At 52.7% G+C, this 143,097-nt stretch overlaps 2 protein-coding genes across 3 annotated transcripts in view; both read right to left on the reverse strand.

Annotated features, from left to right (window-relative positions):
* Positions 44,534 to 111,605, reverse strand: MYOM2 (myomesin 2). The gene is made up of 37 exons (XM_018042110.1): positions 111,524 to 111,605; positions 105,005 to 105,125; positions 103,830 to 104,033; positions 100,848 to 101,010; positions 100,597 to 100,754; positions 99,261 to 99,353; positions 93,558 to 93,646; positions 93,422 to 93,472; positions 92,554 to 92,718; positions 88,744 to 88,905; positions 85,971 to 86,112; positions 83,606 to 83,805; positions 82,964 to 83,017; positions 77,585 to 77,712; positions 75,254 to 75,437; positions 74,362 to 74,536; positions 73,872 to 73,993; positions 72,157 to 72,344; positions 70,947 to 71,073; positions 69,643 to 69,821; positions 68,826 to 68,940; positions 67,656 to 67,812; positions 67,467 to 67,573; positions 64,673 to 64,717; positions 64,027 to 64,163; positions 59,871 to 60,015; positions 59,685 to 59,744; positions 54,804 to 54,871; positions 54,287 to 54,400; positions 53,902 to 53,989; positions 53,355 to 53,393; positions 51,040 to 51,145; positions 48,119 to 48,282; positions 47,847 to 47,883; positions 46,641 to 46,663; positions 45,523 to 45,578; positions 44,534 to 45,161 (listed from the first exon to the last, which is right to left on the reverse strand). Exons 2-37 carry the CDS (start codon positions 105,112 to 105,114, stop codon positions 44,844 to 44,846), a joined length of 4,473 nt encoding a protein of 1,490 aa, XP_017897599.1. The 5' UTR covers positions 105,115 to 105,125; positions 111,524 to 111,605; the 3' UTR covers positions 44,534 to 44,843.
* The window catches only part of KBTBD11 (kelch repeat and BTB domain containing 11), a 21,591-nt gene continuing 7,753 nt past the window's right edge, over positions 129,260 to 143,097 (reverse strand). For both annotated transcript variants that reach the window (XM_018042010.1, XM_018042011.1), the window contains exon 2: positions 129,260 to 136,159. In XM_018042010.1, coding sequence (XP_017897499.1) covers positions 133,473 to 135,416 — 1,944 coding nt within the window. In that variant the 5' untranslated portion in view covers positions 135,417 to 136,159 and the 3' untranslated portion in view covers positions 129,260 to 133,472. The remainder of the gene's footprint in view (positions 136,160 to 143,097) is intronic.

Raw genomic sequence — 143,097 nt, forward strand, 5'->3', positions numbered from 1 at the left:
CCAGTCTCCATCCTGTGAGAGGTACACAGCAGACAGGCGGGTGGACTCACTCTCCTTTTGTGAGTGTGTTTCTGCAAGTAGGGCCTTAGAAGATGCTGGCCCCGTGTGACTTCCCTGTCCTCGGGGAAGGGGAGAGGCAGAAGCAGAGAGACAAAAAGTCAGAAGAGCAGAGAGAAGGAGGCAGAGAGAAGCAGAGAGGAGAGACAGATTCAGAGGGCAGAGAGCCAGAGGAAGGGAAAGACAGAGGCAGTGAGAGGGGGGAGGGAGGGAGAGGAGGCAGAGGAGCAAGCCTGTAATTGTGGAAATCCTGTGATGTGGGAACTGCTAAATGCTGTGTGTGAGCACAGGAGCACCTCCGCCTGGAAAGAAGCTGGCCTAAAGCACCCCCAAAGTATGCCTCTTTAACTTAAAAGCTATCATGAGCCCTTTTCTTCCTGGGAACAGAAAGAAGCCCAAGGGAGGCCATGCACTCTTCCAGAGGAAAGGAACACTCCATCACCAGGACGCAGCTGAGATCTAGGGGACCCTGTGCCCTGACCATGTTGACACTGCCTCTCTTCCCTGCCCTCAGTTCAGTGGCTGCTCCCCCACCCGTCTCCTCATCACCCCAACATGAAGCTCACAGCTGCAATTAGAGCCCTGGTTTTCAATGTCTTCTGTGAAACCAAGACACGCTTCTGTGCATCGTGAGATTTGGCAGCTCTCTTGACGGGCTTCAGCTGCACGCACAGTCATCCCACCCTGCCTTCCCCATCCTTCAGAGCTGAGTTGTGTAAAGAGAGCTATTTCCCCTCAGCTCCCCTCTTCTGCACCTAGGAGTCCAGGTTCTTTGCAGTCTGAATGAGCAGTATTCCGGGGCTGTCTGTTGGCATCTTAGGCCCCTTTTTCTTTCCCCAAGGAAAGTGCCACTGCTCTGCCCCAGGATGGAGTCCCTACCGCTCAGCCAGGCTGACATCACCATGAGCCTGAGGACCCTTGGTTCATTCAAAAATTAACTGCCTGTAGATGGAATCTGACAGCTGTGCTGTAAAGACATGCCTGGGGTCTGTGAAATGCCAGCCAAGAACCCACTGCCTCTGACAGCTTATGGGGGGTCCATGAGTGGGGAATCCTAGGGACTCTGATCTGGGTCCAGATTCTCTGTTGAATTTCCCAGCTTCCCTAATCCTCTGAAGGGATGGCTCACGTGGCACGCATGAAGCCAACAGGGCGTCAGGCAGCTCGTAACCATGAAAGAAATCACACCTATGTATCTGCACATTGTACCTATTCCCTGGCTAATGGCAGATACCTCAAGGTCCACGTTACTATGTAGGCTCATCAGGATGTGCTCAGTGGGCTGAAATGGTTAATATGTGTTCACATTCGACGGTTCTCCTCACAGAGCAGAAGTTGGGGGCAGGCAGATGCTGCTAAGATCCTGAACTCATGCAGCTATTGTCATCATTTACAAGTAACATTTTATCTTTATTAGAAGTTTTTACACACTAGTTGGGGAAATTTCAGGAAAAAATAAAGCAGATGAATTAGAAAGGGCAGCTCTAAGAAGTGAAGGTCACTCAGTCGTGTCTGACTCTTTGCAACCCCATGGACTATACAGTCCATGGAGATCTCCAGGCCAGAATACTGGAGTGGGTAGCCATTCCCTTCTCCAGGGGATCTTCGCAACCCAGGGATTGAACCCAGGTCTCCCCCATTGCAGGCAGATTCTTTACCAGCTGAGCCAAGAAGGAAGCCAGCAAGGGCAGCTAACTAATACCAAGGATAACAGCTCATCTTTGGGGAAATTAACATCTGTTTCAGTGCCATACACACCCAGAGTGCTTACTCACATCCTGAAAACTGCACAGAAAGCATCCTGGACTGTGAAGACCAGTGTGCAGCTGCACGTCCCAGGCTGTGGTGTGGCTGCCGACCAGGAACCTGGGTGTGTCTGTCCCCACAGCACTGACCCTGACACCCAGGCCGTGACGCTCTTGAACCACCTTCACTGAAATCACAAACTGAACTGTCTGGTGATTCTAATAAAAAATAACCATAAAATTAAAATATCAAGAGAGAAATTGACTTCACAACAGAATTGGTCAGAACCGTTTAAAAAGCCAGCACAGTGAGAAACTGTGGGGCAACATTATCCCACGTGGCGCTGGGCCCAGCACAGGCTTAATAAACATCATCTGATGTGGGTGCTGATAAGAGAAAACTTCATAAAACCCAGAGCACAATATCCAGGTAGCGCCGTGGTCTGACTTCCTGATGGGGCTCCATTATCTTTTGTTTTCCTGGAACTTTAACTTCAGCGGAGGAGTTTGGGGCAGAAACAGCAATAACAGATCCCAAGATGGAGCCTCCTGTATGTGAACTGAGAACGTCCATATGTTCAGGCAGGATTAGAAAAGGCAGAAGAACCAGAGACCAAACTGCCAACATTCGCTGAATCATCGAAAAAGCAAGAGAGTTCCAGAAAACTTCTACTTCTGCTTTATTGACTATGCCAAAGCCTTTGACTGTGTGGATCACAACAAACTGTGCAAAATTCTGAAAGAAATGGGAATACCAGACCACCTGACCTGCCTCCTGAGAAATCAGTATGCAGGTCAGGAAGCAACAGTTAGAACTGGACATGAAACAACAGACTGGTTCCAAATCAGGAAAGGAGTATGTTAAGGCTGTATACTGTCACCCTGCTTATTTAACTTATATGCAGAGTACATCATGAGAAATGCTGGGCTGGAAGAAGCACAAGCTGGAATCAAGATTGCCAGGAGAAATATCAATAACCTCAGATATGCAGATGACACCACCATTATGACAGAAAGCAAAGAACTAAAGAGCCTCTTGGTGAAAGTGAAAGAGGGGACTGAAAACGTTGACTTAAAACTCAACATTCAGAAAACTAAGATAATGGCATTTATTCACAGCAAATAGATGGGGAAACAGTGACAGACTTTATTTTCTTGGACTCCAAAATCACTGCAGATGGTGACTGCAGCCATGAAATTAAAAGACACTTGCTCATTGGAAGAAAAGTTATGGTCAACCTAGACAGCATATTTAAAAGCAGAGACATTACTTTGCCAACAAAGGTCCATCTAGTCAAGGCTATGGTTTTTCCAGCGGTCATGTATGGATGTGAGAGTTGGACTATAAAAAAAGCTGAGCGCCAAAGAATCGATGCTTTTGAACTGTGGTGTTGGAGAAGACTCTTGAGAGTCCCTTGGACGGCAAGGAGATCCAACCAGTCCATCCCAAAGGAAATCAGTCCTGAATATTCATTGGAAGGAATGATGCTGAAGCTGAAACTCCAAAACTTTGGCCACCTGATGGAAAGAGCTGACTCATTGGAAAAGACCCTGATGCTGGGAAAGATTGAAGGCGGGAGAAGGGGACGACAGAGGATGAGATGGTTGGATGGCATCACTGACTCAATGGACATGAGTTTGAGTAAGCTCCGGGAGATGGTGATGGACAGGGAGGCCTGGCGTGCTGCAGTCCATGGGGTCGCAGAGAATCAGACGTGACTGAGCAGCCGCACTGAACTGGAGATGGAGCCTGTCCTGTGGCATGAGTTGCTGTGCTTGTGTGTAGTCATTCAGTCGTGTTCAACTCTGTGGAACCTGTGGACCGTAGCCCCACAGGCTCCTCTGTCCCTGGGATTATCCAGGCAAGAACGCTGGAGTGGGTTGCCATCTCCTCCTCCAGGAGCTCTTGTCAACCCAGGGATCAAACCTCGTCTCCTGCATTGGCAGGCGGATTCTTCACCACTGAGCCCCTGGGGAAGGCCAGGTGCTGTGTGAGGCGGGTCATTAAAGGCACCTGTGGGAAGGGACGTCTCAGAGCATTGGAGAGCCATGCCTGGGGGCAGGGACGCTTCATCAGGCATCTTGGTGAATCCAAAGTTCTACCCAAGTGGAAACATCTGCAGGGCCAGATCCAAAACACAAAGCAGCCTCAGCAGTCAGGCCTGGAGCAGGGGCGACCTCGTGGCCAGGCACTGGAGGGACAGGCACTTCTGACCTGGCAGCCACCCTGCCCTCAGACATTAGGACCCGGAGTGACGGCCTCTCCCCACCTGCTCTCCCCGACTCACCACATGGTCCACTGCAGGGTGTTTCATGAAAATGAGCTTGAAGGCTTGAGTGTCTTTAAGCTGAAAGCAAAAGGCTTGACCTTCCATGACTGGACCACAAGGACACAGGGTCTGAGGAGGTCTCCTTGATGTCTGATTTGGCGTCAATGAAAATTCTGGTATTTTCAAAAATAAATGAATGCTGGCTTGGTGGAAGCATATTTTAGTCTCTGAAAAAATAAAGCTTCAGGCACAATAGGCAAAACTCTTGAATGGACTGAACTCAATCACCTGTAAACTCAGTTCTGTAAGTTGGTGCTTATCCAGACACCATAGTCATCAGCTTTTCTGCTGGGTGAATATGGATTGTGTGTCTCCTTCTCAACCCAATAATGTCCTGGTCACATCAGGATGATTTGTGGAGATAAGTTTTAAATACTCTTCTGGGTATTAGAAGTATTGACTTAGAATTTATGATAATATGGGGATCAGCTTATAAAAATATATGAGAACTGACATACCCAGGAATTAAATGAATCCACTGATAAATAAAAAGTTATTGACATCCACTGCTCAAAGGAGTCACTTGGGCCCTTTCTTATCAACACAGAATCCAGACAGGTGCTAATAAAAACATCTTCTTTAGCCAACATACTAGGCTTTGGGGAAAAGGGAAAACAAACCTGTTTTAGACCTAATATTTCATGATTGATTACTGGAAAGGTTGATACAGTTCTCTTTCCCATTTCTTTAAATACTGGACTTATGCTTTCAGGTGATGAGTTCAGGACTTTATTTCTTCAGATTGTTCTGCATGTGACACAGTTCTCGAGTTAAACTATTTAAGAATACTTCACATAAAATGTCAACACTGGTGTCCCGCTCTGAACAACGCTGTGGACAGGGAGTTTCTCCCTGGCATCAGGGCTGTGTCCTTTCTTTGGCCGAGGCTCCTGTCTTTAAGGCCCCCATGGGCCCTCCTGCCCACGTGTCCACTTGGATCTGCTCACCAGGACATGCCTGACCTGACTCGGGGACCCTGCCAGCTTAGCCCATGATGATGGTTTGGTTTCTAAGTAATCCACCTGCACCTCTCTTCCCAAGAGGAACATGTCTGTCTTTTCACAGCCCTTCTGAACCATCCATGTCATCAGGACTCCAGAGTTCTCACAGATCTTCAATTTAAACTATGCAATGCTCTGCCTACCCTAAACTTATTAGAAATGATTGAGAATTCTATTCAATTTTCTAATTTGCTCTGGTCTCAGGCCTCTGGAATTTCATTTACTATCAAAAAAAAAATTTTTAAGATCAAACAACCTTTTCCTAGAGCACCATGTCTATATATGTAAATGACAAATTTCTTCTGCCCTTGCAAATTGATCCTTCAGAAATACTTACCATTCCAATCAATAACAAGCTTGTACAGTGGAACTAAGTATAACAATTTATATCACTTGTCAAAAATGGGCTGGTATAACCTGGTTCGAATGTCAAAGAGTGAAACCATTGTGTACCAGAGTATGGAGATTCCTCAAAAAACTTAGAATTACCATGTGATCCAGCAGTTTCATTTCTGGATATTTATCCAAAAGGATTCAGAGCAGGCCCTGGAGGAGACACCTGCACCCCAGATTCACGGTGCTCACAACAGCCGGAGGTGGACGCAACACAAGTCCATGGACAGACACACGGTCCTCCACATCAGAGAATATCGTGAAGCCTTAAGAAAAAGGGAGCCCATGTGACATGAGGCAACATGTATGAGCCTCGGGGACATTGCTCAGAGAAATAAGCCAGTCCCCAGAGAGCCAACCCTTCAGGCTCCCCCTTCTGAGAGGTTAACCCTGGAGGAGTCCATTTCTTAAAGGATGCTGCATGCCAGGGCTAGGGAGAGATGGAAGAGCAGCTGTGTTTAGTGGGAATAAAGTGTCACTCTTGCGAGATGGAAAAGATGTGGAAATCTGTTTCCCAACAATAGGAACGTACTTGATTAACACGACTGATTTGTGCACTTAAAAATGGTCACGTAAATCGAATGTGTGTTTTTTCACCATAGTTTTAAACATGTGCTCCTGTAACCTTATCCACAGGAGTGAACAATTAAAATTTGGAGACCTACTTGTAGGTATTTGGAGTCTGGCGGATTTAGAGTTAAAAAGTTGGAAGTTTGGGAGAGCTAGCAGTTTATCAGAGCCTCTTTCTTAAATAAGCCACATAAGCTGTCATTCTCTATGGGACCTTTTTTTTTAATCCCCTTCAAGCATGGCCTTGAGTTTTGGTGTGGGGGAGAATATGTGAATGTTGAATCAAAAATGCATTACTGGCATGTTTTATGAAGATTCCCTACAACCCTATAGCACCACCGGGGGCGGAGTTTACTTTTATTCTGCTTGACAGGGAACTAGGCAGCAAGGCTTCCAGTCAAAGCAGACATTGTTAGAAAAAGTAATCGTCTTGGTCCAACACTGCCTCCTGCTTTCAGAGTTGGGCAAAGGTGTCCCTTCAGAAGGTGCAGTACTGGTCCCCCTCCCAAACACAATGAGCTGAGGCACCGGTGAGCCAGGGTGACAGGTGACGAAATCGCGTGGAGACCGCGCAGCCGCCGGGCCTGGCGGGGCAGGTGCAGATGCGTGATGGCGTGCCTGCGCCTTCGGGCGGCGCTGTGACGGAGCCGGGGAAGCCGGCAGCCTGCGGGGCCGCGCACGCAGGGGCCGCGCTGACTGCAGCCGGTTGTCCCTGGACCACGGCCGCCAGCCCAGGCCCGCCGCCCGCGCTGCGAGCTGCCGGGGACTCCGACGCGCGGGCCTGCCGGCACCCGGGACCCCGTGTGAGGGCCCTGCGTCAGAGCGCCCAGCTCTCCAGACGCCGTGGCCAGCCCACCTGGCCCGGGGAAGCCCCCCACCTGGAGAGCAGCCGGCATCCTCGCCTTCCTCCGCGCGGAAGGCCGCGGGCCCTCACGGCCGGGGGAGAAGCCGGGCGCTCTCCCCGAGGGCCGGGTGCTCCCCGCCAGGCTGCTCCGCTGCTCCCGCCGCGTGCCTGGCGGGAGCCCGCGGCCTCGGTCCCCGAGGAGCGAGACGAGGAGGATGCACGCGACCACCTCCTGCCCCGTCCCTGGGTAGGAAGGCGCACACCCGGGCCCAGAGCACGGGGCCGGCTCCTGGCGGGGACAGGGCCAGCCGCCGCCGCATCCGGGTCCAAAGGGCATGTCTGGACCCGGTGATCCGAAACCAAGGCGGAAAGACTGCACCTTCCGGACAACGTCCCTGCCTGCGTTGCGTTGTTTATTAGCCAAGCAACTTAGAGAAGCTTGTTCATAGCAGTGATGATGAAGGGCGACGCTGGATGACAGTGTGGGTCCAGTTAACGCCCCATCCCGTTTCCCCTGCTGACATCCTGGGAGCCCTCTCCTCCCCTCCCGGGAGCACTGAGCTGACGGCCCCCCTTCCTTCGCTCGTCTCACAAACGGGAAGGACTCTGCGTTTAGAGTGTCTGAAGAATGAACGGCACCAGAATAAAGCCTCGCCGGTTCCCCCGGGCTCTGAAGGCTGATGACGCAGAGTACCGCTTCCGAGACGGCTCCTCTGGGATGAGCAGGGAGTTCCCTCTTCAGCATCCATTCATGCCCGATACCCTGAAATCCTTACTTTTGCTTAAATTTCATCAAAGAAAGAGCTCTTTTCCAAAGACCCATTTAAAGAAACAAAGGGGAGAAATACTTTATTCCATTATATGCAGAAAACAAAACTACCCTATGCTTCCCCTTCCTAAACAGCCAAGTACTTCAGAATACACTCATCTGGACACCTGGGTGTTCACAGTTGAAGTCCATCAGCTGCTAACCCGACAAAACAAGTTTCTCCCTCTGATCCTCCCTGGCCAGACTTGCAGGGGTAAAAACACACCGCCTGATTCAAGCAGAACACCGTGGGCAGATGCCCTTTGAATTCCGCAGAGGAAGTCCTGGCCTGCAGCGGGAGCGCTCCGCTGCGAAACACAGGGCAAGAGCGTCACCTGGTGGCTGGATCAGGTGTTGCGTGTTGTTGTCAAGGCTCCGTTCCCATCCTCACTCTGTTGGGTGTTTGGTTTAGCCTGTCAGCCGTGTCAGACTCCGCAACCCCATAGACTCCTCCGTCCATGGGACTCTCCAGGCAAGAGTACTGGAGTGGGTTGCCATTCCCTTCTCCAGAAGATCTTCTCTTTCTATTAAATAGCTTGAGGAGGAAATGGCAACCCACTCCAATATTCTTGCCTGGAGAACCGCGTGGACAGAGGAGCCTGGTGGGCTCTGGGCCATGGGGTCGGCTGCAGCGCCCAAGCCGCAGAGGACAGGGCCCCTCGGCCACCTGGGGGGGCATGGTGCAGAGATGGCACCGCGGCCTGGCCTCACCCAGTCCTGTCCCGTCACCACCTCCTACCGCATTCCTGATTCCTAAGCGACAACAAGCAAGGCCCCGTCTTCTGGGCCAGTTCAGTGGATGGCATCTCATGCAGGTCTGCCTGGGGGGCGGGGGAGATGGACTGACTGTCAGTGGTCAGTACGCTCGCATCTTAATTTCTCCAACTCTTCTCACAGCACCGGTCCTGCTGTATTTAGGCGTCTATGCATTTGTTTTTTGGATCTTTATATGCTTGTTTCTCCCATGAACTATGACCCCCTTCTGGCCATATATCAAGACTGTAGCATTTTTTTTAGCCTAAAAATAATGTCAGAGTAACAAGCAGCCACCATCCACTAACTGTGTGCTCTGTGCCCGGAGCTGTGCCATTGTTTTGGTTTTCTGGGCCCCACGCTGCAGCACAGCTGTGGGCCTCGGTTTGCAGGTTTGGATGAGAAACCCAGGGCCGCCCTCACTGCTCAAGACCCCAGCTGAGCCAGGGCTAGGTGTCCAGCCTGCCCGCTGTCCAGTGGGGCCAGCTCCAGTGGCTGTTTGTCTGCCCAGTCTCCTGAATTGGAATAACTCAAAGGGCTCTTACACAGAAGGACAGTTATGGTATTGCTTGTTTTTCCAGAAGCAGAACAAGGCCGAGGGGTGGGAATTGCAGAAAGGCAGCTCTCACGTGGACGTGAGGAGCCAGTCCAAAACAGCGGCACTTCTCTCTAATCATCAGACTCTCCCGTGTTCCAGACTCAGCTTCCGAGCTGTGACTCCCCAAGTGCACACGGGTGCACCTGTGTTCCAAATAAAGCCTCGCCAGCCCAGAGGCCAGGGGGTCGCATGTTCAGTCCCGTGACAGAAACAAACCTGCGAAGCCCCAGAGAAAACAGTGGGGTCAGGGTCCCCCATAGCTAACAGTGAGTGAGCGGTCCCCAAACATAGCAGGGGCCAATAGGGTCCACTGACTGAAAAAAACATGGTGACCCCAACATCACAGCAGTGCAGGGGACACTGTCTTACACTCGGGTTCTGTGCGTCTATCGAACATCACCGTCTGTTTTTCAACCTTGTGTTACAAGTCTTGGTGTGTGTGCTAAACACACTGTTGCTCTTCCAGTTAAAAAGAAAAAAATGTAGTTAACGCCTGCTTCAGGTCTTCTGACGTGCTATTGTTTTTTTGTTGTTGTTGTTAAAATTATTTAACTATTTCATGAATATCTGACCTTTTAAACACATAAAGAGAGTAAGGGCCTAAACATGAGGACTTTCCCAGAAAATCACAAGCCATGGAGGTGAGCTGAATGTTCACAGGCAAAACTGCAAGCTTGTTTCATCACTTATTTTATATTTTGCCTGATCGTGTTTCACTTGAGTAACCACACTTATTAGGGAAGAAAAATACAGTAACTATCCAATCACGCATACAGTTTTGTCGAAGATGGCCATGCCAGGACTCATATTAATGAAAATGTCCCGAGGCTGTAAAGTTCCCCTGGGCTGCATTGTATTGAAGCCGAGGAGAAGGTCGCTCCCAGAGGAAGTTCACGGGCACCTGCCTCCCGGCAGCCTCTCCTGAGAGGGTGGCCCTCCCTCAGTGTGGCCCTCAGCTTGGCAGTACGTTGCATTTTCCCAGAGACCTGGGTTTAAATGCAAAGATACATCAATCTGTCCGCCCATCACCCTGCTCAGAAGAAATTTATGAAATTACCTGAATGATTGAATCCTCTCAAAAATAAACAGACCTCAGTTCTCCCGCTTGGGCTGGTGGTGGGGAGAGGGACAGGGTGCTGGAGCTGAGAACCCCCTTAATTGGATTCTCACGTCACTTAACCTGATTTCCAGGCATCAAGATCCTGGAGACCAGCTGTCCTTCACATTCCCAGATTGACTTTGATCACTTTTACTTTGTTTTATGAAGTTAAATTCTATCAAGATTGATAAATGAGCATTGTAGGAAAGCCAGGAGCCTCAGTGGCTCTGGAGGCTGGCGGGGCGGGGGGCGCTATATCCATAGTCCCCTTCAGTCCCCGGAGGGAGTCCCTGTCGTCTCATTTAAGGGAACGTCTGTAGACTCCGCAGTGACCAGGCAGCTCCTGCTTCTTAAGAACACTTTCACACCCAGACTGCAAGGGAGGGACTGGCCTGATTCCCTCAGGAGTCCCGAAGTGTGCAGAGCGCCCCCCCACCCCACCCCCGGAAGCCTCGCCACTGCAGGGGAGGCGGACAGGGGCCTGCTGCGTGGACGGGCCCCGAGGGCTGGGTGTTCACAGGAGGTCACACTGGACCGTCCAGGACCCAAGGGACACCGACGGGCACCTGTATGGTGTTGGGGTGAAGCACGTGGGCAGGGGTTAGGGAGCTGGGTCACCCACACCTGCTCCACGTCCTGCTGACGCAAAGCAGCAGCCCTTCGGTGACCTGCGCCCGCCGTGGTCAGGAGCGCACACAGCTCAGCTGAGGCCCGTGACATGGAGGAGAGCAGCTGGGCACACTCAGACCCCACCAGCGTCCGCCCTGCCGGGCCTGGGCCTGGCCCCACCCTCATGGTCAAGCCCCACGGTCAGGGGAGGACCTGTTATTCATCAGCATTTGCTTGAGGAGTTAATACTGCACCCGGTTCATGAGCGTGTCCCCTGCTCAAGAGAACACCCGTTTCCTTCTCGCTCGCTGCAGGGGCCATCACAGCTGCATAACAATCCTCCCCACACGGAGGGCTTCCAGGACTCACAGGGGTCCCACCGGCCAGGCTGTGCTGCCCCCAGCGGGGGCCCTGCATGCGTCTGCGATCACCAGGCAGGATGTGTTAACAGGTGCTAATCATTACAAATGATAAAATGCACTTCACTTCACTGAACTTCACTTCTGTTAATCAAAAAAATGGATTTAGAAAAAAATAAGACAGTAAGCCTAGAAAAAAGAATCCCAAAACATATAGCTTTAAAAAGACATATATACAAAATGTAAAAAGTACTGGAAATCAGTAATAAACATAACAATCAGTTTAAGAAGTTGTGCTTATTAACCCAAAGTTTACTTTAAAGTCAGTCATTGGTCGTAAGAGGTCACACGTGGGTTTAAGGCGCCCACATCCCGCAATGACAAGCGTGAACATCAAGGACCCAATTCTTAAAAGCAGCTGCTATTCCTGAGAAGCAGCTCCGCATCCTTGGAAGAAGTAGACAGAGTCCACAATGGAGTCTCAGACCCGCCTGAGACGCAGGCATCGGGAGGAACAGCACTTGTGCCCCTTGGGCTGGGAATCCGGAAGCCTGGCTCACAGCCTCATCCAGGGGGCAGCAGCTGGCAGAGCAGCTCATCCCCAGCCCCACTGCTGGTCCCGGTCTGCGCGCTCCCCTTCGGCCGAGTCGCTGCCAGCGCAATGCCCCCAGTGAGGCGGGGGCTGACCCCCGGAGCACCGAGGCAGCCTCCAGCCTCGCGCCTCGGAACACCCCACGGTCTGCACTCGTGGCTACGTAAACAGGCTGCTGGATCTGGTGGGGAGGGCGCCGTAGCGGGGACAGCTGAACGTCATGGAGTGTGGAGAGACATACAGGCCACAGCAGGAATGTATTAACAGAGCAATCTCCCGGTTCCTGCAGCTACACGCACCCGTGCGCTCACCGCAGCCAAGACGCACAACAGCCAAGACGCGGAAGCAACCTCGGTGCCCATCAGCAGAGGGACAGGCAAAGGAGACGGGGTACACGTGTGCAGTGGAGTATTCCTCAGGCGTAAAAAGGAATGAAATAATGCCATTTGCAGCAACATGGATGGACCTAGAGATCATCACACTGAATGAAATAAGTCAGACACAAACACCATACCACTTATATGTGGAGTCTAAAATACGACACAACTGAATTTATTTACAGAACAGAAAGAGACTCACAGACATAGAAAACACACTTGGATTGCCAAGGTGGGAAGTGGGGGGAAGGATGGCTCGGGAGTTTAGAATTAGCCGGCGCAAACTGTTCCACAGAGAATGAATGAACAGGTCCTACTGGAGAGCACAGGGAAGGGCGCTCAGCAGCCTTGGTAAGCCAGCTTAACAGGTTGGAAGTTTACCCCTGAAGCCAGGCTTCTGATCCTGGCTGTGCCACTGACTGGTTCTTTTTCTTGGGCAAAATAATCTGGTTTTGGCTCAGCTCCCGCATCTATAAAGGAAGATGCTTTCAGCACCACCTCTTACAGGAAGTCCTTAGCTTGGGAACTAAATAAGCTAATGCAGTAAGTGGCTGACACACGAGTTACTGAAGTAGTGTTGAGTATGATTTGGGAGAAGAGCAAGCAGACAGCACCCTCACAGTGAAGCACAGTTGGAGAAAAGCTTTTTTCTTTACCACGATTGTGCGAAGTCCACTTAGACTGGGCCAGGGCCTTCCTGCCGTCTGCACATACATCTGAAAGTTTCAAATAGTTTAGTAGAATGTAGTGAACACAAATGGGCTTGTGATAAACTTTACTACAGATACACTGTAAAACTAGGTAAGATTGGTTTTCATTAAAAATCTATAGAAATGTGAAAAGTGATTCCAATGACAAGGAGTAAATTCTTGTCCAAGCAAATAGTATTGAATAGGGAACTGTAACACTTGCTGTTGGAAAGATGGCAGATGGTCACACACACACACACACACACACACACACACACACACACCTATTTATTAAAGAGCTAACATTTGCCTGGAGAATCCCAGGGACGGGGGAGCCTGGTGGGCTGCCATCTATGGGGTCACGAATGAAGTGACTTAGCAACATTTTAAATGTCTGCCCATGTAACCTTAGATGCAATAATAATTAAAATACAAGTCACAGATGACAACTCTATAGGTTCAAGAAATAAAATCTGACACTAATTCATCACTTTCTCACTTAAACTACCTAATTACGAAGGCCGCCTCTGTCATGTCTGAGCCTTGCTGTTCCCATAATGTAGTGGAAAGGAGGAGAGCTTTTTTAAAACGGAGCTTTGTATCCTCATTCAGAGTCAGTTAAGGAGAGTGAATCCATTCTCAATTTGCCAAAATCTTTTGATATTCAGACCCTGGTGAACCCCTTCAAGCTGCTAAATAATATGATTTAAAAGTGAAGCAATGAATCTGTGATGTGGCTTTTACCTAACAGCTGGGATCAGACTGTGTTGTCTCATTCAATCTGTGATGCAGAGATCACGCTTGCCCAGCAGGCACACCTCTCAAAACACACGTGTGTGTGCACACACACACACAGAACCATATATAGACACATGCTCATATGTACACATTCACACATGAACACTCATACACACACACATGTACACTCATATACACATACGCACAGACACACACTCACTCACATGCACACACACAAGCTCTGACACACCGTCCAGACCGTGGGGCGTGTCTCCCACCTGCATGTCCTACCAGCAGGCATAGGGAGCTTCAGCACAGCCACCTGCAGGCTCCGGCAGCTCCGCTAATGAACCCACAGAAAGCTGACACTGCCCACTGTGTGACAGCAAGCCTTCGCTCCCACAGAGAAGGTGGTCATGACCTCTCACGTCTCTACATAAGCAGCGCACGGTACTCCCCGCACGTGTGCATCGCTGCCACAGCCCTGGGTAGGTGGAAGCTACTCCAGAGAGTCCAGCCCGCGTGAGAGTGAGACCGAGATTCTGGCTGTCAGACCTGGGCCTTCACCAGTCACGTGGAGCTGCGTTTTCTGATAGCACAGATTCCTTTTAAAAGTTAGAGTAAAACAAGCTTCCTAGAACATAACACAAAAGTAATCACAGTGATTTAGTTGCCTTTTCATATGTTTATAGACAGAAATGGGAATAAATAATTTTCTAATTTAGAGTATGGTCACACGGACATTTACTCAGTGCATGAGTATGATGAGTTAATTATGCAAAGGGATATCCCAAAGCCTATTTGTTGTGTTTTTTATAAAGTACATTCTAACCTCACTTCAGTGTTCACATCTGCCTCCTGCCAAGTGTGACACCCTGTGGGTGATGAAGGGCCGTGATCAGATCTGACCTCACAGTGCAGCTTTTACGTCGTCTCCAGGGTGCAGGCCAGGACTCTGCAGTGCGCCCCTGTCCACCCTGTTCTGTGCGGGGCCTCAGGGATCAGAGAGCAGCCCCCACCCCTCTCACACTGCCCCCCTCGGGGTACATGGCATCTTACTTACCAAGCATCTATTAGGTACCAGGCAGGTTCCTGGTCAGGGTGGATACAAAGACATAGCTGTCAACAGAAACAGAAACATTCGCTCACCACCCCGGACCTTCAGTCTAGAGAAGAAAAATACTTTGATCACAGTAGCTACACCAGAAAAAAGTCACGAGTCCTCACTCTTGACTGTGAACCGGTGAGGGCACAGCCCCGAGAGATGATGCTTGGGGATTCGCCAGGTCCAGGGCAGATGCAAAAGAAGAAAAGCGTTTGTGCAGAGCAGTTACGGGAGCACAAAGCCCTCTCAGGAACAGAAGCCAGGATGGGGGACTCAAAGCTGACCACGCCCAGGATGGAGCCACAAGCAGGCTGGGCACAGACCGAGCTCCAGGAGGCTGGGGAGGGCAGCTTGGCCGGCACGGGTCAGGGAAGCTGGCTTCTCCTCAGGCACCGGGACAGTGGCACTAGGGAGATGGTGAATCTCGCCCGTCACGTGACAAGCCACGGGTGAGACACTACTCCGGTGTGTCCATCAGGACAAATTTGGACGAGTTCCACATCTAGAAAAGCGCTGGCCCAGTGGTGCTAGCCCACCAGCACCGCAGCCGGAGGAGCCTCCACCGTGGGTTAGGGACTCCTGGCCCCAGGAGCACCCAGGAGGCCTCCAGTCAGGCCCTGCTTCTCCGCCGTCAGGGTGGTGGGTGGAGAAGATGCGGTAGCAGGGCCAGGTGAGAGGTGCAGAGACAAGAGGAAAACTGTGGCCGGGACGGGGCGGGGCCTGCCCGCCTCCCAGGGCTCCCTGGGCCTTGGGGATGGACCAGGGCACAGACGGCCCCCGAGATGCACCCCTGCTGTCTGCTCCCCTTCGCTGGGCTGAGCCTCCCCTTTCTCTTCCAACCGTCGCACACTTCAGTTCCTGAGCACATCCTAGTGGGCAGTGACTGCTGTGTGGTCGTGCTGGGCTGTGACGGGCTGTGATGCGATCGTCCAGGACTGTGGGCCCTGGGACCGTCAGGAGCCACCCTGGTGTCCAGAGCCTCACTGTGCCTCCACCTTTAATTAAAGTCCACGTTCCCCTCAGTTCGTTGTGCGTGTTCCTTTCCCGCGGGGACCACTGGGATCGCCCGCCGCCATGCGTCGGGTCTCTTCCAGGTCACTACCTGCAGGGCTGTTTGTAATCCCCCGCCCCTCCCACAGCTGCAGCCAAACCTAACACCAACTCAGGCCTGAGCGTCAGCTCCCAAGACCTAAGCTCTAAGCTGATGGGGCTTCGTGTTTTCCCACAAAGATGACGAAAGAAAAGGCAGTGATAACTGACGCATATCTAGCCCCTCTTACAATATAGACACGTGTGCATTCAGTTCTCATTAAAATCAAACAGGGGCTCTGTATCAACCTAGAGAGATGGGCTGGGGAGGGAGACGGGAGGGAGGTTCAGAAGGAGGGATATATGTCTTCCTATGGCTGATTCATGTTGAGGTTTGACAGAAAACAACAGAATTCTGTAAAGCAATCATCCTTCCAAAAATAATTATTTAAAAAAATATACAAGAACCTAAAAAAAAAAGTCTCACAAAGGGCTGCAAGCAACGACACTGCAGAAACAGGGATTCATGAATTTCTGGCAATATATCAGGATACGGCTCTGGGGATGGGGTGACTCAGGGCCAGAAAGCTGAAGTTCCCCACCCCAAGCCACAAGCTAAAGGCCAGCGTCACCGTGCGGGTCAGTCTAACGTCTTTTCTAAAACAAGACAGTAAGGACCAGTATGTCACAAATGAGAAGTGTCACCGCATCCTATATGCAGAGGAAATCCCAAGCTACAAGCTCTGAAACCACCTCTGAAAGCAGTTTTCAGCTTTGTTTCCAGAAGTCCATAGAATTCGACGTGCAGTAGTCAGAGCCCACGTTTTCATTCCTGGAGCCTCTGAAGCGCAGCCCGCGGAGGGGACCGTGTCTGAGCAGCCCACGCACCCCGTCCTGTCGCACAGGAAGCCAGAGGCCTGAGCATCGGCCCCCAGGACGCCCAAGGCGGAGGCTTCAGCGCAGGTCCCAGCCGCTTCTCTCCTCCGCGCACAGGTCGCTTGGTTCAGCGCCAGTGTTGCCTGGCGCGCTGGGGAGACGAACCGGGTCCTCCCGGCTCCGGAGAGGAGGCTGGGGTCTCAGACCACGCTTCCTACGCCGCCTCCAGGGCTGAGCCAGGCCACCGCTTTATAGCCTCCCTGCAGCAGGGGCTGGACTCGCTGATTAAACAGGGACTCGCAAAGAGTCGGATACTGAGCGACTGAACTGAACCGAACTGAACTTGACAGCGGAGGAAAGTGAGGGCAGGAAGCCCAGCCAGTTCCCCCGGAACGCCCCCGGAGCTGGTTCACCGCCGAGGCCAGCAGCACCTGCTCTTCGCGGTCCCACCGTCCCTGTGACCAGGGGCAGCCGCCGGGCAGACGGAGGACTAAGGCCCGGATGGGAGGCCGAGAGGGCGGTGGAGACGCAGGACCCCGCCCCCCGCCCCGCGCAGCGGGCCGCCTGTGTCTGGAGCACCCCCAGCCCGAGAGGGGAGGCCAGACCCCCAGGCCCGGAGCGCTCAAGGAGAGCACCACCCGCGAAGGGAAGGCGGTCAGTGCGGGACCCTCCCCAGGGCGAGGGCTCCGCGGGGGCTGCCGGGTCCTCTCCAGCCGCAGAAACTACCGCTTCTGCGCAGTTGCACTGGAGGCGGGAAGTGCATCTGTGTCCTGGCTGTCCTAGAGAACTAGGAGGCATCCTCCTCGGAGCCTTTTCATCAGCCAGGTTTGAGGACTGCAAAAGAAGGGATTAGTGCAGGAAGAAACTTTGTGATGTAGAATAATTTTTAATTAAAAATAAATAAAACCTCTATTGTCTCTTGGACGTCCTCAGTATATTAAAGAAATTGCTCACTTTATCAGCCAAATGATTCAGAGTCATCACCAGTTAATGTGAAGTCTAGAAAACTCTTCAGGTTAGACCGATTAAGAAAGGAAGAATTAAAGAAAATGCATAAAAACAATAAGCTCTCAAAGATGTTCAGCTCAAGTATAAACAGGTTTGTTTCATTACATAATTGCTGGAGTAACTCCCTTTTTAATAAACACAGGAAACACACCTTATAAATCACACAGCAAGTTGTTATGTAATTGTTATATAATTGAGTCATTCTTAAGCAGCCAAATAATTAATACAGTGCCTCTCTTTCTGTTGTTCCCGGCATGGAAGGTTTTTTCAGATTCCAGAATGTACAAGTTAGTAACTTGCTCTTAAAACTCAAGGAATTAAACGCCACATATGACAGGTAAGTTTTGACAGGTGATGCTTCACCATCTGAGGGAAAGGAAACGTCCCACTAAAATGTAACATTACAGCGGCCTACCTCTGAGGGACACCGTGGGAGCCGCCTTCTCCCGTCGGAAGTCAGTTCTTGAATTCTAGGAACTACCTGCCCACCATACAGTCTAAGCAGCCCAACTGCCACGTGGCTCCCTGCTAAGAACTGCAGTAGAAATAGGGATATAATCTAGGAGGCACCTGTCTCTTGGGAAATAGCTTAAGGTAAAAAGCTGAATTTCTTGGGATGTTCCCTAGCAGTCCAGCGGTTAGCACTCAGCACTTTCACTGCAGTGGCCCTGGGTTCGACCCCTGGCATGGCCAAAATAACAAATAAACTGAATTCTTTTTCTAATTAGAATTCTGCTCAAACTGGGATCAGAACCTCGTAAAGTAGAGGAATTAAGACTATTTGTAGACTCTTCCTCTCAATATCTGTTGATTGTTAATTCAGAAAAGGAGATTGCCTAGCATAAACAAAGATGCAGGAACAGTGATTAAACTTGCATTTAAGGGGACAAACTGTTCTCGAACAATCTCATTTTAAAGTTGTGATTTGCATAAAAGCAATTAATATGTTAATTATAAACAAATCCCATCCATATATTAACTCAAACCTCCTATGCATGTAACCTACTTGAACTTCCTCTGTGTAGGAAAATGTATAAAACCTCCTCTCTGACTCCTCTATTTGCTGACCAGACCCTGTTAGTGATACGGCAGAGGGGATGGTACCAGCACTCATCAAATCTGGGCTTAGGACACACCTGGCTCTCTGTTACCACCTGGCTACAACTCTGTGGGGCCCTGAGTCTGACAGACAGATGCTGAGGTCCTGACTCTGCTTTAAGTGCTGGTCAGAAAATAGCAACCTGAACCAGTGTGGCCCCGCCATCATGGGACTCAAGCACTAGTTGGTCAGAAGGGAGATCAGTGTGCTAAGAAATATAAAATGCGTATGTGACGGGCGTAGTACGTGACAGTACGTGCACAGGCCTGAAGGCAAAGGGGGAAGAGGGCGGCTGAGGAGGAGCTGGTTGGATGGCATCACCGCCTCAGTGGACATGAGTTTGAGCAAACTCCAGGAGATTGCGGGGGACAGAGGAGCCTTGTGTGCTCCAGTCCATGAGGTCGCAAAGAGTCTAACACGACTTAGAGACTGAATAACAAGCCTGCACAAGCAACGGGCAGCTATTATGTCCATCTTAGAAAGTAGGATCTGGGACTCAATAACTTGTCCCAGGACAGAGTGCGTGTGCCACTGACCCAGAAGTGAACTAATCAAACTCTCAGCTTGTCGGATCCTGCAGCCCAGACTCTGAGCCACTACGCTTTACTGCTTTACCGTGACTCGGACAGGATAAGCGCTTCCTGGGTGGCTCAGTGGGAGAAAACCCGCCTGCAATGCAGGAGCCGCAGGAGACATGGGTTCAATCCCTGGGTCAGGAAGATCCCCTCGAGGAGAGCATGGCAACCCAGTCCAGTGTTCTTGCTGGAGAATCCCCATGTACAGAGGGACCTGGTGGGCCGCAAGTCCATGGGGTCACAAAGAGTCAGACACAACTGAGCAACTTAGCTTGCATGTGCAAGATATATATATATATCTGGGTTCAATTTCTATTGATTGGGATGAATTACTAATCAACTCATTCAAAACCACACTGAGCACCTTCCATGGGTCATACATCAGGAATCCTGTAATGGATAGACATATGAGCTTTGCCTTCTTAGGGCTTAGCCATGAGACTTCAGGGCCAAAAAGAGAGAAAGAGTCTCAGTTATCTTGTGGACATGGGAGGGAAGTGTGAACAAAGACAGGAGTCAGGGTCCTGCCCCAGCCCTGCTCTGACCTCAACCCAGCACCACAGCTGCTCAAACTGCTGATGAGCAGACACAAACAGCTTTGCTAGAGGAAGCAAAAGAGATGTTAGTCAGTTACTGAAGAATGCTCTGGGCACCGAGCATATTATTACATGTGGTGTTAGTTCCTCGTCCCCAAAGTAAGGTCGTAGTGATGGGAGAGGGCTGGGCTGGAGGCACTTCTCCGTGATGTGCAGGTCCTCCACGTTGCTTGAGTCTCAGGCCTTCTGCTGCCCAGCTCCACAGCCACCAAGTTCACGGTCGTAAGAATACCCCGCAACTCCTGCCGCAGCCCCCAAGGGCATAGCATGGTTTTCAGGTCTGCCTGCAAATAAAGATTCTTTTTACAAAGATGAGGGCAAACGTCTCATTCATCCTTTCATCCTCATTGCCTGCTAATAAGTTTTTTAAAAAAGAAAGCACAGTCGTTTGCAGACGCACCTTCGTTGCCCCATCCTAGCCTAGTTCCACTGACCGTCCCCCTCCCAGGCATCTGCGCTCACCTGCGCTCTGTCTCGTGAGCCGCGTCTGCTCAGCACCGTTTCTAATGCAGGGACATCCTGCTTGTTTTAATCTCCCTTCCTCCCAGCTCTTCCCCCGCGCTGTCTGGGTAAACAACTTCAGCTCGGAGAGGATGATACACATAGATCAAAAATAACAAAGGAAGCAAATCGCCTACCACCTACAGGGCAGCTGACAACCCCCAAGATGCCACCTGAGCTACAGGCACAGAAACCACGCACCCAGGACTCATCCGTCCTGAACGTGCAGGGACACGGAGGGGAAGGGGAAGGAACTCGGTGTCTGGACTTTTAATGATGACGTTTAAAACGCAGTGCACCCCTGGGGGAGAGGGTGATGGGCAGAAGGGCGACCTGGAGTGTCCCGGGGGGGCCCAAGGCTGCTTGGGGGACCAGGCAGGGGTGCCACGCTCCAGGAGGAGAGCCTCTGCCCGGCGCTGACAGCAGCGCTGGACCCCGTGTCATCAGCTCTTAAGGGGGCTCAGGAGGCTGCTTCCCTAATTGCCCATCACCACAATGTGGACAACGACATTCGGATATGAAGGTGACTCTGGGTCTTCTCCTGGAGCGTCCCGAAACCTTGAGTCGGATGGTGCCTCCCTCCTGTCTCCAGGGCAGCCGACACCCGAGCCTGACTGTGGCCCCCGCCGTCCACAGGGAAGAGGCCTGAACTAGGGCCTTCTGGGCCCCACGGCCTGCTCCCTGCTCACCCACCTCCCACCCCTTGCCCGCAGCCTCCCTGCCTTTGAATCTTTTGCTCAACCTCAAAGAATGTGTCAATCAGAATCCAAAAGGGTAAGAGAAGGTGTCAGGAAGCCAAAGGGGAGATAAAGATGGGAGGGGTGCAAGGGGAGCTGAGTCCTTGGGCTTGCAGACCCTGGGAAAGAGCCAGGCCACGAGGAGCAGAGCCGCTCAGACTGCCCTGTGTGGACACGACCTCAGAGGACCGACCGATGGCAGGACAGTCCAGCAGTGTTCGGGTGCACTACTGCTTCCAAGCGTGAGGCTTCGCTGTGGACATAAATCCTCCTGCAGCTTGAAACAAGATATAGGGGTGTGCAAAGTTACCCAGTGCTCATACAGATGAGACAGCAAAAGGCCAAGAGCAAAAATACAAACTTTTTATTTCATGTTCAAATTTCAAAAGGAAAAATATACTAAAATATTATGGAATCCTGGGCCTAGGAAGAGACAGGAAAATCCCCACAGCCAGGCAAAACGGGGAGTTAGTCATCTGACACAGAGGAACTGAGATGTGACCGGTTTTATACGATACATTTGCTGTGGAAGGAGGGAGACTTTCTGGCAGGAAGAATGAAAATAAGCAGATTTCTGTTTATCCCAACACTCAACGCCAGCTCTTGTGGTTGCATCTCTCTGACAGGTTGGAACCCAGCTTGTGTGTGTCCCTGCGATGGTAGTTCCCCCAGAGGGGTGCTCCGCATGGGGGTCCTCCCAGCATCTTGAGTCTTCCTCCTGCTTGTGATCTGGATGCTCATTCACACACGTTGGAAGGAGGAAGGGATGAAAGGCAGAAATAGATGGTGTGGCGGGGGGAGGGAGGGCTTCTGAGCACTGGGGATTTCATCTTCTCAAGTCATCTCTGCTCCCTTTAGCGCAGACAGTTCAGAGCCACCCGCGTGGGCACAGGTCCAGAGGGAAATGAGAACTCAACTCCCGCATGCCTCTGTGCAGATGCCCAGAAACGGCCTCCTCCTCCGAAATGTCACGTTGCTTGATTCCTAGTGAACCAAGAGTGGAAAGAAAGGCGCTGATGAAGATACTTGTTAGTTCATTATGGGGAGACTCTCAGTTATCAGAGGATTAAAAGTAGGTAGTTTTCCTGGTCTCAGGGAGACCCCAGGAGAATGCAGAATGCATTTACAGACAACTAAAGAAACATTGAAAGCATAGATAAAGTATGAGATGTGTTTCCAACCTATTTGGTAACATTTACTAAGAAAAAGCTGCCGTTCTCCTCACCTCCTAGGAGCCGCATGGAGACAGAGAGCCTGGTGGATGAGGATGGTCTGTGCCTGTGGCCTCAGAGTTGGCATGTACCTGAGAAAACCCTGAACAGCTTTGATGCAGGACCATTAAAGAGCCTGGGAACCTGTAGGGCGTTCTCAGTGCCAGAGACAAGCAGCCCAGTGACCTTGAACTGTTACTTCCTCAGGGGTCAGGCTCCCCCTCAGCAAAGGTGCCCGTGAGATTCCCAGTGTCCCTGGATGTGCGCCCTTCATCCACAACCCAGAAGGAGGCTTTCCGTCCTCCTCCCCTCAGCCACACCATCCAGAAGAAGCGCCCGTGGCCATCCTTCCCGTGGACATGTCTCCAGTTCATCAGCGTGGACGTGACAGGCCAGCCGGGCCTCCTGGAGCAGAGACGGTGCCATCACCAGCCAATCCCAAGTCAAGGGGTCAGAGCAGAAAAGGGAAGAAAAGGGGGATGGAAGAAAGGGCCGGTGTCAGCCAAACCACAACCCCCAGCAACTTACAGTCATGAGTTTATGAGCCATATGAAGAAACTAGATAGAAGAGCACGTATGTGGGCATTTAGGGGGAGAGTGACGGGGCTGCCCAGGCTGACGTGGTGGCTTCTTTTGATCACAAGCTGCCACACAGAGAAAAATCCCCTCACAGCCCCTGACAGACCCCACCCAAGCCCCCCTGTTTGTGCAAACCCACAAGACAGTCCGCACCAGGAGGGACCCTCGCGTGCACCGTGGCCTCGGGCGATGACGCCTGCAGGTCTGCCTACTGTCACACAGGCACTAATGCATCTGGTGTGGATGCTGATGGAGGTAAGTCTGTGCAAGGCGGGGATGGGTGTGTGGGAATTGTTGTGCCTTCCTGTCAGTCTTGCCATGACCCTACTAAAAACGCCAAGCCCCCTTTCAGTGTGAGCACAGCCAAGAAGGCCAGATAAGTAAGGTTGTGCCACAGACCACAGGCAATGCTGATAATCTCAGTGCTGTGGCCTGGCAATCTGTGTCCCCCGAGAACTTATGCTGAATTCTAACACCAAGGGCGATGGGGTTAAGGTGGGAGGGTGGGGCTTTGGGAGGGGATGAGGGCATGAGGGTGGAGACCCCATGAGTGGGATCTGTGCCCTCATGAGAAGAGACCCCAGAAGCTCCCTTGCCCCCTCTGCCACATGAGGCCGCAGTGATGGCGGCCATCAGTGAACAGGAACTGAGAGACCGACACAGTTCATAAGCCGCCGCGTGTGGTTCTGAGAGAGCAGCCCCAGCTGATGGAGGCACTCAGCCCAGGCATCGTTCATTCAGCAAGTCTCCCAGTGCCCTCCAGGCACCGAGCCCTGTCCTGGCTCCAGGGCATCCGTGAGGACTGGGAAAGATGAGCCGAGGCCTGCCCTGTTCTCAGCACCGGCCACAGCCAGAGAGGAGAGGAGCCACCCAGCTGGTCCCCGGGACGGTCCGGGCACCACCTTCTGCAGATGTCAGCAACAGGAGAGTCAAGGGACCAGGGAACCAATAACACCACCAAGCCTTGTTGAATCCAACACTGTGGCTTTATTAAAACACACACACAAAGAAAACAAAAACTCAAATTTGGGAGGCATGGAAGTCCACTCTGCCACGTAGCCCCTAGAGGCGGGACAGGGGGCCCCATCACCCCAGTTCACCATTCTGAGCTCCCCCTTGAAAGGCAGTGGCTTTCCCCGGACTTTGTGAGTCAATTTGTAACCCATTTTGCTTTCAAAGCAGAGCACATAAAAGCGCAGATCAAGAGCGCCGCCTGGTATCTGCTATGAGGACGAGAAAGCTGCTGAAAGAAGCTCTGCCTCGGAAATGTCATCCTCCTTTTGATGCTTATTCTCTCTGTAAGTTTTTTTTAATCCCTTGAATAGGCTCTAATGAGAAACGCACAGTTTTTAACTTCTGACTTTTTAAAACTCCTTTTGAAAAGACTAACTGAAAAAGATCAAGTCCTTTTAAGCGACGTGTCTATGTCTGCGGGATTTTGCTCTGTCTTAATTACAACATACAATTGTGTCAGAACTTAAAAAAAAAAACCTGCAGATTAATGCTTTCTGTTGCTTAAAGTTTTTATCTATGAAACACACTGAGGATGTCTTCACTCCCATAATTGATCAATGTGCTCATTAATCTCTCATGGAATAAAAGTGTTGGAATAGATTTGCTTAGAAAACTTCTGAAACGCAGCCTGAGCTGCCTGAATGATGTGCAGCTCAGCAGAGGGCCAGCACAGCGCTTCCGGGTCTTGAACTGTCTACTCACAGACCACTCCGGGGAAGTCTCGTTTCCATAATTGATCAATTTACTGATTTTTACCTCAAATTACCTAAGTGCCTTCTTATTGATTGGTAAAGTTTAGAAAACCTGGGCTGCAAGAGTGATTTCAAAATCAACAAAGTGCTTTATGTGCGTGGAAACCTTACCTGGAGTCACTGCAAGGAGAAAGACAAGATGTTTGCAGAGCCTCCTTCTTCACTGCCCTTAATCCAAGAGGATTTAGCCAGAGCCCCGTTCTGTGTGAGTCCTGCCCCTGAAGGGCAAGCTCTGCAGGACTGGGCCCCATCTTATTCCACGGGTCAGAGACATCCCAGATGCACAGAGGTCTCACCTGAAATCCTTAGCTCCATTAGGCGAAGAGGCTGGAATTCACACACATGGCAAGTTAGATGGAACCTCAGCGTGCAGAGACATGTCAACACCCTTTTATGTCATTCTCAAAATGGCATAATATTGGCTTAAAAAAACACCCTCTCTTTACACATTGCTAATATTGGAGAAAGTGACCCATTTTAAATATACTCACTAGGAGATCTCTCTCACATTGGAGAGTCCAGTGTGCTCATGTCCAGTGGAATTTTAAAGATACTCCATTGCTCTTATCTGATATTTTTATTTCAAATGTCTAAACAGCTTTCTGCCTTTCTAGAATCTGAAGTCTAACTCATGATGACCTAGGAATCGGAGATCCTCACAGATTCAGGACACCAGCCAAGAATAAAATCTGCATCTTTAAAAAAAAAAAAAAAAGTAGGCAACAGCATCACCAAGCCAGCATCCAGGGCCCTGGCCCTCAGCTGGGACCACGAAGCCGGGAGGCCGTGGACTGGCCGCTCCCGAAGCCCGCCCGCCCTCAGAGTCTCTGACACAGCGACCCTGGGGGTTTCTCTGAGGAGAGCTGCTCAGACACCCTGTCAAGGAGCCCACCATCACCGGATTGACAGCCTCTTCTGTCCCTCGCGGTGGGGGAGTAGATATCTTCATCATTTGATTTTGTCCCCTTAATGCTGAGCTTAAGCTAAGCAGGAGAGATGTTACTGATGAAACGCTCTGTAGTGTATCAGCTTGCGTGTGTCAGCTCCATCGATAACGTGTGCCCCGGGGGCTAATAAAAAGAGAGGAATTTTCACGTTTTTATAGACTATCAAACTCCAAGCTGTCAGCTCTTCCCAATATATATCTATTTTAATTTCAGTTTCTTCTGAAACAGCTTCCCAACCGCTGTATGAAAGTGTCAATAAACAGTGGGGTAGAAGAGGGCATATGGATGAAACACAGAGCAGACGATTTAGGAGCGTGAACGGCTGTGAGGTCACGGCCGCAGAGCAGACGATTTAGGAGCGTGAACGGCTGTGAGGTCACGGCCGCAGAGCAGGAGATTCAGGAGCGTGAACGGCTGTGAGGTCACGGCCGCAGAGCAGACGATTCAGGAGCGTGAACGGCTGTGAGGTCACGGCCGCAGAGCAGACGATTCAGGAGCGTGAACGGCTGCGAGGGTCACGGCCGCAGAGCAGACGATTCAGGAGCGTGAACGGCTGCGAGGGTCACGGCCGCAGAGCAGACGATTCAGGAGCGTGAACGGCTGCGAGGTCACGGCCGCAGAGCAGACGATTCAGGAGCGTGAACGGCTGCGAGGGCACGGCCGCAGAGCAGACGATTCAGGAGCGTGAACGGCTGCGAGGGCACGGCCGCAGAGCAGGAGATTCAGGAGCGTGAACGGCTGCGAGGGCACGGCCGCAGAGCAGACGATTCAGGAGCGTGAACGGCTGCGAGGGCACGGCCGCAGAGCAGGAGATTCAGGAGCGTGAACGGCTGCGAGGGCACGGCCGCAGAGCAGGAGATTCAGGAGCGTGAACGGCTGCGAGGGCACGGCCGCAGAGCAGGAGATTCAGGAGCGTGAACGGCTGCGAGGGGCAGCGGGCCGGCCGCAGAGCAGACGATTCAGGAGCGTGAACGGCTGCGAGGGCACGGCCGCAGAGCAGGAAGTGCTCAGGGCCCTGTCTCTCCTGCCGACGACACGTTGCTGTATGTCACTGCCACAGCTCTAGTCTCTGTAGTAAGTTGTGCATCAATCTTTAAGATGCTTACAAGCCATCCTGGAAAACAGATTAATTACATGTCCTGGTTGATTACATATCATTACAGGTTAGGAACCACAGGTTTAGCCTGGGCTGCAATGCGGTCTCTCTGTTCCCAGGTCATGATCTTCTCTGCTCTCTCCTTGCTCGACGCAGGATAGATCTGCTCCCTGTAGGGAGAGTCAGCCCAGAGCCAGGCAAATCCCAGGGACGCCATCTCAGCAGCCAGAAATCTCAAAAGGAAAGTTATCGGTGGCAGTTCTGTGCTCTGAGGGTCCCAGGAGGTGCTAGTGTTTAGGAAACCGCCTGCCAATGCAGTAGAAACCGGAGACCCAGTTTTGATCCCTGGGTTGGGAAGATCCCCTGGAGGAAGAAATGGCAACCCACTCCACTCTTCCTGCCTGGAGAATCGTGTGGACAGAGAAGCCTGGTGGGCTATAGTCCATGGGGTCGCAAAGAGACACAACTGAGCGACTGAACAACAGCAACAGGGGTGTTAAAGTCGGCAGAACCTCTGTGTATGTGCTTCAGGGACTGTAAACAAGAGGGGAGCGTGAGTCTGACTCTGCACTGTTGAGAAGCTAGGCATGTGGGGGCTGGGATTCCCTGGGTTGCCCCACCCCAACCCGTGCAGGTCAGGCAGGCAGAAAGGAACCCTCCACAGACACTGCCGAGCGCAGCCGCCGGGGCGTTTTATTTGCCCGGACTGTGCCAGGTCTCAAGTGGAAAGTTAAACAACTTTCCCGGGTTTTATTATGCCTCAAAGGCAGACTTGGAAAGAATCATTCCATATCACTAAGCAAATAACCTGTTAGCTCGTACTTCCTTCCTGACTCCAAGGGGCAGTTTGACAGAACCAGCTAAGGCAGCTGACTTCATCACCACCTGAAGGTCCTCCTGCCCCTCAGAGCCACGTCAAAGTCTTTCTCTGGGGCTGGAATTCATAATTAGCCATCGTTACCTCTCAGATTGTTTCGGTTTAAATCTGGGAAGAGGCTAATCTGTTCACAGTGATACTGCAGATCTGACATAACGAGAAGAGGGGCTCTGGACGGTGCTGAGAGCAGAACGCTCATACTGGGTGTCTCACGGTTTGGTGCGGAGTCTGGCCAGCCTTCCTCCCCTCAAAATATCCTCATGGGAACGAAATGAGATGCTCCTGCGTGTGCAGGCGGGCAGTGCAAGGTGAAGGATTATCCTCCTGCCTCCCCGGGGAAATGTAATGGTGTCGTGGTCCCATTTTGTGAAGGATAAAGGCAGCCTGATTGACAAAATGATTTCCACATTTCCAAGAAGCCAGAAACCCCAGAGCTGGACCGCCGCCCCATGCCTCAGAACTGTCGTGCAGAACTGGCCACGGGGCTCACCTCCGAAACAGACATGACTGCTCGGAAATTGAGGTCACACCTGCTGAAATTGCCAGTGGATGTTCATCCTGCAAGAAGTTCCATTAATGCAGTGAGGAGGCAGGGAGCCTGGGACTGGGTGGACGCTCAGGCAGGTGCTCAACCCAATGGAGGAGAAGCTCACATCTCTGACTGTCTGCACATCCCACCTCACAGGAGGAAATATGAGCCTCATTGTCAGGAAAAACCTATGTTCTGTTTGTAAATTTTATTTCTGAAAACAGTTATTGAATAGTGTTGTATTATTGATGTTGGTATTTTCCTTAGTTGTGTTTACACTGCTGCTTTACTGGTTTACGACGTCTGTGCTAAGCCATTCCCAGCCATGTGGAACAACACATTTCACACCAGTCAGTAACCCCAAGGTCACCACAAACCCCCTTCCCGGCTCCACAAACCATCTTAGGGGGAGTGGCTCCAGTGGGTTTGGCCTCGGAGCCTCCAAACAAGCATTACCTGGAACCAGAAGACCCCGGAGGCCTGTGGAAGCCGGGGAAGGCCCAGAGTCATGACAGGGAGGAAGCGGGGGTAGTACCCCAGCCCACCGTCTGTGCATGGCCATAATTCAGTGGTGCTTTTATTAACTGTGAAGTGAAGACCAGGCTTAATATATTCTGGATCTAAAATAATACAAAGACGTGCAGCCTGGCAGGTGATAATAAACCAGCGTGAGCCGGAACGGTAACGGTTTTCCAAGCTCTCAGCACAGATCTGAGAGCTGGAGTCAAGTGCAAGGCACTTTCATTTATCCGCTGGCAGGTGCTGAGGACTTCAGGGCCTGGGATGCCACTGGGCCGGGTTGGACTGGGCTCTGTACTGGGTTTTCCAAAGAGCCGCCCTCCCGTGGGGGACTGGGAAACCTCTGAAACCTTGCCATGACCTTGGCTGTCACACACCACTCCTGGGTTTCCCTTTCTCCAGGCCATGCAGTGCCTTTTGGAAACCTTCACTGATAAGGTCTAAAGCCCCAGAAAGACTCTATATAGAGAAGACAGAACCTCTCTCTCAACTTTAGCTGATGTCTCATTATTTAACCAGGTAATGGTTTAGTAAGCATCCTACCAGCCTCACTTCTGGGAGCGCCGTGGTCCAGCAGCCCAGCCCTGGTCTGTGGGCATCACCAGCCTCACTTCTGGGAGCACCGTGGTCCAGCAGCCCAGCCCTGGTCTGTAGACATCACCAGCCTCACTTCTGGGAGCACCGTGGTCCAGCAGCCCAGCCCGGGTCTGTAGACATCAGAGGGGCTTGAGCTTTAATCCTGCTGTTCTCATGGCATGCACCCCAGACCCCACCACCTGGGGCCCAGTGTCCCCCGGGACCATTGGGGCTGCCTCTGTGATGTCTGACTTACAGGATAAACCCCTATCTGCCTGCTAAGGAAAGCATTTAGACATTACAGACAAACCCCATCCTTGCCCCATGAACGCCAGTGGATTTAGGGGTTAGAAGTGGAGAGAAAAGGCAAGCAAAACATGCATGAAAGTAAACAGCACATGTAACATAAATCTATCAGTATGAAATTGCCTTCCTACACATGTGGGTGACAGACATTTTGGGGGGAAAAGACAGGGCTGTTTAAAGAAACAGTGTTAAAAGGAAAATATATTTACCACACACTATATAGTACTTTGTTACACACACAAGATTTTCTTAAACATTTACAAAGGAACAAAATCCATCTACATGCATATATTTCCAAAAACACTGTGTATCTCTGGTTTAATGTCATCAGGGTTAGTTATGATTCACCACCTAGTCCATCCTTCAGAAATTATTTAGCCTATTTTTCAGAGTACAAACAAGCAAACAAAGCAGAGAAAACATAGATAATTACTAAGTTTAAAACAGAGTGCTATTTAAGGCTTCCCTGGTGGCTCAGAAGTTAAAGCGTCTGCCTGCAATGCAGGAGACCTGGGTTCGATCCCTGGGTTGGGAAGATCCCCTGGAGAAGGAAATGGCAACCCACTCCAGTAGTCTTGCCTGGAGAATCCCATTGATGGAGGAGCCTGGGGGGCTACAGTCCACAGGGTCACAAAGAGTCGGACACGACTGAGTGAGCGACTTAACTGAGAAGCACCTCTATGCACAGTTATTAATAGCTGCCTGCACTGCACAGTGGCTGCTCTCTCAGCTCTTGCCCATATGTTTACCATCCCCTCTTATTTATTCCTTTCTGTCATGAATATGCATCGGCTTCTCCTCCATCACACTCAGCCTGCTTAAGAGTAGCTACTCCTCTGAGATTTATGCTCACTGTCTGCGCCTGGAGCTGCGAGAGTCTTCAGGAAACACCACACTGCAAGATTCATAGGGGGGCAGGTTACAGCCACACAAATCATATCCGTGATCCGTGGGCAGTAATTCCAGCCAGATCTGAGCAGCGTCACGTCTGTTATCTACAGAAACAACCATGAATTACCTCTCAAAACCATTTTTCACGTTTCAACAATACCTCTTCTCTTCATATTTACAGGCTATATTGGCAATGAGATATTAAACTAGTGTGCTGGGCACATAGGTTGATTGGCTGTTTTATTGTGTGCTTTTTTTAATTGAATTAAATTTACATTAAACCTTTTAAGATGAAAGCTATTTTCCCTCCTGTTACCTTTCCCCAAACATCAAAGGACTCGGCACCCACAAAATTGCTTCGGTATTTCTTGAGTCTTGCTCAAGTTTCCCTGTTGTCTTCAGATGCTGCTGAGCTCAGAGATGAGTTTTTGCCAAATTTAATCACTATGCAGGTTCTCACCACCACAGGCATTTCTGTGCATTTCTGTTTAATCTTAGTATTTCCTTCTTATTTTCTTACTGACCTAACTGTCCATCACTTTGTGTTATTTGTAAGGACACTCTTTTGTAAATTATCTCTAAACAGTTCTGAAATGAGGAATGGGATGGATGGACCAGATGGATGGATGAACAGATAGAAGATAGATAAACAGGGCAGATCAATACAGAGGTGATAGATATCTATATAGTTGATAGATAGGTACATACATAAATAGATGATAGGATAATTCAAGATGTTATTAGTCCCCTAAACCTATGCAGAAGAACAGGAATCAGATTTTTGGCACTGATGACCTGGTTTGACCACAAGAGAAAACTGGAATAAAGATGAGCAAGGATTTATTTTCCTTTTACCACTTTCCAGTATTTTTTCTTTACAATGAGCACTTGTTACTTTCAATAGTTTAAAATGCAGAGCATTAGAAACATGTATACTCTATAAAATAAATGCTACACAAATAGAATATTAGAAATATAAATGAGTCCATAAATATAAAGCAAATATAGGGTCGACATGTAATGAATCTTTAAATTCTACATATAAAATGCATGAAGGCTGGAGCAGTGTACATCCCCATCGATAGTGCACAGGGGAGGCCTTTTTCCCACATCCTCTCCAACTTGTTGAAAACCTAATTTGTCATCTATTCTAAGGTGCCTAAAAGACACCTTTATTACATAAACACTGTATATTTGAAAGATAGTAACAAATAGATTTCAAAAACGACAGAATGATCTCTGTTCGTCTCCAAGGCAAACCATTCAATATCACAATAATCCAAGTCTATGCCCCAAGCAGTAACACTGAAGAAGCTGAAGTTGAATGGTTCTATGAAGACCTACAAGACCTTTTAGAACTAACACCCAAAAAAGATGTCCTTTTCATTATAGGGGACTGGAATGCAAAAGTAGGAAGTCAAGAAACACCTGGAGTAACAGGCAAATTTGGCCTTGGAATGCGGAATGAAGCAGGGCAAAGAATAATAGAGTTTTGCCAAGAAAATGCACTGGTCATAGCAAACACCCTCTTCCAACAACACAAGAGAAGACTCTACACATGGACATCACCAGATGGTCAACACCGAAATCAGATTGATTATATTCTTTGCAGCCAAAGATGGAGAAGCTCTATACAGTCAACAAAAACAAGACTGGGAGCTGACTGTGGCTCAGATCATGAACTCCTTATTACCAAATTCAGACGTAAACTGAAAAAAAATAGGGAAAACTGCTAGACCATTCAAGTATGACCTAAATCAAACCCCTTATGATTATACAGTGGAAGTAAGAAATAGATTTAAGGGCCTAGATCTGATAGATAGGGTGCCTGATGAACTATGGAATGAGGTTCGTGACATTGTACAGGAGACAGGGATCAAGACCATCCCCATGGAAAAGAAATGCGAAAAAGCAAAATGGCTGTCTGGGGAGGCCTTACAAATAGCTGTGAAAAGAAGAGAAGTGAAAAGCAAAGGAGAAAAGGAAAGATATAAGCATCTGAATGCAGAGTTCCAAAGAATAGCAAGAAGAGATAAGAAAGCCTTCTTCAGTGATCAATGCAAAGAAATAGAGGAAAACAACAGAATGGGAAAGACTAGAGATCTCTTCAAGAAAATTAGAGATACCAAGGGAACATTTCATGCAAAGATGGGCTCGATAAAACACAGAAATGGTCTGGACCTAACAGAAGCAGAAGATATTAAGAAGAGGTGGCAAGAATACACAGAAGAACTGTACAAAAAATATCTTCACGACCCAGATAATCACAATGATGTGATCACTAATCTAGAGCCAGACATCCTGGAATGTGAAGTCAAGTGGGCCTCAGAAAGCATCACTACAAACAAAGCTAGTGAAGGTGATGGAATTCCAGTTGAGCTATTTCAAATCCTGAAAGATGATGCTGTGAAAGTGCTGCACTCAATATGCCAGCAAATTTGGAAAATTCAGCAGTGGCCACAGGACTGGAAAAGGTCAGTTTTCATTCCAATTCCAAAGAAAGGCAATGCCAAAGAATGCTCAAACTACCGCACAATTGCCCTCATCTCACATGCTAGTAAAGTCATGCTCAAAATTCTCCAAACCAGGCTTCAGCAACACTTGAACTGTGAACTTCCTGATGTTCAAGCTGGTTTTAGAAAAGGCAGAGGAACCAGAGATCAAATTGCCAACATCCGCTGGATCATGGAAAAAGCAAGAGAGTTCCAGAAAAACATCTCTTTCTGCTTTATTGACTATGCCAAAGCCTTTGACTGTGTGGATCACAATCAACTGTGGAAAATTCTGACAAAGATGGAAATACCAGACCACCTGACCTGCCTCTTAAGAAATCTGTTTGCAGGTCAGGAAGCAACATTTAGAACTGGACATGGAACAACAGACTGGTTCCAAATAGGAAAAGGAGTACATCAAGGCTGTATACTGTCACCCTGCTTATTTAACTTATATGCAGAGTACATCATGAGAAACGCTGGACTGGAAGAAACACAAGCTGGAATCAAGATTGCCAGGAGAAATATCAGTAACCTCAGATATACAGATGACACCACCCTTATGGCAGAAAGTGAAGAGGAGCTAAAAAGCCTCTTGATGAAAGTGAAAGAGGAAAGTGAAAAAGTTGGCTTAAAGCTCAACATTCAGAAAACGAAGATCATGGCATGTGGTCCCATCACTTCATGGGAAATAGACGGGGAAATAGTGGAAACAGTGGCTGACTTTATTTTGGGGGGCTCCAAAATCACTGAAGATGGTGACTGCAGCCATGAGAAAAGTTATGACCAACCTAGATGGCATATTCAAAAGCAGAGACATTACTTTGCTGACTAAGGTCCGTCTAGTCAAGGCTATGGTTTTTCCAGTAGTCATGTATGGATGTGAGAGTTGGACTGTAAAGAAGGCTGAGTGCCGAAGAATTGAGGCTTTTGAACTATGGTGTTGGAGAAGACTCTTGAGAGTCCCTTGGACTGCAAGGAGATCCAACCAGTCCATTCTGAAAGAGATCAACCCTGGGATTTCTTTGGAAGGAATGATGCTAAAGCTGAAACTCCAGTACTCTGGCCACCTCATGCGAAGAGTTGACTCATTGGAAAAGACTCTGATGCTGGGAGGGATTGGGGGCAGGAGGAGAAGGGGATGACAGAAGATGAGATGGCTGGATGGCATCACTGACTCAATGGACATCAGTCTGAGTGAACTCCGGGAGTTGGTGATAGACAGGGAGGCCTGGTGTGCTGCGATTCATGGGGTCGCAAAGAGTCGGACACGACTGAGCGACTGAACTGAACTGAACAAATAGATTATCTAAGACTGAAGACAGAGCAAAGAGAGACCAACACTGATATTTAACTCACTCTCCACAAGAGTTTAAAGATACGTATTTTCCAGTAAATTTATAGCAGAGTATTAACAGCATGATCATTAACTGTTTTTATTAAGTGATTTTATTTTTGTTTGCTTAGTAGGTAAGATTTATGGTAAATTAGAGTCCATGAGACTGGACTTAATTAAATGTATTAAGTGTTTAGAAATAGATGTGTTTATGTATAAGGTGGATACTTTTATTTTTAAATAATAAAAAATAATAAAATCTAGAGAAAATTTTTGATCCACACAAAACAAAACATTGAAGCTAAAAACTGTAGAGACACACAAAATATATATACACATACACACACACACATATACACATAAACACACAATTCTCACTTATTTTCTCCTGATTTCTCCTCTTTCCCCTGCTTTGACACAAGCTTCATGGATAAAATTTAATTTTAAATATTACTTTAATAATATTAATTGTACTAAACATTATTGTAAAGAAAATGTTTTACACCAGCTAAACAATCTGTCAACACAGTACTTTAAGCAACAGGAATTATACTGGGTTGCAAAAGCCAACACCGGAAAATCAGGCATTTGACTTTTCAAGGATGAATTTCCTGAAGTTGTGAGGCTGTGTCCTGACATGCTGGCAAAGGTGTCTGCGGACAGGGTATTTATAGCCTGTCGAGTTCATAAAAGCCACCCAAGGGCACACTCGTGGGGCAGGGACGCTGACAGCTGCATTCCATCAGGGGTGAGCAAGACTCCTGGCGTGTGTGGATCGGCCAAGCCACGTTGCATAAGTTCCTGCTAAAATTGTCAGCCAACACCTTCACCCTCTCCATCGCTGGCAGAAAGTTGGCACGAATTGTCCCACAGACAGAAGTCTCTTCATTATCCTTCGCAGCCCAGGATGGTGGATGCTCTATAAATAAAGTTTCTCCCCTCCTCATTCTGAAATAGGCAATGACGGCATGGGTGAAAATGGCTAACATTTTCGAAAAGACAAAACTCACATTCCCTCTCAAAACCACGGATGTCTGCACCATCCTTTCCCGTGTCTGACTTGGAAAACTGGATTAAGAAAATGTCAGCTCACTGCTAAGTCTCGATTTCTTGGAAATGAGAATAGCAGAACTCAGGGAGAGGAAGTGAAATCACACGTTAGTTAAGTCTGAAGATGACGAAGTTTGAAAATCCCCAAGGGTGACGTCTCTGCGAACCAACGACAGAGGGGAGAAGCCATCGATTTCGACATCACATGGGCCCGTGTCCACTCTGTCAACAGGGCAAGCTGTCTTCAGCCTCATAACAACCCTGCAAAGAGTTGCTGCCTCGATTTCACAAACGGAGGGAGGAAGCCAGAGAGAACCAGAGGTGCTTTACTTCAATACCTGCACCTTGACGAGGCGATGGTTGGGGACAGCTTCGGTCATTTTCATTATCGGCACGTATTGTGATGAAAACAAACCAAGGAAGTGATTGCTGCTGAACTGTCAACACCTGGTACTTGAAAGAGTTAACAGCGGATGAGAGCAGAAATCAGAAAACTGGGAAGACGCTCCCTCCACCAGCCATCCAGACAGAGAAAGGATGAAGGCTGACCTCCGTGCTTCAGAAGGCTCTAGAAACGGTCAACTCCAACAGGAGAGAAACAGCTGCTCACACCAGTCAGAACAACTAAGGTACCCACCTCTTACAGCCCCACTGCAGGGCCATCTCCAGCCATCCCGCCAAAGGTGCGATCCAGGAGACGCTGCAGGACTCATCCGAGATGGAGCCATGAGCCCTCCAATCTGGGGTGAAGCCAGGAGGACTTGCTGCTGGGGGAGCCTCTGCGCGGGGCACTGCCATGTTTGTGCAGGAGGCGTGGTGCCAACTCGGACAGCAAGTGGCCTGGTTCCGGCTTCATTATGCCTGGGAAAAGCCAAACTCTCACCACGTGGAAGCAACCTGCCCCCTTCAGAAATAAGATCACTTCCCATAGTTGGATGCAGGTTGCATAAAAATTTATTAACTCCCTTCCACTTGTGTTATTATTCCTAGAGCAATGTTACACTCAAGCCAACATTTCATTTTTTTTTAATTTATTTTATTGAAGGATAGTTGATTGACAATATTGTGTTAATTTCTACTGTACAGCAAAGTGACTCAGTGATACATGTATATACATTGTTTTTCATATTCTTTTTCATTATGGTTTATCACAAGATATTGAAAACAATACAATATTGTAAAGTTAAAAAAATATATATATATATAATGGATAAACAAGGCCCTACTGTAAAGCCATCCTTTTCAAGTGTACTTTTAATGATGGGAGCAGTGTTGTAGCTGATTTTAAGTTTCTGGTTTTATCTAAGGTCACTTCCTTTGCCTATCAACTTCTTGCTTTTCAAGAGGAAACTGCAACTGCAAGTGAACTCGCTCAGTCATGTGCGACTCTTTGCAACCCCATTGGATGGTAACTTACCAGGCTCCTCCATCCATGGAATTTTCCAGGCAAGAATACTGGAGTGGGTTGCCATTTCCTTCTCCAGGGGATCTTCCCGACCCAGGGGTCGAACCCAGGTCTCCCGCGTTGCAGGCTGATGCTTTACCACCTGAGCCATGGAGAAGCCTGGGGAAGAGGAAACGGCACAGGGTCCAAAAACCATGTAAATTCCACCTCTCTAAATGTTTACAAACTTAAAATGATATTACACTGCTTCATGTGAAACAGTAAATAAATACAGTAAGAGCATTTCCTGAATATTCAGCCCATGCCAGAATTTCTCCTTTTCCACTGACCCTTTCCACCTCTCGGGTGTTCCATCCACCCATACCTGACAAACCTCTCATTACTTCGAGAAAATCCAGCATCTCAGAAAGAAGATCATAAGCATGCGAGAAATGATGTGAAGGTGCCCACTGCTAGCAGATGAGGCTGATTGTTCCTCGTGTTGTTTCCCGGTGTTGTTACACACAATCAAGGCAGTCTGCCAGGTGAAGGGGGAGGCGGGTGAAGATGCTAATAGTCCCTTAAAGTCAGAACAAAGAACTTCAAGAAGCCAAATTTATGCAGCAGAGCCACACAGTCCATGTCTGAGAGGAGAGGTCAGGGAACAGGGAGCCTGTCGGCACCGGGTGGAGGCTACAGGGCAGGCTGGTCCCGCGAGGAAGCCTCAGAAACCCCTCGGGTCAGCAAGGAAGTTCTCCCAGCTGCCGCCATGCCCACGAGAGCTGGTTTACAGTCAGGAACCCACGGCCAGGGGACGTGTCACTGACCCTCTTGTAGCTAAGAAGTGGGATCCAGGACAGAGCTGATCGTGTGTGCGTGCTTGCATGCTAAATTGCTTCAGTCATGTCTGACTCTTTGCGACCCCATGGACTGTAGCCCACCAGGCTCCACTGTCCATGGGATTCTCCAGGCATGAATCCTGGAGTGGGTTGCCATTTCCTCCTCCAGGGGATCTTCCTGACCCAGCCAGGGATCGAACCTGTGTCCCCTGTGGCTCCTACTCTGCAGACAGGGTCCTCACCGCTGAGCCACCTGGGAAGCCCGGAGCCGATCACACCTGCACCCCTTCCCTAGGAAGGGCCGCTGTCTGTAGGCTCCACCTCCTTGCCTTCTTTCATTGTCTTGTGTTGTATACATGACTGTGTCTTTTTAGTCGAGAGGAAACTTTGGCTGCAGGTAAACACAGCCTGAGTTAAGGCCCTGGAGAATCAGGCTCAGGGGACCAGGGACCCACCTGTCCCTCCCAGCCCAGCGAGGACCTGCCGGGCTGTGGCTTGTGTGCCTGGAGACCTGTCCAGGGAGCGCATGTCGGTGTGAGTGTCTGTAGCAGAAACACGTGGGGCAGAGCAGCTGCACAGCGGAGCAGTCTGCCGCCTAAGCCTCCGGAGGAAACGCTGAACAAAACTTAAAGACGCTTTCCAGGGACTTGTGAGTTTGCGTTGAGGGCAGGAATGAAGTGCTCAATAGAGATAATCTGCTTGAATCATCCCCAGACCATCCCTCCCAACACTGGTCTGTGGAAAAATCATCTTTCCGGAAACCAGTCTAAATGACAGATTTTATCAATGAAAGTCAGGCTGGGGATCTTCAGGCAACAAGGAGTCACCTAAAGGCTTTCAGACAGAAGCTTTCTTCTTTTTTGTATCATTGCATTTCTTTAATGACGAATAGTTGATGTAAAATATTGTATAAATTATGTGTGTGTACCATCGTGATTCACAGTTTTTAAAGATTATACTTCATTGTGTGTGTGTGTGTGTTAAGTCGCTCTTTGCAGCCTCATGGACTGTAGCCCACCAGGCTCCTCTGTCCATGGGATTCTCCAGGCAAGAACACTAGAGTGGGTTGCCATTTCCTTCTCCAGTGAACTCCAACCCAGGGATTGAACCCGAGTCTCTTGCAATGGCAGGCAGATTCTTTACCACTGAGCCGCCTGGCAAGCCCATACTCCATCTATAGTTACTACAAAACACTGAGTATATTCTCTGTTGTTCAGTGTATCCCTGCATCTTATTTCATACCTAACAGACTCCACCTTCTAACCCCCTCCCCCTGGCCCTCTCCCCACTGATGACCGCTAGGCTGTTCTCTACATCTGTGAGTTTCCTAGTTTGTTGTGTATTTTAAATTCCACGTATAAGTGATATCATACAGTATCTGTCTTTCTCTGACTTATTTCACATAGCGCAATACACTCCAAGTTCATCCATTTTGTTGCAAATGGCAAAATTTCATTCTTTTTATGGCCGAGTAGTAAAACAGAAGCTTTCTCTTTGTCAGCACTTTGCTTTCAGAGGGTGAATTGGGCCGCAGGTGGTAGCCAGGTAAGGGGAGTGGGAGGATACAGACCCAGGGAGGAAGCCAGGGAGAGTCTTGGTCGGAGGGATTAAGAGCCTGAACTAAAATAAGGGCACAAAAGGACGTGAAAAGGGAGTGCAGCGTGCGTGTTCGGTCACTAAGTCGTGTCCAACTCCGTGATCACATGGACTGTAGCTCACCAGGTTCCTCTGTTCACGGCATTCTCCAGGCTACAGTACTGGAGTGGGTTGCCGTTTCCTTCTCCAAGGGATCTTCCCAGCCCAGGGATCGAACCCACATCTCTCATGTCTCCTACTTTACCAGGCAGATTCTTCACCACTGAGCTACCTGGGATTACATATGTGAGATGTTCAGGTTGCTCCGTGATATCTGCCCTTCCTGTGTCCAGCTCTTTTGTGACCCCATGGACTGTAGCCCACCAGGCTCCTCTGTCTCTGGGATTTCCCAGGCAAAATATTGGAGTGGGTTGTCATTTTCTCTTCCAGGGGATCGTCCCGAACCAGGGATGGAACGTATGTCCCCTGCAATAGAGGCAGATTCTTTACCACTGAGCCACCTGGTTGGCCCCTTATTTGCCCCTTGCAGAATGATATTATTCTTCCTCTGGAATCCATCACAGCTTCAGGAAAGAGAAGAGCCTTTCGAGGATGGTATTTATCAACAGAGAAGTTGATAAATCAACTTCTCAATCAATTTATCAACAAGACGGAGACTAAGTAACAGATGAAATCATTTAGGTAAAGAGCATGATGCTTGATAAATTAAGACAGCATCTCCCTGCAGAAACCACCACTCACCTGCAAGTTGTGTCCCAGACAGAACACTCGTCGCAGACAGCAGTACAAGAAATCATGTTTGTGCCCAGAACATAATCTAAGATTGACTGGACGGCCATAAATGCGGCATCCCACATGAGAATCTGTGTGGGTGGGGCCCACATCCCCTGCCTCATCCTTTAAGGCTTGGACTTAATTAAAACACGTCTTTGCATGCCAGCTTTATACAAATACTCCCTGAGGCTGCCCATTTGAGAAACATGGCAGACAAGGATAATGTAGAAAAAATTCCTCCTGCAAATACGCAGACATGCTCTTACTGCAGTTTCTCAATGGACGTGAGGCCCTGGCTGCAGGAGCCGAGGAGCTGGGAGAGATGGAGCTGGGCACATGGAAGACAGAGCTGGGGGAGACGGAGCTGGGGTAGGCAGAGCTGGGAGTGTGGGAGACAGAGCTGGGGGCAGACGGAGCTGGGGGAGGCAGAGCTGGGGGAGACGGAGCTGGGTGCGTGGGAGACAAAGCTGGGGGAGATGGAGCTGGGCGCGTGGGAGACTGAGCTGGGTGCGTGGGAGACGGAGCTGGGGGAGACGGAGCTGAGCACGTGGGAGATGAAGCTGGGGGAGACTGAGCTAGCGCATGGGAGACTGAGCTGGTGCATGGGAGACGGAGCTGGGCACGTGGGAAATGGAGCTGGGGGAGACATAGCTGGGCTCGTGGGAGACAGAGCTGGGGGAGACGGAGCTGGTGCATGGGAGACGGAGCTGGGCGCGTTGGAGATGGAGCTGGGGGAGACGTAGCTGGGCTCGTGGGCTGGCCGGGCTCCCAGGCCTCACAGGACAGCCGGCTGTTACACCAAACACAGGAACTTCCTGCCAAGGAGGTGAGCTCGTACTGGAAAGAGTACGAAGCTCCCGCTTTCTTGCTCGATGCACATGTGTGGTGAGCAGGAAGCACAGGCAGTGACCACTGAGCGTCAGGGCCCCGGGCCCTGAAGAGGGGCGGCAAGGAGTGCGCGAGACCCGGGGTGCAGGCGGGGCGGGTCCTTGCTGTGAGGCGGAGGCGGGGGGCAGTGGCATAGCCGGGGAACTGGCTGAGCGTCATTTTTTTTCCTTCTGTTGATCTTTAGGAGAGAACACATGGGCTGCTGTACCTGTGCGTGTTCTTACCTTGCATGGAAGAGCTGAGGCATCTAGAAAGGCACCAGACGGCGGCCTTGACTGGAGTCCGACGGGGCGCGGCCGTCTGCGCGCTCCAGGCCGCCCAGGGCAGCGAGCGTGGTCCTCCTGGAGCATGCCCACGGGGACCGGCCCTGCTGCAGTGCCCGCCCGTGGGGACCGGCCCTCCAGACACCATGCCCCTTCCTCGCCCAGCGCCGGGGTCCACCCCTGGCCCCTGGCCCCTCTCACCCTGCTGCCCCCAGGGTCCTGACCCTCCAGCAGTTAATAAGCATCTGCTGACCCTCCAGGTGCTGCAGACGAGGCCAGGGACCCTGCTCCCCTGTTTCTCACCCTTTGGGCTCCTGGCCGCCGTCCATCCCCAGGCGCTGACCTCTTTCTTTAAATGCTCTTGGTGGTTCAGTTAGGACCTGAGGATACAGCCCGAAGCATGGACCTCCCAGGCGGGACTGCCCCCCAGAGTCCCCAGACCCACCGGAGTCGTGTCCCCACATGTTCTGGCCCCAGTGCCCCAGCGGGCAGCAGTGGAGAGCTCCAACTGGATCCCCATCAGAACCACAGGCACAAACGCCGATATCCTAAACCTCTGATCCAAGGAGGAAACCTTGGAACTGCTGAAAGACCCGAGCCTTTCAGAACATCTCATGAAGGAGACAGAAGCTGATGCCAGGATGGCAGGGCCCGAGGCTGCCAAGGAGCTGGCCGCTCAGGGCATTCGTAGGGCACCTGGATGGCACTCGGATAGAGAACAGGGGGTGCCCCTGTAGAGTGAGGGCAGTGGGCACACACGGATAGAGGCTTGTTGGGGTCCCCTCTACAGAGAGGGCATGGGGCACACGTGGATGGAGGCTTGTCGGGGTCCCTGTAGAGTGAGGGCATGGGGCACACGTGGATGGAAGCTTGTCCGGTCCCTGTAGAGTGAGGGCACTGGGCACATGCAGATGGAGGCTTGCCAGGGTCCCTGTAGAGTGAGGGCACTGGGCACATGCAGATGGAGGCTTGCCAGGGTCCCTGTAGAGTGAGGGCACGGGGCACATGTGGATGGAGGCTTGTCGGGGTCCCTGTAGATCGAGGGCGCTGGGCATACGCGGATGGAGGCTTGTCCAGGGGTCCTGCGCGACTGGTTCTGAGAGAGCTGGGGCTAACGCCTGTGCCCCCTCAGCTGTGTTCCCCACCCCGTGCTTTTCTAGGGCAATGCATTAAAAGCAGTTAAAGAAGCAACGTCTGGTTACCGGAGAAGCAGTCATCTTGAATGAAACAAAAGCCCGTCAGCGAGTGTGGCTGGTGGGCGAGGCTGAGTCGAGGCTGAGTGATGAGGAGAGCGGCTGCGATGTGTGCTTCACGTCCCAGAGCTGCCCCGAGTGGGCACTGCATCTTCCCGTCATTTTTACACCCCCCTTAAATGTACCTCGTTTGTGTGCCCCCTTTGTTTAAAAATACCATCATAAGCTGTGGTAAAATGCCAGTATAATCCTATGCGTAAATGATGTTTAAATGGATTTTCAACTACTTTAAGCCAAAAAAAGAGATGGTTATATGTACACTTTTGTTCCATTTCTTTAACTGTACATCCAAGGGGACAACTACAATAAAAAAAAGACGCCCCCTCCCAAAGAACCACGTCATTCACTATAAAACTGAAGACGATAGGGGCTGTTCATGCCGACCAGCAGCTTCCTCTCCCAAACATCCATTGTAAGAAAGTCCTTTAAAAAGTCAAGAGGCAGAACAACCACTGAGAAATGCTCAAGGACAGACAAGGGCAGCTGGGTGCGCACGGCTGCCCGAAGACCCCGAAGCTCCTCCGTGTCCTCCAGTCCCACTCTTGCCCCGCAGCCCTGCAGCGCCAGCGGCTTTAATGGGAAAAGTTCCAAAGCTGTAATTTACTGCTTTGAAAAATGAGGGAGCCTGCTGCGTTTGACATGCTTCTTTGAAACACGGAATATTTAAAATCCATACCCCAAACTTAATGCATAGATAGATCATATCCTTTTATGGCTTCACTGGTGTAAGAAGAGCCTCGTAACCTTTCACAAGGTATGTTTTATTCCTTGTAATGTGTATCACGTGAAGATTAAGAGGCTATATTATCGCCTTCAAAATGACCTGCTATTTCCTGGAAACAGTAATTTGCCAGACCTGTCCTTGCCCCTGGGGCAACCATAACGCCCTCAATAATCTTCCATTCATTGAGCAACATGTTTGCATCAGAAAGACGGGTCTGGTCTGGCCATGCCGATGGGCGTGCAGTGGTTCGGTACCCTCTCTCCGAGTGCCATCTAGAGGTGGTGAGCCCCAGCGCAGGCGCTGGCCGGCATGGCTTTCTGCGCTTTCGTTAACTTATCCTGGAGAGTGTACCCTCGAGGCTGAGAGTGGGCATGTCTAAGAGCTCGCGTATCTCATCCCTTCACTCTGAGCCGGAACTGCGGGAACCTTCCCAGTGGAGAAGGGGTCACAGGGGTGTGGCTGAACCGGATCTGGGACAGGCTTGCTCTGAGGCCAGGGAAGCTCTTGGAAGCTGCGAAACCCGGCGCCGCTGAGAAGCTGGCCCTGGAGAAGAACAGGAAAGCCTGCTGGGCTGACCTCCGTGGCCTCCTGCCTCCCATGAGGACGGAGAGGCGGTCCAGCTCCCCTTCTTGGTCACGTCACAGTCACGGCCCTAACGCAGCTCTTATGCCTGCTGGACACCATGTTCGCAGAACCCAGCCCTGTGAGGCACCACCCCAGGACCCCAGATATGGGAAACGACTCTCTGTGACGCAGAAGCAAAGCCCTCGCTCCCCAGTTATGGATGCTTTCCCCATCGACAGACACACAAACCTACCTTTATTTACTTAAACAATTGTTTGAATCAGTTTTTTAAAAGACGCTTTCATAAATACCCACCCCACCCCCACTAATGAGACGCTTTCAGACGGGTCACAAATGTGTGTCTCCTCATTTGTTTCATGCCATCATTACCGTGAATGCACCTTTATGAAGTCTAATTTCTCAATCTTTATGGCTTTTAATTTTCTATGTCATTAACATTCACATGTGGATTCTCACCGCTCTCCTGGGTGAAAAACTTTTCATGGGAAAAAAACCACACGTTTTCCGGACAGCAGCACATTTGTCTCCCTCGGAAGGAGGCAGAAGAGTCACGCTCAAGCCTGAGTGAGTACAGCCATCGTTCACACTGTCTGCCTGCCGCGGACACAAACACCCCGCCAGGGCTCCTCCTGTTTTGAGAATGGATACGCAGGTGGGGTCAGCACAGGAATGGGCTTCACTCCGTGTTTATTGACTGGGGAAAGCAGCAGGGGTTTTCAGGAAAGGATTCAGGTGGAATCCTAGGAAACCAGAGGCCTCTCACTGGCCGGGGTGTCCTGCCTGCGGGAAGTTGCAGGAACAAGACCCACGCAGGAGTCTGGACCCCCCCTCCCGCCCTGGACACCCGGCTCCTCAGGGCTCCTGCTATGAAGCTGCCCCAGGTCCTGCAATTAACCAGACCAGATCGGGGACACAAGCAGGCTGACGAGCTGGGAACCGCTTGGTACAGAAGAGACACCAAAAGTTGCCTTTTGAAGTTTTATTGCCTGAAGCGAGAGAAAGCAGAGAGCAAGAGGCACATATGCTGACCGCCCGAGTATCTCAGAGCCCCCAGGCCTGCAGGCATCACGGACCGAACACCCCAGCGAGGCATCAGCTCGCCCCTAGCCCACCCTGTCCAGTGCCTGCAGACACAGTGTACGGGAAACACTCGCTCTTCTGCTCAGAAGGACCAAAACTATAACAACAGAACAGCAAGATAAAACCACAACATGCGAGGGGCTGTCAGGCCACGCGGGACGCCACCCACAGCGATGGCACGGCCCCCTGGCCCCTCAGTGGGCGGGTGAGGGGGCAGCCGCGGGGAGCAGCTTGGGCTTGGCCTGCTGGGGCAGCACCACGTCGGGGATCTCCTCGCCGTGCTTGTACACGCTGACCGTCACGTCGATCTTCTCGCCGCCGTACTTGTTCTTCACGTGCATGCTGTACTTGCCCGAGTCCTCGGAGGTCACGCCCTTGATGGTCATGCTGACATACTTGGCCTGCTCCACCTTCACTGAGAAGTGGTCACTCAGCTCGATGTCCTTGTCATTCTTGAACCACACTACCTCTGGGTCAGGGTTCCCAAACACTGTGCAGGTCAGGTTCAAGGTCTTGGGGGAAGAGCAGGCAGAGAGGAGGAGATGGAGAAAGAAGAGTCAGGTGGCCTCTGTGTGACTAGACCTGGGGCCCCACCCAGGCATTGATCTGTCCCACTCATCATTTATTTGGTCAACATGCTCTTTGTATATGGAGGCACCACTGGAGACAGCAGGAGCCTCAGACACAGCATGGAAGGTGTCCCATGGTGGGAGGGGTGCCCTGTGTATTCAGAAGAATCAACCATCTGTCCCTTGAGGAGACAAGGTCTGCAGAGACAGCCCAGGTCCGGCAGGACGCAGGGACCCCCCACACTGGCTCCACACCCTAGGCCTGCGTGAGGACCCCTGCCCTCCCGGGCACCCCCCCCCTCACCTTCCCCTCCATGATGGTCACCACGTCAGGCAGGCCGCCGATCACCTTGCCACGATCTGCAACAGGAAAGCAACTTGGCTGAGAACACCATCCGTGGGGCTGTTCCTGGGGGTCAGGGCACCCAGGGGCCAGGAGGGGCTCAGGTGTGGGGTGCTGCCTGACAAGGCTCATGGCTGGGGGGCCCCTGGCCAAGGTCTGCATGGAGGGGTGTGATTCCATGTTGGGAGGGGCTGGCAGGGCAGTGGGCAGAAAAGGGGGGTTGTGAAACACTCTAGAAATTCAGACTGAGCAGGGCTTCGAGGATGAAGTTCACCCTGGCCACAGCACCAGGCAAACCGTGTCCTCCTGAATTCTTTTGGGAGCTGGAGGGGCATGGCTTCTGGAGAGAAGATTTTGCAAGGGCAATGTTTTGTATATATATATATATACTACATATATATATAGAGAGAGAGTATAATTTTCTGTGATGTTCTGACATCTGAAATCCCACCTGGCAGGCAGATACCCCCCACCCACCAAGGGCCCACCAGGAATCGCCCACCACCTGTGCCAACCCCCAGCCAGGCCGGCCTCCGCCACCTGCCCTGCCCCTGGAGAGGACACTCCTCTGCCTGGATCACCCTGACCGGGTGCCTGGCAGCTGAGAACACCCCTGTCGCGCAAGCCCAGAGAAATCACTAGAACAGGCCAGTCTCGTGTTCACCCCTCCCTGCCTGCCTTTCCCTGCAAACCCCAGGACAGGCCGTGGCCTCCGTCCCCCTCTGTCCTGCCCTCTGCCCTGACCCCGACCCCCGCGTGCCTGGCACACCCCTCCTCCAGGACTGGAAGCCTGACCTGCATCTCCTCAGGTGGCCACTCCTGAGTGAGCAGTGACTAAAAGGACACAGAACGGCTGGTGGGGGGTGGGCAGGAAGGAGGGCAAGGAGGAAGGGGGCTGGCCTCGGGCTGCAGGGCGCGGGGGTGGGCGGCTGGGGGCAAGAGGGGGCGTGGGCAGTCCTGGGGCTTCGTCAGGTGAGGCGGGTCTGCTGTGCTCACTCTGTGCACACCGTGAATGCTCTAAAATACAGACCCTCTACCCCCCAAGAGTGTACTGTGCTTATAATCAAGCATGTACTCACTTTTCTCTGCAAAAGCAGCAGCCCTAAAAATTAAAGAGGGCAGAGGAGAGAGAATAAAAGAGTCATGAGCAAATGCTGTCAACTAAAGCATCACTCATTCGAGAGGTCTGCTAGAGACAGAGCTTCTCCAAGAATAATCCAGGTCACAGGGTCAAACAGAGTTCTGATGCCTCCCACCACCCTGCCTTCCAGCTGCTGAAACCCACAGAAAGGCCTGCCATCCACACTCGCAGGGTGAAGAGATTTCTTTTTTCACCAGATTGCATTGGAGATTTTTAGGTATTTTTTTAAAATATTGATTTCTGATTTACCTCAGTTATGCATACATCCATCAACAAATATTTACTGAATAACTTAGTGTGGGACAAAGACTGTTCTCAGTTTTAAAGATGTTCTAAAATTGAGACACAGATTAGAAATCCCAAGTCATTCTTTAAAAAGTTGCTCTGAGCAATGGAATATTAATCCGCTAAAAAAGAAATGAGCTCTCAAGCCATGAAAATACATGGAAGAAGATTAGGTGCTTATGACCGAGTGAAAGAAGCCAGTTTGAGGAGGCTGCAGACCGTAGGATTCCCAGTAGAAGGGACCCTCAACAAGCACAGGGGTAGGGAAATTCTTGTGAGTATACCTGTCATACCTGTCATTATACATGTGTCCCAACCCAGAGACTGTCCAACACCAAGAGTAAGCCCTAACACGACCCACAGACTCAGGGTGACGGTGACCTGTCCACACAGGCTCACCAGTTGTAACTTGTGGACGGTGCAGTGTGGGTGCTGAGTGAGGAGGCCCCGCATCGGAAGGGGGGCAGGTATTTTCTGTCCCTCCCTCTCAATTTGCTGTGAACCTAAAACTGCCCTAAAAATATGAAGTCTCTAAAAGGAAACTAAACATCCAACATTTTAAAAATTGCTCTGTATGATGTGTGGCTATAATTATGCCTATTTCAGAAATTCAGTATTTAAGTTCATTTAAAGTAACCCAGGGTCATTATAACTCTAAAAAATTAATTGTTAGATGCATTTATAGTTTAAAAGGATGCCTTCTTCTGGATGTGGAAAGGCTTAAATTGCCAATTTACCCCACTTCCTAGAGCTTCACATCTCTTGGGTCAGTGAGGCATCCACAGAGGTCCCCACACTCAACCAAAATGACACCTGGTCCCCTGGACCCCAGAATAATAGACAAGCATGCAAATCTTACTTGAGCTGCTGGAATTCGGCAAATGCTTCATCAAAAGCTGCAAGGAATATTTCGCACGTTAGTGAGCATTTGAATGTGCTTTTACTCACTCACTCTCTCTGCTCCTGAGTTTGCTTAGTGAACACCGACAAATAGCCGAATGAATAAAGCACTGATTTAGAAGTATTCCTCTCTGAATGAAAATCGTAAAATCGGTGGTTTCCTTTTCAGCATCCAGCTTACCCTGATCACCTAGTACAAAACTACCAGGGGCCAGAGAATAATGATCTTACCCTGACCAGACAGGTCAAGCGAGCGCTGGTGGTTCTTCTTGCCGTCAAGAATCTCAAAGGTGTACTTCCCCTTGTCCTTCTCCGTGGGCTCACAGATCTGCAGCCAGGCCATCTCCTCACTGCCGCCGATCCTCATGTGCTCGCTCGACGCAATCTTAGCATCCCTTTGAAAAGTCACAGGACACATTCGATTTACAATCTTACACTGCATGTGAGACACCTCTGGGGCATGTTGGGCGTCTTTCGGAGGGAGCCTCCTCCAAGCTATAGAGTCGATGTCATCATAGACGTCTCTGGATATTGTACATTTACGAACCACATGAGCAGCTGAGCTCTGAAAACCTTCTGAAATTAAATCTGATACTTATTTCATAGAGTTTCACTGCAGTTTACCATCTGCTTGCTGGCCACACATAGACTATCAAATCCTCTAGGCCATGACTTATTTTTCTACTTAAAAATTAAAAACAGAATCGCTGTATGATCCACTGTATGATCCAGTGGATATGCAACCAGAAGGATGGGCAGCAGGGACTGGAGCAGAGGTTCACAAGGCACGGCTCGGCAGCCAAAGGTGGAAACAAGTGTCCACGGACAGACGATGGATAAGCAAACGGTGGCCCAGCCACACGATGGAATGGGAGGAAATTCTGACACCCACTACCGCAAGGATGGGCCTCAAGGACATCATGCCGAATAAAACAACCTGCTCGCGAAGGGGGAACTACACCCAGCATCGACTCAGCCGTGACGAAGGCTGAACATGGCATTGAAGGAGGGGGCATCCACCAAACACCAGACCACAGGCAGCCCACCTGCACATGTCTGGAGCCCTGTCGCCCACTGGGTCTCCTGCAGGAACCCCCAGCCCCTGGGCCAGCATGTCCCCAGCCCAGTGTGACCCTGAGACCAGCTCCAATCTCCAATCCCAAGCCCAGACTTGACCTCTGCCCCCACCCCATGGTCACAGCCCTGCTGGCTTCTTGGGCCAGGAACACATTCCGTCCTCTAGACACACAGGAAGCCCCCCGTCTGCAGCAGACCCACCCCTCCACCACCCCCGGCCTGGCTCCATCCCCAGATGAACCCTTGCCTCCAGAACCTTCCCTGGCCAGCAGCCCCACACTCAGCCCACACCTGCCACAGCAGTTCCAGGAACCTGTCAGCTTAGAAGAAGGCAAACCAATCCTGCTGGAGCACCACAGCCGCGGCAGAGTTCACTCTAACCATCACCCCACTGACCACGACCTTGGATCAAAGGACTGTCTGTTCCTTACTGCTTGGGGACTTAAATGGGCCAAATTGGATAAAACCACCTCCTTGGTTTTATTAGTTGATCACAAAACCTGACTGAATCCCTTTATTCCCAAGTAATCTTAAAACAGCTTACATCAAAGGGAGAAAGAGGCAGATGAACGAAAGCCTACACGTGTCTGCCCATTTGGGTGAAAGCAACCAGGAGGCTGGTCCCTGCAGGGGTGGGCTGGCAGCAGGGTCGTCCCAAACCTCCCCTCCCCTGGGAGTCCCAGGCTTCACTGAGACTTCAGGGGCCTCTGAGCAAAGCTCCAAAGTTGAGTTAAAGTCCACATTCTGGGATTAAAACAGTGTTAACTGTTTCCTTCTGTAAAGAGGCTGCTGGAGTCTTCAGTAGCCCTGCTGCTTCCATGCCTTCAGCAGCCAGTACTTCACACTTTGAGGTCTAGCCCTCCTGCATCACAGTCATTTCACCTTCCAGCAAGAGAAAAATATCCCCTACCAGAGGACGTTTCTGCTACCTCCACTTTGTGGGTTTCTAAGTCCTCAGGAGCAGGTTTCCGCCTTCCTCTAAGTGGCCCTTGATGTCTTACTCAGCATTTTCCTCACAGAACAATCGGCCTTGCTGACGCGCAAGTTTCACCAAATCCTCATCATTCTCTATTGATTTCTCATCACCCACTGGCACAGAATACCCAGGTCCCCAGGACGAGTTTCCCTCGGGCACCCTGACTCTGTTAAGTGGGCGCTGTAGCTTCCAATGGCAGGCTGTATTTCAACAAATGCTTGTTGTTCTCTGTGTTTCCAATTATTGTCTAATAAGAACTTGATCGTCAAACAGTGACATATAGCCGAGGTTCTGTAAGGCCCATGTGAACACGCTGGGGTCCTGTCGGCTGAGGAACAGAAGGTCTGGGTTTGTGGACATCACTGAAAACGTGGTCTGGAAAGGTTGCCCGTGTCCTCAGGTTAGAGACAGACTGACCACAGTCCCCACTTACTGCCTGACAGAGGCCAGGCTCAGGGGACGGTAACCCTGAACTTGGTCCTGTTCCTGACAGACTTGAAGCTTTGACGAGTGTGCTGGAGATAAGCCTGGGGAGGAGGGTCAGAAGGGCAGACCCCCACGGGGTTGGGGGCAGGCCCTGCTCCACTGCCGTGAGTGTCGTGAGAGTCTATTGTTTTAATTGTGAGCCTGGCCACCTGGACGGGCAACCGCAGCAGATGTGAAAACAGAGAAACCTCTTTGTGCAGGGCTCGAGTTCACTTGCTTTCTTCTCTTAAGTACTATTAAGTGTGTTTTGGTCCTTTCTTTTTAATTGATCTAATGGGAAAGCAACAGACTGGAAATCTGGAGTGCGGTTTCTGAATATTCTTTTTCCATTAGCTCTGCCAGATTCTGACAAAACGTCCGTCACCGGCAAAGCCACCCTCGTCTAAACCGAGACAGCAGAGAACTTGATCTCCGGCCCCTTCAGCACTTCTCTCTCTTTGTCCCTCTCCCCCCATTTCGGAGATGGCCCCACCCTGAGCCCACGGCTGTCATCACTTTTCAAAACTGCAAAGTCTCAAGAGGACTTGGCCAGGAGCCCCGTGTCCCAGTGATGGGCCCCGGAAACCACGCTGTGGACATGCAGGGCCGCAGCCCACGGCACGTGGACACTTACTTGTGGTACCAGTTCACCTTCATTTCCTCAGTGAAGTATTTCATGAAGCACTGAAGCCTTATTCCTTCTGGGGTGCAGAGAATCTTCAGTGGAGACGCAGAGGCTCCTGCAGAAGATAGAGCAGACTCAGACCTGAGCAGAGCGGTCTGTGCTGGTTGAGAGCAGGCCGGCCCTGGACCAGGAAGCCCGGCCACATCCCCGTAAAAACATCCTCACCCAGGTGTGTTCTAACATCCACAACAAAAGTACCTGAAAATCTCTTCGACAGAGGCATGAAGGGACTCAAATGGCCCCAAGAAAATGTTCCCGAGGGGCTCCTCATGTCCCTGACCACGTCCATGCAGCCACTACTACAGCGTCCACTTACAACTAGACCACAGGCAAGCCTCCAGTGCAGACGGGGCCCCATGCCGACGGGGCTGCCCAGTGGCCAAGACCACACCCAGCTTCTCACACCCCTCCCCTCCCTCTTCCTTCCCCCTGAAGGGAAGAACCCCTGGGCATTCCGTCACCTACACGTTTTGTGGAAATGCATCAACAGTGCCCCAGTGGGAGTCCCTCCACGGGGCTCTGAGCTCAGAGCCAGCTACCTGAACGCCCCACCCCATGGCCTCTGGAGTCCTGTCTCTGCTCCTGCCTGAAGATAAACCAGAAAATGGCTTTTCTAAACGCCTTCCTGCATCGTGCTTCTCCTCACATTTCACCCTGTGGCAGGGGGCGCAGTGGGCTAACCGCAGAGGGCAGCAAGCCGCACATCCTGGAACACAAAGATGCGGAAACGCTGCAGTTTTAACAGAAGAGTGTAAAGAGGAGGGTCATTTTTCAGACACAGATGGGGTCAGTAAATGATAGCGTGTCCAGAAGGGTTTCCAGTCAAGCAGGGAGTGGGGACTGGTACCGTCTGTAAGACACAGGGGCCAGAGGAGAGCGGTTGGATCTGACAGCAGTGACTGAGCATGCATGTGGGGCAGCCGGGCAGGACAGCGGCCCTGGGAAATATCTCGGCTCAGATCCAGGTGCCAGTATGTCCCTGTGCTCCTCATCGAGCCTGCACGGGGTTACACTCTGCCCCACACCACCAGCCGGGTCTCACTTCAGCCGGAACCTATGGATAAGTAATTGCGTGCACCATGGGGAGAAAGGACGGCGGGATGCAAGTCCCAGGTAATCGGACAAGAGCCTGGCTTCCAGGGCTGACGCTGACCGGGGCAACAAGCCGAGGAAGTCGTGTGCTTATTCTCCACTTTATCTCAACTGCGTCCCGACTAAGCCTTGACTTTGAAGCTTTAAGGAGCATCTATGTCTTATCAGACAAAATTTAACCAGATACATATTTAATCTTTGCAGTCGCCACACCGAAAAGTAAGTTCTGCCGTTGGGGTTTCTGTTTCACAATTGATTCGTATTTGATTAGACATTTTAGAGTTCTGTAAGTATTAAAAATCAAGGGATACACTATAAGTTTGGCCCCCTTTAGAGAACATACACCTCAGACATTTTTGTGAAATTGGAGGATTACCAACGTGAAAGAACTGGATGGGTCGCATCCTAGAGTACATGTCTCACGAGAGGAGCGAATGCTGAATGACCTGAGAAGGAAGCCTGGGCTCCTGAGCTAGGGACACGAGATGACTCCGGTGCTCCCCAGGACTCTGCCGGTGACAGCAGGTCACGCAAGTCCCCCGGGACCAGAGTTCTCGTCTCAATACTGTGGTCTCTCCCAAGATGCTGTGGAAGTATGCAGGGTCCGTTAGCATACCTCGCGGGCAGTGATGAGATGCTGAGACTTCACTGAGGAGCCTGAGGCTCCGGTTCTGCCTTCCCACCTCAGAAGTCAGGTGGAAACTTAGAGAAGTGTCAACCGCATGTTCTCAGGTGTGTGTTCACACACACAGCGTCCTCCATGCAGAGAGCTATCACTTTGGCATCGATTCTTATAACAGGTTTGTTTGTATCCACAGTTACAGAATTTTACCTCTGAATGAGAACTTGAAAGTCACCCCTCCAGATTCCTTATCACAAGGGTAAGGAGGTCGAGGGACCCTAACTCTATCACAACAGATTTGCTTTGCAGCCACACATTGCCTTCAGCCCTGGGGACACTAAGAACAGACTCTTGTTCTGTGGGCTGTTAGCCTGACCCCGCAGGAAAGCCCCTTCTGTATGCCTCTGTCATCCACAAGCCACTGTCCTGCCACTGAATCTGGGCCTGTTCACAGATGTGCTGTGGTTCCATCAGCTGTGGAAAATGCCCTTCTCGGGAAATAGAGAGTCTAGCCCTGAAATGACTTGAAAATTAAATGGCATTTACTTACCACAGACTCTACTCATCGCCAAAATCATATCCTCATACACTGAAAGGAAGGAGGAAATGCACAGTTACAGGCCTAATTTATCAGCAGCGCTTTCACGTTTAATTAAACTGATATTGGAAAGCAGGATGTTCAGTTGAAAATGAAACATTAAAATGGCAATGTGTATCCATGAAAGGCTTATATGGCGATAAATCCTAATTTCTCCATTTTTTAAACCTGGAGCAAGGACATTTTGCTCAACATTCATCTGACCTTGCATTTAATTGAACCACCTCATCCTGGGTTCAATCATTTTAACACATTCATCACGGGACAGGATTTGGCTCCTGTTGGTGGATGAAGATGGCGTTTCAGAGAAGCCCAGAGTAACATCCTTCTTAACTCACTCAAACACCTCTGAAGACAGCAGGATTAAAAGCCTGCCCTCTACTGTGTTGCCACCAAAGACACAATATGCCCAAGAGCGCAGGAGGCCTCGCCCGCATCTCACACCCATCCTGCTGGCCAGGTGGACTTCCCTGGGAGCAGGGAGAAGGCTCTCATATACCTTTGCCAGCTATCTCAAGGGTAGACACATCCTGACCCCTGTCGTCTTTCAAGGTCGCCTTGTATTCACCATGATCCTTCTTCGACAACTACAAATGAAACACATCCCATATGTATGTAAAACTGATGCCACGATATAAAACCTAATACAAACTAATACATTTCCTTTGCAAACCATGGGAATTCAGCATGCAAATTGGGAGATAAGGCAGAATTCACAAGAGATCTGAAAGACTCTTCTTCCTTGTTTCTCTCTGTTTTCTTTAGCCCACTCCAGTATCTGCCTGGAGAATCCCATGGACAGAGGAACCAGAAGGTCGCAAAGAATCACACATGATTGAAATGACAGAGCACCCGCACATGTGCACACACACACACACACACACCTTTGGTATGAGCAGCTCACAGACACCCTTCTCCAGGTCAGGCATCTTCTCCGTTTCATACAGAACATCATCCTTTAGCCACTTGAAAACCGTTTCCTTCTTGGTGTTTGCAACCTACAAGACAGGGGTCTTATGTTGAGTATGTGAATTGCTGGAGCTCATGAGAAAAAAGTCTTCTCTGATTCCAAACCACAACCTAAAAAAAGTAAATAAACTTTTATTATAGACAGTGACAGACAGAAGCTCACAGGAAAGCTATCTGTTCCATCAATCGTAAATACATTTCTAAATTCCAGCTTCTGAAATGATTAAGCCCTGACAAGAAGAGTGAATGACTCCTCTTTCTTCTAATCCAAGAAATTAGATCGTTTAAGTTTCTTTTGGTTCATAGAAGATTTCAATAATAAAGACAAGTTGTGAACAGTGCATTTCAAATTATACATAATATAAAACAATGCAAGTGTGATCTGACCATCTCCCTGATCGTCACTGCTCCTGGGTGGAACCGATATCTCACCTTACACACCAGCCGCACCTCACACTCTTCTGTAACATCCCAGTGCAGATACTCAGCAAAATGTGGGCCTGAGGGGCAGAAGGGGAAAAAAGTTTTTAAAAAGGAGAAAAATGTATACACAGACACATACATATAAATGCATTCAGAGCAGAAGAAAGTAGTTGTTCAGTCTGAAACCAAGATAACTTAATAAAACTAATCTTCAGGGCTTTGACCTCAGCATGTGCAATCCTGGTACAAAAATCTCTATTTCCAACAAGATGATGCTGCCCAGTCTCTCCTGCTTACTGACATCTGACAGCTACTGCCCTTTAGAAAGAAGAATAATGACATACTATATTTCTTCTCAAGGCACATGTCTGACTGAACATCCACCAGCATAGCCTATAAAAACCTTGAAATAAGAGAACTAATCTAAGTATGATGAAGAAAAAGCAGTTTGACCTAGCAATCATATCAACATGTGATATTTTATTTACATAGCATCTGAAATCAAAGGTGAATTTATGTATCTGTAGAAAATACCATTTTGCTTAATGTAAATGTAAAAGTCATATGCTAATAACACATTCAACACAAAAATACAAAGCAATCACTCCAAGCATCTTTTCTGACCACAATGCAGTAAGATTAGATCTCAATTACAGGAGAAAAACTATTAAAAATTCCAACATATGAAGGCTGAACAACACGCTGCTGAATAACCAACAAATCACAGAAGAAATCAAAAAAGAAATCAAAATATGCATAGAAATGAATGAAAATGAAAACACAACAACCCAAAACCTGTGGGACACTGTAAAAGCAGTGCTAAGGGGAAGGTTCACAGCAATACAGGCACACCTCAAGAAACAAGAAAAAGTCAAATAAATACCCTAACTCTACACCTAAAGCAACTAGAAAAGGAAGAAACGGAGAACCCCAGGGTTAGTAGAAGGAAAGAAATCTTAAAAATTAGGGCAGAAATAAATGCAAAAGAAACAAAAGAGACCATAGCAAAAACCAACAAAGCCAAAAGCTGGTTCTTTGAAAGGATAAGTAAAATTGACAAACCATTAGCCAGACTCATCAAGAAACAAAGGGAGAAAAATCAAATCAATAAAATTAGAAATGAAAATGGAGAGATCGCAACAGACAGCACAGAAATACAAAGGATCATAAGAGACTACTATCAGCAATTATATGCCAATAAAATCAACAACGTGGAAGAAATGGACAAATTCTTAGAAAAGTACAACTTCCCAAAACTGAACCAGGAAGAAACAGAAAATCTTAACAGACCCATCACAAGCATGGAAATTGAAACTGTAATCAGAAATTTTCCAGCAAACAAAAGCCCAGGTCCAGACGGCTTCACAGCTGAATTCTACCAAAAATTTAGAGAAGAGCTAACAACTATCCTACTCAAACTCTTCCAGAAAATTTCAGAGGAAGATAAACTTCCAAACTCATTCTATGAGGCCACCATCACCCTAATACCAAAACCTGACAAAGATGCTATAAAAAAAAGAAAACTAAAGGCCAATATCACTGATGAACATAGATGTAAAAATCCTCAACAAAATTCTAGCAATCTGAATCCAACAACACATTAAAAAGATCATACACCATGACCAAGTGGTCTTTATCCCAGGGATGCAAGGATTCTTCAATATCCGCAAATCAATCAATGTAATTCACCACATTAACAAATTGAAAAGTAAAAACCATATGATTATCTCAATAGATGCAGAGAAGGCCTGTGACAAAATTCAACATCCATTTATGATAAAAACTCTCCAGAAAGCAGGAATAGAAGGAACATACCTCAACATAATAAAAGCTATATATGACAAACCCACAGCAAACATTATCCTCAATGGTGAAAAATTGAAAGCATTTCCCCTAAAGTCAGGAACAAGACAAGGGTGCCCACTTTCACCACTACTATTCAACATAGTTTTGGAAGTTTTGGCCACAGCAATCAGAGAAGAAAAAGAAATAAAAGGAATCCGAATTGGAAAAGAAGAAGTAAAACTCTCACTGTTTGCAGATGACATGATCCTCTACATAGAAAACCCTAAAGACTCCACTAGAAAAATTACTAGAGCTAATCAATGAATATAGTAAAGTTGCAGGATATAAAATCAATACACAGAAATCCCTTGCATTCCTATACACTAATAATGAGAAAATAGAAATATAAATTAAAGAAACAATTCCATTCACCATTGCAATGAAAAGAATAGAATACTTAGGAATATATCTACCTAAAGAAACTAAAGACCTATATATAGAAAACTATAAAACACTGGTGAAAGAAATCCAAGAGGACACTAATAGATGGAGAATTATACCATGTTCATGGATCAGAAGAATCAATATAATGAAAATGAGTATACTACCCCAAAGCAATCTACAGATTTAATGCAATCCTTATCAAGCTACCAGAAGTATTTTTCACAGAGCTAGAACAAATAATTTCACAATTTGTATGGAAATACAAAAAACCTCAAATAGCCAAAGCAATCTTAAGAAAGAAGAATGGAACTGGAGGAATTAACCTGCCTGACTTCAGGCTCTACTACAAAGCCACAGTCATCAAGACAGTATGGTACTGGCCAAAGACAGAAATATAGATCAATGGAACAAAATAGAAAGCCCAGAGATAAATCCATACACCTATGGACACCTTATCTTCAACAAAGAAGGCAAGAATATACAATGGATTAAAGATAATCTCTTAAATAAGTGGTGCTGGAAAAACTGGTCAACCACTTATAAAAGAATGAAACTAAAACACTTTCTAACACCATACACAAAAATAAACTCAAAATGGGTTAAAGATCTAAACATAAGACCAGAAAATATAAAACTCCTAGAGGAGAACATAGGCAAAACACTCTCTGACATACATCACAGCAGGATCCTCTATGACCCACCTCCCAGAATATTGGAAATAAAAGCAAAAATAAACAAATGGGATCTAATTAAACTTAAAAGCTTCTGTACAACAAAGGAAACTATAAGCAAGGTGAAAAGACAGCCTTCTGAATGGGAGAAAATAATAGCAAATGAAGCAACTGACAAAGAACTAATCTCAAAAATATACAAGCAACTCCTGCAGCTCAATTCCAGAAAAATAAACGACCCAATCAAAAAATGGGCCAAAGAACTGAATAGACATTTCTCCAAAGAAGACATACAGATGGCTAACAAACACATGAAAAGATGCTCAACATCACTCATTATCAGAGAAATGCAAACCAAAACCAAAATGAGGTACCATTTCACGCCTGTCAGAATAGCTGCAATCCAAAAGTCTACAAGCAATAAATGCTGGAGAGGGTATGGAGAAAAGGGAACCCTCCTACACTGTTGGTGGGAATGCAAACTAGTACAGCCACTATGGAGAACAGTGTGGAGATGCCTTAAAAAACTGGAAACAGAACTGCCTTATGACCCAGCAATCCCACTGCTGGGCATACACACCGAGGAAACCAGAACTGAAAGAGACATGTGTACCCCAATGTTCATTGCAGCACTGTTTATAATAGCCAGGACATGGAAGCAACCTAGATGTCCATCAGCAGATGAATGGATAAGAAAGCTGTGGTACATATACACAATGGAGCATTACTCAGCCATTAAAAGGAATACATTTGAATCAGTTCTAATGAGGTGGATGAAACTGGAGCCTATTATACAGAGTGAAGTAAGCCAGAAAAAACACCAATACAGTATACTAACGCATATACATGGAATTTAGAAAAATGGTAACAATAACCCTGCATGACAGACAGCAAAAGAGACACAGATGTATAGAACAGTCTTTTGGACTCTGTGGGAGAGGGCGAGGGTGGGATGATTTGGGAGAATGGCATTGAAACATGTATAATATCATATTTGAAATGAATAGCCAGTCCAGGTTTGATGCATGATACTGGATGCTTGGGGCTGGTGCACTGATTCGACCCAGAGGGATGGTACGGGGAGGGAGGAGGCAGGGAGGTTCAGGATGGGGAACATGTGTATACCTGTGGTGGATTCATGTTGATGTGTGGCAAAACCAATACAATATTGTGAAGTAATTAACCTCCAATTAAAATAGATAAATTTATTTTTAAAAAATACAAAGCAGATTTAGAAAGTATTTTTTAATTTCTTCCATATAAATACATTCTACAACATTAAAGAATCATATGGTAGAAATGGGTAAAATAAATATTTTTGTCTATTAAAAATAAAAATAACATAAAACAAAAATAATATTTTTATATTTTAAAATCTGTATTCTAACTTTTTAAAAAACAATAGAAATTCCTTGTAAATCAACTCCAATAAAATTTTTTAAAAAATAAAAAAATGTTTTTCAAATAAACCCCTGCCTATTTTCCTTTATATCTAGTTATTGATAATATGCATTTTAAAAACAATATATTTAAAACATATGATTTGTAACTAAACAATGACCTCTAAAAGCTCAAGTTCACACAATTTTAAGAAAAAATAATAAGCTCCTGAGAATTGGAGTTGGGTCTGTGGCCCTCTCTCCATCTCTCCTAATAAAGCCCCCACCTCACTTCCTCCCTCCATTCTTTCCTCTTTTTGTTACAGTCACTGGACTTGTATGGACCTGTAATGGGAGCACCCTTTCCTTGTCACTGCAGGAAAACATGAACACTAAACAACAGATTCCAGGGCTTTTCAAGGAGAAGCAAGAAAAAAGCACAGATGAAATAAAGGGACAGAAAGGGTCCAAACTTCTACAGAATAGAAGAGATCTGACTTCATTTTAAAATTGCAGTTAGCCATCTGGCCTGACAGGATCTGCTCCAAACAAATACTCAAATCTTACACCTTCGTCCATGCCAGTGGTGGGGGAGCCAGCCGACCACCTACCTTGTTTCCTGAGGAACTCCTTTCTTTGAAATTCAGCCTCTTCCAGGACAGCCTTGAATGCTAAATCCAATATTTAAGGGGAAAAAAAAAAAAAACAGAAATGACATAAACATGCTTCTCTCAAATCAGAAGAATTTGTTTTGAATTTTCTTTTATGAACATACAAGGACCTTCCACATAGCGTACCGTCTCCAATAAGAACCAGAGAAGACTGGCTTTTGGCTTTTCCGTCTTGAATCTGCACAGTGTAGGTGCCTTCGTTATCGACGGTGAAACGATCCATCACCATCTCGATGACGCCAGTGGACTTGTCACACTTGATTCTGTGTGTCTGGGAGCACACAGAGGAGGTGAGAATCCCACCTTCCCGAAAGGGAAAATGCCTTCCTGAAGCTTCCCCTCTGGGATCTGACAGTCACTCAACTATTGTATCTTAAGGGAGTATGCTGCCCAAAAAACCAGAAAGTGAAATTCCACCCACTGAACCTCTTGGTGAAGCAAAGATCAAATAAGGGACATTTGGTAATGACGCCCTGGGTCTACGTGGGGAGCAACCTACACTCAAATCCAGCAAAAACTCTGCACACTCCCTGGGAACGTGTACCCGCCATGAGATAACTCAGCATGTGGGGAGCAGAGCGGGATGCACTGGGACTCGTGTGACCACAGAACCAGAGACGGCAACACAAGCGCCTCCACACCGCGAGGGCTTCAGTCTCGGGGGCTCAGGGCCCATCCCGAATGGTCGCCTCTGCCCCATCACCATGCTGGCACCAGGGCTGAGGGTCTCCAGGCTCTGCAACCCCATCTGGGCAGCCTTGGGGGGACCCTTCCTGGCACAGCCCACCCAGGGCTCAGTCTCCTGCAGACTCCACCCTCGTTGCCTGTGATGAACTGCAGGTGCTCCCATCCCATGTGGTTGCTAATGGGCCACGTGTTATTCCACCCTGGCTCAGAGGTCACCATCGAGCATGTCAGAGGCAGGAGGGGCACAAGCACATCCCGACCGTCTCCAGCACAGCTGCCAGGCAGGGAACAGGGGCCAAGGAGCCAGGATGGGCTCCCCAGGGCATCCCTCAGCCTGGACCTCACCCTGCTCCACGCCCAGAGTGAACAAAGGCACAGCCACCTCTACCGTAATGCTTCCTGCAGGCCTTCCTGCCCCCTCCAGAGGCAGGCAGCTGGGACTTAAGCAAAGGCTTCCCTGCCTGGACCTGACCTGTCCCAGGTGAGCGCAGCCTGAAGCGAGGTGAGCAGAGTCACTGCTCAGGACCAGGGGAGGCCACTCCGTTTGTTAGAGGATCCTCCCACGACCCTCACCTTGACGATACTACCAGGACACACTTCTGTCTGTAGGTGACTAGAAACTGCATAAGATCAGCCACATCCTGACAGATCCTGCGCATCTATTTTCAGGGTGCTCAGCTTCCTCTCTCAGCTGACATTCATATTGTGGGTTCCAAATGCCAGCGTCCCAAGAGTGCCAAGATCAATGTTAGTGAAAGAGTGCCTTTGTTCAGCGTCCCTAAGCTCAGCCCCCTCACCATCAAGGGTTGGCTCCAAATTCCCTCCTTGGTGTTGGAGGAGGCCCCTCTGCCTTCTCCCTCCTTCCGTTTCATCCAAGTGCATTTCCAAGATGCCCCGTCCATGGCCACTCCGCTCAGTCAGCCCATCCCGCCTCGTCTCCAGTCCACACCTTGCCACTCTCCCTCGGGCAGGCTGCAGGGCATGCCTGTCCCCCAAACTATTCCTCCTGAGGAGAACCCAGGAACCCACTACTCTGGGAATCTCCTTTATATTCTCCAGGCTCTAACAGCTCCTTCTCCGCATCAGCACTCACTGTAAGTGGCGCTCGTGGTAAAGAACCCACCTGCCAATGCAGGAAACTTGAGTGTCCAATCCCTGCATCAGGAAGATCCACTGGAGAAGGGAATGGTGACCCACTCCGTGCTCTTACCTAAAAAATCCCATGGACGGAGGAGCCTGGTAGGCTACAGTCCGTGGGATTGCAAAGAGTCGGACACGATTGAGCGACTTCACTTTCTTTCTCTCTTAAATGACTTAGCTCACCCCTAACTGTTTTAACACGCTCTGTACTTTTTCTGTATCATCCTCTGACTCAAGTTGTGCTTCTTCCACTCTGGGATAACCTCCAGGAGGGCAAGTTTCTATGTCATTTTTCTAGGCTACAGAGGTAACTCAAAAGCAATTTGCAGAATATAAGCTGCCAACCGCGGAGAAAAGAGAATGAGTGTGTGAGGTCCCGGGGGTTAACGTGACGCCTCAGGTTCTCTTTGACCAAAGATGACTTTCGGGCTTTAACTGAATCAAGCCAGCCCATGCCCATGGGCCTTAACTTCCAGTAAACATAAAAAAATCACCTTGACAGTTGGAAATCCCAACACCATTTCTAACAGGTGAAGCTTACACTATGCTCTTGTATAGGGTGGCTTAGGTATTTTTCTCAATGGGAAACTGGTGTGTATAAAGTAAGAGACACATGAATGAGACACATGAGCTCAGATTACTTTTGAGGGAGGTCATTTTGGGAGATGGTGCTGATCACATGGGACCTGTCTCCTTCCCAGAGACTTGGGTGGTTCTCGGGGGCTGGACAAGGAAGAGGCAGCGGGCTGAGGGCCAAACAAAGTACCTTGTGGGGCCCATGAGTGCCTTTGTAGTTCTGAGTATTTGCTTTTGCAAACCAGGAGCAAATTTCAAGGAGCTGCTCTGATTCTGTCAGACTTTCGCTCCCTTCAAGCATCTGTGAGGAGCAGCCTGTAGGAACCTGCTCTAATTAGGCCTGAGAGGTGAAAAGCAACCTCTCTCACCAACCAGATCCTCAGCAACCCAGAGCCTTCTACGTTCTCTTAGCTTCTGCACCACAGGGTCTGGGCAGGTTTGAGAAAAAATTAGTCTTCTGGCAACTGCCATTATGCAGTGAGATGAAGTTCAATGATTTTATGGGGGCCATAAATACAGTTTTCTATGTGACTTTCACAAAACAGCATCAATCTCCACACGGAAAAGTCACCTGTGGATTGCTAATTAAGGCAGTGAAATAGTACAGCCTATTGCAAAAGATGAGCTGTGTAGCAAAGATGTCGTTCTTAAAGCCAGCTACCCACAGCAGGTAGGAAATGTTAATCAAAATATACTCTACAGATAAAGCACAATACACTAAATTCCATTGTACACCTACATGATCTCTGCTCATAAAAAATGTCTCCAGTCACCTCGATCACGACACTCTTCCATGCAGTGTCCATACTGCGGGCTCTTCTGCAGCCGAGAGGAAGCTGCGCGCTTTCTGCTTACTGGCCAACCCCCAGCTGGTACAGTCCTTCAAGGACATCATTATCCTCAAGGGGAAGATGGACTCGGAAAGAAACTCACAGGATCTTTGTCTACACACGACCTCTCCCTGAGGGACATCCATCTAACCAAGTTTACTAAAAGGTGTCAGACCAGGGATAAGGAGCCCGGCTCAGAAGGAGAGTGAGCGACCCTGCCTCCCAGCCAGTCCCGTTCATACTCATGCAGCAAATGGTTGAGGCACCTGCGTGAGGCTCAGCGGGATTGCTAAATAGATACAAAGCAGTGGGTATCAAGCACAAGGAGGACAGAGGAGGTAAGGACGCTGGGACTCAGGAGACCCCCAGGGCACCACTGAACAGTAAGGAAGGGCTCCAGTCAAGTGGTCAGCTTTTAACTACGTTCCTGGTTGTGCTGTAGTAATTAGACAGAATGATTTATATGGAAATACAATATTCCACAAGCAAACCAGGAACCTTCTAACATCCGTATGCTTCATTCTATACAAATAAAAGCAGCAGGAGGACAAGGTATCGCATCACAGCATCCTATGCGTTCTCTTGGCCCAGATTCGCCCGGAGGCAGCCTAAAGCTCAAGCTCAAGACACTAATTTCCCTGGCGTCACCTTCCACAGGAGCCCTGGGGGCTGGGGCAGGGTAAGGGAGGCCTTGCTCCCATCAGGGCAAAAATATCCACCTTCAAAACCCCTATGAAGAGGAAATAAATGGACCTGTGGAGCATGTTGCTCACCCCGTGTAACCAGACCCTTTCCGTGACACCAAGCTAATGTCTCTAAAACGTAGATTGTTGCTTTTTAACTGTAATAGGCTTGAATTTAAAGACCTCCCCATCTCTTATGTAACCCAGACCAAAGCTCTGAACAGTGCCAGCCTCAGCCTTCTCTCACCCACCTTGTCAGCCTTCTACAGCCCAAAAGGGATGGAAACAAACCCAGAATGCTGACTTTCAGGAACTGACTTTCACTCACACCCGGAAGCCTCCAAAGCCACACTCACACACACTCACCTCGCTGTCGGCAACTTCTCTGTCATTGATGATAAAGCGGTAGCTGGAGTCTGGGGATAAGTGCTCAGCCTGGAGCCAGAAGCGGACCTGGCCCTTGTCGAAAATCTCATAAGCTAATTCTGACTTCAGAGGAATCGCTAGCAGAAGAAAAGAAATCACAAGTCAATAGTGCGTGAATCCTGGTGAGAAAGAAGAGTTGCGTGTTGTAGGAAAATGTCAATCCTCACTATTACATTTTTTGAAAATGTAAAAAAACCCTGAGCATTGACTTGATTACGAAAACCAAAACTAAGAAACACAACTCTAGTTAGCCCGGCACTGCAATCAAAGCCTCACACCCGTGGATCCTCAGCAGGCATGGTCTGGTTCCCTGAGGGCCCAGGGACCACAGACATATTCCGTCTGAATTCAGCGTAATCCACAGCTGAAGATCCCACCTGGTGCAATTCTCACTTGGATCAAGCAGACACACTCAACCCGAAGTCCAAAACATGGTATGCAATGAAAATCACTGCCGGTTACACTATCAGCCACTACTTATTCTGAGCCACACGGTGACAAGCATGCGAGTTGCCACAGGAAGCAAGGCCCCCCAGGGCTGCACAGGGTCACAGACACGGCCCTGCTCCGATCCAGGCCCACTTACTGGGGTTCTTGATCTCATTGCTCAGGGCCTTCAGACGTTCCAGCTCTGAAATTAAGACAAACAGCATCAGTGGTTTTGACCTGTATATTCAGTTTTAAGCCAGAGCAAAGCTAGACAAAACAGAGATTCGACGTCACCAGGATTTCATTTGAGGCTGTGAAAGAAATGAGAACTGAAGTGAGAAGGAGACGGGGTAACATGAGCTGTGAACACTCCCTCCGGGGAATCAGTGCACATGTGCTCAGCTGCTTCAGTCATGTCTGACTCTCTGCCACCCCATGGACTGCAGCCCACCGGGCTCCTCTGTCCACAGGATTCTCCCGGCGAAAATACTGGAGTGGGTTGCCATGCCCTCCTCCAGGGATCCTCCCAAATCAGGGACTGAACCCCCATCTCTTACATCTCCTGCGTTGGCAGGCAGGCTCTTTACCAGTAGCACCACCTGGGAAGCCCCGCAGGAAGTCAGTGGTGCCTCACACTGAGACAGCCCACTTCCTAAAGGGGTGCTTTAGGACTGGTTAGGGTGGCGGTCCTGAGTGCAGGGCTGGAAGGGCAGCTGTGTGCCAGATAGAGGCCAACGGGCGCAGGGTAACACAGAGGGCTGCACTTCCACATCCTCTCATTCCGTATGAACTCGTTCGTGAAATCGGTGTGGCTCGCCGAGAACATGCTGGTCTGTGATTTTCCTTCTGCTCTCAGACTGTCCTGCTTCAACATCTCTCTCACCTACCCAGAATTTCACTGTGGTATATTTTCATGAGTTTAAAAAAATTATAATAAACTAAACAATAATAATTTTTCTAAAAAAAAACTGGGATGTATGGCAAAACCAATACAATATTGTAAAGTAAAAAAACAACCTAAGGAAATAAATAAATAAACAGAATACATTGCTCCTAAGAGTCTCAAGAATAAGTTAAGAAAAACTGAAGGTTCTAAATAATTTATTTCACCTTCCTACTTAAAATTAGAATTTAGAAATGAGATCATGGTTACAAAGGTCTGTATGCAAATCCACTTCAGCCTTTGGGCTTCCCCAAAGGCTCAGCACTTGTCATTTTCGTGAATTGGAAGAGGAAATGGCAAACCCACTGCAGTGTTCTTGCCTGGAGAATCCCAGGGACGGGGGAGCCTGGTGGGCTGCCGTCTCTGGGGTCGCACAGAGTCGGACACGACTGAAGCGACTTAGCAGCAGCAGCAATGGCTCAGGGGTAAACAATCTGCCTACAGTACAGGAGATTCAGGTTGGATTGATCCCTGAGTGGGGAAGATCCCCTGGAGGAGGAAATGGCAACCGCCTCCAGTATTCTTGCCTGGAGAATCCCACGGACAGAGGAGCCTAGTGGGCTGCAGTCCAGGGTGTCACAAAGAGTCAGACACAACTGAGCACAGCGCAGCATTTGACCTGAACAAGGAAGCAGACTTCTTGTAACCAGAAGTAGCTCAACCTGGACAGCTGATTTGAAGGTGTCCCAGCGGGTCTCACAGCAGGAACTCCCATACATCAGATGACCTAAAGCTTCAACATTAAGGTTTTGCCTGACTGTACTTGATGTCCGTACACAATATAAAAGGTACTAGAAATATTCGTCCTTCGTAATGATTTAAAATTTAGGTGAAACGTCTTCAAACTCTCAGATGGAGCAGAGGAGTACACCACTTATCAGAATAAGGATCTTTTTCAAATAAAAGGCTGTTTGAAGACCACCCCGTAGGGGTCAGAAAGGGCAGCTTAAAAGGCCTGTGAGCAGATTCCGGCCTGTTCCTGCTTGCTGGGGACCCCAGGAAGCAAAGATGGTGCACCCCTCTGCCGTTCTCCTGCTGGTCCCGTCAGATCACAGGGGCTCCCCTCAACTTACCCAATGTCTGCATGGGACCCCCAGATGCCTGCCATCATCAAACCCTGTCCCCTCCCCACCACCATCCTAGCACCCCCTCCCATCCTAGCCTCCCCCACCGACCACTGTATCCCTCTTCTGAGACCACCCCCTTGGCTGTGGCAAGCAAACTGCCCAGTGATAAGGAAAGGATTAGATGAGCAAGCTATGGCATTTTTGACTGAGGACTCTCAGGCACTCAGAAGCCTTTAAAGACCCAACACGAAGATCTGAGGCTTCCACCCAGAGTTATGCAGTCCCCTCTAGATCACAGACACAAGAAACATCAACCCAGGCAGGGGGAAGCTCCCTCCCAGGGCTGGCTCAGTGCCTGGGGACTCAGACCTCGGGACCCGCCTAAGAGAAGGGCTGCTCTTCATCGGGTCGTGATGAGCTGGCTCCCTTCTCTCCTTTCGGCCGCCTATGTGTGGGACAGCGAGGGATCTTACCTATGACGATTAAATGTTATCCCATGCACACAAATACATGCATCCATAAGTGTGTGTTTTCTTCTATTAGCTGATTATCCAATTAGTCAGTGCTGGGAGGAAAGGAAGCTTCTTTGCATGCCTCTCATTAGTTCTATGGACTTATTTATAGTATGCTAGTCGCTACTTGCCAAACTAATGAAATGTAAATAAAACTCATCTCTAAAATACAAGTGGGAGGCAATAAACGCAATATAGAGAGCAATAAATAAAACACTCCCGGACCAGTGATTTACTTAGTGGCTAGAGAAGAAACTCAAGAGTTTGTGTAATTTCCAAAATAATTTTTGGATTTAAAAAGATTCCCACCCATAGCCTCATGCAAAGACACACCCCTTTTCTAAACAAGTAAGTCTTTTCTCTGTGAGCATCAATCTTTCAAAGTGTTATGAAGACCCCAAAGGCAAGCCAGTGTCCCGCAGGCGTTACCTTCCTCATCCAAGACAAAGCTGGAGGACACGCCGTCCGTGTCGCTGACTGACACAGAGTATGTGCCCAGGTCCTCTTTGTCCAGGTTCTTGAAGTACAGCTTGGAGCTGGAAGGGGAGAGAGCCCGGGGCATGAGTGCTGGAAGGTGCTCCTAGCGGGCCACGCCGGCCGGCCCGGGGAGGAACTTACTGGTCCCCCGCGGTCTCGACCTTGAACCTGTCGTCGTCCGCGATGTCCTCGTAGGACTTGCACCACGTGAAGTGGGAGGCGTCCGTCACCTCCGGGCAGTCGAAGCTCAGGTAGATGTTGCCCTCCTCGTCCACGCCCGCGCTGACCTCCTTGGTGCCTGCGGAGGAGCCGGGAGCACTTACGGACATGGCGTCCACCCCAGGCTCTCTCTGCAGAAGGGGTGGCCCGGCAGAGAGCACGTGGCACATGGAATCAGTGGTTTTCACTGACCATCAGCCCAGGATATCGGCCAGTGCACCCTCGGCAGTGACGGAGGGCAGAAGAGGGCAGGCTTGCTCTCCCGTCATCACCTTCTGCACCTGGCACTCCAGAAGAAACCCTTAGGGCTGAGATCCAGACACTCGGTCCTTCCCCCTGGGGTCTGGTCACTTCCACCCCTGGGCCTGGGCAGCACAGTCACAGCGGTCTCCCCACACCCCGCTCTCCTGTCCCCACTTTTCCTCTGGGTCAGGGAGGGTGTGCTGGACATGGCTGGACACCTGGCCCCACACAGGCAGCTCACAGCTGTCCCTTAGTGGTCAGAGCAGGAGGAGACAGGCCGGCTGAGCTGGGAGCTCGCAGACACCCTCCTCACCAAGACTATGGAGCCAGAGGCGGAACACCCACCCTCGCTGGTCTCAGGGAGGGGAGACCCCCGGGGATGCCGTGGCTTCCAGTTCCCAGTTCCACCCCTTCTGGGAGGCAGGGGCCCCCTCCCGGCATGTCTCCTGTTCTGGGAGCTCATCTCCCACCCTCGGAACCACTTCCCCACCAAGGGCCCCTCCACGAGGCTCTCACTACTTGTAACCAAGACAATTACCAGAGGCTTTATAATTTCTGATCAAAACTCAGCCGTAACCTAAGACACCGTTGTCAAGGCTTGCCTGCTGTTCTGCCGCTGCCAGTGAAGACCCCCACCCCCTCGGGATGACCTCACGTGCCCCTCTCTGCCTGGGGTGTCGGAGCGTGTGGTGTGTCTCTGAAGACATCCTTTACCACGTGCATCAACCACCTCCTTTCACGACAGTCCCGCCATCCTCCCACCCACCCTCCACATGCCCGCTTGTCCCCTGACCCAGGTCACCCCACCCAGAGGTCTTGCCTGTTGCCAGCTGAGTGGGCAAGTCTCACCTGGCCTGGCCTCCACCAGCACTGGCTCCGAGGTGTCCGAGGGCCTCCCCACCCCACTGGCGTTCACTGCCCGCACGCGGAACACGTAGGTCTTTCCTTGGTGAAGATCACACACCTTGAGAGATGCAAGAAAGGTCACACGCGAACCGATAAACGAAAATGACTTCATCCTTCGTCACATTTTTATTACGAACATGCTTTCTTTTTATAAATATCATGTTCTTCCAGGTCAACCAGCCATGCAGAAGTCAGGGGATCAGCAGGGGAGACGAGATCCAGGGGCGGGGTCTCGGGTCTGAGCCACTGACCCAGCCCTCATCAATAACCAGACCCGTCACCGCTGAGCAGGCGCCACCGACTCACCACCACTGACCTGACCAGTCACTGCTAACCCGTCACTACTGGCCTGACCCCAGTGACTACTGCAGGAGCTAAACTCTTCAGATGTGTTCACACTGTATGTGTGTGTGTTTATCAGATAGACGTCCGTCAGCAATCACATGAATCGAGTAAATAAAGCACAGAGTCGGTGTGAAAAGACGTAATTTTAGTCATCACTGGAAGGCGCATCCAGGCAGCCAGGACCGGGAGGTCTCAGCACCGTCAGGGGCGGTCGTGCGGCGGCAGGGAGAGGAAGCTGGCCCTGTGCAGACGGTCCCCACACGTAGTTGCTGCGCAGGTCTGGAGAGGGCAGGCAGTCCCGAACCCCCGGCAAGCAGGAGGGGTACCCAGTCACATGTGCCAGCCCCTGGGGGCCTCGAGCTAGACCCTGACGAAGCCACTCCCCAGAAGACAAGGCCTGAGGGGCCTGCGTCACCTTCAAGTAGCGATGCGGCGTGGTGACCTCATTGACAGTGAGCCATTCTCCGGAGTCCTCTTCTTTGTAGTCCACGAAGTAGCCAGAGACGGGGCTGCTGCCCGAATACACCGGGGGTTTCCAGAGCAGCACCAGGGACGTGTCCCGGACCTCGCAGAACGTCAGGTCGTAGGCAGGGCCTGAAAACGCACGGACGCCGGAGTCCCCACGCTCGCTCAGGGCCCGAAGGCCCATCTCGCAGAGAGAAAGGCGTGCGGGACGGTACCCGCCCATGTCTGCCTGGACACCCAAGCATCACAGGACTCACCCGGGGACCCAGCACCTGCTCCACCACCAGGGGACCCCTCCCACTGCCACAGCACTGCTGGGGTGGGGCTGACTTCCACCACCCCCCCCCCCGACTCAGGTCCAGAGGAGCCCTGAACAGTGAAAGCGGGAGGGGCCACAGCCCCACCCTGACTAATCACTCTAAACCCCCACAGCCTCAGGGAACTTCCACAGCTTTCTCTTCCACTGACTTTTCTAAGGGGCAAAAATTAATATCACTAAAACAATTCCCCTCCCTCCCTGCCCAAAAAAGAAGGGAAAAAAACAATATAATTTGGCCCCAAAATTGAAAATTTTGAGCCTCAGAATTTCTGATATTTTAGGCTTCGACTTTGGGTTTATTGTTTTATGTTGTTTGGTTTTGTTCAAAACATGAGCATATTAACCACTGCATTAGGGACGCAGATGGGCTAGACACCCTGACGGGCCCTGATGGGCTGGATCAGTTTCTCTGGATATGCCCAGTCCTTTCGAATTTGTGAAAACACATCTGTGCGTGTAGAGCCCTGAGTAAATGCAGATCTTTGACAACAAGGCCCTTCAGAACCAGAGACCCCAGGCTCCTGGGTGCTCTCGGAGGGGGTCCGAAACAAACGCACAGCCAGGGGCATCCGGCTGCCCCAGGCCGGTCCCAGCTCCTGCCTCCTCACAGGAGCTGGGCTCCCCCAATCCCTGGAGCAGGTCCACCCTGGACCAGCCTCTGGCCGAAGCGTCTCTGACTCAGGGGAGCCGGGCTCATTCTGCAGTGGAGATGGATGGTCCCCCACCTCACATGCCCCCTTGTCACTGCCTGGCTTATGTGTCCACTGCCCGGACACAGGGCAGGTCACCTGATGCCCAGCCCTGGCCCATGGGGGCGGTGGTGTCAGAACCTGTGAGGGGGACTGAGCATCTGCTGGCTGGGGAGGCTGCACCACAAAAGGCTCCTCCTCTGGGCAGCCCTGTGTGTCCAGGAGACCAGCCCCCCGCCAAGTTACCTGGTTCCGGCATCGTCCAGGCCTCACACTTAAACAGCTCGCTGGGGTCTGATGGCTGCCCGATCCCTGCCATGTTGGCAGCAGCAATTTTGAATTCATAGAGTGAGCCTTCAGTCAAGCCCTCCACCTATTCAGAGGATGCCTACATTAACACTGAGCCCACAGACACAGAAGACAAACTTACTGTCACCAAAGGGGAAAGGGAAGAGTAAGTCAGGAGACTGGGATCAACGTCTGACATACACACGCCTGCGCGTAAAACAGGTGAGCGGCGACCACAGGGACTCTACTCAGCATCTTGTAATAACCTCTGAGGGAAAGGGGCAGACACACGCCTATGTGTGTGTGTGACTGGATCACTGCGCTGTACACAGCAGTGTAAATCCACTCTACTCAACTTCTAATTATTCAGCAAAACGAAGCTGCACTACCACCCACCGTCCATCAGGGGAAGCGAGCATTTCCGGGCAATCGAGGGGCTGGTCAGGGAGTGCAGCCCGCCTGCCACGGGGCCATCCCCACTCTCCCTCTCACATGGCTGCCTTGTGCATTCCATACGCCCTCCCTCAGGGACGTACCCAGTAGGGAAGTCAGGACTCAGAGACGGGAGCCACGAGGGGCCAGGGGCAGAGCAGGGTGGGGGGGGGCACATGGCCGTGTCACCCTGATACCCTGGTGGGCAAGCAGCGCCTCGCTTATTTCTCTCCAAGAAACCCTGAGCAGCGGCTCACGAGGAGGGGCTCTGGGCGCAAGAGCAGTGGCCAAGGGTTCACCTGGGACTTGACTCTCGGTCTTTCTCGCCCTAAGTCCTCGTGGCCCCGATTCCCTGCACCCGGACGCGATGTACACCGGAGCAAGTGACTCGCTGAGGTGCCTGGACACACGCGAGCCTGGGAAACGGGCACACACAGGCCCAGCAGCGATGTTCTCCACTGCCTCCGCCCTTCCTGCCCCGAGGATGGAGCCTCCTGCCTCCAGGGCCGCTACCAGCCCACCAGCCCCGGGAAGCAGCCCACCGCCTCGCTCTCCTCCTTGCTTCTCAGAAGAAGATGCTTCCTAAGGGCCTCAGGTCTCACACTGAATTGTTTTGATTCATCTTTGCTTCTGTGTCAAATTCTCTAATGTCACTGAACTCTGAGACACTAGATGGGGGACTCCGCGCCCAGGGAGAATTCGCCTGGCAAGAGGGACTGAGCCCGCGAGCACCCACCTTCAGAATCCTCTCTTTGAGCGGCGAGGAGTTGACCTCGTGCCAGTTTTTGTGGTGAGCCTCCCGCTTGTCGATGTAGTAGCCGAGGATGGGGGAGCCGCCGCTGAACTTGGGCACCTTCCAGCCCAGGATCATGGAGTGGCCATCACAGTTCAGGAGGGTGATCCCATAAGGGTGGGAAGGGACGGCTGCAGGAAACACGGCGGGAAAGTCGCCCTCATCCCAGCGCCTCAGCCCAAGCCCCCACGGCCACCTCTCCCCACCGGGCGGCACCCCAGCCCTGCACTCTCCTCCCCGCCTGCCTCCCTGCCCCGGCTCTCTTACGTATGGGTAAGAGCCTCTCATACGTGTTCATGCAATCTCTAAACATGCCTTCCAATACATACACAGATCTTCCAATATTTCAATAATACAAGGGCCAAGAATTATTTCAGTCTGGCCTGGACGTGTGAAGTAACAGACTCTCCCTACTCCTCTAAGGAAAAGCTTGAGAGAGCAGCTTTCTCATTGTGCCCGTGAAGGACAGCCAAGCCTCCCATGGCCGGCGATGACCAGTACCCTTAGACCAGCGAGCCTTAACTTCCTACGCGGTCACAGAAACTTCAGACTAGTTCACATGAGCACGAGTTCATTTCCCGTTGACTGCCGTGTTTGGAAACGGACCATCTTTTCCCATCAGGTTGGCAAGGATGTTGCTGCCTCTGCTTGACTCTGAAGACCCCACGGCACACCCCCCGACTGATACCCAAACACAGCTGCCCGGGAATGAGCTGCCCCTATTATGGGACTAAAACATAGTTTAGTTTCCTTTGGTAGGAATGACTTGAAGAGGCAAGTGATAATGTTTGAAAGTCCCTCCTGAGAAAAACTGACAGATTAAGACAAGGACCATAATATAAAAGGAGCGTTAATGTTTCACGATATTGCCCACCTAAGTATTATCAGATTTGACTCCTTGGAAATTCCAGTAACATTATTTACTGTTAGACAAGAGATCATAATTTCTGAAGATGCTTTTAGATTTAGATGGAGACAGAAATAAAGAGCAAAATGGGTCTCTCTGAAGTAAAAATAATATCAATACTCTGATTCAAAATGTGTATAAGAGATGATCTTGTTTCAAAACGTTCATAGGTACTTTTAAGCCTTGTGTTCCACTTTGTATGAAATGATTATAAACAATTATAAAACGCAGAGCTGCACAGATCAAGTTTCCTAGTGCACAATGCTACAGGCTAACACTCAAATTGTTCAGTGTGATCAATATACTAATTTCTAAAGATCACCATTTATGAACACAGCCACAAAGTTACATAAACATTTGAAATTTTCTGGAATAACTAAGTTCCTTGAACTAAGAATACCTGAAAAGGCCACTGATGTTCTATTTTAGCATCTTATTTTGAAAGGAAACAGTCACACCCCACAGCATGCATTTTAATGTGGGCACGTGTGCCTGTAAACCAATGTGATCTCTAACACCATTTCCTATTTTTAATGCAAGTCATCATTTTCCCCTGTCACCCTGGCATTTGCAAGCCAAGTAGGCAACTGATGAGAGGGCTCCATGCAACCGCATGTTCTCTGCACAACAATTCACTGCACGCTTCCCCTCATGTAATGCTCCAAACGGCATCATCACAGTTGACTCCTGCAGAAATGAAGACGCAGTGGAGAGCCAGGAGCTGGCGCAGAGCCGCCCGAGAAGGACTTACTGAGGGCAGCCTGAACTTTTATGACGTCCGACTCCTGCGAGTTCTCGCTAGTGCCGACAGCATTCACGGCCTTAACTCGGAAGATGTACTGCTCGCCGGTGGTGAGGCCATGCACCACGAACCTGGAAAACATGAATCAGGGGTGTGATGGCCAGGGCCAGCCCTTCATCCTCCTGCAACAGACGCAGAAATTGCCTTGAACACACCAGAAACAGCCACTGGGACTAGAAGGATGTTTACTCTTTGGAGCGTCTCATGAGCGCCTAACATCCATCCATCTCATCTGCAGTTGTAGCTTATTACTTCCCGTCACCATTGGTGGGTCCCAGATTGAGGGCTGGAGGAAGCTGCACTCTGACGGGGGCCCAGAGTGGATCCCACAGCGTGGCTGCCTGCAGGGTCCCCCCGGCCCGAGCCAAGGGCCCGGGTCCCAGGCTGGGCCTCTCCTGCTCACTCGGAGGCAGGGGCAGGGGGAGCCAGGTGGCCTCACCTGTTGTAGCCAATGGGCTTGTGGTTGCAGGGCTCCCAGACGTTGGAGCCGGCCACGGAGCAGTCCACATAATAGCCCAGCAAGTCCTCCTCATGCTTCGGCCGATCCCACTGCACGACCACCGAGGTCCTGGTGTTCCGGGACGCGAGGACACGGCCAGGTGCCGAGGGCACCACTGCAGAGACAGGCGCACAGGCCCAGCGCCATCAGGGCCAGGGGCCACACCAGAAGGCCACAGCCCCCTCATCTACAGTGCTGGGGGCTTTGGTGAGGTTTGGACAATGAGGACAGAGTAGAGAAGGGGGCCCAGGAGGCACCGGTCAGTCCTCGCGCTCTGTCCCGAAACGCCAGCCTGGCTCCCCAAGAAAGAATCCCCATCACAGAGTCTCCCGCCCCCGCCAGCCCTGGTCCAGACCCTCTAGCATGCTCCTCCAGTGACACACGTGCTTTCTTAACTGTGGTGTAAAGCTAGCCATTTAAGAAACAGGACACATTTCCAGCAGATTGGAGAGACTCAGCAGGGTCCTCAAATCAAACAATGTTGCAACCCTGGACCTCTCCCCTGGTGCAAGTTAGAATCCCTCTAATCCATACTAGACATCTTCAGAGACAGAACCTCAAGCAACTCAGACCAGAACCCTAGTGCATGTAGGGTTGTATTGTTTTAAAATATTTCTAACCCATTTATTGGCTTCATAAAAAGAAGATGGGACTTGGGAGAAATGTTGACCAAAACAAGGCAGAGAGATCATCAACTCTAGTATAACGAAACTTTAAGGCAACTTGAATTTTAACCCACAGGTGACATTACTGTCTTTGTCAACATTCGCTGTCCTGCATGAGGTTGCCCTGGGCCCATCTCGCACATGGGTCACGTGCAGGGACTGCTCACCAATGGTGTCCTGGGCCTGGATGGGGGCAGTGATTTCCGACGGCTCACTCAGGCCGTGCTTGTTTGCTGACAACACTCGGAACACGTACGGCTTCCCCTCGGCAAGGTCGAAGACAGCGTATCTGGGGGACCTCACGGCCGTCTGGGCATTCACCCGCTGCCAGCTGCCGCTCCCCACCATGGACTGAGAAGACAAGGGCCCGATGGGAGCCACGGTCCCTGAACCCGCATCCCAGGGGGAGCCCGGCTCTGGCTCCCAGATTACAGGGCGGGAGACCACAGCCAACAGCTCCTCTGAGTCCATCAACACCCCTGTTCTGAATATTAGGAAAAGGAAGCCAATTTGGAGAAAGGGCTGAGAAATTACCCAAAGCTGGATATGTTAACAATGAAAATTTTTATGTGAAAGCCAATAAATGATGGAAAAGTTCAGGGAATCAATGCATAGGTTGTAGTTCTAGTAAAGGTGAAATGAACCGTAAACAGAGCTAACTGAGGAGTAGATGCAGAAAATTCCATCATAACTTCTCACACTCAGTTTAAAATTTTCACTGTTTCCCAGCTACTATAGTAGTCACAGAGTGACACCTCCCTAAATAACGCAGTAGCGTAGATACATTATGATTCAAAATGACACATATGTATTAAATGTAGCCACTTCAGTCATTGTATAAAGACCTTCACTGGGGTGAGAGAAAGTGTATCATTTTGTTAAACGTAATACAGCATGCCAACCATATCTACAATATGTGTGCATGTAGGTGCTAAGTCGCTCCAGTCAGGTCTCTCTGCCACCCCGTGGACTGGAGCCCGCCAGGCTCCTCTGTCCATGGGATTCTCCAGGCAAGAATATTGCAGCGGGCTGCCATGCCCTCCTCCAGGGGATCTTCCTGACCCAGGGACTGAGCCTGGGTCTCTTGCGTCTCCTCCACTGGCAGGCAAATTCTTTACCACTGGCGCCCCCTGAGAAGCCCATATCTACGGGCTCAATATACCAAGATACAAATACCTGCGGAGGAAAGGACTGAACAGGTGCCATGTTAATAATGACTCCTTCACATGGTCAAATTGTTGGTGATTTTCATTTTGTCCTGTATAACATCTATGCATTTTCCAAATTTTTTATAGTGTATTTAATTTTTATCACTGATAATTACTTTAAAAACCAGGACTGCATGCCTAATGTAATTTTCCCTCCTCTGGAGATGTGCCTTCCTTTCCAAAAAGAACATGATATGATACATAAACTATATTGCGGTTTAATATATCTAAAAATTTTTTAAGATTTTTAAATATGTTTGCTGAAACTTGACCTTTCCAGCTCTGGGTAAGTAGATAAGGAAATATCCCTGAAGAGGGGGAGAGAAAACTCCTTTCCTCCTCTGCCAGCCCTTCATCTGGGATTTTCATGAGGCAAGAACTATAAGTTAGACTCAGAACAAAGAGGTTAACACGACTCTGCAACACAAGAAAGTCTTGCAGATAAGCGGGGACAGCTGAGGGTCGTTATATCTGCTGGAGCCTGAAAACTGTTCCTATTCACTCTGCTTCGCTTCACCTTGTGGTATTTTATGTCATTACGGGGTGAGACATTTGCTCACGTGTTATAGACTCTACGTGTATGTTATGTGTACTGGATTGTATGTTATATTGTAATATAAAGTCAGTATCATGAAACCAGTTACAGGATTCACGTGGCTACACGGGGTTTTTCAACAGCCCACGACCCAGTCACAGGTCAGCGATTTGCAGGAGTGGGCCACAAGCTGCATTCTAGTGCGATCGGCCGAGCGAAGCAGGAGGGAGGGCACGTGGCGTGTAGTAAAGGCACGTGTTTGGAATTTAGGTGGGGGTGTACATTTACTGTGTACACACTCTTTCTTTATGTGCGTCCAGACCTAAAAGCAACGACTCTGTGTAATCGTTCACCATCTGAAGTGTGAATTGCTCAGCTTATAAGCAAACTGAGAGCAAAGGCCACTGTCCCCCTATGTCCCAAATCCTCAGAACCTGGGGCCTAGAATGTTCCAGCAGGAAGCACACTGCAGGCTCCCCCAGCAGAAGGCCCTCCTTTGCAGCGGGGACCCGGGGGGCCGACTGGCCCGCAGGAAGACCGCAGGGCCGGAGCCCGCCCCGTTCCCGAGGCCACGCCCACCACAGCACTGCGCAGGCCCTGCTGGCTCAGCCGCTGCCTGCAGCTTCTCGATGGGAAACCACCGCGTGGAGTCTCTGAGATGATGACCCAAGAGCCGCCCATCCTGAGAACCCACAGCTCAGCGCCTGGGCAGACCCGACAGCCTCGCTGCTCCTGGAAGCCCGGCCGGTGCATACCTTCTCAATGAAGTACATCAGCGGCTCCTTGCCCCGGGGCTCGGGGGGGTCCCAGCTGAGGACCACGTATGTCCTGCTGGTTTCCGAGGCATGCACGTTGGTGGGAGGTCCTGGGATCTGGACTTCGCCTGGAGGAGGAGTCCGCACCATGAGCACCCCGTCCCCACTCCCCTGGCCCATCCCGGAGCAGCACCCGCACTCCCCCAGCCCATCCTGGAGCAGGACTCCCGCTCCCCCAGCCCATCCCGGAGCAGAACCCCCGCTCCCCCTGCCCATCCTGGAGCAGGACCCCCGCTCCCCCAGCCCATCCTGGAGCAGGCGCCCCTCTCCCCCAGCCCATCCTGGAGCAGGCACCCCTCTCCCCCAGCCCATCCTGGAGCAGGACCCCCGCTCCCCCAGTCCATCCTGGAGCAGGCACCCCTCTCCCCCAGCCCATCCAGAAGCAGGACCCCCGCTCTCCCAGCCCATCCTGGAGCAGGTGCCCCTCTCCCCCGGCCCATCCTGGAGCAGGACCCCCGCTCCGCCAGCCCATCCTGGAGCAGGCCCCTCAGCTGCTTCACAGGCCCTGAAGGACTCAAGTGTCAGTGTCAGCTTTTGCTCCATTTCTATTTTGGGAAAGTCAGTAAATGGCAAGAACTGTTTCTCCAGAGCCAAAGTGTAATGATCGGGTGAAGATCATCCAAGTACTTTTGTTCCCAGTATAAGCCAGTGTGTAAGAACAGAATCTAATCCAAAGCTCATCCAGAATTTCAACTGGACGTGGGAGGGGAGGGTTCACCCAGAAGAAACAGGGCGTGCGTGTGTGCTCAGACGCTCAGTCAAGTCCAGCTCTTTGGAACCCATGGACTGTAGCCCACCAGGCTCCTCTGTCCATGGGATTCTCCAGGCAAGAATACTGGAGTGGGTTGCCATGCCCTCCTCCAGGGGATCTTCCCGACCCAGGAATTGAACCTGTGTCTGTCTCCTGCATCGGCAGGCAGGTTCTTTACCACCAGCACCACCTGAGAAGCCCAAGAAATAGGGCATTTAACCAGACATGCAGCTCTAACTGGGAGGGGAGTCTATGCAGAAAAGGTATGAGCAACCGTGCTCTGCAGCAGGGAGTGGGGGCCTCTCTGCTGGTTTCCTTGCATGACGCCCTCAAAGCACTGAGACTATACATCAACTAGCAAAGCATGTGGTTTCCCCCCACCTTCCCGGGTAGGTCTGGTCCACACCACAGGCACTGCCTTCCAGGTCTGTATACTTGACATTCCCGTGTGATATCCATTAGCAAGCAGCCATAATAGAACGTTGCATCAGAGCAGCCCACTACCTCTGTTCTGCCACGTCTCTCTCTAATAAAACGTTAGGTGTCAGTGGTGTTATGTTTGGACATGAGAACTTCTTGTAAGGAGTGGAGGCTCTCCAGACCCACAGCACCAGTCACTGCGATACAAAATATTACGAGCTTCTGATTAGATTAGCACATGATTAAAAAGGTTCAGACATCCCCGGGGACATCTCAGAGCCCTGCTCAGTATCCAGTTGCTCCCTCCAGACTCGGCTGCCGGCAAGGAGCTGCCCGGCTGCATAGAAACAGCATACAAGAAACAGCACACACAAGCCTGGGTTTGTTTCATCAAGAGCCCTTAGACCAAGCTCATCACATTTTACAGGACGCCGAGGCACAACCTGGTCTTACCCGGCAGTGTCTGGCAAGTGGGCTGGGTTTCAGACAAGGAGCCAGAGTTTGTCCAGAAGATGCCAAGTATGCAGGCAGAGCGGGGCCCCCGGGCCCACCTGCTACATCCTCACCCAGAGAGACCCCGAACCCGGCAACACAGCCTCGCTTCCAAACTGAGTCCCGGCTCGTCTCAGAAGCACGGGACAGCACAGGGACAAACCGCAGGACGGATGGAAGCCACGCAGATGACGCCGCAGCGGGAGCACGGGAGACAGTGGAGACGGGCCCCTCCCGCACGGCCAGCCCTGAGGGCCCAGAGGGATGTGCAGTGAGAAGCACCTGGTCTGAGCCCGGGCAAGAAGGAAGAACCCTCCCTGCCAGCAGGGAGTCCCCGATCGGGGCAGCACACTTTGTCATCCAGACCCCTGGCACCAGCCTGAGCCCCTGAGACCGGCAGAGGAGGAGGGGTCTCTACATGGCCCCAGGAGCCAAGGGGGCACCATGGACAGAAGCTGAGGTCTGTTACTGACCCTCCAACCACAGAGAGGCACCTCAGAGAGAGAGAAGCAGATGGAGGCGAAACAGAAGAGGGGGTGTGCTCACAGTGGTGATGGCGGCAGCCATCAGCCCGCAGCCGTGCCTGAGCATCACAGCCTGCTCTTGGGCTGTTCTGAGGAGTCACGTGAGCACCGGTGAACACAGACACGCGACGTGCAAAGGCAGCCCAGGAAGGGACGCGGGAAAACCCAGCGCCTGCCTGGGATCACATAGCCCACCAGCGGCCCAGCCCAGGTCTCCAGACTCCAACTCTGGCTTTCTGTTCTGTAGACCCAGCGAAGCCCCAGCCTCCACAGCTGTCAGTGAAACATAAAGTTTACTGGGAAGTTTTAGAACACCCAAGGAGACAGGATTCAGGAATGAACGACTGTAAATGAGTCTGCGGCATTCAGAGCAAAGGATGAGCTCAGCTTGCGGGCTACAGATGACCTGGCCCAGGACAGTGCAGTGAATGCCTGGACGTTCAATTAGCAGGACAGAAACAATCTCATTCTTTCTGCAAGAGCCTCTTCTCATCTTTCTAAGAATGAAGTATCTGTTCTTCCAGGGAACCACTCAAGAAAGGCTGCAAAAGCTAGATGATATTAAGAGAAGAGCATAGATATTAATTTAAATGTTTGCAGGAAGACAGTAACCAACAGTAAAATGATTCGATAAAAATTAGCTAAACAATAAACATAAAAAATACACTGAACTAACAGAAGAGCACTTTGTTAGCCAACAAAAATAACTTTTTTTTTTCATTAAAACAAATGGCATTTGCCAGCACTTTTCTAGTTAAAGCAATGCCAAGAAAGTTCAGCTTAGATGAAGAAAAGAGATATGGGTAGAAAAGGAAGAAGTTCCTCATAGCCCATTTTGAACCCAGAAATGGTTTCCTTGAAAACATCATGGCATTTCTTTCTCTCGCTAAAGACTTTTATAGATTGGAAGAGGTATTCATTGTTTAAAATGAGAAAGGCAAGCAAATGAACTCTCTGATCCCTGTGTAAGTGTCTTTGTTTCACACCTGGTTTGTTCCAGACTATGGACACTGCCTGTGCCCACATGCAAAGCCTCACATAACAACTGAGGCCCGTGAGGCTGAACTCCAGGCTGTATCAATGTACTGACTCCAACGATTCTCTGAGTGTCTGAGCCTCAGCCCTTCATAACCAGCTGGTATGAAACCCTGCCTTCTTATGAGGAAACAGGAGACAAAACACAAAAGGTGTTTTCTGTAGTTTTAGAAGACCTAGAAAGAAGACCTACTGTGTCTGTAAGATACACTCCCATGGAATCAGCTGGAAAAGCAAGTCTTTGGAAATGGGTTATCTCTTCATTTGGTGGTTAGTGAATCACTGGCTGTTTCAACCCCAGAACATGCATATCTATGTTTCAAGAGGTAGCTGTTCTGCCCAGAGGGGCACAGTCCTGCTTTTGAAAGTGTGTCAGGAAATATTACTTCCCACACACACACACCCGCTTTTCACAGTGACCTTTACACAGTGCAGATTTCATCCTGGATATCCAGCATCTATGTAGCAACTTCTATGGGGATTCCCTGGTGCCTCCGCTGGTAAAGAAACCGCCTGCAATGCAGGAGACCTGGGTTGGATCCTTGGATTGGGAAGATCCCCTGGAGAAGGGAAAGGCTACCACTCCAGTATTCTAGCCTGGAGAATCCCATGCACTGTATGGTCCATGGAATCACAGAGTTGGACACGACTGAGCGACTTTCACTTTCACTTTATATAACAACTTCAGTTCAGTTCAGTTCAGTCACTCAATCATGTCTGACTCTGTGACCCCATGAATCGCAGCACGCCAGGCCTCCCTGTCAATCACCAACTCCTGGAGTTCACTCAGACTCACGTCCATCGAGTCAGTGATGCCATCCAGCCAACTTACACCCCTTCATTTTAGGTTATTTTTACCTTATTTAAACTCTCATGTGTCCACTCAGGGTAACTAAGATCAGTCCTCCCCTCACTGATACCTTTAGAAGAAAAAGAGCTTCTTTTTCCTCTCTCAGGTCAAAAACGCATATTTCGTACAGGCTGGTGTCCTAAGAAACATCTGTTCTAATATTGTCAGGGTCATTTTCATTCATTCAAAGACCTATGTTTTCATCAGTTGTTTGGTGGTGGTGCTTTATTGTTAAGTCGGGCCCGACTCTGCTGGCAGGCAGATTCTTTACCAGTGAGCTACCACAGAAACCCCTCTCTGTTGTACAGGGGGTCATTTTGTCAGCCTCTCCTAAGTTATTTTCTTTTGTTATTTATTTATTGGGCTTCCTTCTCAGTTTCTCCATTTTTCTGGAAGAAGAGGTTTTAATGGAGATGTTAATGTTACCATGGGATTAACCAAAATTCGTCAAGGAGTTCCTCTGAGAGACAAATGTTTGTTTTGAGACACTAAAGGAAAATTTTTACGGGGTAGAAGATACAGTGTTTGGGGGGCAGATTGAGGAGCAAATAGGAAAATCAACCTCTGACTTTCTGACTCTGCAGCTCTCCAGGGAAAGAACCTGGGCTGTTTTTAAAAAGAGCTCAGAAGTACATCTCCCTGGATGGAAGCTCCAAATTAAGCTAGTGTTTTCATGGTTAAATTTTCATTCATTGTCCTCTGTGGACGGTAATCATAATTCCAATCAAAATCTTTGGATCCCAGGTTAACGATGCCGGATTCTCCTCCTCAGCGAATCGATCTTCCTACAACAGGGAGGAATATCTAGGAGAAGTGTTCAGAAAAGCCAGTGCTCAAAAGGAGACGCAAACTTTCAAATCACAGGGACATTGTGTGATGGGAAAACTGGTCCCTCTTAGTTACAATGCTAGAAATAAAATTTGTGCTTTAAAAGAAAAAAAAAAAAAAAAAAGAATACTGTTCAGGCATGTAGTCCTGGGTAAAGGACTGCCTCTTTGGCCAGGACTCAGGGCTCAGGCCACTCCGTGGCCCCTGCAGACGCTGGAATGACCTGCATGAAGCCACAACTCCGCTGACCTCCTCTCTCAGCCCTACCCTCTGCCTGCTCATCTTCCTGATTCAGTGACCTTAAGCTGGGCCCAAAAGCTTTATTTTTACATGTGAAGAGCATACCCTCCACTCTCTAATCACAGCCCTAAACCCCTCAGCCAAAAACAGCCAAAACGAAGTGGTGCCGAGCGCCTCACCTTCAAGGTCCTCCTGGTAGTTCACGATGTCTTTCTCTCCCTCCAAGTGGACGGCTGCAGAGAGAAAGGTCGGTGCTGAATCTGAATCCAGAAAGCCTCTGCATTACGATGACAGCGTCTGCACTAGGCTGAGGTGGTCTGAGTTGGTGTTTTGGAAGTGGGCTTAAGGAGAGCCAGTGTTTCTCAGCTCTTTGTACCAGATTCAAGACCCCATGCAGCTCAGGACAATGCAGTGACCACTTCAAACGTCATTAAGGAGCATCGTTAAGGACACAATCTTGCTGAGGAATCTGAGCCATGTGAGATTAAAATTCAGAGAGAGAGGGGCTTGGCTTCAGCACCTTCCAACTCTCATTATCCACTAAACTGACAGAAGGAGTGGACAAAAAAAGTCTAATTCTAAACCAGTTTAACTGATTTCAGTGAAGAGCCTTAGGACAATGAAGAACCTTCCTTTCGAGGTGTAAATGTCAGTCTGGTGTCCACACTCCTAACGTGACCTCGAGGGTTTCCCGGAGCCCATGGGCCACAGTTGTGCCATGCTCAGCCCTGAGGATTGTCTTAAGGCTCAGAGCCAAGTTGGGGGAAAGAGAAAGAATAAGCCACACAAACCTGCCAGACCTTGAACTCCAAAAGACCTACCTTGTAACCTTCTGAGGTCAACAGGGTCGAGGGCAGCCACAGCCTCGGAGACTCTGGAAGGCCGGCTGATCCCTGCGCTGTTGACAGCCCGCACACGGAATATGTAAGACCTTCCCTCAAAGAGTCCAGTCACGGGGTATTTACAGATCTTCACGGGGGCATCATTGCACTGTACCCAGTTGTCAGTTCCCACCTCGCATCTTCAGATTACAAAACAGAACAGAGAGTAACAACTGCATCAGTCTAATACGTGTATGCAAGGAGATCAAACCAGTCAATCCTAAAGGAAATCAACCCTGAATATTCATGGGAAGGACAGCTGCTGAAGCTGAAGCTCCAGTACTTTGGCCACCTGATGTGAAGAGCCGATTCACTGGAAAAGACCTTAATGCTGGGAAACATTGAGGACAGGAGGAAAAGGGAACGACAGAGGATGAGACGGTTGGATGGCATCACTGACTCAATGGACATTAGTTTGAGCAAACTTAGGGAGATAGTGCAGAGAAGGCGATGGCACCCCACTCCAGTACTCTTGCCTGGAAAATCCCATGGATGGAGGAGGCTGGTGGGCTGCAGTCCATGGGGTTGCGAAGAGTCGGACACAACTGAGCGACTTCCCTTTCACTTTTCACTTTCATGCATTGGAGAAGGAAATGGCAACCCAGTGTTCTTGCCTGGAGAATCCCAGGGATGGGGGAGCCTGGATAGCCTGCCGTCTATAGGCTCGCACAGAGTCGGACACGACTAAAGCAACTTAGCAGCAGCAGCAGGGAGATAGTGAGGGACAGGGAAGGCTGGTGTGCTGGAGTTCATGGGGGCTCAGAGAGTCAGACATGACTAGGCAACTGAATAACAACAACAGCATACATTATACACACATATACAATTACAACAGGAGAGCATCTCCCGATTTGTTTTGGTTTCTGTTATTAATTCAACCTAAACCCTGAACAATGTAAGTCTGACCCTAGCATATCAAATTTTCGCCCTGATGGTACATGTTTTACGTAAACACATAGCTTTGTTGGATGCTGCTGCTGCTGCTAAGTCGCTTCAGTCGTGTCCGACTCTGTGCGACCCCATAGATGGCAGCCCACCAGGCTCCCCCGTCCCTGGGATTCTCCAGGCAAGAACACTGGAGTGGGTTGCCATTTCCTTCTCCAATGTGTGAAAGTAAAAAGTGAAAGAGAAGTTGCTCAGTCATGTCCAACTCTTCGCAACCCCATGGACTGCAGCCTACCAGGCTCCTCCATCCATGGGATTTTCCAGGCAAGAGTACTGGAGTGGGGTGCCATTGCCTTCTCCAATGCAGGAAAGTGAAAAATGAAACTGAAGTCATTCAGCTGAGTCCGACTCTTCGAAACCCCATGGCTAGACTAACTAGTGAAAATCTCTTTTGCTATAGGGTGTGTATTATATGGATAAAAGACCTGGAATGCCTGTATCCATTTTGCTTTCATGTAGAAAACAAGTCAAAGGATGGAACCAATACATAAGGACCAAGACATACATGTTGGATGAGGAAGAGAATTTAACCAATATTAAGCAAAAAAAAAAAAAAAAGAGCTGCTTGCTCTTTTCTGAAATAACCCCCTTATGCTAATGCATTTCACACACAAAACCTTAAATTCCTACCCAGAACCATCCTCTTATAACCAAATAGCTTATACCCTTCTCTCTTACTTCTGAATTCATGATCTTTGACTGTAATTTCATCCACTGATGCAAATGGATGATAAATTGCATTTCCAGTAAATTCGCAGCTTCCCTTGGTCTCCCTCCCAGGATCAGAGCTCCGTTCCAGGTAAAGGAACAAGAAAGTTAAAACTCCTTTTGGATCAGAGATGACCTACCATCACGTTATTACTCAGACAAATCCCAATATTTTGTGCATTAGAACATCAATATGTTCTACTCGGAAACAAGAAGAAAATACTATTTAACCAAGAAGATGGGCCTTTGGGTGTGAACGAGCTGGCGTCCTCATCTACACATCACTATGCGGGGCTCTAGCCCCAGAGAGAGGGACAGAGCTGAGCAGGGGCCTCTGGCTGGACCCGCGGCATCCCCAGCTGGACCTGAGCAGAGCCTGAGGAGGCTGCAAGCAGCCTGGGGCGGGCTGGGATTAGTGGTGGTCAGGCAACGGAGCCCCGTCAGCACACAGAGGAATCAAGGGCTCACCAGGCCCTGCCAAGGAGGTGATACTTTCCAACCACCCAGCCAGGAGCTGTAAGCAACCGCATCATGAAGCACCTACACCCACAGAGGGCATCACGCGCTTCAGATGAGAAAGATGCCCGTGCCCACTGTCCAGGAGGAGACTCGCCTCAGGCACGTTCCAGCCCCGGAGGAGCAGGACACTCACCGGTCGATGAAGTAGCCAATAACAGGGCTCTCCTTGGTCGTGTTGGGGGGCTTCCAGGTCACAATGACGTAGTCCCGGTTCGCGTCATGGCAATGCACGTCCATGGGAGCGCCTGGGGCCCCAGTGACCAGGGGGTCAGCATCTGGAGGGGGGAAGAGGACAAGGAGCAGGGGTCAGCATCTGGGGGGTAGGGGAGAGGACAGGGACCAGGGGTCAGCATCTGGAGGGGGAGGGGAGGGGACAGGGACCAGGGGGTCAGCATCTATGAGGGGAGGGGAGAGGACAGGGAGCAGGGGTCAGTGTCTGGGCGGGGAGGGGGCAGTGACCAGGGGTGAGCGTCTGCGGGGGAGGGGAGGGGACAGGGACCAGGAGTCAGTGTCTGGGAGGGAGGGGAGGGGACAAGGAACAGGGGTCAGAGTCTGGGAGGGAGGGGACAAAGACCAGGGGTCAGTGTCTGGGGGGAAGGGACAGGGACCAGGGGTCAGCGTCTTGGGGGGGGAGGGGACAGGGACCAGGGGTCAGTGTCTGGGGGGAGGGGCAGGGACCAGGGGTCAGCGTCTGCGGGGGCAAGGGAGGGGACAGTGGCCAGAAGGTCGGCTTCTGGGGGGACGGGGAGAGGAAGGTGGCCGGGGCCTGGGAGCAGCCGAGGCTCTGACAGCCCCTAAACCCAGAGTCCCCTCGCTCACTCCGCTCCCTAGCTTAACGCTGACACCCAGATGACTCGACTGTGACCGCTGGTAACCAGACAGGTGCCCGTATGTGTGATTTTTAAACTCAAAATGTTCTGTCCTCCATCACACATTCAGTCTATGATTTACCATAACTGACTCCAAAATTGAAGTTCCCCTTCTCCTGATGGCCTGTTGTCACACAATGTCAGGTCGTCAAAAACTGACCAATGAAATATTACTATTATCAGGAGGCATTCTGAACACTGGGGACACAGGACCTTAGACAGAGTCTAAGTGAGTTTCAGAGTCCTCACAAGATCTGAAGATTTATATTTTTTCCTGTGAGTTGTGACCACATCTGAGTCTGTACTCCTGTGTCCCTTCCTCGGCCAGTTATGACCACAGTGCAATTGCGTTTGTGTCCAAATGTTAATTACAGCAGCTCGGAAGGCCAACAGAGCTGTTTAGCAGTATTAAAACCCTGAGCATTTAATCTCCTGGTGCAGCGTGCATATTTACTTGGGACCTGTGGCCACTGGACCTCCTAACAGTGTCAGGTGTATACAGTTTCTTGTTCTGTCTCCTCAGCACATTGAAATCTAAGGATTTCTTGACATTCAGCCAAATATTTCTCTCACATTCAAACTCCTCCGAGAGTCATCAGAACAGTCAGCCCCCCAGCCCTGCCCCCGCGGGATGCACACTCTTCTTTCTGCTGGCACTGCTGCACAAGCTAGAAATCGCAGGTCCACTGTACGTATCGCACTTTGATGAGGTGAAACATCTTGCTGGGAGGTCTGCCCAGAGAATGCAAGGGACATTGTAATGGCACCCTCATAAAAATGGCAAAGCTCTGGAAATGTCCGAAACCCAAGCCTCACTGTCTTGAGGGGGTGGGGAGGGTGGGTGTCTGCACTTGTTTTGCATTTTTTTTAAGCTAAAATATTCTCTGATGGTACAGCCCTTCCTTCATGCGTGGATCTAACTGATCTGGTTTGGAAACATAATGTAGGGAGAGGGTTACTCCAGGCACACAGAACCTGGAGCCCGAGTGAGCATAAAGGTACAGGAGTCAGGAGCTCAGGATGCGGGGTGGGGGGAGCAGTGGGCTGAGCCTCCAGGGCCACGGAGCGGGGGGACCCAGTTAGGAGAGTGGCCGCTGGCCACCCAGAATAGAGTGTGCGGGTGTCCTGGGTGAGGGTGGTCAGTTGTGCCTTGGACAGGTGGGGCTCTGTGCCTGAGGTTCCTGTGCACCCAGAGGCCATGCAGGGTGAGGGCTCGGTGGGGGGAGCAAGGCCCCCAACACAGCACAGGGGACCCTCCCCAGCTTAGACACCCAGGGCCCCCTCCCTGGAGAAGGGCCCAGGCCTCTGCCTGCCACACAAAATGGAAGAATATTCCTTACAAAACTGTTACGAAGTTTAGATTACATATGGTATATGAACATATGTGTGTGTACATATATACACCGTACATATATGTGTGTGTGCATATAATGCACATTATACATACAATTGTATCCATTTTGTATATCCCTTTATCCATTTCACATGTAAATGTATGTAAAATATGTATATATGACCTATACTTCATGCACACATGAATGTATACCTATAAGCCTCTAGGATAGGCACGTGTATATGACATGTAAATGCACACATTACGCTTGTGTCTAAAGGTAAACGCTCTTTTATACACAGCCTCACCCACTGCATGCGGTGTCCTGAGCTCTGCCCCGCCTTCCACGCCTGGGTGGGCGAGGCCCTCCTGCAAGCTGCTGTGAGGATGAATCGGGACAATACAGTGTGCCCTGTGTGAACGCTCCAGGATGCGGCTGCCCTGTGCTGAGGTTGGTTCCTCCTGCGAACATCCTCAGCTGTCACGAGCCTCAGGGGTGGCAGAGGGGAAGTGGGGAAGTGCCTGGAACTGGCCTCCCCCGCCCAGACCCCGGCCCGGCGTGGCCCTGAACCGCAGGCGCTCACCCCAGGACTCATCCCCCGGATTCCAGCGGCTCATCGGCGCCCAGGCAGCGAGCCCTGCCTCCGCCCCAGTGCCACTCACACCGAGTATCACGCTGCTCCCCGCCCCGGGAGCCCGCGCACCTCGGACAAACAGGAAGGCGCTGTGGTCGGTGATCCCCCCCCTGGACACGATCCTCAGGGTGTAGAGCCCCTCATCATCCTTGTTGAGGTGGCTGAAGGAGAGCGAGGCCTGGCCTTCTCCGAAGAACATCTTGGTCCACTTGGACTCTTTCAGCAGCACGTCTGCAAGACGGGCAAGGAGACGGGCCTCAGGGACACGCAGGGCCCAGGCGCGTCCGGAGGACAGTGTGCATACCAGGACGTGTGGAGGACAGCACGCGACAGCGCTCACGGCAGGGCAAGGGGAGGACAGCGCTCACGGCAGGGCGAGGGGAGGACAGCGCTCACGGCAGGGCGAGGGGAGGACAGAGCTCACGGCAGGGCGAGGGGAGGACAGAGCTCACGGCAGGGTGAGGGGAGGACAGTGTGCAGCAGAGGACAGGGTGCACGGCAGGACGAGGGGAGGACAGCACACACGGCAGGGCGAGGGGAGGACAGTGTGCAGCAGGGGACAGGGCGCACAGCAAGGCAAGGGGAGGACAATGTTCACGCAGGGCGAGCGGAGGACAGTGTGCAGCAGGGGACAGGGCGCACAGCAAGGCAAGGGGAGGACAATGTTCACGCAGGGCGAGCGGAAGACAGCGCGCACGTCAGGATGAGCGGCGCGCGGGCCCGGCCCAGGGTGGAGTAGAGCGCGGCTGGCGGCGTGTGGAAGGTAGGACAGTCTCACGCGGCCCTCCTGAGCCTTGGAAGCGTACCGCGAGGCCCCCACGGTGCTCCTTAGACAGTAATAATAACGTGCCAATAAACCACAGCCTAAAGGGTACAGAGCTAAAAAGGCAAATTTCAGGAGAAGAAACGTAACTGATTGGAAAACAATCGACACTGGGCATCAAGGGAGACCCAGGATAAAATAATGAGGATTTATCTATCATTCTTCACCTGCTGACTCCTTAACGGTCCACAACCAGAAAGTGCAGAGCGGGCCTGCCTGCTCCGCCCTAATCGGCCAAGACTGTGACACCACGTGGTCTGGGGATCCCGGAACTTACAACCCAGGCACGGGAACACTTTCTAGCATCCAGGCCAATGTCCTCTGGAAATATCAGGAGACCCTTCCTCACGTCCCTGTACTTCTCTCCAGAAAGGGTAAATTAGAACCTTAGGATTTACCTGAGACCTGAAATCCTAACTCAGAAGTACAAAGCGTAGATTAATCTCCTCTGCCACCACAAAGCGTGTCTCTCCCCGCCCCTCACCCTCCTGGGCCGTGAAGATAAGACACACCGTCCTTTTCCAACCAAGATCACCGCTGTCAACACCCTCAAACCTAAAGCACCCTCGCAGTGGCCTCAAGGTCAGCGGCAGCTCCTCTGCCCACGCCCCCCCCAGGGCCGCCTCGTCTGTCAGCAGCTTTTTTCCATCAAGCTCTCCGTCATCACCACGAGCCTGGTTTCCTGGCTACATTTGACAGCACCAGGCATTTGGCAAATTGTCACAGGCTTTACTGGGATACTCCTTATATTTCACAGACACCTCAATTTACCACCTTGTGTATTTTCCCAGCTAGGTTATAAACTACCTTATGGACAGGAATGGCATAGGATCCTTTGTGGTATTTTGCATTGTGTCAGGTCCTGGACCAATAAAAGCAGGAGGTTCTGTGACCGAATCCATAGGAAATGAGCAGCCACCAGAGGTGAAGAAGGTTCCCCCTGCAGTCTGCTCATACACACACATGCACACAGGAGCTCACTCACACACAGACACACATGGGAGCTCACTCACACACATAAGAGCTCACACATAGTCACACACTCTGCTCATATACACACACGCACAAGCTCTCTCACACACAGACACACATGGGAGCTCACTCACACACATAAGAGCTCACACATAGTCACACACTCTGCTCATATACACACACGCACAAGCTCTCTCACACACAGACACACATGGGAGCTCACTCACACACATAAGAGCTCACACAGAGTCACACACTGCTCATACACACACGCACACAGGCGCTCTCACACACACACATACACACACGGGAGCTCACTCACACACATAAGAACTCTCACATAGTCACACACTCTGCTCACACACACACGCACACAGGAGCTCACTCATACACATAAGAGCTCACACATAGTCACACACTCTGCTCATATACACACACGCACAAGCTCTCTCACACACAGACACACATGGGAGCTCACTCACACACATAAGAGCTCACACAGAGTCACACACTGCTCATACACACACGCACACAGGCGCTCTCACACACACACATACATACACGGGAGCTCACTCACACACATAAGAGCTCACACATAGTTACACACTCTGCTCACACACATGCACACAGGAGCTCACTCACACACATAAGAGCTCACACATAGTCACACACTCTGCTCATACACACGCGCACAGGAGCTCTCACACACACACATACACACACGGGAGCTCACTCACACACATAAGAGCTCACACATAGTTACACACTCTGCTCACACACACGCACACAGGAGCTCACTCACACACATAAGAGCTCACACAGAGTTACACACTCTGCTCATACACACACATGCACACAGGAGCTCTCACACACACACATACACACACGGGAGCTCACTCACACACATAAGAACTCTCACATAGTCACACACTCTGCTCACACACACACGCACACAGGAGCTCACTCACACACATAAGAGCTCACACATAGTCACACACTCTGCTCATACACACACACGCACACAGGAGCTCTCACACACACACATACACACACAGGAGTTCACTCACACACATAAGAACTCTCACATAGTCACACACTCTGCTCATACACACGCACACAGGAGCTCACTCACACACATAAGAGCTCACACAGAGTCACACACTCTGCTCATACACACACACGCACACAGGCGCTCTCACACACACACACACACGGGAGCTCACTCACACACATAAGAGCTCACACATAGTTACACACTCTGCTCACACACACGCACACAGGAGCTCACTCACACACATAAGAGCTCACACATAGTCACACACTCTGCTCATACACACGCACACAGGAGCTCTCACACACATACACACACAGGAGCTCAGTCACACAGACATACACACACGGGAGCTCACACACACATAAGAGCTCACATATAGTCACACACGTACACACACACGTGAGCTTGCACATACACACATACACAGGAGTGCAAACGTAGTCACACACATACACACACACACGAGCTTGCACATACATATATGCAAGCTTGCATACGCACACACACAGCTGCACAGGGCCGCCCGTGCTGGCGGCAGCATGGGGCAGGGTCCTGGGGCCGTGGAGACCGGGGCCAGGCTGCCTGGGTCCCATTCCCCGTCCTGCCAGCTCCCAGAGGCCGGGAGGGGAGGTCAGCGTTTCCTTGCCTTAACTACCCACGCATAAGGGGTTGACCAGAGTCCCTCCAAAAGTCCTGATGAAATGAACTGGGTCATCAGCCTCAGAAGAGTCAGACACACAGTCAGCTCTAGTGACTGTTCACAACTGCTGTAGCCGAGGAAAAACATATGGAAACAGACCCCTCGCTCTCTCCCCCTAATCACAGGAGACCCTCTCTGTGGACCGAGAGCAGCCCTGATGCCTCATCTCTTCCGGGCCCATGAACCGCATTTTGGGGAAGGTCAAGGTCACGGCAGGCCCAGGCTCGCCTGCTCTGCCCCCGTCACCAAGGCGGAGACATCGCCACGTCAGCGCCAGGTTCGGAGCTCACATCCACCCGCAAGGCCCAGGATGAGCCCACGGCCACTCACCGTCTCGGTACCACTCGGCCCTGGGCTGCACGCGCTTCAGGTCTGGCGTCACCAGCAGTGTGCACTTGAGAGTGAGGGTCTCGCCCTCCCGCCGGAAGGTGACTCCGAATTTCTCAATGAACTGAACGTCAAAGTGCGTGTACGGGATCACGGACGACAGGGGCACTGCACAGAGCAGCGGGCACAGTCACGGCCAGGCCAGCAGGCAGAGCGGGTCCCCCAGCACCCCCGTGCCCTCTGCCTCTAACAGACAGCAGTGGACAGAACGCCTGTGTCCCCCAGGTCTCGTGTGGGAGAGCTCCTGTGTGACGATGCTGGGGGTCTGTGGGTGATGAGGTCATGAGGGTGGGACCCTGGACGGGATGCATGCCCTCGTAAGAAGAGGATGAGACCAGAGCCCTCTGTCTCCTCTCAGGGAGGATGCAGCATGCCTCACCCACTCAGTGGGCACCTCAACCTGGGACCTCCAGCCTCCGGCACTGGGGGAAGGAAGAGTCTGATGTGCAAGCCCATGTGTGATGTTCATTACGATGTCTGCATGGACTCAGCCACCTCTGAAGAACCAGAAAACCAGCGTGGAGTCACATCTGGACATTTGTGCCAAAGGAGGAGGGAGAATCAGAGTGTGCAGGGCGTGTGTGCTCTGAGCACCGTGCAAGAATAAGGGGTCTAAATCCTGCACCAGCCCCAAGACGTGTGCAGCCCATCAAGTCGTAGCATCCTGAGCCCCGGGTCCCTGCAGCAACTGTCAGCCCACGGACCCCAACCGGGAGAAAGGGCCATTTGGAACACGGTTTTAGAAAACATCTGATGCTTAGAAAATATTTGGATACATTTTTCTGCACAAATAGGAAAATAATCAACTTACATCCAATTGGGAGCCCCACCGAATGGAACGGCTCCTCGTCACCCCGGAACCCTGCAAGACAGCCGGGCGGTCACGGCGGGCGAGAAAGGGGAGAGAAGGCGGGAGCAGCCCCCACGCACCCCGAGAGCACACTCACTTCTCACCACCACTGCCGCATTGGTGGACACCTGTCCGTGCACGTTCGTGGCCACCGCCGAGTAGGTCGCGGTGTCGTCAAAGTCGGCCCTGGGGGAAGAGCCAGATGCGGTCCTGACAGTGCCCTGGGACCGCCCTGCTCGGCCCCGGACGCAAGCACAGCCTTCCTCGAGAGCGGCTCGGGTGACCTGGATCCCTCGTCCGTGAGCAATTTGTTTAAGAACAATGCCAGCTTGTCCTCGGAATGAGGTATTCATTACACACACTATGCCTTGGCTTTGCAGGGAAAAATATGTACTGGCCCTTCCTAAAACCCCGAGTTTCAGCCTCGAGGAGGAGCCTGTGTTCCCTCTGGTTCTGTTTCCCTACCTGCTGCATCTGTGGTTTTGTCTTGTTATGGGGCAGCTCCAAGGGCCTCAGCCTCGGGGAGAATCACCCCCACTCCCTCCCCACCAGGGGGCCCCTGTGTAGACCCCAAAGCACCCACTGGCGGGTGTAACCAGGGTGCCTGAACTGAACCTGCCCGAGGCCTTGGGGTCTGAAGAATCACGGGGACGTGTGCTCAGCGAAGGACAGTGACCCGGGCACCACAGACCCCAGTTTATCGGGGAGGGGCTTCTCACCCCATGTCCATCTCACACAAGTTGAAGCTTATTTTCTGGATTTGCACCGTCTTCCCACCAGCTTCCCCCAGAAACGTCAGAGTCGAGAGGAGGCGAGCACTTAAACTAAATGCAGACTCTGCTGGTTGGGATTCCCAGGTGGCGCCAGTGGTAAAGAATCCACCTGCCAACGCAGGAGACACCAGAGATACAGGTTCGATCTCTGGGTCGGGAAGATGCCCTAGAGGAGGGCATGGCAGCGCACTCCAGCATTCTTGCCTAAAGAATCCCATGGGCAGAGGAGCCTGGTAGCTACAGTCCACGCGGTCACAAGGAGTTGGACACGACTGAAGCAGCTTAGCATATACACACTCTGCTGGTCATTTTTCATCAGCTATCTTGCATGAAAGTCTCAAGTGCCAGGCAAGAGAGTCCTGTTACCCTATTACTATGAAGAGAAAGCAGAGTCTCTAAGAAGCCAGGTAAACACACACAAAATCCTGAAATCTTCAGTTTTCTGCCTTCTGCCGCCTCTCCAAGCGTGCGCGTCACACGCACAGTGACAGAAGCACGGAGAACATTTACTCCAGTGTCACGTTTACACACTTCAAGCACGCAGTGACCCAGAGACAAACCGGTCCTTCAGAAGTCCTTTAACTTTATTGCGTGTTCTATTCCACCTGGGGCTGAAAATAGTTTCTTTGACCAAAAAGTACACAGTGGCTCCAACAGTAAGTAAGTGTTAGTCGCCCAGTCAAGCCCGACTCTTTGCGACCCCCATGGACTGCAGCCCACCAGGCTCCTCTGTCCATGAGATTTACCAAGCAAGGATACTGGCGTGGGTTGCCATTTCCTTCTCCAGGGGATCTTCCCGACCCAGGGATTGAACCTGGGTCTCCTGCACTGCAGGCAGATTCTTTACCAACAAAAGGAAAGCGTATTTCAGAACACTCAGAGGAACCCTGGCCCACCTCCACGAGGTTCCATCCAGCCCCAGGTGCCAAGCCCACCTGGACAACAGCGTCTCCTGCCGGAGTCTGAGCTCTTCCTCGGTTGATTCACAGAATTAGGACGCGGGGCAGAGCTCCCCATTGCATTAGTGGCAACGCAGGTCAAGTAACCAGCCAGCACTTGGTGCTTAGCAGGAGGGACCGGGCCTGGGAGAGGGCGCCTGGGACCCAGGGTCCTGGTACACAGAAGGCCTGTGCATCCACTCGCACGCACCTATCCAGTACAGAGGCTCCACGGACCGTGTGATGTGGACAGAAGTCCACGCCCCCTGCAAGTGCCCAGACCTGCTGACTCAGTGCAGAGGGCCCCGGGCAGGCACGCCCGCTGAGGGAGCACAGGGGGCAGGGCGGAACTCTGGTTACTTTCATCTCTTTCTTCTTAGACTTGTCTCTGTAAACGTTTCACCTCCATGAAACACAGTGGAATGTATACAGATGATAAATAAGCACTCGGGCGTGTGGGGGTGCCCATATGTATTTCTTGGCTCCGGTGCAGGGGTGGGCCGCAGGAAGCCTCATACACAGCGGCACCACGTGAAGGGGCAGACAGCAGGGCCAGGGCGTGCAGGACGGAGTGTTCAGAGGGGACCACGCCCCAGTGGAAATTTCATTCACAGGTCACCTGGAGACCCGCACGCCTGACCACAGCCAGGGGCCTCCAGTCTTTAAGACTCTGGGGAGTCTTAATTTGAGACTGTCAGAAGCCACACACAAGTGATGAAGGGGTAGAGAAGCTTCCTTTCTATCTGGACGACATCCCAGGGCACACAGAGGCAGGGTTCCTTCCATCTCAGTTGTTTCAAACGTCTGTGGGGCACTTTTGCATCCCAAAGCCTCGATCTGAAGTGTTCCCAAAGCTACCCCAGGCAAGAAACCTTATCTATTTTAATTTTTTTGAGGGGGTCACTCCAAGGGGCACGTGGAACTTGCGCAGCCAGAGACCAAAGCCGTGCCCCCTGCAGTGGAAGGCCAGAGTCTTAACCACCGGCTCACCAGGAAGTCCAACGTGGTCCATTTGGGTTTACTTGAATATTTACTTATTCGCTTGGCTGCGCCAGGTCTCGGCTGCGGCACGTGGGATCTTTGGTTGTGGCATTCAAACTCCTAACTGCGGCACCTGGGATCTATTTTCCTGACCAGGGATTGAGCCCAGGCTCACAGCACTGGGAGTGTGGGGTCTCAGCCACGGGACCACCAAGGAAGCTCCTTGTCTATCTTAAAGAGGGGCAGACGAGCGTTTAAGCAGGACATGAATTTCTTCTGGGTCATCGAGGCCCACGTCCTCAAACTCTAAGCGGTGTTGACATGGGATTTAAATTTTCACTCAAAGTAGAATTTGAATATCAAAGTCTAAAAATAAAGCGCGAGCAGAGGCCAGCCCTGGAGTCGCCCTACAAGGAGTGGGGCGCGTTGGGGTCAGATTGAAACACAATACGTGATGTTCTGAGCGCCTTAACCAAGACGGCAGCAGCATGAAAATTCTTTGAAGAAACAGAACTCACCCTGTGAGTCCCAAGAGAAAGTCTTATGAGCATGTAAAACCGTGTCAATTACAGCTTCAATTCGAACAGTACCGAAGGGGACGAAGCTTCCTTTTCGGCACTTCAAGAATCTGGCAGCAGCAGCCAAAAAATATTCATAGGAGCAAATGTCACTGAGTAAGAGAAGGCGGGGCTGGCTCCCGGCGGGGCGGCGCGGAGCAGGCACATTCTCCCACACCTACAGGGCGCGGGTCAGATGATGGCAGCTCAGCAGTTTGGAATGAACAGCTGAGTGCAGCTGTCGTGTGTGGGACCTCCCGGCCCTTCTTCTGGAGAATATGCTCATTTCAGCTGCTAAGAATGTCCCCACACGGGTAAGAACACTGCGAAAAACGTTAGTCTCGGGAATGTCCTTGTCCCCATTTCCTTGGCTACTTGCAAGCTGATGCCAACACCAAGTCTATCTGAGGATCCCCGGGTATACTGGGGCCTCACTGATTTAGCTCCCCTGGTTCAAAGCTTCTCTTATTCCAGAATCACTATGAAAAGTTGCCGCATGAGGCTGAGTGGGACCTTTTCATACTTAAGAAGAGCTTCCCCAGGGGCTCAGATGATAAAGAATCCACCTGCAATTCAGGAGACCCAGGTGTCATCCCTGGGTCAGGAAGATCCCCTGGAGGAGGGAAAGGCCACCCACTCTAGCATTCTTGCTGGAGAATCCCATGGACAGAGGAGCCTGGTGGCCTACAGTCCAGGGGGTCGCACAGAGTCGGACACAACTGATTAACTAACATACACATACTTTAGAAAGGGAATTTGTTTCTCTTTTCAAAATAATGATTAAAATACAGCTTTGAAATGAAGCAGTTGCTCCCTCAAGCTCACCCCGAGCAGTCCCAGGGCACCCCAGGTGAGAAAAGTCACCTGAAATTAAAGCACTCTTCTAAACAGCGGCTGGCCCCTCTCCCTGTTCATAAACTGTATGGCTCACTGCCTGTGGACACTTTCGGAAATTCTAGGACTCGAAGGAGCATGGATGCCCGGCTTCCACCATCCCTCAGCCGCCCACACCCCAGCGGACATGGGACTGCCTGGCCACTCCATCACAAACCCTCCTGCTCCACTCTCGAAACCCTTCCTCACTCCCCCGTCCACCTGCCCACGTGCTGCCATCTTCCCTACGTTCTGGCCAAACTGCCCACCCACCCTCCTGCCACTTGCAGCAGTGACTCTCGGGGACCCGTCAGACCTGCCCTCCCCCCTGTGCCCAACAGCAGCCACGGTCCCAGCAGGATGGCTTCAGGTAGGGGCGGTCGTCTCTGCCCTCCTGCTCTGCAATGCCCGCCAACTGCTGCAGCCCCAGGGCAGTGCCCCTCCTGGGAGCCCCCGTCCCTCTTCCATCACCTGCAGGCCTGGCCCTTAGACGGCTTCTCCCCAAAGATGTGCCCCTTCAGCTAACACCCGCCCCAGGGCCAGGCTGCATGTGTGGATCTGGGTGCCCAGGTCAGCCTGACCTGATTCTCCTTTCCTGACGTGCACAGCTCACCTCCGTCTGCTAGACCTCCAAGTCAAGAAGCCAGCTTCTGGTTGCTTTATCCCAAGCTCCCAGTGCGGGGCACACAGTAGGTTCTCAGTCAACAGTGCCATTGGGGCCTCCAGCTGTTCTAAGCAGCCTCAGCTTTACTTCAGAGAAACAAAGTCATGACTCAACACAGACTCTAACCTTAACTGCAGCTTGTTAGCCTCTGTCCTCATTAACCTGCATAATGTTATGATCTTTTTGTAAAGCTATGTATTCAGAAAAGCAGAAAGAAAATGAACAGCAGAATTTCACTTTTTGTTAAAAAAAAAAATTGAAGTATGCATGGAGGGTGAGTGTCGCATAAGAGAAACAGCAGTGCTGTAAACGCACCAGAATACTGACCCCAGACGCTGGGAACAGGGGTGAACTTCACTGTCTCTCACGCATCTGTATTTATTGTGTATGTGCCCATGCTTAGTCGCTTCACTCGTGTCTGACTTTGCTAACCCACGGACCGTAGCCCGCCGGGCTCCTCTGCCCACAGATTCGCCGCAAGAGCTCTGGGGCGGGCCGCCCTGTGCTCCTCCAGGGGATCTTCCCAACTCAGGGACCGAACCTGAGCCTGCTAGGTCTCCTGCACTGGCAGATGGATTTTTTACCACCAGCACCGCCTGGGAAGCCCACCTGTATTTATTACACGTTTCCAATTTGTCGTGAGAAAAAAAAAGTCGCGTTTCCTTGAAGAGTGGAGCTTAGGGATTGTGGCCCAAACCTGGGAGAAGATTCAGCCCGGCTGGTGGGCGGGCATGAGGGCATCTCAGCTTTCCCTGTGGCCTCACACCTGGACTGGCTGCCGTCGTCCTTCGATAAACCGTCTAAACCACCTAATCCCTTTGTGTCCAAAGCAGAAGCCTGGGCAGAGCTCGGGTCCACACCCCTCAGCTGCCACCAGGGAGACGGAGGGACACTTGTGTCTCCCGCCAATAGTTAACTCAGAAGCTCCAGGAGCGCCGTGCGGAACGTGGAGTGAGCTGGCCTCTGCTCCCGTGTTTGGGGCCTGACCACCTGGGCAGGCGTCTGGGCGCTTACCTGTTGATCTCCAGTGTGTGCACGCCGTACTTGCTGTCAATTCTGTACTTGCCCGGCTCCCCGGCCTGGCAGATCAAGCTGCCGTCTTTATACCTGAACAAGGGAAGCACCTGAGTGTGAAGGCAGGTGGAAGTTTGGCCCGTGTCCCGACCTTGCTTGTTTTCCATCCCTGCCCCCGCCTGGCCCCACACTCACACACACGTGTGCGCGCGCACATGCGTGCACACACATACAGGCATCATCTCCCTGCTTCTGCCTGAGTCACCGCTCACATCTCAGGTGGATGGGCAAGGGGAGCAGCCTCAAGAAAGGTCCAGCACCCCCCTCAACTGTTTAAGAGGGGGCAGCTCTCACTAGACTCAGACGACCTGGGCAACCTTCAACCTGCAACAGAGCATGGGCCAAGGTCCCCTGGAACTTGCTAGAAACTCAGGATACGTCATTCCAAGAAAAAATGTAGCCTAGGTTGGTCAGGCCCTGGTACAGCCTCTGGAAGCCACAGGGTCACCAGGACTCACATGGAGAGACCCAGCCACTCTGGTCTCACTGGGAGGAGGCTGGACAAGTGGTCCCCCAGGACCGCAGGATCGCGGCTCCCCAAGACCAAGGGCAGGCAGCTCCCAGTCTGCCTAACCCGCCTATCAAGAAGCCAGAGGAGCCAGGTGACACTTGTCTCCTCTGCTGCCAAGAGACCCAACCCGGGACACGAGCGGAACGTCTTCTGTGGCCAGACAGGCCCCAGGGACCCGGCATGAGCAAGTGGGAAGGGAATGGACAGATATGTCAGCTTAGCAATGTACAGCAAAACCAAGTGTCGATGGGCTTAGAGACTTCATCTGCCAGTATCTCAAGGCTCCAGAAACCCTGCCCTGTGGTTCCAGGGCCTTGGAGTTTAGCGTCTCCATTCACAGGAGTAAAAGCAGAACCGTGGGTGTCAACGCGGGTCATTTCAGGGAACCTGGTTTTATTTTACTTTATTGTATTTTCCCGGCTGCATTGTGTTGCTTACAGGATCTTAGTTCTTCGACTCGGACTGGAGCTCCAGGCTGCCACAGCAAGAGCTCAGAGTCCTGACCAGGGGACCTCCAGGGAATTCCCGGGTTTTACCTAACAGTCCTCTGGACAATCAGTTGGCTCAATTGCAGTGAAATGAAACCGCTTGCCCAGGCCCCCGGGCGCGTTCACGGCTGCCTTTCCCGGTGGGTCTTGTGTGTTGTTCCCTGGAGCGGGTGCCGGCTTCCCCGCACGCGGACCTTCTCCATCCACCCAGGTAAGCAGAAGGCTGCAGAGCCTTCAGAGGGAAGCAGCCGGGCCCCCGCGAAGGGCGCCCACTCACCACTGCACCACGGGGGTGGGGAACCCCTGCACCGTGAAGCACAGCTTGACTGACATCCGCTCCCAGACGGTGTGCGAGCGCAGCCGCACCAGGATCTCGGGCGCCCGGCTTATTCGCTCCTCGAACGAGTGCCGCTCCCAGGCCAGCCTGTCGTCCACCTGTCCCGGGCGCGGCATGGTCAGGGCGCTGGGGGGCGCCCCGGGCTCCCGAGCACCCCACCGCCCCCGGACGCCCCCAGTGCGCGCGCCTACCGCGTGGTGCAGGCCGTGTCTGCCCGCGTGCTGCAGGGCCAGCCTGTCCAGCTGGTCCCGGGCGTGGGTGCGGGCCACATGCACATCCTCCTCCAGCTGGGCCAGTTCGCTCAGGTAGCGCTCCCGCTTGGCCTCCCCGTAGGCAGCCACCATCGACTGGTACCTGCTCGAGCAGCGGAGAAGGGGGAGCGCTTACCACGGGCGGGGCCAGACCCCGCCTCTCGGAGGAGAGCTTGTTCCGAGAGCTCCCCTCCGCTTGTTCCCCTCCGCACGCTCGTTCAGCGAGCCTGGGGTTACACAAAACCCACTCGTCTCCACCCGAGGCTGCCATGTCTGAGGGAATTTCAGACTCAGGTAAAGCCTTCTGAACTAGCAAATTCAGAGTGAAAAGTCTGTATTCCAGAGCACACAGTCGGCAGCTTCTTGGTCTGTAGGGGCGGAGAAGTGAGGGGCCCACTACTTCTGCAGAGGGCTGCCTCCCATGAGCCCACAGATGACCCCCGACATCCCTGCCCAGCGGGTGTCCAGGCTGCAGGCCAGCTCCTCACACCCTGATCCTGGCTGCCCGGCTCCCCTTCACTCCCGGAGACTCGCCCACTCAAGTGGCTCTGCTGGTCTGTGCTGGAGACAGCCGGGGCCTGCTAAGCAGGCTCCCAGAAATGGAGCCTTCTTGTCTGCAGGGATCCCACGAAGTGACAGTCACAGCAGTGGATCTCTGCGCGTGCCGCAGACTGTCCTGACAAGACTGAAGGTTCGGAAGTCCCACCTTGACCTGTGTACAAACTACGAGTATGGGGCTTGTTGATGGCACCACCAGCCCCTAGTGATTTATAATTGAACTGGAATTGCCCCTCGCCCCAAACACCCTCACTCAGGACACTGACAAAGTGTCCCTGCTGGTCCCTGTCCAGGAGGCCAGGACCCCGCCCTCCTGTGCAGAGTAATGTCAGTGTCCGAGCTTCTGCCCTAACGACACACCCCCTGGACAGCTGTGCGAGACTGGGAGGCCCACTTTGCCCAGGACAGACAGACAGGCATCAAAGGGACACTGCTAATCGGCTGTATCTTTCGGGAGGACACACCCAGACCCTTCAGAGCACACTGGTGCCGCGTGGGCCTTTATCTCACATGAAGATCTCACAGCTTAACTCTGATGGAGCCACAGTTTCGTCTTTCACCAAAGACTGATTTGTCCTGTAGATTAAACTCCTGTCTGCCACAGGACGTAAGGAATAAATATGTGCTTTCAGAAACGCTTGAGGCCAGCAAGAGTAGCAAACCATCACCAGGACTGGAATTCATCCAACTCCTCAAACCCCCTACACCCGCTCCCCTCTGTGGCCAGGACAGAGCGGGAATTGCTACAAAATCTCCATGAACCTGGGTCCGCTCACCAAAACCTCCAGCTGTACTCAGGCTCACTTTGAAGGGAGGAAAGACCTTGTAGGATCTTTCATGCGGCAGATGTGCACACGAGATGTGCACACGGGTTGTAAGAGTAAAACCCTGTGAAGGTCCTCAAAGCAGCGCCCAAAGCCTGGGTGCGGGCTCCGTGGAGTGCCCTGTCCACACTGCACCCGCTCAGACGGACTGACTTTCACCCTGAGCTCCAGGGACACAGTAAGATTATAATCAGACACCGAGAATCAAAATACAAAATCAAAATCAAAATCTCGAGTCAAATTTGCTACTGTAAGAAAGCAGATTCAAATGTTTTAGGAAAACTTCCAACAGCCAGAACTGTCACAAAAGTCATTTTTTGCTGAAACCACATGGGTCACAGTAACCGACTCCCTAACTGTTCAGATCAATACCAGTTTACTTTCCTCATCCATTTCACCTCAGGAAACTGAGGAATGGGAGCTTATGGAAGAAGATCACGCCAAGTTATTAATATAACTGATGGTTCAAATAAAGTGATAAGGCTCTTGTCTCGTCACTTGCTGTGCCAAAACTTTTAGTAGAGTAGAGCTCTTTCTGCAATAATCCAACACATAAAAACCCAATTTCTTAATGTACACATTTTGAATTAATTCTTTGACAAAATAAGTCTTCACTTGACAATAAAATTAATTTACAGGACAACATTCCCATAAGGCATTTGAAGATAATTCAAATTTTCAAAAATAAAGGCTAATCTTTTCAGCTCTACAGTATTTTCATTAAACAGACTCCTTAGTCATAGTGCAACTTTCAGACTGAAACACGTTGACCTAAATCTCATTTTTCCTTCTGGTTTTGAGTGTTTTAGAGATATAGGGAGAAATTTCTAGAAATAAGTAGGTGAGGAGGAAAAACAGAGCAGATACAAAACATTCTCAAGATGCGTAAGCACTCTGTTCTTAGAAGATTCGAGAAAGCTGACCACCGGCTTCTTGTGACCTGGGATAATTTTAAGCCCGGCATTCTCAGTCGCCCGCCCCATTCCGGCAGCTTCTCCCCGTGAGCTGAGCCAGTAGGAATGTGAAGCACGAGGGTCCACAGACCCCTCCCTGCAGCTCCGTGTCCACATGGACAGCCGGCTGGCATCCTGGCCCCTCTCTGAAAGGTCCCCTGCTTGAGCGCAGGCTCACAGCTGGTTAGTAGCCCGAGAGGTTGTTGATGGAAGTTTGAAAACTCCAATTCACACCTTTAGATCTCTATGTTTCCAAGTGTGGCAGTCATGTTCCCTGGGTGGGGAAGTGCGTTTAACAGGGAGGGGACAGAGGCCTGAGGCCAGCCCAGCTCTGTCACAGGGAAGTGGATGTGGGTCCCCTGGGCCACAGCGCTCCCCTCTGCCCGAGGGTGCAGAAAAGCCACCTCGGTCGCTTCCTTGCAGGGACCAGTGGAGACGACGGGGGTACAGAGCAAGACAGGCCGAAAACAGCCGCTCGTGGCTTTTGCTGCAGCAGGAGCCCCCCCAGCTCTGCCCCCGCTCTCCGACCGCATAGCCCCCGGTCCCGGGCCAGGGCGCCAAGTGTGGCGGTGGCGACTGGGGGTTACCTGCGCTTCCTCTCCTGGGCCTCCTCTTCCAGAGCACTGCTCATCCTCTTGGCGCACAGCGGGCAGGTGGTCCTCCCCAGGGTGGTCTCCCCCAGGGTGGTCTCCCCCAGGGTGGTCTCTCCCAACGCTGCCCGGCTGGACTCCCTCTGCGAGGACGACTTCCGAGTGACCGATCTCTGCAAAGACGACTGGGCAGAAGCGCGCCTTGGTGCATGGGAGAAGCACAAACGTGTAGTTACCAACAGCGTCACTCTTTCCATACCCCCAGCCTCTCCTCGGAATGTATGGGCATCCACGCCTGTGGGCACGCATGTGTGTACACACCTACCTGCTCACACGCGCAAACACACACAACCCGGTGTGTGACCTGGGCCCCATCTGCCTGTGCCCACCCCCAGAGGCGCCCCCTCTCCCCAGACTCAGGTCCCTGCCACCCCCGCCCGCCCTCTGGGGCCAGCAGGTGCCCGCCAGGCCCTTCTGGCCTGAGGCCACAGTGATGTCTATCTTAAGAGATTTGAAGCTCCCCAAGGCTGAGGGGAGGGGCAGCAAATGTTTGGCTCTGTTTGTCCCTGGGATGGCAGCCGACCACAAGGGCCAGGGGCAGCTCTAAATATAGGGGCCACAGAGCTGAGGCCAGGGCCAGTGGCAGCGTCCGTCTCCTAAATTATCGCCGCAGGAGCTACTGACGAAGCTGCAGCCTGACACCAGCCCATCAGACAGAGAGCAATCTACCTTCCGCTACCTTTGCCACTGACGTAGCTGTATTCTCTCTGAGATCAGCTTCCACCCAGTCATCACTTCGCCCCTACACACCTCGGTCCCGCAGGCATTCCCTTCCACGGATTTCCTTCTCATGGTCCTTGCTTCTGGGTGAGCTTTTAGATTCTAGTTCTGGAAGGCGTGTGAAGGAAGCTCCCTGCCTCATGAGCTAAACCCGGGGCTCAGAGCCAATCTAAGAGGACCTGCTGGGACCTGCCAGGATGTCATGCAGTAGCCCCAAACCTTTCTGTGCAGCTGGGTCAGCCACATTCCCTCTCTGCCCTGGGCATGAGCATCGGGGATCACAGCCGTCCCTGAACCCCCAAACCAGTTCATCGCTGGGCTTTAGGAAGCCTCCAAGGTCAGACACAGCTCATACTCGAGATCGGCCGCCTCATCAGTGACTTTCGACTTACTTCTTTTTCGCCGCGTATTCATCCAGAAGGTACCTTGTTTGGATGTTGCGGTACGACTGGTCAAAGTGCTTGTGTCTCTTTTGGTAGAAGGGCACAGCAACGAGAGACATCTTGGCAACTCCTGCAGGAAAGAGCAACAGGCAGAGCTGAGGCCCTGCTTTTCCACTGACCAGGCTGCTGCAATTCCTACATGAAAGTCAACTCCAGCTAACTAACCCTTCCGAAAGGGAAAGAAGCGAACAAAAGGAAGATTCTATAAGAGGAAATAGTGTTGGACACCTATTAGGTCCCCTGGCACCTGACTGCCTCTCTTGTTTGAGTCCATAAAAAATCAGAAGACTGAGCTACACTTTCCACTTAATAAACTCACCCAGTGTCTACAGACGACCTAGTTTGTTCAGGCAACATGGAAAGCAATGCGAGTGATAAGGATAAAAATAACTGAAGCACAGGTCAAAGAAGTACACAGACACTTAGAACCCGTGCGAGGAGGAGACAAAGCAGAGAGAGGCACGAAACCCTTGGGGAAGTGGGGTGGTCGCGGGAGTGGGGCACGTGGTCCTGGAGCGCAGCAGCCAGCAGCCGCCAAGAAGGCGCCATTTGCGAGGAGCCTTTCTGGGTGGGGAGGTGACGGTGGCCGGAGGGCAGGTGAGGGCATCCCTGGAGCAAGGCGAGGCAGGACACAGGGTCATAGGGTCCCAACAAGAGAGCTTTCATTCTGCAAAGACCACAGCCACGTGCGGCGCATTCAGCATCTGTGCAGGGGCTGAAGCCACTCCTGACTGAAGGGGCCTTGAGAAAGGATTGTGTCTCCAGGACCCACCCAGGCCCACCCCTCCAATGGCCTGGCCCACTCACCAGCGACCTGTCAGCTCACTTCATGTGGGGAGCGGGCCTGGGGACGGAGCCCAGCTCAAAGCCCGCGGGGTGCAGGAAAGTGAGCGTGTTTCGGCTAAATACTCCCCAAGCAAGAGGTCTGCTAGAGCAGCGGTCCCCAACCTTTTCGACACCAGGGACCAGTTTTGCAGAGGACAGTTTTCCCACAGACTGGAGGGGGCAGGGTGGGGATGATTCAGGTGCATTAGATTTACCGTGCACTTTATACCTATGATCAGCTCTTCAGATTATCAAGCGTTAGATCCCAGACACAGGGGCCCCCCTGCAGCGGGAATGTGGGGGTCTGAGGCGGGGTGTGTTAGCGGCGTGTGCTGCACATGCCGGCCAAGCTGGTAGCCCACCAGCTTCCCAGCTGCCTGCCTCTCTGAGGGGCGCAGACAGCATCCCCGAGGCCCTGTGGTTGCTGACCTCCAGACAGAGGGGCTCAAGGACCCCCTGAACCCCAGTCCACTCTCATCTTCTGTGTTCAAACTGCAGTGATCTGGCCCAGAGCACAGCCCGCAGGACAGGGTGAAAGCCGAGGGGCAAGCGCGGGGTCCTGCCTGCGGCGGGCCCCCTACTCCGCACCGCCACCCACAGTCCTGAGCGGAGGCGAGGAAACATTCCAAACACGGGTCTGTTACTCGTCTGGGACTCAAGCAGGTCCCTTCAGACTGTGATCTCCCAGAATCGCGGAACTGCAGAGCTTGGAAAGGTCCTTGGGGGTCAGCCAAGCTCCTGCCCTTGGGGGGAGGCGCCCCCATGGCCAGAGAGGGGGCTGATTTCCCAAAAGCAAACAGAAACGCCCTGTGTGCACACAGAAGACCCGGTCCAGATGCCACCAGACTGCTCTTCCTGGACCTTTTATACTTTTCTACACTAATTCCTCTCCAAATTCCCTCCTAAAGGCCAGCTAGTCAACCAACCACCACGGATCCCTGGGGTCGGGCGGGTGGCACGTGGCGTACATCTGACTGTAAACACACAACGGAAACTTCCGCCTAAGGGAGCCGATGCAGACGCAGCCGCTCCATCCCACCCAGCTCTGAAAGGGGTGTCATGACGCTGAGGTCAAGTGCGCAGGTTCCGACACCTGCAGCCCTGGGAGAGACTCGACCCTCCAGCGCTCGGCGTGGCCTTGGCGCTCTTGTTCTCTCTCTAACCCGGACCTCCGCCTGAACGTGCATGCTCCACAAGGAGGAGCGCACACTGACACCAGCGGCCATCTGTGCCTGGCACACCAGTGTCTGTTGTCATCGAGCTTAATTCTGTAGGCAGGACGGGGCATCTGAAAGCACGCGCTTATCATTTTAATATCTGCAGTCCCTCAACGGCATCCCTGGGATTTTCCAATTTTCCAGAGAGAGACTCAGAGCGAATCTTCAGGGAAAGTTTCCCCTCTAATAAGGCACATGTTCCATCTCTGGAAACGGGTTGCTGAGTCCATGTGTTGGGGACCAGGGGTCACCACTTGGAGCCAGCTTTATCTCCGAGACGCCTTCTCCCATCGACCGTGCACTCGTGGGGAAGAGTCCTGCAGCAGAGAAGGCCAGGACGCCCTGTAGCTGCTGCTGCACCGGCGTCCTGTCCCATCGTGATATGTACATGTCTCTGCTGAGCCACCCGTCAAATCTGTCGCCTTTCTTGGCAGAGGGAAGAGTCCAAAAATGGCCAAGGTGACAGGGGAGAATAAGCTGTCAGGATGTGTTCAGAGTGTGGCAGCTAGCGCCCCAAAGAGGCAGCCGCCCCGTGGCGGGACCCCGGTCCTGTTCAGAGCCAGCGCCCTGCGGGCTCTACGTGCAGTGGGCGCCCGGCTTGTGCTGGGCCGACGGGTGGCTGGCGAGCCCACTCTCTCCTGCTGTGGGCGAGCCCTCTGCCGTGATGGAGACACAGGGCTGCAGTGGAATGCTTGTCCTTCCCCTGCTCTGACTGTGGACTTGCCAGAGATTCGTCTCCCAGGACGTTGGGGGCCCAGCGATACCCAGCCCCCAGCCCACGTGCTTCTCTGTTCACTGAATAGACATCCTGCCCAGAGATCCAGGAGGCTCCCCTGCATCCACCCATGCCAGCCAAGCCTGGACCCTGGCCTGTTGCGTCTGGAGGATACAGAGGCCTTGGGGATGGCTGCTCCCGGCTGGCAGTGAACTCCTACCTTTGTGCCTGCAACCCGTGCTGGTGGGACTGCCACACAGCCAGAGCCCATGCCAGGCCCTGCGCAGGCACCGCTCGGTGGGCCTCGGGCTCTAGAACCTGCCCGACCGTGCCCGTCCCTGCCCGCCCAGGGCCTGTAGACAGGGGGAGGATGCCCGTGGAAACGAGCCTGCAGGCCCAGCGCCTGCTCCAGAGTTGTGGCCCCGGGGTCTCAGGGGACCATGGGGACACAGCCAGCTGCCCTCTGGGGATCCCCCAATAGGAAGGGGTGATGTGCTGTCTGCACAGACCTCCCTCCGCTTTCTCCTCTTTAGAAAAACAATCCCTGCACTGACCCCTCAGCCGCCCCCAGCGTAGCCTAGGGGAGTGAGTCCCGGGAGAGGAGGCACTGGGGCCAGATTCCAGCTCTAACCCCGCCGCCCACCCGGGTCAGCATCCTTCATGGAGAACAGAGGGACTGGAGGAGGGGGCAAGGGACATTGGGCACACCAGCGGCCCCGGCTCTGTGACCGCCAGAGACAACACCCCACTCTGACCGCTGACCGTCCTCCTTACCGAAGGCACACAGTCAACCAGTCAACCGTGGTCAAAGCACACGGGGTTCGCTGTTTTCAACTGTGAATGAATTTACACAACTCGAGCTCCGTGCTTTCCTTCTGTCCCGGTTTGAGTCGCGACCTTTCCTGCAAGGAAGCCATCTCAGGTGATGAAAATAAGCCGCCTGCTCCCGGGCTCCCGGAAGCAGAGCCGAGCGTCCGTCTGACCTGGAGCCACCGCTCTCCACCCACGGGTGTTCCTGACACGTTTGGGGATCGTGACCCTGAAATGAAACACGAGCGTCCTCGGGCGTAGGGACGTGCCCCCGTGACAGGCTCCACCCTGGTCCCGTCCTGTGAGGACGGACCGGAGTCATCACCCGTGTCCCTAGAAGGACTTTAATCCGTGTAAAAGAAGTGTAGTAAAAGAAAGTGTGGTTTGTGCAGCTAAAGTGGTCAGAGTCCACGAGCACAGCAGGTGAGAGCGCCTCCAGAGAAGCAGAGCACTCAGCCGCCCCACCCCCGAGCCGCCCCCACCCCCGCGGAGCCGCCCCCCCCGCGAGCCCCCCCCCCCCCGCGGAGCCGCCCCCACCCCGCGGAGCCGCCCCCACCCCGCGGAGCCGCCCCCACCCCGCGGAGCCGCCCCACCCCGCGGAGCCGCCCCCCACCCCCGGAGCCGCCCCACCCCGCGGAGCCGCCCCCACCCCGCGGAGCCGCCCCCACCCCCGCGGAGCCGCCCCCACCCCGCGGAGCCCCGCCCCCACCCCGCGGAGCCCCGCCCCCACCCCGCGGAGCCCGCCCCCACCCCGCGGAGCCCCGCCCCCCACCCCCAACCCCCCCGCGGAGCCCCGCCCCACCCCGCGAGCCCCGCCCCACAACCCCGCGGAGCCCCGCCCCCACCCCGCGGAGCCGCCCCCACCCCGCGGAGCCCGCCCACCCCGCGGCCGCCCCACCACCCGCGGAGCCCCGCCCCCCACCCCCGCGGAGCCCGCCCCCACCCCGCGGAGCCGCCCGCCCCACCACAACCCGCGGAGCCCCGCCCCCAACCCGCGGAGCCCCGCCCCACCCCGCGGAGCCCGCCCCCACCCCGCGGAGCCGCCCCCACCCCGCGGAGCCGCCCCCACCCCCGCGGAGCCCGCCCCCCCACCCCGCGGAGCCCGCCCCCCACCCGCGAGCCCCGCCCCCACCCGCGGAGCCCGCCCCACCCCGCGGAGCCGCCCCCACCCCGCGGAGCCCCCGCCCCCACCCCGCACCCCCCCCACCCCGCGGAGCCGCCGCCCCACCCCGCGGAGCCCCGCCCCACAACCCCGCGGAGCCCCGCCCCACCCCGCGGAGCCCCGCCCACCCGCGAGCCGCCCCCCCGCGGAGCCGCCCCACTCCGCGGAGCCGCCCCCACCCCGCGAGCGCCCCCACCCGCGGAGCCCCGCCCCACCCGCGGAGCCGCCCCCACCCCGCGGAGCCGCCCCACCCCGCGGAGCCGCCCCCACCCCGCGGAGCCGCCCACCCCGCGGAGCCCGCCCCCACCCCGCGGAGCCCCGCCCCCCCGGGAGCCGGCCCCCACCCCGCGGAGCCGGCCCCTCCCCGGCTGCTTTCCCTGAGGCTTTCCAAGCTACTCAGCCCAGAAGTCAGTGTAGCAACAGAGCACAGAGTAGCCCTTCAAATCCTGACCCCCGACGCAGCCCGACGCCTCACGTCTGGCAGCCAGATTTTCAAGTGTTCCCCAAATAGCCTCTGAGCCCCGGGACTGAATGTCTTAGCAGCTCCCTCCTTGCTGCTGCAGTCCCCGGGAGCTGGTCCACACAGCCCCGGCGATTAAGCAGGATCAGATTAGACGGAGAAACAGGATAAGGCGCTGCTTCCTGGACAGGAGCACTGCCCTCTCCAGCAGCCCAGCGGCCTGCCTCAGTTTTCACAAACGGAGAGAACTAGAAACAAGGGAGATTATCCGGGGATTTCATCCCGCAAACTTTACCCACTGGTTTCCTTGTCTCCATAAGAACACGTGGGCCAAATTCCCTAGTTCAGCGTGAGCTTCACACAGATGCCCTACGCATATGATCCAGCCTCAGTCTAGGACAGAACTCAATGAGCTATGCCCCGAGTGCTGTTGGAAGCCTGTGTTACTGCTGTATTCATCAGGGCAGGACCTTAGATCAGGAGATGGAGGGAGATCAGCATTTCTGGGTTTCCTTGGTGGCACCGTGCGGCATGCAGGATCCTCCCTGGCCAGGACCAGGGCTTGAGCCTGTGTCCTCCCATGGGATTCCAACCACTGAGCTCGCACCTTCCTGCCTCACTGCTCCCCCGCCCCCACACCCCAGACCTCCTGGGTGCAGGCTTCCAACCCCACTGCCTTCCTCTGGGGCAGCGTTTCAAGAGCATGACCAGCACTCCGGCTCTCTCAGGGGAACCGAGGGGGAATCGTGAAGGCTCATAAGGCACAGAAGAGCACGGGGAGCAGCCCTCTGCTGTGATGGGAGCTCTTGGAAACAGTGACGAGAAGCACGGAGCTGTCCCCTCCCGAGACGCTGCAGTCCGGGTCAGAGCGCAGTGGCCCTGGGCACTCTTTTTCTCTTAAGAAAATATTCAGCTTTATTTCACACCACTTCAAACCTGCCCTCTCCTGCCAGAGGCTCTCATTTCTGAGGCTCCAGAAAGTTGCAGACATCCATCAACCGACTGGGGAACCTGGAGATGCTGCAAAATCCAGGCTAAGGTGCGAGGGCTGGGACGGGCTCAGAAGTGCCTAACAGCATAGAAAGTTTCAAATCCTGGCACAGAAACTCAAAGTTTGACTCCAACTCTTGGCTGACGTTTGTCTGTGCCGAGTGGACTGCTCTGGTTCACCTTTCTTCCCCCGACACCCACTGGGAGTTTGAGTGCGGTCAGCTCCTACCCATGCCTCAGTCCTCCCTGCCCAGCCTCCCGCGAGCAGAGGAGAGAAGAGGGGACTCACCACAGGAGGGGCTGGCCGAGGGGAAAGGGCTCACAGGGCCGCAGGATCTGCTGGGGCAGCTAAGCACGGCTGCCTCCTGACACCCGGCCACGGTCCATTTATGGCCGAGGAGATGCTATTTATAGACCCCGGGACGCCTGGCCCCACGGGGCTACCTGTGTCGTAAATCGTTAGCCTGATCTCAGGAGGGAAAAAGTCCAATTCAAGTTGGAAAAATGGAAACTCTGAGAGCATCCACTCACACTCAACAGGTGTGCCTTTCACACTCAGGAAACTGAGGCAACTGACCCAGAAAAGGAGTGTGGGCCCGACCCCCTGCCCTCCTGCCCTCCCCCACCAGCTTCCCTCTGCACAGGCGTCCACAGACCTATTTCCAGCACTTTTGAGCTAAAGTCTTCCGGTTCATGAATGGACGCCCCTAGACAGCTCTCACAGAGAGTGGACTGCAGTGAACACTGAACCATTGGGGCTCCAAACCCCGAGAGGGCTCTGAGCTGTGGGTGCAGGGAGGTGGCCTGGGCGGGGCGGGGGGCGGACAGGGGAGGTTCTGGCTGGGTTTTTAAGTTTATTTCAGAGACGACTCCAGCTGGGAGTTTCACCCCAGGTTTCATCCTGGGGTTGATTTACCCAGAACTTCCACCTAAAAGAAGATCCATGCCTAGTCGGCAAGTTACGTCTTATTTATAGTTATTACCACAGGCGTGCATGGCATCTCACCCGCCCAGATGACTGCAGGGTGCCCGTCGTTTCTTGAGGCCCGAGTCCAAATATAAATAACACACGACTGGCACACTCGAGCCCCGGCCTCCACTTGGCGCCCGGCACCGAGAGGAGGGGCAGCGGGGGACCCCCGTCTCCGAGGCCCCACCCAGCCGTAGCACCAGCCCCCAGGCTGCTGGGCCAGGGGGCCATATTCCCATCTGTTGAGTGGTAAGGATTTCTCGAAGTTACAGCACAGGGCCAACACTGATGATCCCTTCAGAGAAAGCTGTTTGAATGTTTGAAAAAGTAACATAATATTCTAAGGGTTTTTGTTAATTTCTGTATATTCTGTCTCAGAAAGCAGCAAAAGAAATGTTTCAACACAGTTTAGAGAACAGGTGTCCAGCTGGCCAGACATTGGTGATTGTCTTACGTTGCAGAGGACGAAGGCCCATCAAAAGGAGACTCCAGGCTTTGGTGAGAGCGGGGGGCCCAGGGCCAGGCGCAGTGGCACCAAGCACGCGTTTCAGCCTTCACCTCTGCAGGGGGTCCCCACCAACAGATGCTGCCAGCAGGGGCCCTGGAGAGCCGGCCCCAAGCCCATAACCCAGCTCTTCCCCCAGGTGGGTCACCCCTCTGCTGCTGAAGGCCTTGCTTCTCACTGAGGAAAGTGATCCTGACATTCTTACCGCAGCTCACCAGAGCTGACCCCTGCTGGGCCCGTCCTGAGCCTGGAGACTGGGTGCACGCCCTGCGGATGCCGCCTGATGGGCCACACGACGGGGGACAGGGATCTGTGCCCATCACAACCCCTGTGCATCCCGTTCCCTTCACGTTGCTGGCCAGCCTGCGTGGGGGCTGCAGGCTTTCCCCTTGGGCTCTGCCTCCTGGATTCCGCCCCCTGGACCTTGTCCTCGGCACACAACCATCCCAGGAGGCCACTGCTCCACTGATGCAGGCGTGTCCTAGAAGAGCTCCACAAATACCTTACCCAGGCGCCCGCTGCTGGCCCAGTGCAGGCGGCCCACTGCTCCCCCTCACTGGGCCTGCTCCCTCAGGCTAGCAAAGCTGAGGGCTTCCCCATTCCATTTCCTACTTTGCTCAGCACACTGAACTTATAAAGGCACAAGCCATAACTTTGCTTCCTCTGACAGCAAAACTGCTGGTTTCTGAAGAAATCATGGCCAAAAACCTCCCCAGTTTGATGAGAAACTCTAACCAATGATCCAAAAGGAATGACTCCATCGACATCGCTTCTAGCAATGCATGCGCATACCTAATCACCACCAGGAGTGAAAGCACTAGCTTAGTATTCAAGAAACTGAGATCACGGAATCTGGTTGCATCACTTCATGGCAAATTGATGGGGAAACAATGGCAACAGTGACAGACACTATTTTCTTGGGCCCCCAAATCACTGCAGACAGCGACTGCAGCCAGGAAATTAAAAGATGCCTGCTCCTTGGAAGAAAGGTTATGAAAAGCCTAAAGTGAAAGTGAAGTTGCTCAGTTGTGTCTGATTCTTTGAGCTCCCAGGGACTGTAGCCTACCAAGCTCCTCTGTCCATGGGATTTTCCAGGCAAGAGTACTGGAACAGGTTGCCATTTCTTTCTCCAGAGGATCTTTCCCACCCAGGGATCGAACTTGGGTCTCCCACATAGTAGGCAGACGCTTTACCATCTGAGCCACCTAGACACCATATTAAAAAGCAGAGACATCATTTTGCCAACAAAGGTCCATCTAGTCAAAGCTATGGTTTTTCCAGTAGTCATGTAAGGATATGAGAGTTGGACCATAAAGAAGGCTGAGTACAGAAGAATTGATGCTTTTGAAATGTGGTGCTGGAGAAGACTCTTTAAAGTCCCTTGGACAACAAAGACTCTTAAAATTCCCTTGGACTGACTGGATCAAACCAGTCAATCCTAAAGGAAATCAATCCTGAATATTCATTGGAAGGACTGATGCTAAAGCTGAAGCTCCAATACTTTGGACACCTGATGCAAAGAGCCGACTCTTTGGAAAAGAACCTGATGGTGGGAAAGGTTGAGGGCAGGAGGAGAAGCAGGTGACAGAGGTTGGACGGCATCACTGACTCAATGGACATGAGTTTGAGCAAGCTCCGGGAGATGGTGAAGGACAAGGAAGCCTGATGTGCTGCAGTGCACGGGGTCGAAAAGAGTCAGAAACGACGGAACAGCTGAAAAACAGCAACAAAAGCACTGATGGGATTGAGGCCACTTTACTTCAGAATCGAAACCTCACTGAATATTGGAGATACAACAGAACATGAGCAAGATAAAATGCAGAGAGGGAAAAGACGGGGAAAGATAAGCACCTCGAGAGCTGCAGGATGACTCGAGGCAGGTAACACACGTGGTCCCACAGGAGTCATTAGGGTCCCCAAGGGAGGGGGCTGGACGGAAGGAAGTACCTGAGGAAATAACCAGCACGATGTTTCTAAGTTTGCTAAGACTCTGAGCCCACGGATGTAAGAAACTCAGCAGACATGAAGGTCCAGAAACACGAATGAAGCTCCAGCCAGCCACATGGTGATCCAGGTGCCCAAGGCCAGCAGTCACGATCATAAGGACGGCTTCAGGCAGGACCCGCTCTGCACAGAGGGGTGAAGCTGAGAAGGGCTTTTCATGGAGACAGTGTGTAGGGGGGTCTCAGCCAAAAGCAAACAACTTTCAGAAATGCAGGTGGCTCCCCAACACACACACAGCTAGGGCGCTGAGTGGGGCGCCCCTGACTCAGACCCAGGGTGTCAGTGGAGCCCGGGGGCCCTGATCTCACCAGTAACCAGGCAGCACGAGCCAACCCCCACCCCACCAGGCTGGGGCCCGAGGGGCCTGATCTAAACACAGCCCACACAGACTCCGCCACCTCCTTTTCCACCGAGCCAGCTAAGTCTGCACAGGGGGACCCCCCCAGCCCTGCTCCCCCACCTCCCTCCCGGACCCAGCCCCTCCTGGGTGCTCAGAGGGTGCAGGCACTGCCCCAGCCCACCCTGCCCCTCCTCACCCCCCAGCCCCAGCACGGCCCCGGCATCCCTGCAGTGGCGCCCCAGCCCTCACGCGCTCTGCTGGCCTAGCCCTCCCCCACTCCCGGCCGCACGTGGCCACATTCCCCATTTATCCACTTTCCACCGCCCTTGGGACTCTCTGTCCACCTTCCACTGCCGTCATGTCACTCACCAGAATAGCCCTCAGTCCCCTAACCCCATGTCACCACCTCCAGGGGCTGTGACCCGCCACTTCCACCACCGTCTGACCCCAGGGACCACCATGAAGAGACATGGCAGATGCCCTGGGACTCGGCCACAGCCCGTCCCTCCCCATCCCTGCCCCCCTTACCCCATGGACACCCCGCCTGGGAGCAGGTGCCTGGGGGGCGGGTACCCGGCGTGGACGCCCGTCCTCCTCTGCACAGTGGATGCAGTCATAACCTCCGTGGGGTGAAGACTGAGCCCAGGCCCCCTCTGCTCCCGCGGGTCTCTCTGTCCAGCGGTCCCCGCTCCACGAGCAGCACAAGGCAGGGACCTTGGGCGCCTCCCGCAGACCCACCTGGCCCTGCACAGTCCTCCTAGACAGCCCCCTCCACACCTCTGTCCCCATCCAGGGCCGAGCTGAGCCCTTCTGCCAGAACCACCACTGTCTGCACCCACACGTGCCCTGGCTTCCCCAGGCCCCGTCCCAGGCAACAGCCTCGGGGTGGAACCTGAGCCGTCACCCCAACCTCTGAAAGCCCGTCATGCCTTAAAGCGTCCCAGCTGGAAGGCCCCAGGCTGCCCCCTCCTTCCGCTTAGCTAACCCCGTCCAGACTCCACCTCAAGCTCCAGTTTTCGGGCGCCTCTCCCTGACCTCGTCTAAGTCGGGTTCCTCTGTCACGTCCCCCTGAGAGCCCTCACCGTGGTTTGTAAACGTACATGTGTGGTAACCAGGGCGATGGTCTAGCCCATCCATCTACCCTCCAGCCTCTGAGCACCAGGTACCCAGCTGGCCGTGAAAACAGCTCCAGGCCCACAGGGAAAATACGCTCAACAGAGAGCTGCTTCCTGATGAACGCACCAAACTAGCTAACAGGCCTCCTTCAACACTAGCAAGACACGGAGGCGTGACCCGACCCGCGCTTTCCCTGACATCAAAGAGCGGGTGCCTGGAGCATTCCTCAGCGCGTCTGTAATGGAGCCCGGAGTTTTTCCATATTTTGTAAATCAGAACTAATCCTAGGAAACCTGGCACCAGCTCCCGGCCGCGTCTCTTCAGGGTCGTGTGTACATTCTGTTCAGTGTGACCTCCGCCGTGCCCTCCCCGAGATGGGGGTGTCGGAGCCCCTAGGGCCTCGCGTGGCCCGCAGCCCAGCTCCCCCAGGGAGCTGACGTTTCCTGACTCAGGAGGTTCTTCCCAACCAGTTAGAGAATAAAAGTTGTCTCGGCAGGTAGGAAACCCAGAGAGGCCCCACAGACCCACGTGGGAGGGGAAGGGCTGCCCTGACGTGGGTTATGGTTGTCAAGGCAACCACAGATTTCTACATCTTGGTAAAGCTCAAAATTAAAATTCAATCCTGAATGTAGTATTCGTGGTTGTGTTTTTAAGCTGAGAACTGCCATCTGACCAGCAGAACTGTACCCTGTGGGCCCTTCTCCTAACCCACTGTCCCCAGCACCCAAGGACCACCCCCGGGACGGAGCTGGTTGGCACCTGCGCCCTCCCTCTGACCGAATTGGGCCTTCACATCGTCCCAGCTCAATAAAGACGTGTTTACTAACCGGGAGAGCATGGCCTTCGTCCTGTAGTTTCTATTTACAGGCTTCTGTTTACAGATATGGCCCTCAATTAATGGGAAGTTTATCTCCACCCTGTCACTAAATAATCAGGGCAGGGCCAGAGGAGGAGAGAGCTGCCCGGGGCACCCTGAGCCTGTTGTCAAGGGCACTGGCCGCTGGCCTGGTTTTCCTGTCTGTTAATCTGCGGCTGAAGCTGCGTGCCCTGGGCACAGGCTCCGCCGCCCGGGACTTGGCTTCCCGGTGGGAGAGCAAGACTCAGATTAGATGGTCCTTGTTTAAGCCCTGATTCGCCGTGACTTCAGTCCTGAACGACAGCGCCTGGGGAAGAGAGCGCGGCCCCGTGAACAGGGTCCCCTGCAGCCAGGCCCGGAACAGGATCCAGGAAACAGGAACAGAGCCCAGGACGCGCCTGCCAAGAGGATTCCACTCAGTAAGCGCCTCATGGCCTGGAGCTCACCAAGCTCACCGCGAGCGCGTGCTTCTAAAATAGTGGTTGTCACAAAACAGAGCAGGTGGGAAGAGTGCTCAGCAGGCAGGGCTGCGTGTCCTGTGTGCGGCGGGAGCCGGCTGTGGGCCCCGGCTCCAGGGTGGATGTGGGGGGCAGAGACGGGCCAGGGTCGGCCTCAGAGGACCCCCAGAGCCGGACAGCACCGGCTGTCGCCCCCCGGCCCTTCACTTACCCCTGCAAATGCGGAAACAGGCCCAGACAGGCCGAAGGCTGATTGTGAGACCTCTGGGCCTCTGTGAGTCCGTGGGCCACTTCCTGTTCCAAACTCCCCTTGTGTCCATCTGCCCATCTGTCTATCCCACTGGCTGTCTCTCTGGAGCACGCTGACCACAGCACCCTAATTACAACCAGCATACGCTCACCCCACAAATGGGGGCCCAGACCTGCCCCATGAAAATGAAACCGCTGAAAGGCACACCCTCATTTTCCCCTCCAGCCGAATGCAAAGCCGAGCTCATGGAGCTTTGCGCCTCTCCCGCGAGCTCCTGCACTTTACTTCCATGCCTGTGAAGAGCCGTCACAGGATCCCTCGTTCGGCTTGAACTTCCCGCGGTGCTCGGCCCCTTTCATCATCACAGACTGTTGTACGGAGAGGACGCCGAGAAACAGGGTGCAGACAATCCCCCGCTGCTGAAATGCCCCAAGTTCATGCAACGGCTATTTACATAAAATTCTAACTTTGGCCAGTTAGGAATGAAACTGCAGACCACAGTGCCTAGGATCTAAGAGTACTCAAATACTCATAAATCAAAAGATGACCGTCCGAAGTCTAATTTGGCAATGATTTTAGAAATTTGAGCAAATTATTTTCAAAAGTGAACATAAATAAAGCTATTGCTATTCTACACTGGGAGAGACATACACCATGTCTCATTCTCTCTTTTCTTAAACAACGATTCCTGGGGCTGGCAAGAACAGATGCTTGATAAGTATTCCTTGATTTTGTTGTCTGGAAGAAAATTAAATGAACCGAGTTAAGAGATATGGTCACGGCAGGAGTGGAACCTGCTTTAATCCTGTGAAAAGTAAAGATACAAGTATCAACTCTTGACTTGTTAGAGGTACAGATGAAATAATATTAAAGTATAAAAAAGTAACAACATGTAGACATCATTACTATCTGTCAACATATAGACATCATTTCTATTTGTGTCAACATGTAGACATCATTCATTACTCCATTCTAGTTTATAAATTCAACATTATGTTTGACTATTGATTGTCTGCAGATTATCAAGTACTCCTTGAGCCCAAGATTTCTTGAACATTTTAATCAAACTTTTTGGACCCCCATGTGCCCTTAAAAATATCCCAAACAGTTCTTACTTACATGGGTTATGTCTACCTATATTTACCACATGAGAAATTTACTTCACTTTAAGGTAACAAAATCTAACCCATTTTATGCTAACACAAATAACATTTACATAAAATAAATATATTAAAAAAATAGAGTGGCACTTCTTTATATTTTTAAGACTCTCTCTGACGTTTGGTTTAAGGAAAGTCATCTGGGGCTGCTCCTGCGTTCAGTTTGTTGCAGCCTGGTTCTTGGCTGGAACACGTGGAGAAGATCCAGGCTCTTGTAGACACACGCACAGGAGAGGGCACTCTTCACAGCCTTTTCAGAAGCAAATAGTTTTTTCTTTTACTGCAGTCAGATGCTCTCTGGTAATTTCTTAAAGCTTCTTTACGACAGGGAACCTGAAACCACAGCCACCACCTTCCACACCTGTTACATCCTGTGATCTCCCTTGCAGCTTGGATGCACCATCTACACCCCACAGTTTGTGACATCCTGTGTTGGCCATTCGGAAAATAAGAGTTCCCTGAATTTACACAGATCTTCCAAATTTCATCATACAGGAGCAAAAGCTCACACTGTTGATACACCCAACAACCTCATCAGTGTTACGCAAATGATTCTTGACGCCCAGGCTCTGTAAGCGGCATCAGAAACCTTCAGGTGACTCCGGACCACGCTCAGGAGTGCTAAAGCTGCAAACCATCCATTGAAATCTTGACCAAGTGCATATTCAACTTACATCCACTAGAGGGCGCACCAAACCGGCAGAACCATCCAAAAATTACAGTTCCTTCAAGAAATTTGAAAGCGTTTTCTAAGAGGAAAAACACTAAATGCAAACTTAAATAATTGTATCACCAATAATCTTTTTCAGTGTTGAAACAAATTATAGTAATCCTAACATGCTTCCAGCTAGTCACAGTAATTTTGTCTGCTGCTGCTGCTAAGTCGCTTCAGTAGTGTCCAACTCTGTCCGACCTCGCAGATGGCAGCCCACCAGGCTCCCCTTCCCTGGGATTCTCCAGGCAAGAACATATGGAGTGGGTTGCCATTTCCTCCTCCAACGCATGAAAGTGAAAAGTGAAAGTGAAGTTGCTCAGTCGTGTCCGACTCTCCGCGACCCCATGGACTGCAGCCTACCAGGCTCCTCCATCCATGGGATTTTCCAGGCAAGAGTACTGGAGTGGGGTGCCATTGAGCATATCAGTGTAAAAAAATCTCCAAGTTGAGTAACGTCAGGTTAGTTATTTATAGCAACTCTTACACTGAAAATATGTTTTTTAAAAATCTGAAGATGTGTGTGCATGTGTGTGTACACACAGTGGGACAGTTGATTTTATTTGTCAACTCAGCTAAGCCATGGCACCTAGATATTTGGTCAAACACCCACACAGCTGTTCCTGTGAAGGTCCTTTCTGGAAAGGATTCAGATTTAAATCCGTGGGCTCCGAGGGAAGCAGGTTAGCCACAGTGTGGGTGGGCCTTGCCCGGTCAGCTGATGGCCTCCGCAGGGAAAGACCGAGGCCCCAGAGAGAGAACTCTGTCAGCGTACCCTCTTCAGACCCGAACTGCAACCCTCGCCTGGGCCCTGCCGCCGCCCACCTGCAGATGTGGGGCTGGCCGGCCTGCAGTGGTGTCAGCCGGGTCCCTACCCTAGCTTGGCTCTTACGGTGATCTTCTGTGTTACATCCTGTTGGTTCTGCTGACCGGCCCTGGGAGCCACCGGGGCCTTCCGAAGCCCACGCCCGCCCCCAGACCTTGAACCCTGCCCTCCCCTGGGCAGGTGCTATGTGTGATTGTGTTCAAATGCCAGAGCCCCGGCCCGCAGAGGCCACACTAGGCCAGGACCAGGGCCCACGGGAACATGCTGGTGCTGGCTGCACTCTGAGGGCCGAGCAGGGAGAGCGCTGGAGCCGGGCTGGGGCTGGGCGGGGCTGCTGTCTTGGACACGGTGATGGAGGAGGGAAGGGCCAGGTCAGAAGAAATTAGACATCCTTTCTCAATGTTACATGAACTTGTGGTTGCAAATGTTAGCATTTCCAAGAGCCTTCCACTTAAGGTTCCTGATTTCTTATATTCTGGGTGCTAGATATAACTTTTCTGGCCCCTTTAAAAACTCTGGGCTGTTATTTGGGATTTTCCTAAAGGTGCCTACTACAGCAGGAATCCTCACTGGTTCACCCCTTAGGGCGGCTTTCACACACCACAGTGCACACGCATGAAGGGCCAATCATGGGTCATGCTACGGCCAGAAATGTGTGTCACTGGAGGATCTGATCTGTCCTGGGATGTGTCACCTTTGAAAGTAGGGATGCAGGCCCGTCCCTTAATTAGCAGCCATCTATTGTGCGGATTCACTTTGAATAATATTGGATGCACATAAAAGGGCTTCACAAGTATCTTATGTGCCCTGATCTATGTTATAGTAGCTGTATAATTTAGAACCTGCTGATCTTTTCCCAGTTCAATGTACTGAGTATTTAGTTCACGCTGGGCTAAAGTGTAATGTCTGCAGCTTTCCACCAGATGGCGGCAGCGCTGCCCGTCACGGTGTGGGCTCAGGCCCGGGATCCGAGGCAGACCCGCAGACCCTGAAATCGGCCAGTCGCAGATCTGAGGGGAGGCCTGGGCTTTGACCCCTGCTCGGTCCACCGCGAGAGTCCAGGTCCAGAAATTCAGGGGGTGCGTGGACTCGGGGAGCCGTAAACCACGGCCCAAATCGGAAGAAACCGAACAAAACTGTCACCCACTGAGAGTTAACCAAGTGAGGCTCCAAAGACGCAGGTTTGTAGAGACCCACGTGGGGATGGGTATAAACCTCCTTTCTAAACGGAACAGCAGCAGCGGGCCAGCCACCCTGCGGGTTCTCTGCCCCCAGGGCTGCACCGCTTGTGGTAGCTGTGCGCGCCTCTGTGACGGGCGGCCTCGAGTGTCGCCTCCAGGGGCCTGTGTGGTAGCTGTGCGCACCTCTGTGACAGGCGGCCTCGAGTGTCGCCTCCAGGGGCCTGTGGCCACTCTGATGGCAGATTGAGCCGTGTTTCCGGGAGTGTCTGGGAGGCATCATCCCACCCCTGTGTGGACGGAGCAGGTGGGTGCGCCTCTCTGCCTTTCTGCCCGTGCCCAGCCTCTGTCCTGGGCTCCCAGGTACCTGGCCTGGCGTTCAGACTGGGGTCTGCCCAGCAGCGCCCCACGCAGGCTCCAGGCTGCACCATCAGCTGCGCTGGCCGCCAGCTCCCAGAGGGCTCATCTTCCAGCCTCACGTGAGCAGACAGCTTATGATGATCTTTCTAGAATTTATATAGATACGTATATGCTAAGCAGTTTCGGTCGGGTCCAGCTCTGTGCGACCCCATGGACTGTAGCCCACCAGGCTCCTCTGTCCCTGGGGTCCTCCAGGCAAGGGCACTGGAGCGGGTCGCCCCTCCTCCTCCAAGGGATTGAGCCCGTGCCCCCCGCAGCCCCTGCACCGCAGGCAGCTTCTTCACCGCTGAGCCACCAGGGAAGCCCCAAGTATGTATGTTTACCCGGACACTATCAGCATTATCTATCCGTCCATTCATCTGTCCAGTATCTACCTACCTATCTCTATACCTCCTACTGCTCCTGTTTTTCTGACTCAGCCTCCTTGTCCTCAAACTAGAAATGATGGATAATGCAAAGATCGCTGGGGGTGTGACGCCAAACAGGAGGGGAGAGGAGAACGTGTGAAATCAAACGCCCCTGCCCATCGTCTCGGGGGACACGTGTGAGCACGTGTGTGGGTGCAGGGGGAGAGAGGAGCTCTGACTTTAGTTATCCGGCTCTATTTCAACTCGCGTGTGCAGTTGCCCCCGAGCACATGGACTTCCTGACAAGTGAGGTTTGAGAACACTGATCCCAAAGACAGCTGATTCCTGCCGGCTTTGCTGTTTCGTAGAAGCTGCCCAACTGTGTGAGGTGGGACCAGGGGCTTACTGTCAGAATTGAGAAATAAAACGAAGCAGCAGCTCCAGGTAGGCGCGGCCGTCCCAGCAGCCCCTCCCACCCCCAGCATCCTGCAGCGGCTCTGAACCCCCCTCCGTGGACCGCAGGCCCCCTGCGGGTTGCAGCCCTGAGACTGAGTCCCCTTGTGTCCTTTGAGGATGGACGCCTGCCCTCCATCCTGGAACCCAGGGAAGCCCGTGGCCTCCATCCTGCCTCTGTCGTGTCTCTGCCCCCGACCCCAGGCCATCCCCGGCGTGTCCACACGTCCGGCAGTTCCCCTCTCTCCTGGGGACACGCGACCTGTGAGTAACTCGAGACCAACTTCCTGCCATCATGCAGTCACCTTTACAAACAGACTCAGAACAGGACAGAGGGGAAAAGAAGGTCGGCCCCCTCTTGACATTAATGAATTTAACGTTGGCTTTGGTGGGCAGTGCTTTGGAGTGACAGCAGGTGGGGAGAATGTGGAAAGGTCGAAACTGTGCTGAGAGGAGAAGGTGCCCACGGAGGCCAGAGGGAAGTGAGGAACCGGGGTGGATGCCAGGGCCCCAGTGAAGGAGAAGGGGGTGTCGGGGGCCCTGGGCAGGCAGCAGGAGGAAAAGGAAGGGGTGACCAAGTCAGTTCAGTTCAGTTCAGTCACTCAGTCATGTCTGACCCTTTGCGACCCCATGAACTGCAGCATGCCAGGCCTCCCTGTCCATCACCAACTCCCGGAGTCTACCCAAACTCGTGTCCATTGAGTGGGTGATGCCATCCAGCCATCTGATCCTCTGTCGTCCCCTTCTCCTCCCGCCTTCAATCTTTCCCAGCATCAAGGTCTTTTCAAATGAGTCAGCTCTTTCTATCAGGTGGCCAAAGTATTGGAGTTTCAGCCTCAGCATCAGTCCTTCCAATGAATATTCAGGACTGATCTCCTTTAGGATGGACTAGTTGGATCTCTTTGCTGTCCAAGGGACTCTCAAGAGTCTTCTTGACACCACGGTCCAAAAGCATCAATTCTTCAGCGCTCAGCTTTCTTTATAGTCCAACTCTCACATCCACACATGACTACTGGAAAAACCATAGCCTTGACTAGACAGACCTTTGTTGACAAAGTAATGTCTCTGCTTTTTAATATGCTGTGCAAATTGATAGTAACTTTTCTTCCAAGGAACAAGCGTCTTTTAATTTCATGGCTGCAGTCACCATGCAGTGATTTTGGAGCCCCCCAAAATAAAGTCTCTCACTGTTTCCACTGTTGCCCCATCTATTTGCCATGAGGTGATTGCAGGGAGAAATATCAATAACCTCAGATATGCAGATGACACCACCTTTATGGCGGAAAGCAAAGAGGAACTAAACAGCCTCTTAAAGTGAAAGAGGAGAGTGAAAAAGTTGGCTTGAAACTCAACATTCAGAAAACGAAGATCATGGCATCCGGTCCCATCACTTCATGGCAAATAGATGGGGAAACAATGGCCCAAGTCAGGTTACTGAGTCAGCATTCCAGAACTGGGCTGTGACGGGCTGGTGGTGGCTGAAAAGACAGAGGGGGGGCTGCCCCCCACCACCCCCCAGCTGCCCTCGTTCCGTCTGCTGCCCCAGTCACAGCTGCCACTTATGATTTCCTATGATCCATCCCTTCCTAATTACATGTCTCTATTATCCATCCTTCCCTAGATCCTGAACTCTATTCAGGTTTAATGGATCTGAATTGTGCCAAGTAAATGATTAGTAACTGGACAGGGTGGGTGGGGGTCGGGGGGCCCGTCCATTCCTCAGGGCCAAGGTCAGAGAGTGGCCTCCCTGACCCAGACACAGACCCCCGGGCCACGACCTTCTGAAAAGAATACAGAGACTTTAACTGCTGAGGACACTGCAGGGACGCCAACCCACCGGCCCGGGGATAGGAGGAGATTCAGAGCAAGCGGCGGAGAGAAAGAGCCTTTGTCTGCCCGAGGGCCAGTTCCCACAGCCGCTGTGTCACAAAGGGCCGCGGACACTGCTCTGCTGTTTACAGAGGGGCGGGGCGGGCTCAGCGGGCCCCAGGGTGGCACAGAGCCTGCGGGGAAAAGCACACAGAAGCGCCGAGAAAGCTGGTGGGGCGTCCGGCCAGCATCCTGGAGGTGGACAGAGCTCCCCTGGCCGCCCCGAGGCCCGGGCGGGCTGCAGGTGCCCTGCCCGCCTGTCCCCCGGCCTCCTTCCAGGACGGTGCACCCCGGGGGCCCCAGGCCAGCCCCGGACTCTCAGCCACGCATCCCCCGACAGCCGCCCTGCCCACTCCACAGGCGCCTGCACCGTGCAGCCTGCAGGGCGTTTTGCCCACAGCCGTGTGTTAGTCACCGCAGAGCCACAGCTCACCTGAAGGGCAGATGCGCTGGGCTGTAAGGGGCAGCAGCTGTGGGGCAGACGGGGCTGGAGCAGGGGCAGGCCCGGACTCCAGTCCCCCGATCCCCTGGAGGGAAAGCACCCTTGGGACGCAGCGGCCTCAGTAATCGGGTTACTCGTAGGGACTCCGCAGGAGCCTGTAGTCTAAACCTAAGCGGAAGCCGGGCAGTCTGTTTAAAGCATCACACACCCCTGCGACCGCGGGCATGGGCAGGATGTATCTTTCTGATGCATCAGACTCCTCCTTCCATCGTGTGTGCAGTCCCAGTTATACCACTGCTGCTCAGTTTCAGCAAGTTCTCAAATTAAGCCCTGGAAGCAGAAGAAAATGTCTCCAGAGTGCGTCAGAAACCCACAGAGATAGCAGTGGCTTGGACTCGGCTCTCACCTCGGGCGGGTATCTCTGTGCGGCCCCGGACACCCACCTCCCTGTCCGAACTCAGCACCAGGACCCAGGTCTAACCCAAGCAGGGCCTCCCACCCACCAGGAGGTCCTGCGGGCACCAGCCCCGCGGCAGCGCCTCCTGGGAAGCTCCGGGCTGCAGCGAGGGGTGAGCTGTCCACTCCCTCTGTGCCCGGCCGGGCCTTGACCTTCCAGAGCTTTCACTAAGAAGGGCTGATGCGTGTGGGCCTGTCCTCTGTTTCTCCGAGACACCTGGGTGCTCCCACCGTTCGGGGCACCCTTCTCAGGGGCCTGTGAGCCATGCCTTCCGGAGGAAGCTTGAGGAAGGCGAGCTGGGCCCCCGGCCCTGGGGGAGGTGGAGCCCTTCCTCAGCAGCTGGCAGCTTCAGACGCAGCCCCATCGCAGTCCAGGGACCGGCCCCGGCGCTGTCTGCTGCCCCTTCCCACCCCCTCGAAGGCGCCGTGACCTGGCTGAGCCCGACGCTGGCTCCTCTCGCCGTGGGCAGCACTGAGCAGAATCTGCTTTAACGGACGTCCAGCTGTGTTTGTCTTCGACTGGCTCCAAAGGCCGGGAAACTTGCACTCGCGCCCGAGCCTTGATGTGGAGGAGGGACAGCGGCCCCCGCGACGTCCTGAGGACACTCGGGGGTGGTGAGCGGCTCGGCAGCTTTGTGGGCATCAGAGGCCGCAGATGCAGGAGTCTTGGGCAAGGACAGCGTGGACACAGGCCTGGGACTGCAGACCTGGACGACTGACAGGTATGAGGAGACGGCAGAGATAAACGCTGTGTGGCCACGTGTGTCTGTGAGTTTGGGGTTTGGTGGATCCTCCTACAGAACACCCAGGGGCTGTTCACTCAGACAACAGCCTCTAGGGGCTCACACGAACACGGATCTCCAGAGAGGAACCGGCCCGTCAGTGCCGTGTCCCTGCTGGGGCCCCATTGTTTTCACCGCCATCCAGGCAGTGGCCTTGAACCCCGCAACCTCAGGCCTGGAGGTGGGGATTCCGGGACGGGAGGCGCGGTCCTGCAGACAATACCGCGCCCGCCTGCGGTGCCCACAGCTCACGAGTGGACTCAGCTGAGTGGCCGCCGTCCCCGGCGCTGACCGTGAATCTGGAAGCCAAGGGTCCTGACAACCAGGCCCACCCATGTCTTCACAGAGCTTGGTTTCCACCGCAGCAGACAGACAGGGAACTGCTCTGACTGGGCGTTAACAACAGAAACAGGCTCTAAACGGCTAAGACCAGAGATGCAGGTGGACAAAAAGAAAGACGCGACGTGAGGGATGCTGACAATGACGACTCGATCTGAGCAGTAATAGGGGTCTGATAGAACAGCGTGGCAACAATAAACGTGATACACTGCGCAGTAACAATAAGGACAAGACAGATGGGAAATAATAACAAAGACATCGCTGAGCTAGGGATTCACAACAGCCGTCAAGAAAAGCAGAGCGTATCGAGGGAACAGTGGCTGGGGTGGAGGGGCGAAAGTTGGAAGGAGGCGTTGGAAGGCCGTCCCGGGGCAGGAGAGAGAGAAAGAGGTGCGTCCCGGGGCAGGAGAGAGAGAAAGAGGTGAACGGGCTGGGGGAGGAGAGGGGACAGCGCAGACACCGTAGGGCGGGCCCCACCAGGCCCAGGGGAGGCCCAGCAAGGCAGGCCCGGCGCCTGAGCAGCGTGGCGGGGCGGCGGGGCTGGCACGTGGGGTGAGGGGCAGCCTGTGCAGCGCGGGGCCGGCTGCGGTTGGGGCTCTTTGGGGTGTGTTGGAGATTCCGAGCAGTCAGGTCAGAGCCAAGAGAGACAGCGACCTCATCCACTCGGCCCATGTCTGGTGCGCCCATCCGACTCCAGCCCGAAACCAGGCGGAGCGCCACGGACAACCTCTGAAAGTCTCCTCCCAGCACACCTGGGAGAAGGCTGCGGCTGGATGGTCCTCTCCACGCCTCTTCTGTGCAGAGGGCGTCTTCAGGGGCACGCCTGGGGTCTGTCCGCTCCTTGCCCCCTTTGCCCAGGGGAGGGCCGCTAAGCGCTGGATCGGGGGCAGGCCCTGCCTGTCACACCCTGAGCTCCCTCTGTGGGTCCTGCCCCTGCCAGGGCCAGCTCCCGTCTGTACCCAATGCCCACATCAGGTCTCAGCCTGCAGAGGGGACGGTGGTAGCACAGAGAAGATGATGAAGGAAATGCCAGGCTCCTTGCAGAGCCCTAGAGATGAGGCGCAGGGCTGGCCGGTTGTCATGATGTTGATGGGCTTTGGGCCGCAGGGGTGTCCCTAGCTGCCGGGCACGGGGTGTGTGCAGGGGGCAGAGGACAGGACAGAGGGCAGACGGCGGCCACGGCCTGTCCTGGGGTTTGCAGGAAATGGCAGGCAGGGTGGGGTGAACATGAGACTGGCCTGTTCTCGTGATTTTGCTGGGCTTTGGGGTGTTCCGAGCTGCCGGGCACCGGGCCAGGGTGACTCGGGCAGAGGAGTGTCCCCTTCGGGGGCAAGGCCTGCCCGGGGGGTTGGCACAGGTCCCAGGCGGTTCCTGGGCCCTTGGCAGGTGGGGGGGGGGTATGTGCCCGCCAGGCGGGATTTCAGCTCTCAGAACATCACAGGAGACAACTTTAAATGGATACAGCCCACCCATTCCCGAGGGTCTGCAGGGCTGCATCCCAGGTAGTGATTCACGAGGTGGGTACCAGCCACTCTTGGCCAAGTAACCCAAGCCCCACTTCCCCTCCCCTCCTGTGCTGGTGAAAGTGTGCTCTGACCCCTGAGCCTCTTTCTCATTTTGGGGTGACTTCGCTGGGCAGAGAGGGGAGCGGGGGACACCCTGGTGACTCTGTTCTCTGGATTTGAGTGGCATCAGATGCTTCTCAGGGAAGGAGGAGGATCCCAGGGAGCAGGGACTGTGCCCTGAGCTTCGCCCGATGCCCCTGGGCCGCAGACCCTTGGCAGGGCTGAACCGCAGACTACAGCTGTGCCCACCTGGCTTCTTGCTTTCTTGGGAGGTTTTGACCCAGGAGGGCCTCCCTCCAGGGTGCAGGCTTCCTCTCCCCGCACCAAGGCCCCTACCCGTCTCTAACCCACACCCCAGCCTCACAGCCCCCAACCCAGGCTGCCCCCAGCCCCATGGCCACTGGCCTCCAGCACTCCCAGACTCAGTCACCCCCAACCGGCCTCCCCAACCAGTCTCCCCAGCCAGCCTCACTCACCCCCCCGCGCCTGGTGCCCCAGGGACCCCCGACAGCCCCCGAGACTGCTCAGAGCAGCCAGCACCTGCTGTTCAGCCCAACCTCCTCCTCCCACAGGAACCCCAGTAAAGCGCTCCCCTTGCACTGTGTCCCTGTCCAGATGTGTGCCGACCCCTGTCGGGGCCATGAGTGTGATGACCCCCCCGGCCCGGCCCTGGGTCCGCCCATGGCCCATGGGCAACGTCCCAGCATAGACGCTGCCCCCTGGGAGCAGTGAGCTGGAAGGGGCATGGTGGGGAGGGTAGGCAGAGGTGCCCACAGATGCCTGAGGAGTATGAAGGGACCCCATGCCTGGATCTGGTCACTGGAAGCCCCTCCACACTCCTCATTCACAGAGGGGTCGCCTCCTGCCCCCCACCCCTCGAAGGTCAAGCCGGAATCTTCCAGCCCCGAAGCTCATTCCCAGGAAAGGCCCGCCACCAGGGCTCTGCTCCGGTGAGAAGACACAAAGAGAGCCTCGCAGACTGCAGGACAGCTAGCATCGCCCAGTGATTTATTTCATCTCGGCATAAACAGGCAGGTGGACAGGGTTTACGGGGTTGGCACTCAATACTCGAACACGAGCGCTGATCGGTACAGCATCAGCTGGGCAAAGCTGTGTCTTCAAGATGGCTGTTTGTCTTCAACATCCAGCAACATCACAGCACTGCTTAGTGCTTTCAAAAGCCTCAGAGGAGCTTGTGTCTCACAGGAGGCCAAATCTGGTCTTTTGTTTCATTTCACACCAGTTCACCAAGCAGGTAGGAGGCTCTCACCCATGCCAGTTCCCACACTAGGAGCCGGAGCCTCGCGGTGCCTTCCAGGATGCAGGGAAGCAAAGAGAACGCGGCTCTGATGCACACTCAGATGCAGCCCGAACACGATGGGTTCCCATCCTTAGTTCCTGTTATCTTCCCGTGAATAATGATGTTGCAGAGGAAAGGGGGAAAGGAGAACACTGATTTTTTTTTTAAGACACCAAAAATGAAACATTTTGTAAGCTAGGAAATCGTCTACAATAAGACAGATCGCAAAAGGGCACTTTTGTTTACATTCCGACCCAGGAAGCTGTTACAACAGATGATGTCCTGAAACCATCTTAAAAGGAAAAGGCAAAGACTTAAAAACACATTTCCTTTCAAAACATTTCAGAGGAAGTTACCCAAGAGACCAACAAATTAAACAGTGGCTAAAAGAATCACTAAATTGACACCAGAAAGTAACAAGAGTGGACCAGGTGATTTAAGTATTTGTAGCAAAAGTGATACAGGGAGTTGTTGTCACTAAGCAGCCAAAGAATTTCTGCAGCATTCCTTCTCTGAAAGGAAAGTAAACTGGTGCAGAAATAAAGTCACCGTGGTCCCAGGCCAGCCCCATAAAGCGGCCGGAGTCCACGCTGGCGCTGGCACCAGAGCTCTCCCTGACCAGCAGGAAAAACAGAAAGGAAATGAAGATGACTTCACCCCAATCCTTCCGGTTCCAAACGAACCCTGATTCACAACACAGAAGTCATCATTACTGTCAACTAACCAAAAGATTAAGCTTCCGCGAATTACGTGTCCCCTGAAAATGCCCCACTGCTCTTTCGAATGTCTGGGAATGTCAGTGTTTGGGGGTTTCTTAATTTCATGAGAATTACGGATGTTGTATATGCACTGCCCTCATTTGATTCAAGCGATAGGAGAGCAGGGATCCTTTTGCACCAGCTGGTTCTCTACAGAGCTGGACACAGGCTCAGCAATGGGACAAGCCCTGGAGCGTCGGCCCTGGAGGCCTGCCCCTCGCCCAGCCCTCCTGCGCAGAAGGGTCCTGGGCGGTGGGCTCTTCCATTCGCACACTTGGCGCACCGCCTGACTGGCCCCACACCCCAGGTACTGGCCCCTAAACAGAATAAACTGGTCTTCGCAGCACACAGGTCCTCTGGCACCTGTTCTCAGTGATGCTGCAGTGAGAAACATGGTCTACAAGGTTCAAAGCCCACCACCGTCCTTAGACATCCTCCCGGATCTCGTCCTGACAACTCCCCGGGGCTCGGGGCCAGCTCCCACAGGAAGTGGTGCTTCGTCTCAGCCAGGCGTCCCTTCATTCAATTCAAGGATGAAATAATATCCAAACACTCCAGCAGGGTGTGTCACCGTCTGGCTGTCCACTGTCTGACAGCTAGTATGTCTCCCATCTCCAACGGGGAGAGTTGACTTTGGAAGCCCACTTTAGGATTTGTGTTTTTCAGTGGTAAGCATCCTAGGAATGATTTCTCAAGTAAAATCACAGTGATCATATCTCATTGAGTTTGATATTGAAGGAATGAAAATATTACCTCGGTTCCATTTCAAATAAAAATTGAGCATAAATAATGAAAGTCTGGAGAAAAATGTACTGTCACGTGAGACGCTCGTGTCTTTACGAGAACAGTGTGTTTCTTTTGGACCTCACTTCTTCTCCTGCCATGTCTCCAGTCTGCTCCTACAAAGTCAGGCAGTCTGGAGCCTGGTTTTTCCTAAGATGCTGACCCGAGTTGCCAAGACATCCTGTCATGTCAGGAGCGGTCACGGGCAGGCGCACAAGTTCCGAGAACACACAGGCTGAGACGGCAGAGCCCTGGCCTCAGGACAGGCATGAATCATGCTGAATTTCTAAGCATGCTTAACTGACCACTCTAACAACCACTGCCTCTTTAGGAAGCATAACCTATTCCCCGCACACCCACAGGTCGCACAGAGAGGCTCCCTCCCATCACTGATTCACGAGGAAATCACAATAAGCTACACATGACTCCATCGATCTCTGTGCCAGTAACCTTCAATGGGCACTTTTCCTGTCATTAAAAAAAGTGGATTGGATTCAGAATCCAAGTCAGTTGGCCTCTCTTTACGAACATATATTTTATCCTTAAATGTTTAATAAATAGTACACCCTGCCTTTGAATCCTTGAGCCCTATTACAGTAGTGAAATTTCATGTTAGTTTTATTAATGGTATTTTGGAGTTCACAATTAGACAAAAGTAGTTCATTTGCTAAACTGCATTATGTTGTTGTTGTTTAGGTGCTAATTCATGGTCCCACTCTTTTGCAACCCCATAGACTGCAGCCACCAGGCTCCTCTGTCCATGGCATTTCCCAGGCAAGAACACTAGAGTGGGTCGCCATTTCCTTCTCCAGGGGATCTTCCTCGCTCGAGTCTCCCATATTGACAGGCAGATCCTTTACCGCAGAGCCACCGGGAAAGCCCCAAACCACCTTATAAACACATGCTCCCCTCGTGTCAACATGCTGTCACTCTGCCACACTTTCTTAGGATAATGGTTGTAAAATAAATTTCCCTCAGAGTTACAGAACAAATATTTCAGTTCAGTTCAGTCACTCAGTCTCGTCCGACTCTGCGACCCCATGAATCGCAGCACACCAGGCCTCCCTGTCCGTCACCAACCCCCAGAGTTGACGCGTCCATCGAGTCAGTGATGCCATCCAGCCATCTCATCCTCTGTCGTCCCCTTCTCCTCCTGCCCCCAATCCCTCCCAGCATCAGTCTTTTCCAGTGAGTCAACTCTTCGCATGAAGTGGCCAAAGTACTGGAGCCTCAGCTTTAAACATCACAATTAGTGGGTTCAAACTATACCTGTATGTTTTTCTTTAGAACTCTTAAAACAGAAAGGATTTTAGTCCTCTTTCAGGGGGAATACCACTCTCTTCAAGCCCACTATAAAACATCACAGCGGCTGGGCACACCTGGCCCTGCTTTCAAAGCAGGTGAGCACCACGGCCGCTGTCAGCCTCGCCTACGGACGATACGCTCTCTGGCAAACACTCACAAAAGATCTAAAACCCGAGCAACAGTCAATCATTGCTACACCTTTGAACATAATGATGAACATCCTTGAAACTGAAAGTATTAAACCCACCTCAGTTAGGTGATGAGAGGGACCTGCTCTCAGGTGTGTGGACCTTTGACCCCGTCCGGGGCCCTGGGATGACAGGAAATATCTCCCGTGCTCACTGGACAGGAGACCTTATTGGGAATCAAAGATTTCATCTGTAATACTTCTTACATTCAGAGTTGACACATAGGGCAGGAACTTTTAAACTAAATTAGAAAAGCTTTAAGAGCTTGATTTATCAGTTATAATTTTAAACTCCAAGCTAAAAAAAAGTATGACCTTCTTTCAAGGGTTTCCAGGAATATGGTTCACACTGGCCTCATTTAGGACTCCAGTCTGGGAGCCCCCCGCGTTTCCCAGGGCCTTCTCAGCGCGCAGTAACAAGGGGGCTGGCACCCCGCAGCACTCAAGCCTGCCTCCCGGCTGAGCCACAGCGTCCCGGGTACACAGGGCCCAGCCACTGCACCCGGAAGCACAGTCTCTGATTCTGTTTCCTTCTTTCTCAGATATGTTGTATCTTATTTGCAAAGTTATTTGCTCATATCCTGCATCTTAAGCCATCGACCCCCCATTAAGCAAAGCAAAACGAAGCGGAAGGAATGCAGAGTGGAAAGGGGGCCTTAAGGCAGCGTTGCACGCGGCTTGCAAGGCCCGGTAGTGACAAGCACTACCTCCTAAGTTATCCCCGTGGGCACAGCCCACCCCCGACCCTCTCCCCCGGCCTCCGCTCCCCTTGCGCCCTTTCGGGTTGCCAGTTGGGACACGGCGCATTCCCTGTCTCGGGCTGTGGAGGGACACGCCGGGTGACCACCTGGCCCATCCTATACAGCGCCCTCCTCCCCTCGGTCCGGCCTCTCCTCCGGCAAGTTGAGCACGAAGGGGAAGAGCAGGCCCCGGGCGTCCGCCGGGGTCTGCAGCGACTGGAGCTCAAAGCTGCCTTCGGGGCCCGCGTCGCTGGCGCCGGGCTCGCCCTCACCCGGCGGCACGAAGCGCCAGGTGCCCGCGCGGCTCACGCAGTAGATGGTGCCCTCCAGCGCGGCGCAGCGGAAGGGCTGCAGGCCCGAGGGCGCGCCCGGGGGCCGCAGGTGCGAGGCGCAGCGGCTCCACTGCTTGGCCAGGCAGTGGTAGCGGAGCACACTGACGCCCCCGGCCGGCACGGCCGCCGGCGCGTCGCCGCGGGCCCCACACAGGTCGAAGCGGTAGATGAAGCCGTCCAGGGCCACCATGTCGGCCGAGCGCTCGCGGCTGCTGCTGCACGGGCACTCCTGCCACTCGTCGCGCCGCGGGTCGTACTTGAGCAGGCGGTAGAAAAGTGAGCCCCCGGACACGTAGATCTCGCCGTTGCACGTGGTGGCCTCGTGGGCCACGGCGAAGGCGCCCCGGGGCAGCGGGGCCACGGCGGCCCAGCGGTCGGCGCGCGGGTCGTAGCGCTCCACGCTGAGCAGGCACTCGCCGCCGACGGCGTACAGGTGGCCGTCCAGCGCCAGCAGTTGCAGCTGAGAGCGCGCCTGGCGCAGCGGCCGCACGGTGCTCCAGCGATCAGTGGCCGGGTTGTAGCAGAAGACCCGGTCGGAGGGCCTGGCGCGGCCGTCGGGGCCCGCGGGCCCCACGCCTCCGGCCACGAAGAGGTAGTTGTACAGCACGCAGAGGCCGCAGCCCCGCGCCGGCGCGCCCTCCGGCAGCCGTGTCAGCTCGCGCCACTCGCCGGCCGCCTCGTGGAAGCAGTAGACGGCGGCCTCGCCGCGGCCCTCCGCATCCCCTGACGGGCTCTGCGGCCGGCTGCCCGCGCGGTCCCCGGCCGGCCCGAGAGCGGCAGCCAGCAGGCGGGTGCGGCCGGCGCGTAGGCGGCGGCGCAGCAGCAGGTCGCGCTCGGCCCCCGACAGGCGCCCGAAGACGGCGGGCTCGCGCAGCACCTCCAGGTAATGGTCGCTCATGAAGCGGTAGGCGGCCTCGCGCAGCTCGGCCAGCCGCTGCCGCTTGGCCGCGCTCAGCACCTCGAAGCAGTTGGCCAGGCTCAGCTGCGGCGCCACGGCGTCGGTGGCGCGCTGCGCGGCGCAGGGTAGCTGCAGGCGGCGCGCGCCGGCCACCACGTCGGCCACGTTGTCGGGGCGCACTCCCGCCATGCGCCCGCTGTACGCGTAGGCCAGCAGCAGCCGCAGCGCCGCCCAGCCCACGCCCTGCACCCGCAGCACGTCCCGGGACGCGCGCGCGCGGAAGTAGTCGCTGCGCGCCGCCAGCACCGCCTTGTGCGCCCGCAGCCGGCGGCCCGAGACCTCAATGAGCAGGTCGGGCTCGCCGTGCTCCGGGCCGACGCCCGGCGGCACGGGCGCGGGGTCCGCGGGCTCCTCCGGGGACGCGGGCTCCTCGGTCGGCGGGCGCTCCCCGGGGAACGCGGGCTCCTCGGGCGACGCGGAGTCTTCTGGGGACACTGGCTCCTCCGGGGACGCGGCGCCCGCGCTGCCGACGTCCCACTGCCTCTCCACCACCCGCCGGCCGCTGCAACACGAGGGCGGTGAGGCCGCTGCGTCCTCCGCCGCGGAGGAGGCGCGAGACTGCGGCGGGGAGTCGTCCCCGGAGCTGAAGCACAGGGACGCGCTGAGGCTGCAGGGTGTCTGCGCCGGGGACGCCGCGCCCTCCCCCTCGGCCGCGTCCGGCGGCTGCAGGCTGCCCTCTCCCGGAGCCTCGGGAGCGCCGCCCCGGCCCCCGGCCTGGCCGCACGCCCCGTCGCCCGGGTAGAGGACGCAGGGGACCACTGGGCTCTCCATGCGCGCTCGCTCGGGCCGCTGTCCTCGCTCAGCAGCCCCGCATCACTCTGCCCGGACTCGGGCCGCCCAAGGTCGATGGCTCCTCCGGGCTCCGGGTGCGCGATCAGACCTCACTTTTGTCTAGAGCGGCTTTCGCTCTCGCGCCGCTCGGCTCGCACCCGCCCGCCCGCTCTCCAGAAAAAGGGGTGTGTCGGCGGGAGCGCGCTCCCGCTCCCGGCTGAACTTGTGACCCCAGCGCGGTCCCCGCGGGCGGGCGGCCGTCTGCCCGGCTCTGTGTGGTCGGAGCTCCGCGCGGGCGGACGGAACGGCCGGGCAGCCGCCGCCGCCGCTCTGGGCGCGGGCCCCGCTCTGCGGGCCGAGCTGTCGGGTACTAAGCACCTGGCCCAACCTCTCTCCCGGAGTCACCGTCCATCCGTCCGCATCCCATCGCGTCCGCGCTCGGCGCCGGGCCGCGGTCCACGCTTCCCAACCCTGACTTTCAGTCCTGCATCACAGGCAGCCGCCCGGGGAGCTTTCTCCTCGTGTGTGACCCCCGTTCACCATCAGGGCTGAGTGCGGGCCTGGCTCGGCGGTGTTCACCTGGGGGCGGGCGGGGGTGCGTAATTCACTCTCCAGGTGGGCGTTAGGACAAGTCAGCGCACACACTAGACCCCTCTTCCTCGCTCATCCACCGGGGGCCTTCCTCTGCGACTTCCTTTGTCGGAACATTATGTGTTTCCATGCCATGTCACCAGCTCGTGTTCCTGTTTACGGGGAAAGAGAGGATGTTTGAGTTTGCATTTTCCATAGGTGATTTCATGATAACATCTGCCCCCAGCACCCCCACAGGCTGTAGGCTTCAGATTTGGTGGGAAGGGGATTTTGGCTTTTCGGTGCTGGAGAGAGACTTCAGTGAATACTATTTAGGAATTAAAAGACTGTTCCTCCCCTGATTTTTGAGGCTTGTAAAGAAGGACCCAGTTTAGCCAAGGGCCTTAAATATTAATTCATTGGGTTGAACCATAAAACTGCTGGTTTGGGGATCAGTGACAGTCAATATCAACCATTTCCGAACTCCAACCTAATGAGATGTTGTGTGTAAAATTAAGAACTCTCAGTGAGAAAGCATGGTTAGCCTATGACACCTCCTCAGTTCTGCCGTGCGACAGTTTTCCTGAAACCTGATCCAGTTAGCTATCTCAAATTCGGTTAGAGCCAGTATTTGAAGAAAGGTGCTGAGCGAGGGCTCTGGTGTGGGCTTGGCCTCTGAGGCTGCAACCTGAAACCCGTTTGAATTGCTCCTTCTCTGCACCGCACCTCTGAAAACCTCCAAGAAAGGACGCTCCGAAGAGCACTGCTGCTGCTGCTGCTGCCAAGTCCCTTCAGTCGTGTCCGACCCTGTGCGGCCCCATAGACGGCAGCCCACCAGGCTCTCCCGTCCCTGGGAGTCTCCAGGCAAGAACACTGGAGAGGGTTGCCATTTCCTTCTCCAATGCATGAAAGTGAAAAGTGAAGTCACTGAGTCGTGTCCAACTCTCAGCGACCCCATAGACTGCAGCCTACCCGGCTCCTCTGTCCATGGGAGTTTCCAGGCAGGAGTACTGGAGTGGGGTGCCATTCCCTTCTCCATCCAAAGAGCACACGTGCCCCCAAAGAGAAGCCCAGACAAAACGAAACAGAAAGCAAAACCCACATAACTGCTTGGAAGGCAGAGGTGACACCTGCAGATGAATCAGAAGAATAAACTCTCTTTCCTAAGTTGGCCAAATCTTCACTGAGGCTCAGCAGCCTGGAAGGGGGTCTTGGCATAAGGGGTGGGGCAGCTGTGCTCTGGTTTTCCTACAAAGAGGCTGTGGACAAGAGAAACCCACAAGATACACACAGCCAGGCCCGCCGTCCTTCCAGGCTGTGTTCGCCTCTTAGACCAGATACAGTGACACCTAACCGCCTACCCTCAGCTGCTTCTGATTCTCTGCTAACCGTACTTAATACTGTTACCTGATCCCTGTAAATGCGCAGGGCTGAGTGTATGTATGTGTACGTTTATCTGGCTCTTTCCTGCTGCCATGTTAGGCAAAGGGCTTTCCCATAGTCTCAGAAATACAAGTGTCTCAGAGTTGGAAATTCTAGACATTTGATTCCCTCTCGCTTCCTCTCTCTTCCCCTCCCTCCCTCCCTATTTCCCAGAAACCGTTAACAGTACCCTGTGGGGCATGTTCCCATGTGCAGGGCGCTGTCTAGGACGTGTGGAAAGGCAGCGTAGGGACGGTGAGGACGAGCTGAAACTCTGACCACGGGCGTGAGGGTCACAGGGGTGCTGTGTATTTACTCAGCTGTGCCCCAGCCCGCGGAGCTGCTGGGGAGGTGCTGTGTCCACTGAGATGGAAATGAACTCCGGCCCTGGTGACCGGAATGTGATGACAAACTGGAAACCGGCACAGATTTTATAAGCAAAAGTTCTGGCTCTTTCCCAAAATGCCAGAGGTGTTTTCTTAGTCAGCTGAGCCATTCAGGGAAAGTTAGATAAAAAGTAACACATACTTACGTATCTTACCCAAATATATGTATACACCTCCATGCCTGAAGTAGAACCAGAGAAACTGGCTCTCTGACTTGCTTCTTTCTTGTCACACTTTCTTTGTATGGTATGGCCAATCTTGGACCTCAGAAAACTAACTAGTTTTCCGCCAGGAAAAGAGTTTCAGAACTTCCTAGTTCCTTCTCTGGCCTGCCTCTCATCAGAATGTGCACAGGCCCAACCCCTGAGGGTTCTCCTCTTGGAAGGCATCACAGACTCAAAGCCAAGGCAGGGCATGGGACTCCCTTGAAAAGCCTGAGTTTGGAACGCTCGTGTTTTAAAAGCTCTCTAGAATCCATTTAAAGCCTGAAAGAATCAGGCAAAGCAGAAATTTTGTCATAGCCGCACTAAGCAAGAGCTGAGTGATGAAACAGACACAATCTAGGCGGTCAGCGGCCTCAACAGGCACGTCCACCCCAGCTCCCCGTGTGCAGCCCACTGTCTGAAGAAAGGTTCTGCAGGCCGACAGGTCCTGCCCCCACCCCCAGTACACACACCGTGCAGGACAAAACGGTCAGCATCCCCAGGAGAAAGCAGAGGACCACTTCCTTTTCCAAATGATGTTCAAGAAACTCAACTTTCAGAGCGAAACCCTTTCCCCCAGAATGACCCGTTACTGTGGTCTGGCTTTAAAATGGATGGGAAGGAATCAGCCCATTCTGTGTATAACAGTCCTTGGAGGCGTCAGCGGGTTTGCCAAGATGCTCAGGTCAGGTTTCTTTGGTTGGAAGTCCGGGATTTCCAAAGGGACTTTTCCCCATGTTGTACTTGGCTCTGGAATCAGAGTCCCCCTCTGAGGCTCTGGGAGGATTCTGAGCCTGGCGCCAGCCCTGACAACAAGAAAACCACCAGACTCCCTGCCAACCATGGCACGGGAAGGGCCTCTCCCCCGAGCACCTTTCTGGGGGCTGTTAGATGAACCAGCTCTCCGCCTATCATCGTGACTGACGGGAAGGGATGTGTGAGCAGAGGTGCAGGTGTGCGGTAGTAACAGAATCCTTCCTGACTATTGGTGAGAAAATATTTTAATAGGAACATGTCTGCTTTAAATATAACTTAGTAGCACTCTCTGTGAAGGATATACACCTCTTCTCCACAGTGTAAATACCCAAGCAGAAGTTGTTAGTCTCTTCCTATGAAGTTCTTCTCTCAGTATGAATTTTTAAAAAAAGATTGTGTATGATTTCCAAATGTGGACATTATTTATGCACTTAATGTGGACATCAGATCATTTAAAATTAAGTATGTTTCATTACCATGATATAGGTTGCTAAAGAGAATCTCCCTTTCAAATAAAGTCAATTTTTAAAAAATATTAATGAACAGACTTATGAAGTTTATCTAAACACCTGCAGTGCCTGTTGTTGTAGCCAGTTCCTTCTGGGGGTCCTCTGAGCCAGGCCCGCCATGTGTCTGATCCGAGTGTCCAGCCACCTGCTTGTCACAGTAGGGTCCCAGGACCACTCCCTGAGCCCTGCCCGCAGCTGACCCCCACACACCAGGGCGACCCCACTCACACAGTGAGCAGCCAGTGAATCCTGGGATGACGTTAACCTGAATCTACTCTGCCAGGCTACGGCACTGTAATTTTTAATTTGCTTTTTGCTTTTCATGAAGGACATTTCTAAGACTCGGCAGACTGTAAGGCAACCTCAGTGCAGGAGTGATCGTGACACAGCTCATGCCTGTCTCGTCTGTCTTCCAGGCACTGCTATTGTGTGTGTTACATACGTGACCCTTGCAAGAACCCTTCTGTGGGGCTGTCAATTTTAGCCCAGTTTTGCCAGAGGAAATGAGATGTGAAGCAGTCTCACCAAGTTCATACGATTAACTAGCCCTGCACCTGGCAGGTGGCTAAGCCAGATGGGGCCCACAGCCTGGCTCCAGCATCCATGCCACCCAGCACCCGCCCAATGCTCTGGGTCCTTCTGTCTGCTACTAGTGTGTGTGTGTGTGTGTGTGTGTGTGTGTGTGTGTGTTTTTTAATTTTATTATGTATCTTGGCTGTGCTGGGTCTCCATTGCAGGGTGCCAGCGTTCTCTGGTGCAGTGCATGGGGGCTGCTCTATCTTGGCTGTGCTGGGTCTCCATTGCAGGGTGCCAGCGTTCTCTGGTGCAGTGCACAGGGGCTGCTCTCTAGCTGTGGCAATGGCTGCTCCTGTTGTGGGGCACAAGCCCCAGGGCCTGCAGTCTTCAGTAGTAGCAGTTCCCCTGCCTCTTGAGCACAGGCTCAGCAGTTGTGGTGCACAGTTGCTCCTAGGCATGTGGGATCTTCCTGGACTAGGAATCAAACCTGAGTCTCCCGTGTTGGCGGGTGGATTCTTTACCACTGAGCCACCAGGGAGGTCCTTCCTGTCTGTTCCAGTTTTGAAGGTGAAGCCCAGGACTTTGCTGCATCCGCGCGCTGGACTGAGGGACGCCTACGAGATGCTGGTGGGTCTGGTCCGCTGCCCAGTGCGTCTGCGGGGCAGGATGCTGGTGGCGGGGGCTGTCCCAGCCCTGAGAGGGAAGCAGATGGAGACGCAGGCAGGTCTAGCGGGAACGGGCCCGCTGGGGCTGTCTGTGTGGGCGTGATTTAGGGGAATAACAGCAGGCTAACTCTCTGGCACAGCTGCACTGGAGGAAGTAAAATTAGAGAATTTTCTGAAGAAAAGCCTTTACGTAATAGCTGTTCGCAAAGTCCAAACTCCTTAGGCTGGAAAACAAGGCATTGAGCTGTCTGCTCCCAGGTCTGCCCCGAGCTCGGCCCTCGTCCTCGGCCAGGAAGGCCTCTCCACCTGCAGGGTGAGCGCAGAACTGCCACCGCGCCCTGGTGAGCCCCGAGAGGCTGTGTGTGCGTGCACACCCCACGCAGGTGTGCCTGTGCGTGCAGACCCCGCGCCCTGGTGAGCCCCGAGAGGCTGTGTGCACACCCCACGCAGGTGTGCCTGTGCATGCAGACCCCGCCCCCTGGTGAGCCCCACGAGGCTGTGTGTGTGCACACCCCACGCAGGTGTGCCTGTGCGTGCAGACCCCGCGCCCTGGTGAGCCCCGAGAGGCTGTGTATGTGCACACCCCACGCAGGTGTGCCTGTGCGTGCAGACCCCGCCCCCTGGTGAGCCCCGCGAGGCTGTGTATGTGCACACCCCACGCAGGTGTGCCTGTGCGTGCAGACCCCGCCCCCTGGTGAGCCCCGAGAGGCTGTGTGTGTGTGCACACCCCACGCAGGTGTGCCTGTGCGTGCAGACCCCTCCCCCTAGTGAGCCCCGAGAGGCTGTGTGTGTGTGTGCACACCCCACGCAGGTGTGCCTGTGCGTGCAGACCCTGCGCCCCGCCCTCCCAGAGTGCCGTCCAGAGAACGGCCGAGGTCCTCCGGCTGCAGTGGCACTGCCTCAGTTTATGCGGGAGAAAGGCCCCGCGGGTCAGAGAGCCAAAATCAGGGGAGCGTCTCTGTGCCCTTGGCTGTCACCAGTGACGAGCCACCTGGGTAAGATGATGCCCAGGGTGAAGGGAAGAGGTGTACATTAATCCAACAGGACAACTAGGTCAGGAAGATCTGTAACAGAGCTTCACCATTCCGCCTCCCTCATCAGATCGCCAGTCTTTGTTTTTAATCTGAGAGACACACACGGTGTCAGAGCGTCATGACTCACGAGACAGCCCTTGGTAGGAGATGGACTCTCACTCCCGTAGTCAGCACATTAGGGCGGGGGCACTCGGGGGCATTGCTGCTGTGGGCTCAAGGGAGCCTGTGCCTTCAGTCACCACCAAACGTGATATCACAGACAGGACCCAACTTGGTGCCGTTACAACACGGCCCTGTGCTCCGTGGAGTCACACACCCCGAGGGACTGAAAGGAGAACATAGAGATACAGGTGTGCATTCGTCACTTGGAAGACTCCCAAGTTAGCTGAGTACAAACGATACCCTTGCTTTCCAGATGCACCTTCAGGGAACACGCCCAGAACGCGCGGCAAGAGAAGCGCGTGCCTCTGTCTGCGGCTCGGGTTTGGGAGGTGCTGACCTCGGCAGCCACGGACGGTGAACACTGCGGTCCCACAAGGAACCACTGGGGCTGGAAAGAGGCGCACGGACCACAGTCCCACCAGGAGACCTGTAGCCATGAGACCCAGATTTGAGCAACGGTAGAGTAACCTGAGCTCTTCTAAGATAAAGCTGTCTTGTGCGTCCTCTGAAATTAGAGGTGAGCTCTCCGCCAGGGATGGAAAGCTGGAGTCAGAAGTGAGAGACTTGCCTGGGCTGAACAAATTCACACTTCCCCCCGGTTCTTCAATCTGTTAAAGTCCCATCAGCGGTGATAAATAATTAATAGTATTCTGTCACTTACTTGGTTCACATACCGAGCGGATATAGCTGAACACCCACAATGTTTCAGGAAGTGCCCTGGGTCCTAGACAGGAGCAGGAACCAGAAAGACTTGACCTCAGCCCCCACGGAGCTCCCAGTCTAGGGAGAAAACAAACCTAAGCCATCCTTGTACGAATTCTAGTGAATTACAAACCACATAAACAAGGGTCTGAGAGGCGTGATGGACCTGGTTTCTACTGGCATCAGGGAAGATTCCTGAGAGCAGGAGGGAGCCAGACACAGGGCCAGGGGAAGTGAGAACAGACTCCTTGGGTTGGAAACAAGCTTGACCAGTTCAGAAACTGGAGAGCCTGGCGCGGCCAGGAGCCCCAGGGTGAGCAGGGCCAGGCCGCACCCTCGCATCCGAAAGTCAACAGGAATCCTCTGATGGCTTCAAAGAAGGGAAGGGAGGTGACAGGGCAGCCATGCAATCTGTCTTCTGTTTCAGAAAGAGAGCTTTGTGTCCTTTTGCACAAAAAGATTGATTAGACTTCTTTTAGACTGATTTTCCATCACTGCCAAAAGGACCACACACATTAAAATGGATGCGCTAAATCTACATGTATGGGTGTGAATGAATTCCAAACACATGATTTTGAATTGTTGAAGGTCTGCCCTTTGCAGAAAGATGCCGTATAATATGATTTTCTGCTCCTGCTTGTGCTCAGTTACATCTGACTCTGTGCGAGCCCATGGACTGTGCTCGCCAGGCTCCCCCATCCCTGGGCTTCTCCAGGCAAGCACACTGGAGTGGGTTGCCATTTCCTCTCCCAGGGG

This window comes from Capra hircus, chromosome 27, assembly GCF_001704415.2.
Source record: "Capra hircus breed San Clemente chromosome 27, ASM170441v1, whole genome shotgun sequence".
In the NCBI taxonomy this organism is placed as follows: Eukaryota; Metazoa; Chordata; class Mammalia; order Artiodactyla; family Bovidae; genus Capra; species Capra hircus.

What these genes read in the sequence shown, in the direction of transcription:
- MYOM2 (XM_018042110.1), bottom strand. Translation starts at nt 105,114, where the DNA reads ATGTCTCTCGTTGCTGTGCCCTTCTACCAAAAGAGACACAAGCACTTT. An exon ending in GTGAGCTGCTCATACCAAAG is followed by an intron (nt 53,990 to 54,286) that starts GTGTGTGTGTGT and finishes TTTCATTTGTAG; the next exon opens with TTGTCGAAGAAGGATCATGG. An exon ending in GCCGAATTCCAGCAGCTCAA is followed by an intron (nt 46,664 to 47,846) that starts GTAAGATTTGCA and finishes TTTAATTTTTAG; the next exon opens with GGCTGCTGCTTTTGCAGAGA.